The sequence below is a fragment of the Martes martes genome, assembly GCF_963455335.1.
Source record: "Martes martes genome assembly, chromosome: 9".
In the NCBI taxonomy this organism is placed as follows: Eukaryota; Metazoa; Chordata; class Mammalia; order Carnivora; family Mustelidae; genus Martes; species Martes martes.
Window position 1 is genome coordinate 90757137 of NC_137896.1, and position 144179 is coordinate 90901315.

The 144179-nt window shown below is 44.7% G+C and overlaps 1 protein-coding gene across 8 annotated transcripts; it reads right to left on the reverse strand.

Moving 5' to 3' along the window:
• Positions 1-34136: 34136 nt before the first annotated feature.
• Positions 34137-95079, reverse strand: EVA1A (eva-1 homolog A, regulator of programmed cell death). 8 transcript variants are annotated; one of them, XM_080812783.1, is made up of 5 exons: positions 94868-95079; positions 93689-93799; positions 60718-60840; positions 52674-52846; positions 34137-35436 (listed from the first exon to the last, which is right to left on the reverse strand). In XM_080812783.1, the coding sequence occupies exons 4-5, from the start codon at positions 52717-52719 to the stop codon at positions 35063-35065; spliced, it is 420 nt and encodes a 139-aa protein (XP_080668909.1). In that variant the 5' UTR covers positions 52720-52846; positions 60718-60840; positions 93689-93799; positions 94868-95079; the 3' UTR covers positions 34137-35062. The 8 variants fall into 8 exon arrangements, with proteins under 8 accessions (XP_080668909.1, XP_080668907.1, XP_080668911.1 ...); XM_080812781.1 differs by lacking the exons at positions 93689-93799; positions 94868-95079 and adding exons at positions 84255-84495; positions 84651-84790; XM_080812785.1 differs by lacking the exons at positions 60718-60840; positions 93689-93799; positions 94868-95079 and adding an exon at positions 84255-84552.
• Positions 95080-144179: the final 49100 nt, after the last annotated feature.

Genomic DNA, 144179 nt, shown 5'->3' on the forward strand with positions numbered 1-144179 from the left:
CTAGGGACATACTAAGCTTGCTTTCTCCTCCTGGGATTTGAGTAAACTCTTCTTGGAACTCTACCCTGCCCATCCCACCCCAGCCCCCAAAGAAGTATCTTCTCCTGAATTATTTTCACTCATCTACTAATTATTCACACAAGCATCACGTCCACAAAACACCCTCAGGACCCTCATCCCGTGTTCCTAAGAGTTCCTCAAACAGCCTGCACCTTCCCTCCCACGCACTTGTCACTCTATGTTGTGATTATCTGCTTATGAGAGCCGAGTGATGTCTTTTTCATGCTCTACTCCCAGCACCCGTTAAAGAGTACTTTCTCCATAAAGGAAGTTGAATGAGTGATTGAAGAAAAGTGGCCCTGGTCTAACAGTGGAACCTTCATTTTTGGAGGATAATCTCCCTCACTTTCCTTGGAAGCCTTACTTTCTTTAGTGCTGTTAATACTTATAACTCTAGTACTTAGTACTCTAGTACTGAAAATCTATTCCCAACAGCCTACAAAAGCTACATATCCTGAAATTTACCCTCATCATTTACCATTTTTCTCCCATAAAAATAATAGGCTTCAGCACCCTCTTTTGGTATATAACCAAGTCAGCCCTGAGCTGGAAATGACAAGTTTTTATTTTATAACCCTATAATAAAGCTGTCTGCCATCAATTGGCCTATGGAGGGCAGAGGATTTCTTCTAATCCAGGGAACTGTATTTTCTGTGAGAGGAACTGAAACATTCTTGCATTCATTTATTTATTTAGTGTGAACTAAGCACCTACTGTATGCACAGCCACTGATCCATAGTCATCTAATAAATGGGTCTGTCATAAACAGTAAACTTACTTCTATGAGTTAGACAAGGCATATTGTGGAAAGCTGAATAGCTTTTTGCCAGGGTAGGAACTCAACCTGCATCATTCTGAGAATTTGCTGTAAAGAGAACTAGCCAGATAATGATGACTCCAGGGACAAAACCACAGAGATGGGTTTGTTCTCGCTGACCTAATCTTGTCCAGACTATCATCACTTCTCTGTTCCATGATCTTACTAACTGGTTTAACGAGACAGCCTAAATTAAGGGTTTTTAAAAATTAATTGCCAAACGTTTCTATTTTTCATGATCCCGGGATTTTGGGATCATGACCTGAGCTGAAGGCTGTTGCCCAACCAACTGAGCTACCCAGGCGCCAACTGCCAAACTTTTCAAGTACAGATTAACTTGGGCGGGGTGGGGGTGAGGGGGTGGGGATCACTTACACATGGCAACCATTGGCTGGAAAAAATTGTAGTTGTCCTCTCTGAATACGTCAGTTTCTCTCTTGTTCCCACTTAGCTGTTTCAGTGACTTTCAGATCTACCTATCCCCTGAAGGTTTTTAAGATTATGACCCTTTGTCTCAGGATAAAATCTAAAGTCGACATCAACTACCTATTCAACCTCTCCCCAGCTCACCGCTCCAGCAACATTACATCTGCATCCCAGTATTCTAGTTTCTCTGAGTTCATGGAAAATAGCCACAATAGACCCTGCTTACTCCTATCTCTCAACCCATGAACATGCTGCCCCATCTGCTCCCACCTGGGTGGCTCAGTGGGTTAAGCCTCTGCCTTCCGCTCAGGTCATGATCTCAGAGTTCTGGGATCGAGCCCCATGTTGGGCTTGCTGCTCAGTGGGGAGCCTGCTTCTCCCTCTCTCTCTCTGCCTGCCTCTCTGCCTACTTGTGATCTCTATCTGTCAAATAAATAAATAAAATCTTAGAAAAAAAATGAATGAACAAGCGGGGGCCTGGGTGGTTCAGTCAGTTGAGCATCTGACTCTTGATTTTGGCTCAGATCATGATCCCAGGGCTGTGGGATTGAGCCCCCCATCAGGCTCCACAAATGGCAGAGGGTCTGGTTAGGATTCTGTCCCCTCCTCCTGAAATCATTTGCTCTAAATAAGTAATAAATAAATAAAATCTTAAAGAAAGGAAAAAAGAATGAACAAAGGATTTGTGAGAGCAGGGTTGGGGGAAGAAGCTCTGAGAACCAATTGCAGAAAGGCTGCAGAATTTCTCCCCAGACAAAGCATTAGAAACACTACCCTGCATTAGGAAGCCTCGGAACTTAGTGCCTATCTGTGTCAAACCTGTGTATAGCCTAAGTCTACCATAGAATTGGCTTTAAAATAAACTTCTCCAATACAGGACCAAGTTAAAAGTACTTTGGTTTTGCCTGCTGGCTTTACATCAGTTTTTCACAATACTGCAGTGAAAAAGCCGACAAACAGACTGGTAGTGTTTCAGTCATTACCATAACAGGTCACAGCAATACACATTCAGCTGCTTTGGGTAAAGGGCAGAGGAAAGCAGAAGGGGCAGAGACTAAGTGACAATTCATCTTAGGTCAAACTAGGTCAAGATCAACTGCATTATTAGACTTTTTTTTTTAAACCAAAGATAAAAATTATTTTCTTTTTCAGTATATAATGTGAAGATTAGTATTTCTCGTCCTAAGTCTGGGCAGCAGTTATACATCTGCCCAGTAGAGGGAGGTCTCTCACCAGCTTACAAAGACAATATTCACTACATAGTAATGCTCAGATTTACAGGGGGGCGGACATGAGAATAAGAACTTATAAAATGGTTTGATATAAAATCATGCCAACCAGGGTTATGGGTGTTTTGAAGTCTGCCTAAATATAACAGACAGAAAAAGGGAACCAGAACAACAGAGCAACTAATCTCCTGGAGATTCTTACAAAGTTCTCTTCAGTCCAGGCTGTCTGGATTGTAGAAAGATGTTAACACATAGCCCCGTCTGAGAGTTGAATGGTTAGCAAAGGACTCAGGGAATCTACCCTAAGAAGTTCAGGCTAGTTACTGGTAGAGGTTTCTACCTTCAGGGTTGGTGTGGCCAATCGTATTATTTTAATAAAGAATATATCTTGTGAATAAACAGTTTTGAGTAATGATGTCTTGCTAGCACCCAAGATTTCGAACCCATGCAACCTACAGCACACCACATCCAATACAAAGAAGAGGTCCGACAAAGGCAGGTTCTCCTCTACCCTCATCAGCTGACCCCTTTAACACTGTCTCCTGATGAGGTAAGCTAACTTCATGAGGTCCCAAACTGAGGTTTAGAACCAAAACAGGCTTCGTGGTTTTCCTGGTCCTTCCTCCCAAAGGGCTTAACCCTAAGTTTAGCCTTCTAGGCCTTGCTTCTCTAATGGCAAATAAAGGTAGGCCAGACAAAAGGTAAGCCCAAGGAAAAGGCACACCCAGAAATAGCAGGGACGGGCTGTTCCCTAAAGATGGGCGTGGCTTGTCTGAATCATTAGGAGCTATAGGGATAGTGCCTGAGGCCTGATGGATGTCCAAGTGCTTATTCCTCTTAAAAGTGCTTGAGAATGGGGGGGGGGGGGAGACAAGATGGCGGGGAAGTAGGAGGAGGCGCCTTTTCAACCTGCACCCTAAAGTGAGCTGATTACCTACCAAAGAACTCCGATCACTCATGAAATCAGCCTGAGATCAGAATTATACACGTCTGGATCTCTACGGGGGCCAGAAGACGCCAGTGGGCAGGTAAAGTGGAGTGGGAACGTCGGACTGATATCGGAAGATAAACAAAAGGGGGAGGGAGCCACCAGAGGCGACCGACTGGAAAATAATACCCCAATACGAGAGTGCCCGGCATCTGGGGACCAGCATTAACTTGGAGTCTTGTTGAAAGCACTCAAAAGAGCAAAGACTCGCGCGGGGAAATTGTGGGAATCGGGGCGGATAGGGATAGGGGCTTAAGTCCCCAGACCCAGGGCAGCATCCCCTGGCGCTGAGCCAGAGAGTGCGGCGGAGAAACCTGGTCTTTGTCCTGGAGCTGCCAGTGCGCCCGAGAACGGGTGGAGTCCGGCTCCCGTGAGGGGCTGGGAGCCACACCAGACGGCAGAACGCGCACCTTACTGGAGATGCGCGCGTGCCTCAACCTCCCCTGAGAGAGGTGCACGAACGCCCAGCCTGGTGTTCTGGGACCCACGCGGTGACAGACCCACGCGGCGATAGAGCCGATAGAGCTGGAGGCGCCGCGCCCCAAACCATCCCCTGGGAGAGGTGCGCGCAAGCCCTGAGCTCTCAGCCCCAGCCAGCGGGAAAATCTCAGTGTGCGATTGCTGCTTGGAACCTCTCTGGCGGTCTGGAGCTGCCCAGACAGCCACAGCTGCCTTGGTTTTGCGTACAAGCAGGAGATCCTGCGTCCCCAGGGACCGTGACTCAGAACCTGCTCTGCCAGCGGCCCAGCGGCTGCAGCACCTGCAGGGGAGCAGACTGAGGCTTCTCTCTGAGAGGGAGGTTGGGGTGCAGTTTTCTTTCCTCTAAACCTCCAAAAACCATCAAAAGTTGTCAAGGCGAGAGAAAAGAAGTGAACAAACATAAAAACCTCCAGAGAACAAAAACCTGAAAAAAACGTTTTTCCCAGAGCCCACCCCCTTGAGGGGGTCGGGAGGACTTAACTCAGGGAACATCATTGACTGAAAACCCACGTGGCAGCCCCCTCCCCCAGAAAACAAATCAGGAAAAAAAAAAAAAAAAAAAAGACTACAAGAGAACACCCACCACTACTTCATAGATACAACTTTTATTTTTAATTCTTTCCCACTATTCAGGTTCATTTTTTTTCTTTTTTTATATAGATAATTTTTTAACCTATTTACCATCACAGTGAGATGTCCAGTACATCAAATTCCATGATAAACTTCTAACCTGAATTTTTTTGATACATACACATGTGTTTTTCTTTTGCTTTTCTATTTTCTTAATTTTAAAAAAATTTTTAATTTAGTTTAGTCCAGTTTATTCCTTTTTTATTTTTATTTTCTAACATTCATATAGAGTTAAACTTCAAGGTAACCCCCTTTCTCCAAGCAATGCTACCCCTATAGGTGAACCAATTTTTAATCCCCCTTTTTCTTAGGAAAGTTGAGTCCTTTAACAAAGGTATCAAGATACATCCAGGAAGAATCAAAATAACCTTCCTCGCCCACACCGAGAATCTATAACCATGCTCCCATCTTTTTCTTCTGCCAGTGTCTCTGTGTATTTATGTTGGTCTGGATAGTATATAAATCTTATACTTGGGGTTCTTCTTGACGAGGCTCCTCCTTTTTTTTTCTTATATATATATATTTTTTCTCTCGTCATATACTTTTATCAGTCTTTTTGTTTGTCTGTTTTTGTTTGTATACGTCATAAACCTTACCCTGGGGCCCATTTGGGCTGAACCTTCACTTTTATCTTCCCTTTTTTTCCTGTCTCTCTCTCTCCCTCTTTTTTCTTTTTCTTTTCTCTTTTCTCTCATTTGGGTGGGGAATCCTGAGTGCTCAGAAGCGTTCCAGGGTGCACCTTGACTGCACCACGGTCAATACATCCAGCTACATCTGTCCAGTCATCTCTCACCAAAATGACTAGGAGGAGGAATCCCCAACAGAAGAAAAATACAGAGGATGGGCCTTCTGCAACAGAGCTAACGGCTATCAACATAGACAATATGTCAGAAAGAGAATTCAGGCTAACAATTATCCAGGCAATAGCTAGGTTGGAGAAAGCCATGGATGACCAAACAGAATTGATTAGGGCAGAATTGAAAGCGACCAGAGAGGAGGTTCATAATGTTAGGGCAGAGCTGAAGGCCACCAGGGATGAGGTTCACAACGCTCTCAATGAGTTCCAATCTAATCTAAATTCTCTAAAAGCTAGGGTAACTGAGACAGAAGATAGAATTAGTGATCTGGAGGACAAACAAATAGAGAGAAAGGATCAGGAGGAAGCCTGGAACAAACAGCTTAGAAGCCACGAAAACAGAATCAGGGAAATAAATGATGCCATGAAACGTTCCAACGTCAGAATTATTGGAATCCCTGAAGGGGAGGAGAAAGAAAGAAGTCTAGAAGATATAGTGGAACAAATTTTTCATGAAAATTTTCCCAATCTTGCGAATGGAACAAGTGTTCATGTACTAGAAGTAGAAAGGTCCCCCCCCCCAAGATTATAAATTCAAAAAAAACATCCAGGCACCTCATAGTAAAATTGAGGAATCATAATTGTAGATACAATCTCTTGAAAGCCGCTAGGACAAAGAACCTCCTTACATACAGAGGAAAGCCCATCAGAATAACGTCAGACCTGTCCACAGAGACCTGGCAAGCCAGAAAGGGCTGGCAAGATATATTCAGGGCACTAAATGAGAAGAACATGCAGCCAAGAATACTTTATCCAGCAAGACTGACATTCAAAATGGATGGAGAGATAAAGAGTTTCCAAGACCGGCAAGGCTTGAAAGACTATGCAACCACCAAGCCGACACTGCAGGAAATATTAAGGGGGGTTCTATAAAAGAGGAAAAATCCTAAGAATAGCATTGAACAAAAATATAGAGACAATCGACAGAAAGAAAGACTTCAAAGATAACACAATGTCAATAAAAACGTATCTCTCAATAATCACTCTCAATGTGAATGGCCTAAATGCACCCATAAAACGACACAGGGTTGCAGATTGGATAAAACGACAGGACCCATCCATATGTTGTCTACAAGAGACCCATTTTGAACCTAAAGATACACCCAGACTGAAAGTGAAGGGATGGAGAAGCATCTTTCATGCCAATGGGCCTCAAAAGAAGGCCGGGGTAGCGATTCTCATATCAGATAAATTAGATTTTAAACTAAAGACGGTAGTCAGGGATACAGAAGGACACTACATCATTCTTAAAGGGACTATCCACCAAGATGATCTAACAATTGTAAATATCTATGCCCCCAATATGGGAGCAGCCAATTACATAAGAAAACTATTAATCAAGATAAAGAGTCATATTGATATGAATACATTAATAGTAGGAGATCTTAACACGCCTCTCTCAGAAATAGACAGATCATCGAAGCAGAAAATCAATAAAGAAATAAGAGCATTGAATGACACATTGGACCAGATGGACCTCATAGATATATACAGAACATTCCACCCTAAAACAACAGAATACTCATTCTTCTCAAGTGCACATGGAACCTTCTCCAGAATAGACCACATACTGGGTCACAAATCAGGGCTCAACCGATACCAAAAGACTGAGATGATTCCCTGCATATTCTCAGATCACAATGCTTTGAAACTGGAGCTCAATCACAAGGAAAAGTTCAGAAGGAACTCAAATACCTGGAAGCTAAAGACCACCTTGCTTAAGAATGCTTGGATCAACCAGGAGATCAAAGAAGAACTTAAACAATTTATGGAAACCAATGAGAACGAAGACACTTCACTCCAAAACCTATGGGATACAGCAAAGGCGGTCCTAAGGGGGAAATTCATAGCCATCCAAGCCTCCCTCAAAAAAATTGAAAAATCCAGAATACACCAGCTGTCTCTACACCTTAAAGAACTGGAGAATCAACAACAAATCAAACCAACTCCACACGTAAGAAGGGAAATAATCAAGATTAGAGCAGAGATCAACGAGGTAGAAACCAGAGATACAGTAGAACGTATCAACGAAACTAGAAGCTGGTTTTTTGAAAGAATCAATAAGATCGATAAACCATTGGCCACACTAATCCAAAAGAAAAGAGAGAAAGCCCAAATTAATAAAATTATGAATGAAAAGGGAGAGATCACAACTAACACCAAGGAAGTAGAAACAATCATCAGAAGCTATTATCAACAGTTATATGCCAATAAGCTAAGCAACCTAGATGAAATGGATGCATTCCTGGAAAACTATAAACTCCCAAAATTGAACCAGGAAGAAATTGACAACCTGAATAGACCGATATCTAGTAACGAGATTGAAGCAGTGATCAAAAACCTCCCAAAAAACAAGAGCCCAGGACCTGACGGATTCCCTGGGGAATTCTATCAAACTTTCAAAGAAGAAATAATACCTATTCTCCTGAAGCTGTTTCAAAAAATTGAAGCAGAAGGAAAACTTCCAGACTCTTTTTATGAAGCCAGCATCACCCTGATCCCCAAACCAGGCAAAGACCCTACCAAAAAGGAGAATTTCAGACCGATATCACTGATGAATATGGATGCTAAGATTCTCAACAAGATCCTAGCAAACAGGATCCAACAGCACATTAAAAAGATTATCCACCATGACCAGGTAGGATTCATCCCTGGGTTACAAGGATGGTTCAACATTCGCAAATCAATCAATGTGATAGAACAAATCAATAAGAGAAGAGAGAAAAACCACATGATCCTCTCCATTGATGCAGAAAAAGCTTTTGACAAAATCCAGCATCCGTTCCTGATTAAAACGCTTCAAAGTATAGGGATAGAGGGAACATTCCTGAACTTCATCAAATCTATCTATGAAAAACCCACAGCAAATATCATCCTCAATGGGAAAAAGCTTGCAGCCTTCCCATTGAGATCAGGAACATGACAAGGATGCCCACTCTCACCGCTCTTGTTCAACATAGTATTAGAAGTCCTAGCAACAGCAATCAGACAACAAAGAGAAATAAAAGGTATCCAAATTGGCAAGGAAGAAGTCAAACTCTCTCTCTTCGCAGATGACATGATTCTTTATATGGAAAACCCGAAAGACTCCACCTCCAAACTACTAGAACTCATACAGCAATTCAGTAATGTAGCAGGATACAAAGTCAATGTCCAGAAATCAGTGGCTTTCTTATACACTAACAATGAAAATACAGAAAGGCAAATTAGAGAATCGATTCCATTTACTATAGCACCAAAAACCATAAGATACCTCGGAATAAACCTAACCAAAGAGGTTAAAGTTCTGTACTCGAGGAACTACAGAACACTCCTAAAAGAAATTGAAGAAGACACAAAAAGATGGAAGACCATTCCATGCTCTTGGATGGGAAGAATAAACATCGTTAAAATGTCTATACTGCCCAGAGCAATCTATACTTTTAATGCCATTCCAATCAAAATTCCACCAGTATTTTTCAAAGAGCTGGAGCAAATAATACTAAAATTTGTATGGAATCAGAAGAGACCCCGAATTGCTAAGGAAATGTTGAAAAACAAAAATAAAACTGGTGGCATCACGTTACCTGATTTCAAGCTTTACTACAAAGCTGTGATCACCAAGACAGCATGGTACTGGCATAAAAACAGACACATGGACCAGTGGAACAGAGTAGAGAGCCCAGATATGGACCCTCAACTCTATGGTCAAATAATCTTGACAAAACAGGAAAAAATATCCAGTGGAAAAAAGACAGTCTCTTCAATAAATGGTGCTGGGAAAACTGGACAGCTATATGTAGAAGAATGAAACTTGACCATTCTCTTACACCGTACACAAAGATAAACTCGAAATGGATAAAAGACCTCAACGTGAGACAGGAATCCATCAGAATCCTCGAGGAGAACATAGGGAGTAACCTCTTTGATATCAGCCATAGCAACTTCTTTCAAGATATGTCTCCAGGGACGCCTGGGTGGCTCGGTTGGTTGAGCGGCCTTCAGCTCAGGTCATGATCCCAGCGTCCTGGGATCGAGTCCCACATCGGGCTCCTTGCTCAGCGGGGAGCCTGCTTCTCCCTCTGCCTCTGCCTGCCTCTCTGTCTGCCTGTGCTCACTCTCTCTGACAAATAAATAAATAAAATCTTAAAAAAAAAAAAAAAAAGATATGTCTCCAAAGGCGAAGGAAACAAAGGCAAAGATGAACTTCTGGGACTTCATCAAGATAAAAAGCTTCTGCACAGCAAAAGAAACAGTCATCAAAACAAAGAGGCAACCCACGGAATGGGAGAAGATATTTGCAAATGACAGTACAGATAAAAGGTTGATATCCAGGATCTATAAAGAACTCCTCAAACTCAACACACACAAAACAGATAATCATATTAAAAAATGGGCAGAAGATATGAACAGACACTTCTCCAATGAAGACATACAAATGGCTACCAGACACATGAAAAAATGTTCATCATCACTAGCCATCAGGGAGATTCAAATCAAAACCACATTGAGATACCACCTTACACCAGTTAGAATGGCCAAAATTAGCAAGACAGGAAACAACGTGTGTTGGAGAGGATGTGGAGAAAGGGGAACCCTCTTCCACTGTTGGTGGGAATGCAAACTGGTGCAGCCACTTTGGAGAACAGTGTGGAGATTCCTCAGGAAATTAAAAATAGATCTTCCCTATGACCCTGCAATTGCACTGCTGGGTATTTACCCCAAAGATACAGATGTAGTGAAAAGAAGGGCCATCTGTACCCCAATGTTTATAGCAGCAATGGCCACGGTCGCCAAACTGTGGAAAGAACCAAGATGCCCTTCAACGGATGAATGGATAAGGAACATGTGGTCCATATACACTATGGAGTATTATGCCTCCATCAGAAAGGACGAATACCCAACTTTTGTAGCAACATGGACAGGACTGGAAGAGATTATGCTGAGTGAAATAAGTCAAACAGAGAAAGTCAAGTATCATATGGTTTCACTTATTGGTGGAGCATAACAAATAATATAGAGGACAAGGGTAGATGGAGAGGAGAAGGGAGTTGAGGGAAATTGGAAGGGGAGGTGAACCATGAGAGACTATGGACTCTGAAAAACAACCTGAGGGTTTTGAAGGGGCGGGGTGGGAGGGTGGGGGAACCAGGTGGTGGGTATTAGGGAGGGCACAGATTGCATGGAGCACTGGGTGTGGTGAAAAAACAATGAATACTGTTACGCTGAAAATAAATAAAAATTTAAAAAAAAAAAAAGAGAGAGAGAGAAAATAAAGACGTACAGAGAAAAAAAAAAAGTGCTTGAGAATCAACTTAAAATGATATAGCCTATGAAGTATGAAAAGAAAACTACAAAATAAAAGCAGCAATATCAACAAACACCTATCTAGTACTTGCTATGCCCCAGGCTCTGTTCTGAGCACTTCTCTCATGTTAGCTAATGTGTTGCCCAGCACCCCTGTGGTACTATTTCTGTTCCACGCTACAGCTGAGGAGACTGTGCACATAGTGGTCACTCTGCTAGTGAGTAGTAGGGCCAGGATTTGAACCCAAGCATCTGTTCCTGAGCCCTTGATTCTGGGTCTCTAAGCCAGGACACCTCTCTAAAGAATGCATTTTTAATTTTAATATATACAAACTGTATCATCCTGTCAACTAGAAAGTTGCTTTCCAACCCTATAATTGTACATAAAGTACTGTTATTGAGGGATGTACAGGTGACTCTTGAACAACACAGATCTGAATGGCATAGGTCCGCTTATACTTAGGTTTTTTATAGTACAGTACCGTAAATGTATTTTCTTTTCTCTAGGATTTTCTTAACATTTTCTTTCCTCTAGCTTACTTTATTGGAAGAATACAGCATATAATCTATATAACATACAAAATATGTGTTACTTGACTATGTTATCAGTAAGGCTTCTGGTCAGCAGTAAGGTAATCTGCAGTTAAATTTTCACGGAGTCAAAATATGTATGTGATTTTCTACTGTGTGGAGAGTCAGCACCCGTATCCCCTGCATTGTTCAAGAGTCAATTGAAGTATATTTTAGTGAAGTTTGATGTAGTAGAGGAGGAGCTAAAACCTTCACAGGTCTTAAGGGGGCTCTGACCCCAGGTCTTCAAAGCCCCACCTGCCGCAGTGGAGCCCTAGAGAATAAAGTGGCAGTGAGTCATGGGACAGAACTCACTGCCCACACTTGGGGCCTCTGCTCCCTGGCCCAGTAACAGCCTTGCTGTTCACCCTAAACTAAGGATTGACAAAGTATTTCTGCAAAGGGCCAGACAGCAAATATTCGAGTCTCTAACAAGAAAGGCAGAGACAATTCTGAAGAGGAAAAACCTGAAGATATGATTATATCTTCAAAACTGATTATAAAGCTATGTTAATTAAGACTGTGGTAATGGTGTAGGGTTAGACAAATAGATCAATGGGATAAAATAAGAGAAAAAGACATTCCTGAAAAGTAACATAGATGGCTTTGCAGAGCAGGGGAAGAAAAAATGAACTAGTTAATAAGTGATACCAGGACAACTGGTTGTCCCTGGGGGAAAAAAATGAAGTTAGATCTCTAACTCATCTCAACATTAAAAATCAATTCTAACATGAGGAAAGCATGAAGAACAAAATTTTTCAACTTTTAGAAGAAAATGTAGGAGAATATCTTTTTGTTCTCAAAGTAGGAAAGGAATCTTAAATAAGACACGAATAAAGCACAAATTGTAAGGGGAAAGACTGATAAAACGGACTCCAGTAAAATAAAAGTTTACATGCAACGGGAGACACCAACAAAATTCAAATTCAAGCCACAGACAAGGAGATTTACAAAGCATATAACCAACAAAGGATTATATCCAGAATTTATAAAGAACTACCACAACTCAGCAAAAGTAAAATAACCCAGTGGGGGAAAAGGGCAAGGAATATGAGTGAGTGTTTCACAGAAGAGAAACCCTAAATGGCTAATAGATATGTGAAAAGAATTCAGCATCACTAACTATCAGGGACATGCAATTTAAAGTAACCAAGTACTATTTCAAATGCCAAAGTGATAAAATTAATACAGTTGATAATATCATGTGATATTGGCAAGGTTGGGGAAAAAGGGGAGCTTTTCTGGGCAGATTCAGAGAGTCTAAGCTGGTACAATCACTTTAGAAAAAAAATTAGCAATATCTGCTAAAGTTGAAGAGGCACGAAACTATGACCCCAAATTCAACCTCTAGGAATATACCTTAGAAAAACTCTCATACATGTTCCAAAAGAAAATATATAGGATAATTTTTATAACAGTATTGTTTGTAAAAAATTCATGCAAAAACTTTGCATGTACATAAATGTACATGAATAGAAGAATGGATACCTAAATCGTGGTCTGATAGAATGGACTTTTACACAGTGTTTAAAGTGAATGAAGTAGAGCGAGATGTCTCTAAAGCGTAATGTTAGCGAGAACAGGCAACTTGTGGAATAACACAGTTTTAAAATAGAACAGGGATGTCTGGCTGGCTCAGTCAGCCCAAACTCTTGATTTGGGCTCAGATAATGATCTCAGGGTCCCGAGAATGAGCCCCACGTCAGGCTCTGTACTGCGCATGCGGTCTGCCCGAGATTCTCTGTTCCTCTCCATCTGCTTCTCCCCATCCCCTGCTTGCACGAGTGCACTCCCTCCCTCTCTCTCAAAAAATAAATAAAATAGGGAGGACAATGCCAGACATTATTTGTGGCGTCATCCTATGTGGTAAAGTGAAAAAACATACAGATGAATAATAAATTCAGGGATGCTAATTCAAGATGGTTGTTTTCCTGGTGAAGGAAGGAGGGATGGCAAGGGGAAGGGAATACGAGGAGTCCTACCTCTTTCTGTTGGACGTCTGATAAGGTTGGGTGCTATTTACCATGTAATTCTATGTACTTTTGTGTATAAGAGAAATATGTTGTAATGAAAAGGATTTAAAAGAAGACTAGGGTTTGAGGTAAGGCTGCAAACCTTCAATCAAACACCAGAAGACCCAAAGTTTTTGTAGCGGGTGGAGGAAAAAGAAGTTTCAGATGGTTTTTGTCATGAATCAATAGATTCAAGGATCAATGGTAGGAGCTTAGTGAAAAATTAGTCTTGACCCATGTCAGGGTTTGTCTCAGACAGTCCCACTTTATGCCCATTGTCTAGAGTGATTATTAATATTTCCCCCTTTCACTTTCAAAAGATCACTGATATGGTCACCTAATAATAAAGCACCTTCAGCTGCTGTGCCTGGCAGATGGGTACCAGATATGGGACTTGCCTGGTAAGGCCAGAAGGGCTCATTAGATGAACGAAGAGCTGGACAGAAGAGAAATTCAAAAGAACAATAGTAGTAGCCAGTCTTTAATGAATCTTTTATCTGAAAACTGAAGACCCCAAGGTTTTCTCCTTTTCTTTAGAATCATGTCAGATTAGGGGCGCCTGGGTGGCTCAGTGGGTTAAAGCCTCTGCCTTCAGCTCAGGTCATGATCTCGGGGTCCTGGGATCGGGCCCGCATCGGGCTCTCTGCTTGGCAGGGAGCCTGCTTCCCTCTCTCTCTCTGCCTGCCTCTCTGCCTACTTGTGATCTCTGTCTGTCAAATAAATAAATAAAATCTTTAAAAAAAAAATTTAGAATCATGTCAGATTAGAACATCAGTCTGCAGTCTTCTAATCTTCTCAGACACATGGCTGATAGAGTCAAAAGGCCTGTAGAGTTAGCTCACAGAGCAGGCAAGAGCAAAATTACCTGAATAGTTTTGAAAAACAAAGATTCCTTGGTTCCAACACCACATTACTGATTTGAGATCTATAGAGTTATGGCCACAGAATCCATATTTTCTCCACTCTTCGGGTAATTCTGGTACACAGATCCATAGAATTTTGTCATGAATACCAGAGCTCTAACAGTTGTGCTACTTTAAATAGCAACTTCCTACTGATAACTAGTCTTTTATCAGTTTAAATCTGCAGGGATCTGTCATAACCCATCCTCATCTCTTGCCTTAATGTAATGATTTTCCCACCTCGTTACATACAGCTTGCAATCGGTGCCTTCCTGTGGATGGGTCTCTACCATTCAGAATTAAAAAGGGCTGAGACCCAGGGTCAGGAACATGTTGGCCGTGATCTCTTCTAGCCTTGATGAGGAGACATGCAGGAGTGCATTGAGGACAATGCCAGGTCAAGGAACCCCTCCTCATTACTGGAGTCCAAACCCTCATGTCAAATTCCAGCTTTGGTCATTGGGTGGAGATATCCTGCTGTCTGTATGAGCCAGACCAAAATGGACTCCTTTCCCAAGGCCTCATGCCAGTTCTTAACTGGGTTTCTAAGAGGGTAAGCCAAAAAATTACAGAGAGAAAATTCACCCACACTGCAACAAAACTTATTGAGAAGTACTAAATAATTTTTAATTTTTTGCTCTTGATTTTTTTGTTTGGTTTGGTTTCTTTTTTTTTTTTAAATTTAGTTTGATTTTTCTCTTTGAAAAGCATCCTCGGAATTTGCCAAGGGTTTCCAGATTCCCTTTTGCATATATTGAAGGCTATCTGAAAATAAGAAGAATGTGGTCATTAGTTGGATGTGCTACAGTCAGCAATGGAAGGTGCACACCGCTGGGGCATCAGCTGAGCCTGAGTGGTGGCCTTTTCAGTTTGAATTTTTAATTCATTGACATTGGATTCTTGAGGAACTAGATGATGTGGTGTAAGATACCTGGACTCTTAGAAATTGTTCTCATCTGTCTGGGGAATTGAAGAGCTATGTCAGGTGTATTCCTATGATGATTTTAGATATTTGACTTTGTTGGATAGTCTCATTTCCCTTGGTACCTTTTTATTGTTTAAGGATCGGGAGGATGCTAAACCATGAGTGCCTTATTTCTCAAAGGCCTCTGAGAAATTGGGTCAGGCTAGAAGCCTATTAGAGGACACATCATGTCCTAAGAGAAGCCTTTTTTCACTGGCCTGATCCAAACTGACTGATAATCTCTTAGAGGTGTGGTTTTCAACCTTTACTGAGCATCAAAACCACCTTGTGGAACATTTGAACAACAGTGATGCCCAGCCCCACCCCAGCCCAAGTAAAAGATATTGTCTGCAGAGGGGCCTTCAACATCAGTGTTCTTTTTTTTTTTTTTTTAATAAAGTTCCCAAGTATAGTGGGGTGACTAACTGTCCTGGTATGCCTGAGATTGAGAGGTTTCAGTATTAAGTCCAAGGTAGTCCTGGGCCAACCCTGATGAAAGTCACCTCAATGAAACTAAAACCGCCACGTGACCATAGGTTCTCAGTATCTGTCCTGCTGTACCCGAGACAGACCTTTCAGATCTTTCTCACTAATGGGATTCAGAACTCCAGGGGATGGAGATTAGGACCTGGAACCTTCTGATGCTGTTAGCTGTAATCTAGATGTGAACAAGATGTTGGAAGAGGGAGTAAAGCTGGCCTAAGGAGATGGAGAAAAGAAAGTGGGTCTACACTGCCTGAGCCAGGAGGCAGAGGAGTGGCAAATTATCTGAGATTATGTGAAAAGAAAGATGGTAAGGAGGGACTTTTCAAATAATGTTTTTTCCTCCTTCTTCTTTTTTTTTCTAATTGCTTTTTATGAAGAGATTAGGGACCCCCTTTGCAGATCTGATATTTTGGGCTATTTCCCATCTTGGGAGAGCCAGGTGTGTTTTGTTTCAGGTGTTCTGTGTGAGTCCACCAGTGGGAACATCAGCTGGTGTGTGTGGTAGAGCCCGCGCCATCGTCACATCCACAATCTGTGCCTAACTGTGGTTCACTGTGGTCTTCCCTGAAGCCCAGTCGGAGTGTTTGGAATTCATTGCACTTTGATGTAAAGGGCATCTGGACATGTAGAAGAGGAAGCCTAACTCTTTTATTACAAAAACAAACTGTGAATGTTAGGTAGATTTATAGAAAATGCAAATGCACATGGGGTGAAGGTGAGCTAGATTAGGTATGTGCATCGAGGCCCGAAGCTTCTGCCCCTGACAGCTAACGCCGGCCTAGGACTGCATCCCTCTGCTGCTTATAACAGAGCCTTCGTGATGGCTGGTTTGCCATCCTCTAGATAGATTTTTCTAATACTGCTATTAGCTAGGCACTGGAAAAGGAATCTCCTTGGTACCGAGACATTAGAATCTCCTGGATCCACCACATGGATTTCCCAGGGCTGGTGAGCAGGTTTTCTATGCAGCAGAATACCAGAATTACATCCCTGAGGGCAAGCAATTCTGAATCAGGACAAAGACTGCATTTATAGACACAACTCCAGCTTTTCCTGAAAATGCCTCTTCCCCTTACTAAGGGGAATGAGTTGTTAATCATACTGGAATTAAAATTACAAACAATAAAAATAGACATTTAAAAAAATAAAGGGATACAAGTTATTAGTGATAGGCAAAGATTAAACTGGGAAGGGATTGGACGATGGGGAGGGAGGTGATAAGTTACACAAACTTCTGTGCAAATGTCCTTTGATCTGGGCTTGAGACATCACATGGCTTGCTCTTATGATAAGAGCAGGCATCCATAAAGCTTCCTCTTGTTCTGCGAACATGGCCCATCTCTGCCCTCCACCTTGAAGGTTCTGTGTCTGGAAGCCTACACTCCTATACTCTTAGTGAAAGGAGGAGTCCTGGAAATACTAAAGGAGATGATCAACAATATTTCTTGAGTTTATATCATATTCTAGGCTCTTTTTATTTTCCTATGCACTAACTTACTTGACTCTCATAATAACCCTACAAAGTAAATGATATCACCCTCATTTTATGAAGGAAGCTGAAGCACAGAGAAGAATTTTTTTTTTTTAAGATTTTATTTATTTATTTGACAGACAGAGATTACAAGTAGGCAGAGGCAGGGAGAGAGGGAGGAAGGGAAGCAGGCTCCCTGCGGAGCAGAGAGCCCGATGCGGGCCTCGATCCCAGGACCCTGGGATCATGACCTGAGCCGAAGGCAGAGGCTTTAGCCCACTGAGCCACCCAGGCGCCCGCAGAGAAGAATTTTTGTTTGTTTGTTTGGTTTGGTTTGGTTTGGTGCTAAATAGCCAAGAAGCAGAAGGGCCCAGGATCAGAGCCAGGCAGCTCCTACTTCTGATCTCTGCTGGTTCCTGCTAGATTCCAGGGCCCTACCTCACATGCAGCACAAACTCAACTGCTGGGAGTGAAGGGAGGCAGGTTGCCCAGTCTGGTAAATGTCTGAAATGTTGAACTTGGAGAATTGAGAGAGAGAGAGAGAGAGAGACAGCTAGTGGCAATCTCAGGGCAGCACTAGGGAGCAACGCTTAGCACAAGCACCATTCTGCACACTTGGTTGATTTTTGTTTTCATCAGGTCCTATATGTTAGAACAGTGAGATAGACAGTTGGGTTTCTTCAGACTGGTACACAGCAGACAGCATATACCTGGAAGGTGATATGACTTCTTCTTTCCTGTCCAGCACTTCATGGAACTTGGGGGAACAAACAGTCTCCATCCCAGAGGCCCGCAGTCTCGACACATAGATAGAAGTCAGGTTTCCATTAAAACAAGATGTGAAGAAAACCCTCAGGAAAGAAATGGACAATATAGGATAATTTTTTTTTTTAACCTTATAATGAGGCATCTACAAGGCACTGTAGAAAGGTTTGGAAGTGAGAGTAAAGAAAGCAAGGAGTGTGCAGGATCCAGAGGCCAGGAGAGGGCAGCCCACCCGACGGCTTGCCTCACAAGCTTGAGAGCATCTGGTGCCCTACAGATGCCCTGGGACTCCGGAGCACGGTTTTGTCCTGACCAGCTTAGACTGCGGTTCCAGGTGCTGGCATCGGGCCTGCAAAAGCTGAGGTGGGGACTGGTCAGGGCCCCAGGGGACACTTCTGTCCCTCATTGCCAACGTGCCTTCTTCCCAAGAACTGCAGGAAGGATGAGGGTGAGACGGGGAAATTGTGGGAGGCAGAGAAAGCCCAGGGGAGAGTGGTGCCTTTGGGCTGCCTACCCACATGCCTCAATCCCAAAGAATGTGAACAGCAAGAAAACAGATTTGCCCTCTACTCACTGCCACGTATATGAGTAAAAAAGCTGACAATCTGAGCCAGAAGCTTGTAGGGACACCCTGGCCTCTCGGTAAAATATGGCACAGGCCTCTTTCCATGTCCTCCCAGAGCCTTCTCTGATAGTGGGTTTTTCAGGCCTGCAAAAGGGGCGGTGCAGGCCGGGCTTTAATTAGTGCCTCAGAGCAGGACGGACGTGCTGTGCTCATCTAGGGCAGGAGTCAGCCAGTCTTTCACCTGTGATAAAAGACAGCCTCACCTGCTTTTGTTATTTTTTTTTAAACGGTTCCACAACTTGGTGCTCTGTTGAGAATGTCACTTTTGACCGGACCACCGTGGAACCTGACCCCATTCATCAATATTCTGCTCTCAAGTTTCCGCCACCAGAAGGCCGGGTAAGATGGCTCCAAGTGTGGTCTGAGGACCACCCACAGGAGAGAGCCCCTGCTCCACGCCAGCCTCGAACTCCCTAGAGCTGGGCTGGGAATCTCCATGTTTATCAGTGCACTCTCAGGCACATTCCAGTTTTCGAACCACTATCGGAATGTCCTGACCCCTTTCCTGGCTCTTTAATTGACGGCTCCTTATTTCCTTCATAACATAAATCATTCATTTACCAAAACCCGTGAGAATGTAAGATCTACAAGGAAAGGGGATTTGTCTCTCTGTTTAAGGGCATATCCCAGATTCTTAGAAGAGTGCCACTTGCGTAGTAGTTGCTTAATAAATATTTGTTGAATAAATGAAATGTTTTTTGCACATTCACTTTGTGTCAAGCAACAAACAGATTGGGGACTAAACAAGTGATTACAATAAAGTGTAAGGAGTATTATGATCAGGGGTGGTGAGAATAATACCAGGCTTTGTGGGTGTGACTCAGGAAGCCACAGAAAGGAGAGCAAGGTCAACACCCCTTCTTTATCCTTCAGGCGCAGATGGCTCCCTCCCCCTCCCCAGCACAGATGCGTGAGACCTCACGCAGCCCAGAAGACCTGAAGGGACTCAGAGGACAGGGATGGTGGGAGGCAGGCGGGCGGGGTGCCCCCTGTGGGAATAAAAGAAGGATGCGGTAGGGTATGGAAGGGCTCTGCCTGGTCTAGGGAATGCATTGGTGAGGGCAGAAGTCTGTTTCAATGGCAGCAGGAGGTGGGAGACTGTCCCAGTCTCTGTGACATCTGAAGCCTCACCTTTGGGTGAGTAATAGTATTTGGGTCATAGTAAATGCCAGAAAGTGAAAGGGGGTGGGCTTGTTCAGAGCATGGCAAAAACGGGGCGAGAGGCTTACATTCATTCCCTGGTGCCACAAGCAGCTAGGCAGGTGTAAAACAGACAGACGGTGGGTGAGAAACTTAAGGCCAGAAGTCAGTGGGGGTATGGAGCCAGCATGAGAGGGAAAAGGGACTCAAGCCACAAGCGGCAGACGTGGTGTGGTCCTGTCCACCTCATCCTCAGTTTCTCCCTCTGCCATTTATTTGGTACAGGCCATCTCTTCCTACAGGCGGGTTCTGTTGTCTTCATTGTGAATAAAAAAGAAAACTGGAATTTAATCCTGCTTTCTTGTCTTTGACTGCCAGTTATAAAAATTTTTCTCTTCTTTTCCTGGGTGAGTAGGAAATTCAGAGCTAAAGTCAAAGTCCAATGAAAACAACCAGATTTGTCCTCAGCATTTAGTAAATTTGTTTCCTGTTGCTTCTCCTTTCCAAAAAATATTTCTCTATTCTATTTTAACAGCTGTACTGCAATTGTTTCTATTCTTGAAGGCTGTCTTAAAATTTTTGGAAGTTTTATGCAGGCATAAATTATGAATAAATCAAGCACATGTGTCCATTTTCTCCCACACAGCAATCCCTTAACATTCACTCTGACTACATTCATTGCCTCTTCTCTGACCTTTCCCCAGTCCTCATAATAATCCTTAGTTACTAGTCACTGCAGGCCCCCACATGCCCCTGGAACCTCTCATTCCCTTCATATTCGCCTTGATTTCCACTTGCTGGTCTTGCTTCTGGCTTCCACCTCTGCCCTGACCCCGTAAGGTTAGTGTTCATTGCTCTTCCCTGGCTCCAAGGCCTCACTCTGCCTCCCAGATCCTGACCACACCAACACCCCTTCCCCTGGAGAGGGATCAGAGCCACTTTCCTTTCCACAAAGGATTCCCCCAGGGAAAGCCAAGCATTCACTTGGGGGACCTAAGTGGGACTTGGTTCAGGGATTTTAAAGCTCTGGCCCCAAATCCCAAGCAATGAAATAACTTAAGCAAGGTCTCCCTTTGTGTATTTCCATCCTGCTGTTTGGTAAATGCCTGCTCACTCATTCGCAACCAAGGCTTTCAAGCCCAGCACGCTCATCCCGCTGTTTGACAGTTGTGTTTCCCAAACCCTTTGAATCTTAAATTAGTGTCACTACAATGTTATGATTCATTGCTCTAACTCTCGCTCAAGGTTGTGACTGTTTCTTTCAAGCAGCTCTTCCATTAAAGTGGAAGAGCCCTCCTAGAACACACACATATGTCGATGCAAATCCCCAGCTCTGTGGGTGGTCCCAGCCTTGTGTTCCAGATACAGCTCTGAGAAGGGGAGGAAAGGAAGGTTATGCTTGTTTATCTTTTCTGAAAACTTAACTTTCGCTGGATGTCTGTGCTTGTACACATGGGTTATAAGGATTCTACTCTCCTTTCCTTTCACCAGGAGACTGTAAAAAATTTGAAAGGGTTACACCTGTCTGTATGTGATAGTCTCTCTGAGTTCTCCAGTCCCCAAAGTGAACTTTATCTTAGTCCAGTTTGACTAACACAGAGCATGAAAACCATTCATTCACTCAATAAATACTTGTTGAGGAGACTGTTTTAGGAGCTGGGAATAGGAGCTTAGGAGCAGTGAGATCCTTGTGGATCTTGTAATTCATTGAAGAGAAAATAGACAATACAATAGGTAAAAATGATATAATATTGGATTGTGCTAAGTGTTATAAAGAAAAATAAGATAATTTTAGATAGAATAATCGAGGAAGGTCCCTCTGAGGTATCATTTGAGCAGAGATCTGAATAAAATAGAGATTCCACCCCACCCCACCCCCGCCGCCCCTCTTCCCTTGCCCACGCAGACATCAATAATCAAACAGAGCCATCAACTCTTTTCCCTGGAGCCATACAATCCTCTTAGCAATCCAAACTATCAGTGCCATTTGGTTGGTGTAAACATACATGATTAGGCCTGTTTTCCATCCTGTTCCAAAATCTCTTCCTTTTCTAGAGCAAGGAGGAAAAATATAAAATAGAGAATGAATCTGGGGACAGGTTTTGCCCATCATTATGAGCCGAATGATGTAAGATCGATTACCTTCCTCCATTTTCTTGTCATAAATACAAGATGTTTCCATCCTTTTGCAATGCTTATTTTGTGTGTTTGAGTTTATAACTCAAGACTGTGGTATTTTGTGACCCATTTACAGTCACAGGGCTCTGCAGCTACTTAGGCTGGTTGATCCTATGTACCAGCCTTAAATTGTGGATGGGGTTGTGCTAGAGGCACATTCTCAGACTTCAACTTGAAGTACATTGTAAATAACGTGTTTTCCCTGACAGAAATCCATTTCCTAAATAAAAACACTCTATACATACATTGGCCAATTTTCTTTTTATTCATTCACTTATTGAGCACCTACTGGGTGTCAGGGACAGAGTGTTAAAGGTGGTAAGACATATAACGTCTTACTGAAATCTTCTACAGACACCAATGGAGGATAAAGTCAAGGCCTCTATAGGGGGAAATCCAAATCTTATCCTCTCATAACCTATAAATCCTCTCATCTCCTCTCATAATTTTGAGACCCATGACCTTACAGATCACTACCTAATGAGAGCCAGCCCAGTGACAACCTTCATTCTATTTAATCTCTTCTTAACCCCGAGGATGATTTCTTTTTTTTTCTCTCCAATTGTGTCTCTCAGTTCCCATGACTAAGCATTGTTCTGCCCTCTGTCCCCTCCCATCTTTCTCCAATTGTGTCTCTCAGTTCCCATGACTAAGCATTGTTCTGCCCTCTGTTCCCTCCCATCTTTCTCTACATTCTTTCTCTTGGGGACCTCAGTCCCTCCCAGAGATTTAACATTGCTTTCACGCAGGTAAGTTTCAAATATGTATCCCTGGTTACAGCTTCTCTTCGGAGTTACAGTCCACTAAGACACCATTCTGGAAACTGAGATTCTATATGTTTGAAGTCAAACACATCATTGCTGCATTCACTGGGGTCTTGTGTGTTGCAATGACAGAAATCCGACTTAAAGTAGCTGAAATGTGGGAAAGAGGAATGTATTTCCCTACGTAACCATAACAGTCCTGAGCTAGATCCAGGAACTCAGTGTTGTCAAGAATTGAATTTCATCCTCTTGTCTTTTCTTCTCTTTCCCTTCCCTTCCCTTCCCTCTCTCTGTCTCTGTCTCTCTCTTGTTTATGTCTGTGTATGTGTTCACTCCCTTCTTTCTAAGTCAGGGTCTCTCTATTAGAATATGTTCATTTTAGTTACCATAAGCACCAGACTTACTTTCACTGCTTTAGTAAACCTAGAGAAAGAAAGAACTTCTCTTTCCCAATAATTCCATCAAAAGTCCTACAATTGAATTTCACTGGTCTAACTTGGGACACTCACCATCCTGTAAGCACTCACATGACTGAAATATACAGTTACGTTCACTCTTGATCTAAGTCCTTGGAAACAATGGATTGGCTTCAATCACATGAACTGTAGTCTTTTATAGAAAAAGTGAGAAAAAGAAGAAAGTATGCTGGATAGGCAAAAGCAACAGATGTCAACTATAATCTACTCCCCTCAAAAACAAGTTTTTCCACTGACTCACTTTTTCTTTTAAAACATATAATTATGTAAAAACATTATTTAAACTAAACTGTATTCCTTAAGTGCTATTAATCTTACTATTTTATTGGTGTCGCAAGTTTATAACATTCAGATTTCAGCTTCAGACCCCCTTGGACTTCATCTTTTTCTCCCTTGTCCCCCATCAACAATCAATCAGTTGTCAGATCTTCTTGATTCTGTAACCAAATTATTAGCCTTCCATCTAAACCCCTTTCCACAAGACTCTGCCTTCTCCAATACAAATTCAATTTTTTGAAGCATGTGCTGATCATATAACCTCTGGTTCATAAATCTTCCCTTGCCTTCCATTGCCCAAAGACAAATGGCCAGTCTTATTAGCCAGCTCTCAAAGTCCAACCCTCCAGAAACTAGATCTAACCTACCTTTTAGGACTGAATCCCCACCACTTCCCCAAGTATGTGTCATCCCTCTAGCTAACTGCAGCCTCTCACTATCCCTCATTCTGCCTCAAGCTCTCTCTGGCTGTTTCCTATAACCAAGATGCTGTCTCTCCTCTCTTTTGTCAGTGTCCTCACCATTTTTCAGGCCCAACTCCAGGACCTCTTTGGATGTTCAGAAAGGAATTGTTATGTAGTCATTTTAAATGATTTTGAATAGACAGAAGCGTGGATTAGATGAGCAGTTTCTGCTAATCTTGGATGATTGATTTCTAACCTATAAGATTCTCTCATATATGAGAACACCTCATGTATCCACAAAAGCCTTTGTTGAATAAGAAATAACGCAGTAGTCTGGTGTATGAGGCACCAACAAGATGTGGGGGTAAGCATTACTGCTAACTGGGATGTAAGAATAAGGCTGCCCTTCCTACGGAAGAAGACCAACACTGTGTGTATATGTTGTTTTGCAAAAGCTAGAAGGTGTTCTGCTTTAAGGAAAAATGGCTAATGAATATGTCCAACAAAGTATCTACTTTAAATGTGTATTCAGTTCTCCTTGTGTCATTGAGTCTTCATTCTCCCTCAGACTGAATGCTTCAGAGAAATAGGGGCAGCTCCAGGGCTATTTTCCCCAGCTGCTAGAAAGTTCTAGCACTTTGTCTTTCAGTCTTATTTCTATCATATTGTACTTTGCAAGGCAGCCGTGATATACTTTCTCACCTCCTCTGCAGACTAGGTAGAGGACGCAATTCTCTTCGTACCTTGAACATAGTAAGTACCAGTAAACACTTGGCTGAAATGATACCAGTGGAAAGTCCAGAATCTATGCCAAGGAATCTCAGTGGTAATAAATAAATAAATAAATAAATAAATAAATAAAATTGCTTTATAAACATTCTCCTCTTTCATAGGTTTTCCTCATATTAATAAAATCTTCAGATATAATCAGAGGTTATTTTATTTATTTGTTCATTCTTGCCAAAGAACAAATTTTCCCCTATTGGCAGTTCAAAGAGCTTGGCAGAAAATAACAATCAACACAATTAGTATTGCCTCCTGGTACAGCAACAGCAGTAACACCAAAATTGCCTCTGAATTACAAAAGAGCTTTTGGATGCTAAAAACTTAACATTGAGTCATTCATTCAATGCGTACTTACTGACCACAGACTAAGGCATAGCATTGTGCTAGGAATACTGAAAAGACAGATTTAACTGACCTCATAAAACCCAGAAATCTAGGAGGAGAGAGATAATTAAACAAGAAATTACTTGCCAGATACCGTTTAAGCACTGAGTATGTTAGAGCTGTTAAACTCAATGAACAAACTGCCTGCCTCTTTATTTGCTATATGTCAAGGTTGATCCTTGGGACTCTGTTTCAAATCCAGCCAGGGAACATCAACATTCTTAAAACTTTCCACACTTTTAGGTTAGGCAAAAGGGCAAAGCTGGGCATCCTGCATGTCAAGGGCACCTTTAGCAACACGAGCTGCCTTCCTGGTCCCTAGAGAAATCTTGCCAATGGTCCTCCTCACTTAGGAGGAACTGGTGGTTGTGGGCTCCAGGCATCTTGGGAAAGAAGACATTGTGGGTCACTGCACTCACATGCAAGTTGGTGCAGAAAAGTTTAAAAACTACTTAGATATTTGGGGAGACCCTCCAGAAGTAGCTTTGAATTTTCATGCTTTTATATTCATATGGTTCACAAAAAATTTTGAATACTAGGGTCGATTTCAGTGTGGACCCAAATTTCTGAGAAAGCTTCAGGAATTCTATGTACTAGTGGCTCTTAGAAGGCCTGGAATACAAGCAGGAGATCACTCCACATTTCAGTTTTAATCTGTGCTTTGCATCCAGTTTTATTGATTTAAAGGAGGTGCTTCCCAAAGTGAGTTATATGGACCCCTAGGCCCAAGGACTGATAATTAGTGAACTGCAGAACATAATTGGAGAACAGTTATCTTAGCAGATATTGGTGTGTTTAGTGAATAGTATTTTGTTTAGTGAATAGTTTTTGAAATAAGGACCTAATTTTGAACTCTAAGGGCTGTATCTGTGGCAAATGACTGGTTGCCAAGGATACCACTGTGTGCAAATTACAGAAAACATAATGAACAGATGGATTCTTGGAGGGAGGAGAATTGATCTGAACGTAAGAGACAGGTGGAGATAAATACTCTGATTGGAAAAGAAGTCACAGAGTTTATGTGGCTGACATAAAAACACATCCTCATAATTTTAAGAGCCTCCATCCTTTATCTTCTTCTGCCAATGGAGACGTCATTAGCCTTCAGATAGTTACCCGGGTGCAGGCTATTTGAAACCTGAGGCTAGCTAATGCAGCTACGTCTCATCTCTCAGGTCTGCCAATCATTTACCTCCCCCTGACTTTAGTCACATTCCCTTAGGCAGTTCTTCCTTCCCTAACTGATTATAATTGAGCTCTTCCTTCAGCGCCTTTGCCAAATGTTCTCCAAAACCATCAGTCTGCAATCAGCTACGCATTCTACACCCTAAACTTCCTCAACTTCACCTCTCCCTCTTACCCAGCTTGTCTATGGAATTTCCTATCATTTTCTGAGATCTACAGTGAAGCCTATGATTCTTCTACAGCCCAAGGAGCACAGGGTTGATAAACATATTGTTTCCTATTGTTCCTATTGGTGCTGTAACAAACCACCACAAATGTAGTAGCTTAAAACAACACACATTTAATATCATATGTTCTGAAGTTCAGAAGTCCCAAATGGGTCTTAGGGCTAAAATCAAGGTGTTGGCAGGGCTGGTTCCATCTGGAGATTCCCATGGAGAATCTGTTCTTTTCCCAGCATCTAAAGGCTGCTGGTGCTTATTGGTTCATTTGTCACATCACTGAAAACTCTGCTTTTGTCATCATACCTCTCTGACTCAAACCCTGCTTGTCCCCCTCTTACAAGGACACTGTGACATCAGGCTTACACAGATAATACAGAATAATCTCCTATCTCAGTTATCTCCTTAATTTAATCGCATTTATAAAGTCCCTTTCATCATGTAAGGTAACATACTCATGGATTCCAAGGATTTGGACATGGATATCTTTCAGGAGTCATTATTCAGCCTGCCACAGTCCAGATGGGGATAGAATTCTGCATTTATCCTATTCCTTATCAATATTTCCAGACCATTCTTCTACAACAGTGTCCGCAAACTTTTTCCATAAAAAGCCAAATGGTAAATATTTTAGACTTTGTGGGTCAAGGCAACATTGAGGCTATTATGTAGTACTTATGTAATTAACCATTTAAAATGTAACTATTATAACATGTAAAAACCATTCTTAACTTGTAAGTGGTACAAAAACAGGTGGTATGCTGGATTTTGCCCATGAGCTGAAATTTGCAAAATTCTGCTTTATAAGCTCTCAGGAAGTACTTCCTTAGAGGCCTATGCCATTCAGTTAAATCACTTCTACTTTATCTTGCCTCTGTCACTTACAGATATCCTGGCCACTCTTCAATACCACTGATGAATTGCCCACCTGGAGAAGTATTCGAAAAGGTAGGAAGAGCCACTTGAGTCCTGGATAAGTCTAATTCTGCAAAATAACAGTAATATCCTAAAGAGAAAACATCTTTCTGTTTATATATCTCTCCTTCCTATCAAAAGTTCCTGGTGCAGAAATACATTCTTCCCATTCAAGATATGTATTTATCCACATATCATCCTGAGTAATAACAGTTTTTCCATTCTGAGGACATATATGAGCCTTGGTGTTATAACACAGTCTAAGGAATCAAATATTCTCCGTGAAAAGACGAGAGACTATGGATGAAAACACAAATTTGGGGAGTACAAAGGACAGATTTTGGTTCATCACCTGGTCTTTTTTTTTTTTTTAAGATTTTATTTATTTATTTGACAGACAGATCACAAGTAGGCAGAGAGGCAGGCAGAGAGAGAGGAGGAAGCAGGCTCCCTGCTGAGCAGAGAGCCTGATGCGGGGCTCGATCCCAGGACACTGGGATCATGACCTGAGCTGAAGGCAGAAGCTTTAACCCACCGAGCCACCCAGGCGCCCCCAACACCTGGTCTTTTTGACTATGTGGAGCTGGTTGCACGATTCTGAATCTGAACAGATTCCCAAATACGGGGCCTGGTCTTGAGCCCAGAGAAATATTTCTTCTTAGAGTCTCAGAAGTTCCTTGTGTTCTTCAGATGGGAGCCAGAAGGGAAGGTCATTTTTAATTTCATTGATGCCACTCTTAGGCCCTGATCTCTGCCTACTGCTAAAAGGAAGAAAACAAAAAGGAAGAGAGAGCTAGAGAAAGAGACTTTCATATGACAGTTCCCTCTCTCAGGGACTGAACAGTGGTTTTTCCTATGGAAAGGAGATTTTATTTTTTTTTTTTAAGATTTTATTTATTTATTTGACAGACAGAGATCACGAGTAAGCAGAGAGGAGGGCAGAGAGAGAGGAGGAAGCAGGCTCCCCGGTGAGCAGAGAGCCTGATGTGGGGCTCGATCCCAGGACCCTGGGATCATGACCTGAGCCGAAGGCAGAGGCCCTAACCCGCTGAGCCACCCAGGCGCCCTGGAAAGGAGATTTTAAAATGCATCTGAGGGTTAAGTGCTTCAGATCAAGCGAGGCCAAGATGATCTTGAAAGTAGGAATAATTAAAGGATAGATGATCAAATGACTTTGGAGGCACAAGAAGCACACTCCCAGTGCTTAGACCTAATATAAAAGCTTCCTTTTATTTGGCTCAAGCCTGAGGGACTTGAAAATTGGCCATCAGTGAGGTTAAGAATAGCTATTGCAATTTCAAGAAGGAATACCCCTTTCTTATGAACCTGTAAAAATTGTGTATGACTCTCAGTGCTGGATTAAATGTGGAAAGTGCCCTGAGAGCCCTCCCACCTGGTCACATCTAAGTTAATGTAGAAGAAGAAAGGAGAGATTCTAAATTGGAAAGAGACATGAAAATGTTTACCTGTAGAGGAAGGAATAAAGAAGGCAGATAAAGCAAACCTTCATAAACTTAAGAGAAATCATCTTTGTTGCAACCAGTTAAGGCTTTGAAGCTCGGTAGAACAGGATGCTGCAATCAGCCCTATTTCCCATGCTCTGAGGCTTTGTGTTATTTTATTATTCAAAACTATCTAATGAGAAGCTACTGTGATCCAAGGCCTGCATGCACACTGAGAGTACAGAGGTGAGTAAGGTTATCATACAGCGGCCAGAGACTTAAAGACTAGGGCACATTGGCAGGTGCAGAAAAATCACATAGAGTGTGACTGTGCAAGCAACACAGGGGACACAAGGGAAGGTTTGATTCCAGCTGGAAAATGTAAAGAAGATATTCTTATCTCATGATGAAAGACCAATTCATATATTTAAAACTTAAAGAAAAATTCATGAATTTTCAAATCTACAATGAGGCTAAAGTGAGGTCATGATGCAGATTCCCAAGCAAGACCTAGGGAGACTCTTACACTGAAGCCTAATACTTACCAGTACTAAATTTGTTAAATATTAAATCCAATATCTAGGGCAAAGAAAGAATATACCCTGATCTATAAAAACTGATTTGGGATGGCAGACAATTAGAAGACTGACACCCCTTTCTGACTACAATTTTTTTTCAACCACAATTTTTAAGAGGAGTCCATTTGTCAATATGTGCTATCACAGTATAGGTTGAGAAGATGAGAAAAGACATAATAAATGAGCCTCATTTTGCTCTGCCCAAAGCTGATTAGAAGAGTAAGTATAGGGGTGCCTGGGTGGCTCAGTGGGTTAAAGCCTCTGCCTTCAGCTCAGGTCATGATCCCAGGGTCCTAGGATCGAGCCCCACATCGAGCCCCACATCGGGCTCTCTGCTCAGCAGGGAGCCTGCTTCCTCCTTTCTCTCTGCCTGCTTCTCTGTAATCTCCATCTGTCAAATAAGTAAATAAAATCTTTAAAAAAAAAAAAAAAAAGAAGAGTAAGTATAGCTGTTTTTATCAGAAGAGCCACTCTGATAAGAATGATGTTGGAACCGTGAAAGCCATGGCAACAGGCAGGAAGTGCTGCCATTTTATTTCAACACAGTGAATACTAGAATGTATACATGTAAATAAAATATTAGGACAAAAGGGAAAAAGTACCATAAGAAATATAAATAAAGGTGAAAATATTTAGCATCAAGAAAGGAAAGGCAGGAACAAGTTAACTTTGACTCTAACATGAATTATTACAAAGGGAGATAGATGAAAATACTCAATGAATATAAAGTAGGTCTAATTAAAACATAAGACCTTAAAAGGATCCTTTTATGGTAACAATTCTCAATAAATACTTAATAAAGGCCACATATGACAAGCCCACAGCTAATAATATACTCAACAGTGAAAGGTCAAAAACTCTTCCTCTGAGATCAGGAACAAGACAAGGGTGCCAATTCTCACCACTCCTATTCAACATAGTACTAGAAGTCCTAGCCAGAAAAACTAGGAAAGAAAAAGAAATAAAAGGCATCCAAATAAGAAAGGAAGAAGTATAATTGTTTTTGTTGGTAGGTTGCATGATCTTATATATTGAACACCTAGAAGACTCCACCAAAAAGCTCTTAAAACTAAAAAACAGATTCAGCAAAGTAGCAGGATTCAAAATACAAAAATCTGTTGTGTTTCTCTACATCAATAATGAACCATCTGAAAAAGAAATAAAGGAAACAATCCCATTTACAATAGCATTGAATACATTTAAAACTTAGGAATAAACTTAACCAGGTTGGTGAAAGATCTATTCCTAGAAAACTAGAAGACTTCAATGAAAGATATTGAAAAAGATGCAAGTAAATGGAAAGATATCCCATGTTTGTGGATTGGAAAAATAAATATTATTAAAATGTCCGTACTACCCAAAGCCATCTGTAGATTTAGTGCAATCCCTATCAAAATTCCAAAGGCATTTTTTATAGAAATAGGAAAAAAATAGTCTCAAAATTCATATAGAGCCACAAAAGACCCCAAATAGTCAAATTAGGCTTGAGCAAGAAGTAGAAAGCTGAAAGCATCACACTTCCTGGTTTCAAATTATATTACAAATCTCATAATCTAAAGACAATTATCATATGCTCTCTCTGATATGAGGAAGTTGGGAGGCAACATGGGGGGTTTGGGGAGTAGGAAAGGAATAAATGAAACAAGATGGGTTGGGGAGGGAGACAAACCACAAGAGACTCTCAGTCTCAACAAACTGAGGGTGGCCGGGTGGAGGGGCCTAGGGAGAGGGTGGTGGGGTTATGGACATTGGGGAAGATATGTGCTACGGTGAGTGCTGTGAAGTGTGTAAACCTGGTGATTCACAGACCTGTACCCCTGGGGCGAATAATATATTATACATTAATAAAAAATAAAAAATTATATAACAAATCTAGTAATCTAGTAGTAATAAAGACAGTCTGGTATTGGCACAAAAAACAGACACAAAGACCAATGGAACAGAACAGAGAGTCTAGAAATAAGCCCACACATATATCGGGAAGTGATATTTGACAAGGGAGCCAAGAATACTCAATAGGAAAAGGATTGTTTCTTCAATAAATAGTGCTGGGAAATTGGGAATTTACATGCAAAAAAATGAAATTGAACCCCATCATACACCACACACAAAAATTAACTCAAAATGGGTTAATGACTTAAATGTAGAGGTGCCTGAGTGGCATGGTTGGTTGAGCATCCAACTCTTGCTTTCAGATCTGCTAGTGATCGCAGGGTCACGGGATTGGCCCTGCATTGGTTCTGCGCTTATCACAGAGTCTGCTTGGGATTCTTTCTCCCTCTCCCTTCACTCCTCTCTCTCTTCCTCTCTAAAGTAGGTAAACAAATCCTTTTTAAAAGGACTTAAATGTAGTATCTGAACTGGTGAAACTCCTAGAAGGGCACACTATACAAGCCAGGCCCCGTAGTCCTTCCCTGTGATCTGACTTGATTTGATATGATTTGATTTTTTAGATTTTATTTATTTATTTGAGAGAGAGAGCATGAGAGGGGAGAAGGTCAGAGGAAGAAGCAGACTCTCCGCAGAGCTGGGAGCCTGATGTGGGACTCGATTCCAGGTCTCCGGGATCATGACCCGAGCTGAAGGCAGTGGCTTACCCCACTGAGCCACCCAGGTGCCCCATTTTTTTGTTCTTGTTGTTAGATTTCCTTCCCTGTGATTTTAATTTCCAACCTTGAAGCAAGGTGTTTCTTTCCTTTCGTGTCCTTATATTGGAATGATGTTAAGTCCCAAAGTGCCTAGGGTGCACCCCTGCCAGTAGTGAAGGTTCAGCTGAGGGGGTTCAGATATGCCATGAGTGGATGGTGACCACCTGTGCCTCACAGTGCAGGAAGAGACCCTCAAAGGAAGTCAGTGGTAGCTTCCTAGGGTAACTGTACTTCTAACAACTTCTCAGATGTTTAACTGTCAGCCAGTGCTTCTCTGAGGAACCATGGAAGACCAGGGAAGCTGGACAGAAGCATCCTTTGCAGGCTGTCCTCTGAGCTAAGTAAACAGTGAAACTGCCCCCCCCCGCCCCAACACACACACACACACAACCTGTGAGCTGTATGGAAGCTCGGTGAGTAGCAATGAATCCAATACACTGTAGTGGTACACACAGGACATAGTATCATCTGAAACAGAAAAAAATGAGACCAGCAACAGAGAGAAGCAGAGATGAGAACTGAGAAAGAAAGAACTTTTGGTAGCATTTCAGCATCTAGACCCTGTCATCCATGATGCCTGATTCAACCCTACTTTATCCAGTTATATGAACCAATAAATGCTCTTAAGTTGGATATTATTCTGTTGCAAATGAAAATGACCCAATGCAGAAACTGGAACCAGGAGGGACAGACCTAAATGTAGAACTGCTTGGGTCAAGGTAAGGAAGGTAACAGTGGAAGTCCCCCTATCTTTGGCTGAAAAGCTGAAATCCTTGCTATATGGAAGTGAAGCAGTAGGCCAAACTGTTATCTAGTATTTTGTGACTTAGGGAAATCCCCCACTACCCTAAAAATAAGAACCTCATAGACTTGGTAAAGGCATCAGAATATTGGGGTGAGAAAGCCGGATGACCCAAAACCTTCCCAAACACCTCCATCCTAAGAAGGGTCATATCCTTCCCTGTCACCAGCTTTGATGAATCCTGGGGATGACGGCAACACCTCATTCTTTCACTTTTCTAAGAGACAGAGACCAAGATGATGTTAATCTGAAGCCCAGGCAATTATTGCCTAGGACGGAAATCACAAGCGTGGGAACCCAAATTCAAAGATACTGATTTAACAAGATTTTTGGCCGTTGTTACTAGCCAATGAGGCAACCCAAAATGATATAATCAGACCAGCCACCAAGGTTTCAAGCCAAGTGTATTGCCCCCTGGGCACACAGATTTGTGATTGTTCATTTCTTAAGACAGCCTTCCAAGCCCTTAGGACAGACAGAGGGTTGCTAAAGCAATAGAGACCCCATCAGATGAAGTCTCCTGACCAACATTTCAGGTACTGTGATGACACCGATGGACACCAATGGAAATACTCCCAGTAAGAAGGCTCAGGAGCATCCAGACAGGCTGAATAAGGAACCCACTGCATGTCAAGAGAAGGGAGCTGGAGGATGCCGCTTCCTTCTCTGTAACCCATTTCTAAGTGGTTCAGCCGCGCTCTCTTTTTTCCGTACTGACCTCCCTTCTCCATAAGAGGTGATCATCATTTATTTAAGTTTGTCACATTTATTGTTTATTTTTAATTGTGTTATGTTAGTCACCATACGATGTAGTGTTTCATGACTCATTGTTTGCATATAATACCCAGTGCTCCATGCAATCCATACTCTCCTTAATACCCATCACCAGGCTTAATACCCCCTCCCCTCCCTTCTAAAACCCTCTATTAGTCTCCCGGAGTCCATAGTCTCTTACAGTTTTTCTCCCACTCCTACTTCTCCCCCTTCATTTTTCCGTTCTCCTAATGTCCTCCATGCTATTCCTTCTGTTCCACAAATAAGGGAAACCATATGCTAATTGACTTCCACTGAAGGAGATTATGCTTAGTGAAGTAAGTCAAAAAGAGGCCACCATCTTATTTCTAGCCTTGGGCACCTCTATCCCATGCTTAACAACCACTCAGCCACACTGTAACTATAACACACAACACACAGCAAATGAAAGTCCCCTCGTTAGTCACACAGGGGCATTTCTTTATTCTCCAGTTTTTCCATTTCTCCCAGTTCTCCAGTTGTTGAAAGGGCCTGGCAAAAGACCATAGCCACCTATGAAAAAGGGCTGCCACTTAAAGTAAGTATAACACAGAAATGGACATGAAACAAAAAAAAGATTTTATGTAACATTTATTTATTTTTTTAATCTCATCCTAATTTTGGCTTTATTCCTCATCTCCCATTCCCATTCTTTTCTTGGAAATCCAAACTTGCTTGTTTTTTTTTTTTTTTTTTCTTAACAAAATGTTTAAAATCATCATCATCTAGAGTCATAACAAAATTTCTTCTCTCCAAATGGGGGAAAACACAGCTCCTATTCTTATGCAGCATCTTCAAATATGCACGTTAATATATATTTTATAAACTATTTAAAATAAAACCCTTCATCCTTTGAGGTTATTGATATTTTCTAGCACACTGACACATCTCCCATAATACATTAATTCTACCCATTTTCACGAATGAGGTGGGAACTATACTAAAAAATAGGATTTTAATCCCTGAGGTGCCAGTTAAAATGGACAAGGTTGCCATTGCAACACCAGATTTAAAAATCAGCCTTAAATAATAATCATAAATCATGCTATCTGGATGAGTACCACCTCCATAGCATGGGGTCATTTTAAAAATTGCATTTACTGGGTTAAGTTCACCCTGCTTTTCCTAGCCTTCATGCCATGATAATCTTCCTTTTGTAAAGGAATAACACATAGCAATGAAGTCTGCAGAAACTTCTGAGATCCTCAGAAATCAAGAGAAACCACAGTCCCGTTTCTCTAATCTCCATCCACATTTCTGGAGAGGGTTTTTCAGCACCATTCCACGACCTGGAAAGGTTGATAAACTGACTTGGTTTTTCTACTTCTCCATTAATTTAGTCGAAAAGGAAAGCTCAGGTCTCCTGGCTAGAAAACGGGCATGTCCTGCTTATCTCTGCCCCCAGGACTTCAGCAGAACTGCGTTCAGCTCTGTGCCCACCCTCCCTGCGGACCCTGGCCCTTGCTGGCGGCTTCCTGCAGCGCGCGGGCTTCGGCTCCCACCACTAATAGTAGCGGTTCAAGCTCCTGGTCCCCGGAACCTCGGGCTGGCCGTTCATCCAGATCTCCCTGATGATGCGCTCCCGCTCCTCCAGGCGCTGCGCGCGCTCCAGCTCCTCCGCCGAGGTGAACACGTTCTTGTTCAAAGTCCTTTCAAAGCGGCGGTGCCTCCTGACCGAGATGTCAGACGCCGTGTCCGAGCTGCCATCCTCGCTGTCGCTGCTGTCGCTGCTGCTCTCTCGGTCCTGCAGGAACTTCTTCCGGGGACGCTGCCGGCAGTCCGTGTGGCAAGAGATCCTCATCACCAAAGCAGCCAGGGTGAGCACCAGCCCGATGCACACGCCCGAGACAAAGTACAGAGCTGCTCGCTCGGGATTTTCTGCAGGAGGAGAAGAAGAGGCATTTGAGAGATGACGACTCTAGATGCGGAGAGCAACCAGGGCTCCCGGCGGCCTTGCACACCTCTCATCACCCCTCAAAGCTCGGATGGTTACAAATATTTTCTTCCCATGTGACAAACTATATAATGGATTCAAAACACAATTATCAACAAATGGTATAGGGCGTATGGAATTATTTTCCTATATTCTTGCAACTTTAAATTTGAAATAATTTCAGAATGAAAAGATAAAAGAAAGAAAAGTATTATTTAGGATGTAGTATAAGCAAGTCAGTAGTACAATGTAGTACAAGCAATTCAGAAGCCAAGGATCTTTCCCTATAGGCAAAAATAGGTTTTAAACACATACACACCTCCTAAGCAAATGACAGCTAAACTGTCCTTAGATGTCATTTGCTTAGGAGGTGTGTATGTGTTTAAAACCTATTTTTGCCTATAGGGAAAGATCCTTGGCTTCTGAACTTGCTCCTGCAACCCCTAAAGAACCTTTTAATCACAGATGTACGCAGCTTTTCTTTGGGGGGGGGGGCAAAAAATTTATAGGTAAAATCAAGGATCAATGCCTCCTTTATTGTAACTATACCATCACAGGCCCGAGTCAACACATGTAGTTAGGGCCTGAGATGTCCCCCACCTCTTAGTATTCTGACTCTTACCCAAGCCCTTCCTTTGAGGGCTGGACCTAGTGGGCTGGACCCCATGATCTATTTCTAAAAAACAGAATATGACAAAATTGATGGATGAGTCTAAGATTAGTTTACATAAGACCGACTTTCAACTTGCTTATGCGTTCTCTCTGGCTTTTCTCACTCCCTTGCTCTGATGAGGCCAGCTGCCATGTTCTGAGCTGTTCTACAGAGGGGCCCACATGGCAAGGGACAAAGAGTAGCCTCTGGCTAACTGCCTGCAAAGAACTGGACCATGCCAACAGCCATGTGCATGAGTTTGGAAGGGAAGCATGCCCTCCTGGTGCAGGCCTGGCCTGAGCCACACAAACAAGATAAGAAATGTGTGTTGTTTTGAGTCACTAAGTTTTGAGGTAATCTGCTGTGCAGCAATTGATAACTTAAACGATCACAGATGGAAAACCAGTGTCGGTATTTTGTGATGGCCTCATCTGGCGACTTTGTGGGGGAGAAATCTGCGGTTTTCTTTGGTAAGAAAAGAAAATAATCATTCTGTTAATGTGCAGTATGCTTCATGGGCCCAGTGATGATTCCTGTCTGATGTGCTCAAGAGGACGAGAGCCTTTGGGTGAACAGCCTTCCCTTTGTGGATAAGTATAAGAACATAGGGGCATGCCTGGCCGTGGGTCCCAGGGCATGGTCAATCTGACAGGACTCAAATTAGTTTTTCAGCAAATTAGTTTTCCATGATCTCTATTCACTGGTTAGTATGACTCAAAACATATATTGTTTTGTGGGTTTTTAAAGAATATAAGTGGGATCATATATAATAACCTTTTTTAAAATGTAAGAATATTTCTTAGAAAGATTTCCAGATATGCCAACAGCACTCTTTTTGACTGTTGCATAGTCTTCTGTAGTATAGACATATCAAAGTTTATTTAACTATTTCCTTATTACTATCACATAAATAGTTTATAATTTTTCAATATGATGAGCAATGCTAACATCAAGATGACTGTATCCTTGTACACATCTCTTTTATATACATGTAGAATTATTTCCTCAGATTAGTTATCTAGAAATAGGGCAACTGCATCAAAGGGCATAGGCATTTTGAAGTTTTATGCCTTCTAAATTGTACCCCAAAAAGGTTCTATCTGTCTAAACACAGCATATTGAATGCATGTGTTTATGATACCTCCTTCCTTCTGAAACTCCTACCAAAATGACAGTGATATGAATACAATAGACATAAATTATAGGTACAAAGAGGAGAGGTGAGAAGAAAATAGAAGACACTAATAGCAGATATTGGTAGTCAACAAACAATGTAAATGTGGTGAAAGTGGGGTGACACCAATATCATGGTGGTGTAAGATATCCCAACTTTTGGTGTCCCTTTTTTTTAACAGCTAATTAAGCATCCATCTACCAAAAAAAAAGTGTCTCTGTGGGAGTCTTCTGATCCAAAAGCATAAGCCAAGAAGCCCAGGAGGAGTCTCGCCCAACCGCCTACCAGGTCATCCAGTAATAGACAGACCGCAGACAGACTTCAGTTAGGACTGTGAAACTAGCAACCACAACCCTGATCCTTCCCAGCTGTGTTTGGGGAAAATCTTGATACGTGTTGACCTGGGCAAATACCCATGGATGGAACAGAATTCCAGCACATCACTGAAGGAAACAAACAAACAAAACAAGTTTGAAGGAACTTTTCCAGCAGTGTCCCTCCCCGCCAAATTGACATAGCACAGAACTAAACTACCCCATGGCACCACTCTGTGGGGGGAAAGGAGAGCAGTATGTGAGTGCCTGGCTACCCTAGCTCTGCTGGATGCTGCATGGGAAACCCATTTCCCTCCAGCAACACACAGAGTACTAAAGCGGGACCTCCATGACTGAGGGGAGGGAAGAAATTGGGAAAGTGATAAATAAAAATATCAAAGGATTATAAAGGGACATGGTTGGTGCTGACTGAGCTCAGGATGTCTGGAGAAAGTCCCACAAGCCTCTGGGAGAACCTCAGCCAAGGATCTTCCTACCAGGCAGACATCCTTAATACCCCAAGTGCTAAACCCATACCTTCCCTCACTTCCCTTACTCCAAGTCCAAGATTGGCCTCCAAAGTCCGGTAAACTGGAATGCTATCAGAAAAATAGACCTGGCTCTGTGGGTAAGAGAGAAACCACAAACTTGAACTGTAGCACCACCTTCTGGAAAAACAAAAGAGAGGTTTCCAGGAGCCAGCCAGGTGAGCAGCAAGATCCAGAGAAGACATAAAAGCTTAAGAATTCTGCCACAAGAGGGAGCAAGAAATGTGGAGCAGGTGTATAAAAAGGTCTGAGAGAACCCCATATACAATAGGACCAACAAACAATATACCCCATCCGAAAGCAACTAGTGAAGAGTTAGGGAGGTATCTTTTACTTCAAAAGCAAAGCAGCAACACAAAATTACAAGGAACATGAAGAATTAAGAAAATGTGTCATCCATGAGCAGACATTTCTGCAAAGAAGACATCCAGATGGCCAACAGACACATGAAAGTGCTCAACATCACTCAGCATCAGGGAAATGCAAATCAAAACCACAATGAGATACCACCTCATGCCAGTCAGAATGGCTAAAATTAACAAGTCAGGAAACGACAGATGCTGGTGAGGATGCGGAGAAAGGGGAACCCTCCTACACTCTTGGTGGGAATGCAAGCTGGTGCAGCCACTCTGGAAAACAGCATGGAGGTTCCTCAAAAAGTTGAAAATAGAGCTGCCCTACAACCCAGCAATCACACCAAAGGATATTTACCCTAAAGATACAAATGTAGTGATCCGAAGGGGTACATGCACCCAACTGTTCATAGCAACAATGCCCACAATAGCCAAACTATGGAAAGAACCTAGATGTCCATCAACAGATGAATGGATAAAGAAGATGTGGTATATGTATACAATGGAATACTATGCAGCCATCAAAATAAATGAAATCTTGCCATTTGCAATGATGTGGATGGAACTAGAGGGTATTATGCTGAGTGAAATAAGTCAATCAGAGAAAGACAACTATCATATGATCTCCCTGATATGAGGAAGTGGAGAGGCAAAATGGGGCCTTGAGGGGTAGAGAAGGAAAAAATGAAGCAAGATGGGATTGGGAGGGAGACAAACCATAAGAGACTCTTAATCTCACAAAACAAACTGAGGGTTGCCTGGGGGAGGTGGGTATGGAGAGGGTGTCTGGGTTATGGACATTGGGGAGGGTATGTGCTATGGTGAGTGCTGTGAAGTGTGTAACCCTGACGATTCACAGACCTGTACCCCTGAGGCAAATAATACATTATATGTTAATTTTAAAAATTCTGATATAAAAAAAAGAAAAAGTGTCATCATCAAAAGAAAATCCTTGAATAAAAATTTCAAAGACATGAAATCTTATGATCTAGCAGATAAAGAATTCAAAGTAACTGTTTTGAAGAAACAATGAGCTACAAAGAAACACAGGAGACAATTCAATGAAATCAGGAAAAAAAATACACGGACAAAATGAGAAATTTAGCAATGAGATAGAAACCATAAAAAAGAACCAGACAGAATTCTAGAGCTGAAGAATTCAATGACTGAAATGAAAAATGCAACAGAGAGAATCTGCAGCAGAGTAGGACAAATGGAAGACAAAATAAGTGACCTAGAAGAGAGTGCTTTTCAAATAACCCAGTGCAGTGGGATTCAGTCAAATGTACAAATACTAGCATAATCAGGGTTCCAGAAGGAGAAGAGAGGAGGAAGGGTCCAGAAAGTTTGTTTAACATATAATAGCAGAGAACATCCCCAAACCGAGGAGAGACTTTGACATCAAAGTTGACAAAGCTAATAGATCACCCTGCTACCACAATGCAAAAAGACCTCAAAGCCACATTATAATGAAACCATCAACAATCAAAGAAAAAGAATCCTAAATGCATCTAGAGAAAAAAAAAAAATGTAACTTATAAAGGAGCCCCCACTAGGCTATCAGTGGATTTCTCAGCAGAAACCCTACAGGCCAAGAGAGAGTAGAATGACATAGTGAAAATGTGAAAAGAAAAGTGAAAAGAAAAAATTACCAGCCAGGAACACTCTATATGGCAGTTATTCTTCAGATACGAAGGAGAAATAAAGACTTTCTCCATGAAACAAAAGCTGAAAGTATCCTCCCTTACAAGAAATGCTGAAAAGAGTTCATCAACCTGAAGTGTAAAGATGCTAATTAGTGGCATGAAAACATCTGAAAGTGTACAACTCTAAAGTGTACACTGTAGTTAAGTATGCAGTCAGATTTAGAAAACTCTAAATGTGTAATAGAACGGTATGTTAACCACTAAACTATAGTATAAAGGTTAAAGGAAAATAGTAATAAAAGTAACAGTAACTGTTACAATCTGTTAGTGAACACAATGTATAAAAAGAGGTAAATGGTGACATCAGAACTAAAGAGGGGAATAAAAGTGTGGAGCTTTTGTATGAAGTTGAGAAGCTTTCAATGTTCTACTAATGAGCATGATGTTAGCTGTGGTTTGTCATATATGGCCTTTATTATATTGAGGTATATGCTCCTTTTATACCCAATTTGATGAGGAATTTAATCATGAAAGGTTGTTGTATTTTGTCAAATGCTTTTCTTTCATCTATTAAGATCATCAAGGAAACATAGGTAGATGAAATCACTGTCTTTAAGAGATAGCTGCACTCCCGTATTCACAGCAGCATTATTCACAATAACCAAGACATGGAAACAACCTAAGTGTCCATTAACAGATGAATGGATAAAGAAAATGTGTTATGACCTTAAGCACATTATGCTAATTGAGATTAAGTCAAAGTAAGACAAATACTGTATGATATCACTAACACATGGGATCTAAAAAAGACCTTCTCCTAAAAACAGGGTATAGTGATGGTTAATAAAGGCTGGAGAGAGAGAGAATTGGATATGTGTTGTTTAAGGCTACAAATTTGCAACCAGTAGATAAATAAGTCCTGGAGGTTTAATGCACAGCCTACTAAATATAGAAAACAATATTGTATTATAGACTTTCAAGTTGCTAAGACATTAGATCTTAATTGTTCTCACCATGAAAAGAAAATTAGGTGATGTGAAAGTAATTAATGTTACGATGGTAATCATACTGCAATATATAAATGTTTCAAGTCAACACCTTGTCACCTTAAATCTACACAATGTTATATGCCAATTATATCTCAATAAAAATTAATTGATTGCTTGATATAAATAAATAAATAAATAAATAAGCAAGCAAGCAAGCAGCGGAGGAGAGTAAAACTGAATTCTGTCTAGTTGATATCCAGCAAAGGAAGAGGATTGAGGGAGCTCTTGCCTTGAGGAACTTAACAGCCCGGCAGGGAAGAAGACCCACCCATTCCCATACTAAAAGGAAGAGTTTCTAAAGAAGCCTGAAGAGGGATCTCCAGAAACACAAAGGTGAGTGGAAAAGCTAAAGTTCAGATATGTGAATCTGAGAAGGCTTTCCCCAAAGGATAACCCAATCCATGCTTTCACCAGGATGGAAAACCACTGGGCAGACCAGCATTAATTTGAAGCCTCATCTCAGTCATCTTTTAAACACTACTTATCTACCCTGCTGAACTGTGGCAAAGGTTAAAGGTATTACAGACGACCAGCACAAAGAGATTATCCAAGATCTTGGCAAAGATAGGCATTCAATAAAAGATAACTTTATTTTTTTTCTTCCTTCCTCCCTTTCTCCCTTTCTTCCTTCCTTCCACGTTCTCTGCCTCCCTTGCATCCACCCCTCCATCCACCTAATCTGTTTTCCTCATCTTCACTTCGTTCTCTTCTCATCCCACCCTTTCTTCCCTGTGAGTGTGTCTCCATGTTTTCTGCACCCTGCCCTCACCACCCCCCTATTATATAGGTTAACTTTGAAGATGGTTACTGAACTTTATAACAGGAATCACTATTCTCCCTCTAGCTTAACTAGCGCATCCCATCCTGCTACTCCAACCAGAAAACATACTCGTTTGCCTACAGCTTTCAGACAAGGATCCCCAGAAAAGCCCAGTAAAAGCAATGAGAGAGGGCAAGGGAGTTGACTGGGCCTCACTGGTTCCTGAGGAGATGACTCAGGGCTGATTTTCACAGCTGATATAATTTATTTTGTTTTTCTTCATCATGCTTCTGTAAAAATCGAAACTGTAGCTCTATCATGGTTGTTTTTTCTAGTCTCTGCTCCAGGTCACTTCCTTTTGGCCAATGATCCACCCTGGTCTTGGCCAGATCCAGACAGCTGTTAATTGCCCAGGAAGTAGAGTGGGGAGGGCTATTGTCAGTTGTTTTCCCTCAGTAAATAAAAATAAATGTATTGCTGTATCTAGCTTCCTGCAGGGTCATTGTTTTCATGGGCAGGAAGAGGCTCTATGTGGAGGTCCTGAGCTAATTTCATTTGCACCCTGGGAGGTCAGACCATGCCCAGCAGACTCTATAGAAGATCAGCATCAGTCTAGGCCAGATCAGCTGGTCTCCGTGCATGTGTAACTGGTTCCCCTGCCTAGACTCTTCGCCTCAAAGCTTACAATCCCCACCTTTTTATAAAGATTGTATTTATTTATTTGATTTATTTTATTTTAAGAGAGAGCAAGAGCAGAGGGGCAAGGCAGAGGCAGAAGGAGAGGCAGAAGCAGACTCCCCACTGAGCAGGGAACCTGACTTGGGACTCCATCCCAGGACCCTGGGATCATGACCTGAGCTAAAGGCAGACGCTTAACCCAGTGAGCCACCCAGGAGCCCCAAACTTGCAATCTCTGGATTGGAGAGAAAAATGTTTTGCAAATGGGTTTTAAAGAGAGTACTGGGGCTATTGTAGAATCAGGGAGCATTCAGCATAATCTCATCTCTGAACTCTTAAAGCATTGTTAGGATTCCTCTTTATGGGATTCTGCCCCTCCCCATAAAGAAGCAAAAACCCCCACTAACACTTCTGTCCTCTCTGAAATGCTGGAGAAAGCTGCCCTCCTTCTTCCACCCCTGGCTTGTTCTTCCTTGGGAAGAGGGGGTGTGGGAGCATCGCTCCCCCACTAGGCTGGCTCTGGAGTATACTCTTTTGCTTCCGCCTCTTTCATCTTCCCTTACCACCTGCCCACGCCATAAGCACCCCCAAAAGAGGGCTCCCTTTACCTTACCCATCATCCTAAACCACCCTGCTCACCTTCCTTCATCTACAGCAGGAAAGATCTATGGTCCTATGACCCTAGGACTGAGGGGAGCTATGTAGAAGGCCCTGAACATTCTCTGCTCTGGTGTAACCAGTGCTGCACTTGATACCCCATTCTAACGCTTTTCTGGTTCCTTGAGTCTAGAAGGGAGGAAGAATATGATTAATTAGCCCCTCTGATCTAGGCAGCACTTTATGTAGTTGCATGATAATTAGTTATGTAATGACTATCTTCCCCCTACAACAGTGAGAAATTTGAGGGCAAAATCCACCTGATTCACTTTGGATTTCCAGAACATCCAGCACATTGCCTTGCTCATTGTGTGTATCTCACAAATATTTACTGAATTAAATCATGAATACACAATTTCTAAAAGTCCAGTTAATAAACGTATCATATATGGATAAGTATGTATATAGATGTATATATGTGTATATATGTGTGTATACATATAAATGTGTGTGTGTATGTGTGTAATGATACAAAAGAGTAAGATATAAGATATAAAAGAGTAAGGGATGAAAAAAATTTATAAAATCACCTTAAGCCCACAACCTGAATATAACTATACACTGTGTAGTGTAGTGAAGTGAATTTTCCTCTGTTCTTTCTTCCTATCATATAAATATGTACATATTTATTTATATTTACTTGGTTGCACTTTATGTTTTCATCTGCATACCTTTTTTGTTTGTTTGTAAGACTATGTTTGAAAGCATGGGGCGCCTGGGTTGCCCAGTGTGTTAAGCCTCTGCCTTCAGCTCAGGTCATGGTCTCAGGATCCTGGGATTGAGCCCTGCATTAGGTTCTCTGCTCAGCAGGGAGCCTGCTTCCCCCTCTCCTTCTGCCTGCTGCTCTGCCTACTTGCGATCTCTCTCTCTCTCTGTCAAATAAATAAATAAAATCTTAAAAAAAAAAAAAAAGACTATGTTTAAAAGCAGTCTTAGGTTCACAACAATATTAAGAGGGAAGTACAGAGATTCCCCATAACCCTCACCCCCACATACCCATAGCCTCTCTCCTTATTAACATCCCCTACCAGAGCAACACATTTGTTATAACTCAGGAAACTATACTGACACATCATAATCACACAACATCCATAGTTTACATTAGGGTTCACTCTAGGTGTTGCACATTGTATGGGTTTGGACGAATGCAGAGTCAGTACTTTTGTGTATAATGCTACTTCCTTTTCTGCTCGTTTGTTTCATATGTTGCCTTGTACTGCATTCTCAGAAAAGGAATCTTTGTGTTAGAGGGCATACATATTTTTATACCTCTTGAAACACATTGCCAGTGGCTTTTCAAAAGTCATACATTATACTTTCTTGCCATCAGCTGCATGTGAAAGTACTACTCATATCAAACCCTCTCCAGGAGAGTATAGTTCAACTGCTAAAATTTGTTCTAATATGATAGGTCAATAAATGGTTTCTTTATTCCACAGAAATTTACTGTTAGTCTACAGAGCCTTTGGGGCTAAAAACACAAAAGTTCTCAACTCTCACAGGATTACCAGTATAAAGGGGAATAACATGAAACAGAAACTACAGTACTTTCTCCAAACCCCAAATTTGTGACTATCAATAGAGTTATGCTGGGTTAGGCTCCCTCGCTGCTAAGAGACCACCTCTCTCAAGCCAATCTCATAGGAAAAGTGATTCAAATTCTAGCTGACTACTACATAGTTCACACCGCTGTACTTACTGTTATACATTCAAAGAATATTGGGTGATGGGCATTAAGGAGAGCACATGACGTGATTAGCACTGGGTGTTATATGCAACTTATGAATTATTGAACACTGCATCTGAAATTAATGATGTACTCTATGTTGGCTAATTGAATTTAAATTTTTAAAAAAAGGAATATTGGTTAAATGGAAAAAAAAAAAAGATCCCCCAGCATATCTGCACTGGAAAAATTACTGTAAACAAAGTTACAGTTCTTGGCATTTGCCAAAATTATGAAAAATATTTGAAATATGCCACAGAGATAAAGGGTTAGTATATAAAGAACACCTAGAAAGAGCATTAAGAAAAAAGACCAACAACCAATAAGGAAAATGGACAAAAGATATGGACAGTTCACAGAAAAAGAAATACAAATGGCCCTTCAATGTATGAAAAGCTGCTCACCCAAAGCAGGACTTGGCACACTATGGCTCAGGGGCCAAACCTGACCACTATGTGTTTTGTTGTTGGCACACAGCTGCGCCCATTCATATACGCTCTGTCTGTGTCTTCTTTCATGCTAACAGCACAGGAGTTCAATAGAACAGAGACTGTATGGCTCACAAAGCCAAAAACATTTATTATCTGACCCTTTACAGAAAACATTTGCTGACCTATGACTTAGAGGAACAGAAATTAAATGGCATTTAGATGTTATTTTTCATTTACCAGATTGTCAAAAATCCAACAGTTTGAAAATAGTGTTGCAGGACCTTCTGATGCATCTTAAAAAGAGTAAATGGGTAAAACTCCTTAAGTGGCACTTTGGTGATATTGACCTTAACTCACAATATATACACTCTTTGATCCAATAGTTTCACTTTTGGGAACTTACTCTGCAAATGCACATGAACATGTATGTATGCCCACAGGATTTATTGCAACTCTGTTGCCCTGTTGGAAAAGATCTGAACCACTACCTCCGGCCAACAGAGGACTGGTTAAATTATGGTTCATCTGTACAAAGGAATAGTATATAGTCATCTAAAAGGAGGAAGCCCTCTATACACTGAATACCATCTATAACACATCTTTATGATTATGTTTTCAGTGAAGAAAGCAAAGTACAAAAGAGTACAAAGTACAAAATGCTAGCTGTGATTAAAAGGGGGTGAGGGTGAGATTAGATGTTCATCTTTCTTACCTGTGCACAAAGAACTCTGGAAGGATGCAGAAAGGCCTGATGATGGCTCAAACGTGGGGACTGGATGGAGGGGGCAGCTCTATGACTTCTTACTATATATCCTTTTATATTGTTTGATCACTGAGCCATGTTAATTCACTGATTAGTTGAGCACCTAATAGGTGCCAGACACTATTCTAGAGGCTGAGGAAAGAAAGAAAAAACTCAGTGTTCCTGGAAGCTTATATTCTACTAGAAGAGACAGTAAATAAACAAGATAAACAAATAAAACAAGGTGTATGTTAGATGGCAATAAGGTGATAAGGAGAAGAAAACAGTAAAAATAGGAAGGAGAATACGAAGTGTCAGATATGTGCTGGAGGGAAGCAGGCAGGTGGAGTGACCAAAGGGAATCTAACCGAGAAGGTGACTTTTAAGGAAGAAATGAAAGGAAATGGAAGAGTGACCAGGAGAATGTATTATCAATTCAAAATATTAAATAAAAGAGCAATCATTCCATTTAATCTTTCTAACAACCCTATTAGAAGTTATTTATGAGGTTATTACTATAAATGATATTATTATCCTCATCATAAATTATTATATTATGATCCCAAGGGGTTCCCTGCGCAGAGTTGGAACAAGAAATGTTAACCCCTCCAATCCCAGTACTGAGATACAGGGAAACAAAATGTGTGTGAGGAGTACATGGGTGGCACCTAAGCCAGGGTGGGGGAGTGAGGAGAGAGGATGGCAGACCCCGAAGACTGTGAGGGCAATAGCCAGTCCAGGACCGAAGGGAAGAATACTTGGAAAAGGAAATGGCAGAGATGAGGGTGCCTGGGTGGCTCAGTGGGTTAAAGCCTCTGCCTTCGGCTCAGGTCATGGTCCCAGGGTCCTGGGATCGAGCCCCGCATCGGGCTCCCTGCTCAGTGGGGAGCCTGCTTCCTCCTCTCTCTCTGCCTGCCTCTCTGCCTACTTGTGATCTCTGTCTGTCAAATAAATAAATAAAATCTTGAAAAAAAAAAAAGTAGACATGAGAAAAGACGCAGCAAGTGGTTTAAAATAATTGGAGTGAGGTCTTGATCAGGGAGCTCTACAACTAAATAAGAGCACCAAGAAGTCAAGTTCAGACACTAAAAGCCCTGAGAAGCCCCATAAGAAACTGCAGATTGGAGAACCCACATAATCCCCACATCTCTTCTCCCTTACTTGCCTCTACAGTGTGTTTTCCAACCTCAGCACTACTGACCTCTTGGACCAGTTAATTCTTTGTTGTAGGGAGTTCTCTTGTGCATTGGAGGATGTATCTCCACCACTAGATGCCAATAGCAGCACCCCACCCTCCACCCCAGTTGTGACAACCAAAGGTTTTTCCAGATACTTCCTGCAATCCCCCATAGGGCAAAATCATCCCTGGTTACAAAGCACTGGTCTAAAGGTTGAACAAGCTTTGTCATTTTTTTTTTTTTCTTTTTCAGCTAGATGGTCATGTAAAACAGTTTTGGTCAATGAAGTATGAGATCTACTGGATTGTCCTTCCTTTTTTCAACCATCTTGAATGAGAGCAAGAGCAACAGCAGCCACTTTGCAGCCATGAGATGATAAGCATAACAGAAAGGACATGAGAATCACAGAAATGGTGGTCCCTACATCTTTGAGCCAACATACCACGTACCTCCAGACTTCTTGTTATGAAGGTAAGATAACTCCTATGTGTTTAGGTCACCAAGTTGAGGTTTTCTATTATTTGCAGCTGAAAGCAATCCTAACTATTAAACCATACAAAAGTATCTGGATTTCCTCCCAGAGATAATGAGGATCCACTAAAGTATTCTAAAAAAAAAACAAAAAGAATCATGGGGCGCCTGGGTGGCTCAGTGGGTTAAAGCCTCTGCCTCCGGCTCAGGTCATGATCTCAGGGTCCTGGGTTCGAGCCCCACATTGGGCTCTCTGCTCAGCAGGGAGCCTGCTTCCTCCTCGCTCGCTCTGCCTGCCTCTCTGCCTACTTGTGATCTCTGTCTGTCAAATGAATAAATAAAATCTTAAAAAATAAAAAAATAATAAAAAAAGAAAAAAGAATCAAATCATCAGACCTACAGTTTGGAAAGATCTGTTTTTGCCACAAATGAAAGATCATTTTGCCACAAAACACAATCTTTGCTATGAAGCAAGATGGGAGGCAGATACATCTGAGAGACACTGAGAGGCAAAATGGACTTACCCTAAGCAACTAGATATACACAGTGAGTACGATACCTCATACTTCTGGCATGGGTGATGCCCTACATGGTACGTAAGAGAAAGAGCAACTGACAGAGAAGGACATATTCCATTGCAGGCCAGGTTGAATCTGAAATGCTTATGGCACACACAAGTGGTAACGTTCAGGGCATTTAGATATACAGGTCTAGAAGTCAGGAAAGAATAAGGGAGTGGTAATTTGTAAAATATATGTAGGATATAATTCTAAATTTTATTTTTTTAAAGATCTTATTTCTTTGAGAGAACAAGTGGTGGTGGGGGGGGGAGTAAAAGAGAGGGAGAAGCAGACTTCCCGCTGAGCAGAGATCCCAATGCAGGGCTTGATCCAGGACCTCAGGATCATGGTCTGAGCAGAAGGCAGACACTTAACCGACTGAACCATCCAGGCGCCCTAATTCTAAATTTTAAATTTCAGTAAAATAACATTATTTATTATAAAAGTGGTATCAATGAAGTATAGAATATTTAAACATACAACTAAGCAAAAGAAATTTAAAAATACACAGACACATTCATAAAATCCCAGCATCCAGATATAATTTGCAGTAAAATGTACTTACATATACATGTGAATATACAAACATAAATAGCCCTATACTGCCTAGGCTATATGGTTTTATTCACTTAGAAAAACGTCATAAACATCTTTCTACTTCAATTAATATTCACCTATTTTTCTGATTTTTTATTATATAAACAGTTCTGAGATCAATTGTCCTCACAGTAAAATTTCTGTCCATATCCCCAGTTATTTCCTCAGGATAAAATCCTAAATGTGGAACTTCTGGCTAAATGGTATACATGTTTTTAAGGTTTTTGATAGATGTTCCCAAATCACTCTCTAGAGAGGTTGTAGCAATTTGCAATCCCATAATACTGTGTGCAAGTACTCATTTCCTCACACTTTCTGTAAAACTGAAATTATATACATAAGCACTCAAGTCTTAAAAAAATTTATAAAATAAAAATGTTAACCTCACTATTGCTTTTATTTGGCATTTGTTTAATTGCTAGAACTCGGGCAGTGTATGTTTTATCAGCAATTTGTAATTTCTCCTTGGCAAACTGCTGATTCTTGTGCCTCTTCTACTATTCTTTGGGACACCGATCTTTTATTGATTGGTAAAAGCTTTTTATAGGTTATAAACGTTAACCCTTCTTCATTAATGCTGCATTTTTCTCTTAGTTTGCACTTGCCATTTAATTTTAGGGTACATTTGGATAAACAGGTATGTAAAATTATTAGAATTGTCAAGGTTTGAAATGGCTATTGTGAAGAGTGGGAACGAGATGTTTCCAAAGGCAATCAGAGACTGAAATACTACTTGAAAGGCTCAGCTGAGGTTTGATGCCATGGATTTCTAATGGCTTCAATCTGCAAAGCTGTAGCAGCATTTGGTTACTTCAGCTCAGAGGGCAAAAGGGGAGAAAGTGGGATGTACTTAGAGTTGTGTTTTGCCTGTTGTTTTAATCAGGAACTGGACAAAGAGGGGAGTTGTGTGCACTAGCAAACACGCGGCTGACTCCAGAAGACTGCTTGAGATTCTCTCTCTCCCTCCCTCGGCCCCTCCGCACTAAAATAAATAAGTAAGTCTTAAAAAAAAAAAAACACAAACAAAAAAGACGATATAATTTCTGATATTTGCTTTAAAATAAAACGAGTAGGGAAGAGAAAGGCTATTGATGGGTCGATGAGTACATGGGGTTCATTACGCTTTCTACCTACTTTTGTTTATGTTTTAAATTTTCTATAATAAAGCATTAATCTGCATTTATTAAAAATATGCTGCTGAAATGATGGACCACGTGGACAAAATAAGAGGCAACTGATGCTCTGGAAGAAATGAGGAGGAATCAGGGGCCCCTGTGTAGTTGAAGACCAGATTCAGCCGAGTGAGAACATGAGCGAGCCACAAGATCAGGACATTTTTTACAATTTTCTTTGAACATATTTTTTTATTATTGCCTTCAATCCATTTGTTATATTTTCTTCTTTTAAAACAATTATTTTTCTATCTGTTATATTCACCTTCATATTTTAAATTCTCTTAACTCATTTTCTTTATAGCTAGGGATTGTTGCCCATTACACTCAGAATTCATTTTCAGCCAGCAAGTCTATTTACTGGATCTAACCCGTTTTATTTTCCATTTCCATTTCCTTGAATTCTCTTTTTATTTCATCCCATATTTATTTAAAAGGAGCATTATCTCCCTGTGTCCCAACCACTATTTAATTCTAGAATATGAGGTGGGAAGGAGAAAGGTTGGAGGAGGAGGGGGGAGAAGAACAGGGCCATGCACTCTTCCAGCCCTAGCAAGATCACAAGGCACACAGTAAACACCAGGCCATTCAATGAATTACCACATTCAATGGTCACAACTCAGGGTCATGCTGGCTGCAATGGAAAACTGCCAGGTACTTCCTGTGCCAAGCAGAACTCCAAAGTCCAGGAGCCTGTATGCTCTCACCCAGATATGTTCTTGCAACAGCTGATTTGCAAGTGTCCTTGGAGGCTTTGGAACTTCCAGGCCCTCCCTGCCACCACTTCATTTCGGGGATGTGTTCATTAAAGAGTTGAGAGATCATCATTCAATTGTTTGTGAAACATGATACCAGTACAGCCTTGAAAAAGGAGCAAAGCTGAGATTCCTCTGATGTGTGGTGCCCAGGGAAGGAGGCCCCAGAGACCAGACTTCCTAGGGAGGTGAGGAGTTGACTGATGGCCAGGCCTTTGATGACCCAGGAAGGGTGAACCCTGGGCCTTGAGATCTATGCAGACGACATGCTGCATCTTGCCACCCCTGAGAAGACCTTTCTAAAATCAGGTTGCATGTCATCTAAGATCCTCTCTCAAAAAGAAGCCATTAGTTTCCTTTATCCTCAACCCTGGCTCAGATTTGCCACTGTAAATAGAAATGTCAGGTTTTATATCTGAACTCTGAGGTCACTATGTATCAACCCTGGCTAGAGAACCAGAAAGGAAAGTCAGTCCTCTGATTAGAGGAATTCTAATCAGAACCTCAGCCTCTTCCTTTTTATACAACATCCTGAGACAATAGGCAAAACAAAACACAGTGAAAGCAAACTATAAAAAAAAATTGTAAAAGTCATTCAAGCAAGTGTGTAAACCTGGCGATTCACAGACCTGTACCCCTGGGACTAATAATACATTATATATTAATAAAAAAAATAAAAAATTATTTTAAAAAAAAGTAGTAGGCTCCAAAAGACATCATAGAATTATATGTGGGTTTTCCACATATGCACCACATTTCCACCCAGTTTTGTCCTAAACCGGCCCCTGACATCAAGGTTGCAGGAGATGGATTTATACTGTGGGGACCCAAAAACTAAACCCATTTTTTAAAAATATATGTCAATCTGTCATCTGAATGTATATTTGCATTATACTCTGATTTTCTATGTATCCAGAAACTCAATCTTTGTTTGAGGAATATCATTTAAATAAATGATAAAACTTGAAGAATGTTGAAAAAAAAATCATTCAAGCAGCAGAAAATCAGTTTGGTCATTGAAACCATTGAGCATTTTCATGTATTTTCTTAATTTCAGCTTGATTGAGGGGTATTTTTATGTATTTTTAAATGGCTCCTCTTATATAAACAGCATCTGTTCTCAAAAAAGGATCTTGAGGAGACAATAAGCCATCTTCCTAAGAGCATATATAACTTTGCATTAAGGAAGGGACAAATAGCAGGTTCTCTCAGACTCACATGTTTTTGTGTCTTCATGTCTCCCAGGAGGTTATCACACATCTCATACAGCCCCACAGACACAGACCACACACACGCACACGCACATGCACGGGAGTGCGCACCCGCGTGCGCACCTGGGTGGGACTGAGAACCACTTCATGGGAATGAGCAGGGGGAGGATACTCCAAGAGCCTCTCTCACAGGGAGTCAAATGCAGGACAAACACACAATAGCCAGCCCCAGGCTACCTCATTCACTCACTTGAGCCCAAAGGAAACCAAACATCTTTAGCAAGATAAAGTTTTTAGAGTCCCCCCCCACACCTCACACCGCCACCCACTGCCAAATTAGAGAATGCCAAGTTTAACTCTCAGAAGATCTTTCATCTCAAAACTGGGCACAGCAGAATCCCTCTGCTACAACCACACAGCATTTCTCTCCTGAGAACAAGGCCACTGATGGCCACCCAGGAGATAGCCTCGGCCCTGAGCCCTGGCCCAGCCAAGACTGGACAACTACCTGAGACAAAGGAGTAGGCCGCTAGGATGTTGCTGAGCAAAGCCATGTCCACGCACTCGGTAATCAGCAGCTCCGGGCTACGGCGGCAGAAGGGCGGCCTCGACGTGGCATCCAGAGGAAGCCTCCTGGAAATGCTTGAGCCGGATCGAGGCGGCACCTCCCTCTCTTCTCTTCTGTTTGGGAACACAAAGTGAGTGATGAGAACACATTCTGCTTTCCTGAGGCCGTGTTCCAGGTACGCTGGACTCGAGAACAAAGAACCAGTCTCCTAAATGCCAGCCAGCCAGCCTTTCCAGCCAGGGATCCGGGTGCTTGCCCCTTTTGTTCTAGCCCCATTCTTGACTTTCAAGGAAGGAGCAATTCCTTCCATTTGTGTTCTTCCCGGACTTTCCCTTCTCTCTTCCCCATCTCCTCCCCAGTTCCCCTTTAACACTTTCCCCTCACCTTCCCCTCACCTTCCCTTCTTACTGCATTCTGTCTGGCTCGCCTCTTAGGCACAGCCCATCATTCACTTCAATCACTCACTGTCACCCCAAGCGGCAGCGCACTCCTTTCCTGGCTCTGATTTCTCCAGCACTGACAGCACTGGTGTACTTTGATCACTTTGCCTCATCCCACAGGTTACCAAATGTGTGTCTTTGGCAATGGGTCAGAGCTGGCTGTCCCAGAACTACCAAAGTGGTTCCGGTTCTTAAATGCCCACAGGAACTTGGGAGCTTGAGCCCACTCTCTGCCCCCAGTTCCATGACTCCACCTGTAACCGTGATGGGCCAATCACACACACACACACACACACACACACACACACACACACACACACACACACACAGCCTGCCGCTCAGCAGCCGTCCCACCAGGGTTCAGAATAGGGACTTGGGAGCTCCGTGTTAAGCGGCTCAGCCTATGCTTGATGGAGCACATCCTCTCCCCAGCTGCTGCTGCGGCGGCTCAGACCCAGCATTGTTATTACCCAGTTCACCCAGTGAGGCTCTCGCTGAGATGGAGGCGAGAAGAAGCAGCAAAGACTCCTAGAACTCCTATTCAATGCTGCTCTAAGCTGAGGACGGGGAACTGAGTAACAGTGAGTGGATGGATGTCAGGATGCGGAAAGCTAAAGAAGCAGAAGGCTCCAGTCCTTGGAGAAGAAACAGGTTCTCAGGTGGGACAGTCTCAATAACATGGACGGCACAAGACGGCCTGGGGAGCTGCAATTATGCAAGTGAAGGGACTGGGTCACAACAGAGAAGACAACTCACATTCTGGTGGATTCCAATGGGCTCAGGGAAAACCACAGCAAGGAAAGAAAGCCCAACCCACAGGTAAGAGAGGAATGATGGCAAGGTCCTTGGAGCAGCTAGAGGCCCAAGAGTAGCAGGATGGGGGTGCCTGGGTGGCTCAGTGGGTTGAAGCCTCTGCCTTCGGCTCAGGTCGTGATCTCAGGGTCCTGGGATTGAGCCCCGCATCGGGCTCTCTGCTCGCGAGGAGCCTGCTTCCCCCTCTCTCTCCCTGACTGCCTCTATGTCCACTTCTGGTCTCTGTCTGTCAAATAAATAAATAAAATCTTTAAAAAAAAAAAAAAAAGAGTAGCAGGATGAGGAGCGGGAGCTTCAGGGGCTCTGAAAAGGGGCCCGCTACTGTTGAGGGACTCTGCTTCTCTGGGACAGAGCCCTGGGCCTTCTTCAACAAACATATGAGTTCTTAAAAGGTCATGACTCTGTGATGCAGGTGAAGAGCTGGAACCACCGCTCTGAGTTCAGACACTATTCTGCAGATGTGAGGACTTCAGGACCCAGGAAGAGAGTGAAGTCACTGGAAAATGTCTGAGGATGTGGTGGCGCAAAGCTACTTCGGATCCATTCCCTTTTATTATTCCCCACTACTTCTATAGCATAAGCCTCACCATTCCATTTCTGGGAGGTTTGCAACAATGCACACCGAATCCTTCTGTTAACGCCTTCTTCCTACTCAATCTAGCACCCTCTCACCAACAGGGTCATCTCCATAAAGTACAAACCTAATTACTTCACTCCACAGCCCAACCATTCCACTAATCCCCATTATACTTTTTAGCACAAAACACAGCCACCTCCATAGTATCTGACCCCTACCTTAGCTCCTAATTCATCTCCTAATCGAGTCTACACCCATACACATATACACAGAAATGTAGGCACACGTAGTGCTCCAACATTACCAGCTTACTTTTAGTTCCCCAAACACACCAAGTTCTTTTATCTTTTCATGCATTTGATCATGTTTTTCCTTTTACCTAAAATGCCCCCTCCTCCCCTTATCGGTTTGGCAACATTTCCTTTAAAAAAAATTCAAAAGTCCTGGGCACCTGGGTGGCTCAGTGGATTAAGCCTCTGCCTTCAGCTCGGGTCATGATCTCAAGGTCCTGGGATTGAGCCCCACATCAGGCTCTCTGCTCAGCAGGGGGCCTGCTTCCCTCTCTCTCTCTGCCTGCCTCTCTGCCTACTTGTGATCTATCTCTCTCTGTCAAAAAAATAAGTAAATTTAAAAAAAAAATTCAAAAGTCCTATAGCAATCTCAAATCCCAATGACTTTTTTTTTTTTCAGAAATAGAAAAATCCATACTAATGTTCATATGGAATCTCAAGGAATCTCAAATACCCAGGAGAATCTTGAAAAAGAACTAAGTTGGAAGTCTCACACTTGGATTTCAAAATTTATTACAAAGCTCCAATAAGCAAAACGGTGTGGTACTGGCATAAAGACAGGCATATGGACCAATGGAATGGACCAGAGAGCTCAGAAATAAGCCCTTACCCCTTGTCAAATGATTTTCAACAAGGGAGCCAAGACTATTCAGTGAGGAAAGACCAGTCCCTTCAACAAATGGTGTTGAGAAAACTGAGCTTCCACATGCAAAAGAATGAAGTTGAACCCTTACCTTATATCATATTAAAATTTAACTAGAGGGGCGCCTGGATGGCTCAGTGGGTTAAGCCTCTGCCTTCAGCTCAGGTCATGGTCTCAGGGTCCTGGGATTGAGCCCCACATCAGGCTCTCTGCTCAGTGGGGAGCCTGCTTCCCCTTTTCTCTCTGCCTGCCTCTCTCCCTACTTGTGATCTCTCTCTCTCTGTCAAATAAGTAAAATCTTTAAAAAAAATCTTAACTAGAAATGGATCAAAGTTCTAAATGCAAGAGCTAAAATTATAAAACTCTTAGAAGAAAACATATGGGAAAAGCTTTATGACATTGGATTTGACAATGATTCCTTAGATATGACACCAAAAGCACAGCCAACAAATGTTAAAATAAACTGGACTACATCAAAACTTAAAACTTCTATGCATCAAAGGACACAATTAACAAAGTGAAAAGGCAACCCACAAAATGCAAGAAAATATTTGCAAATCATATATCTGATTGGGGGTTAATATCCAGATTGTATAAAGAGCTCCTAGAATCTCAACAACAAAAAACAACCTGATTAAAAAAATAGGCAACGGACCTGAAAAGACATTTCTCCAAAGAAGATACACAAATGATCAATAAGCTTATGTCCAACATTACTAATCACTAAGGAACTTCAAATAAAAACCACAACGAGATACCACCTCACACTCATTAGGAGAGCTAGTACAAAAAAAAAAAAAAAAAAAAGGAAAGGAAGGAAGGAAGGAGAGAAAGAAAGGGAAAGAAAATAACAAGTGTTGGGGAAGATTGAGAGAAATTGGAACCCTCATATTTTTGATGGGAGAGTAAAATGGTTGAGGCACGATGGAAAACAGGGTGACAGTTCCTCAAAAAAATGAAACCTAAAATTACCATGAGATCAAGCAATTCTATATCTTGGTACATATTCAAAAGAATGGAAAGCAGGGACTCAAACAGATATTTGTACACCAATTATTATGAAGTATTATTCACAGTAGCCTAATGGTAGAAGAAATTGACATTCCATCCACAGATGAATGGATAAACAAAATGTGGTATATATATGTATATGTATACACACACACACATACACACACACACACACAATGGAGTATTATTCTCAGCCTTAAAAGAAAGGAATTTGTGACACATGCTACAACATAGATGAACCTTAAGGACATTAAGCTAAGTGAAATAAGCCAGTCACAAAAGAACTGTAATGAACGGAAACATTGTATGATTCCACGTATATGAAATACCTACAGTAGTCATATTCAGAGACAAAGAGCAGAATGGTGGTTGTCAGCGGCTGGGGAAAGGAGGCATTAGAAGTTATTGTTTAGTGGGTACAGGGTACAAAGTTCCAGTTTTGCAAGATGAAAAGTATTCTGGAAATGGATGGTTGCACAACAGTGTAAATTCACTTAATGCCACTGAACTGTAAGTTTAAAATGGTTAAGCTAGTAAATTTGTGTTATGTGTATTTCAGCACAATTTCAAAATAATAATAAAAATAAGGTGTTAATGTGGTACAACAGTGAATTTTGAAAGTGTTGTTCCATTTAGGGAATCCTGCAAACAAATTTTGGTTTTAAGTTAACAGAAATGGCGGTAGAATTATTTTATACTGATATTAAAATTGAAGCAAATAAAATTCCAATGTATATCTACATATAAATGTAGTTTAATTGTAAGTTAAAAAAGTTATTTCACTTTTAAAATTGGAGGGTAAATAATTGTAATCTACCACATTTAGAGATTAATTTGCATTAGATGCAAAAATGTGTTTGTGTAAAATTCGATAAAAATTCATGATTGAGAGGGAAAAAAAGAAAGGTCCACTGCAGCGAAGCTCTACACCACTCAGACCCTTTTCTTTGGCGATCAAAGTATCCAAATATTCTTCTAATATAGCACCCACGATATTGTAATTGAATGATCAGTTTACAGGTTTTCTCCTAGACTGAAGAGGCATCTGATGTATCCTTGTCACATGAAAATCTAGCATGGTGCCTGATGAAACGCTGGTTGGCTGAGAAACAAATAGAGCATTCAGGCATGAGTTTTATATGCATAAGTCTCTGAGGGTGTTTCTAAACAGGTCTGAGTGTGATTCACCTAGATGACCAAAGAATACCAGGGCTGACTGGCTCTGAGTGGGGTGCCAGGTGGAGCACTTTGTCAGGACAATGAGAAGACCACATATGAGATGGAAACTTCACTGTGGCACAGAAATTCTTCTGAGTCATGCCCCAGGCACTAACGGAGAGGGCTGTAGGAGCTAGAGGTAAGAAGAAGAGGGATGAAGAAGACAGGCCAAGGGTAAGGAAAGATAACCTCTGGATGGTCCATCCAAAGGAGCGACCGGGAAGATCCTCCATGGTCGGTCCACATGGCACAAGTCATCCTCGAGCAGGGGTCAGAGCATCTCTACTGTAAGGGCCAGGGAGTAACTATTTCAGGCTTCATGGGCGATGAAGTCTCTGTCTCAACTACTCAGCTTGGCCATTGCGGTACGAAAGCCACCACAGACAACACGTAAATGAACAAGTGTGGCTATGTTCCAACAGCACTTTATTTGCAAAAATAGGTAGTGGATCCAGTTTGGTCCATGGGCCATAGTTTTCAGACCTCTGGTCTAAAGTCTTACTACTTAAAGTATGGTTCAAGGACCAGCATCATTGACATCACTCGGGAGCGTGTTGGACCTACATAATCTTGGACACCGCCTGAGACTTTTAGAATCAAATTCCCATTTTACAAAATGCCCAGTAGAGTTTGCAAAGTGCTCTACCTGACCTCTGTGATCCCCTTCGGCCTGAGCACTAAGATACTGTAACAGCACAAGTCCAGGAGGCACTCAGTGCCTCCTTTATAAAGCTGACCTCGAGTACGAGGGCGAGTCCTCACTGGCCCTGTCACACAGGCAGTTCTCTGGGTGGTTACAGGACACCTTAGTGAGGAGACCAAGACAGAGGGCAGGGCTCGGCAGAAGAGATTCTGCTCACGACAGCATCCAATGAGACCTGGTCTACAGAAGTTAGAAAAGTGATGAATGGCAGAGCCAAACTCTAAACCCAAACCCTTCTCCCTGACTCTCCCTTAATAGAAATGAACAGTCCAAGTAGATCTGGTGATCTGCCCTATCGTTAAAACCTTTCTGCATCTCTTACTGTGGTGATGAATTTCATGAGTCAGTCTGACAGGCCATGGGGTGCCCAGATTAAACATTATTTCCGGGTGTGTCTGTGAGGGTGTTTCCAGATGAAGTTAGCATTTGAAACTGTGGACTCCCAAAAGTAGACCACCCTCCCCAACATAGGTGGGCATTACCCAGGCCCCTCAGGGCCTAATGGAAAGAAAGCTGGAGGGAGGAGGATTTTGCCCCCTTTTTCCTATCTTACTGCTTAAGTTGAGACAGCTCATCTCTTCTTCTCCAGCCTCAGTTTGGACTGTCACCATCGGCTCTCCTCATTCCCAGGCCTTCAGACTCGAACTGAATGATACCACAGGCTCTTCTGGGTCTCCAGCTTGCAGACGGCAGACCCTGGGACTTCTTATGTACCTCCTAGTGGTAGGATATATATTCCCTACTGCTTCTGTTTCTCTACAGAACAATAATCAATTCACTTACCAATATGAAGGTAAGGGGCATGAAGCACTCATCCACCCCCAAGTACCATTTTGTGGTCTGTTCCTCAGGGAAGTCCTTACCACTGTCTAGCTCCTAGAATCAGTGATTCTCAACCTCGGGCAGTTAGCCCCCCACAGGGGACATTTGGCTATGTGCAGTAACATTTTTGGTTGTCACAACTGCAGTGGGTGTTAATACTGGCATCTAGTGGGTAGGAGGGAATGATAGGCTAAACATCCTACAGCATACAGTCTAGTCCCTCACAACAAAGAACTATCTGGTCCAAAATGTGAATGTATCAAGGTTGAGAAACCCTCCTCTAAAACAAACATCATGGGGCGCCAAAGTGGCTCAGTGGGTTAAAGCCTCTGCCTTCGGCTCAGGTCATGATCTCAAGGTCCTGGGATCGAGCCCCACATTGGGCTTTCTGCTTGGCGGGGAGCCCGCTTCCCTCTCTCTTTTTTTGCCTGCCTCTCTGCCTACTTGTGATCTCTATCAAATAAATAAATAAAATCTTAAAAAATTTTAAAAAATTTAAAAATTGAAAAAATAAAACAAACATCATTACTTCATTTACCGGTCTAAGTGATTCTCAGTGTTTGTGAAGAGCATATGCATCACCAGTACTGCTGGGACGGTGTCAGAGGGTTGGCAGGCCTTGATCGGGACACGAGTCCAAGCTCTGGGCCAGTAACTCAATATTCCCAGTGACCAGAAGAACAGCTCACAGTAACGAAGCCCTCAAGAGAATGCATTTACCAGTAGCAGTTTGTTAAGTCATAACTGGGGAGTCAGCTAGCACCAGAGCTAAAGTAGGTCCTCTTGTAGACAACTGGATCCTGGGGATTATCTTGGCAAAGACAAAATCATAACTATGGAGCTGCATATTTTCAAAGCTAGGGCTTTCTCCTGCTGATAACCCATTGGATTAACCCCATACTACTTAGGGGAAGTCGTGGTTAGAGGACACTCCAGGGCCAGTCAACCAACATCACAGCACACTCTCTTTGGACAGAACCCACCAATTCTTACAAATCTTACTCTCTGATGGCCTTCTCTCATTCTGGACTCAAAGCTCCTTCAACTAATTACTGACAAACTGCAACACAATTGAAAAAACACAGCTTCTGTCCATCACTTACATCCCATAATTTTGTGTCCCTAAACACACGCTGGTCTCTTGATGAAGATGACAGCTTATGAGCACCATCTCTTAGACAGAATGGCTAATTATATGCATTGGACATTATTTTCACTGGCTTCCATTTTAGAGGTAACCTCATTCCCAGTGCTGCAAAATCATATTCTCTGGAACTCTGAGTCCACTCATTTATCTTGCGTGTAATCACTGAATGTATAAAATGAAACGTGCCCAAGGTTGACAGATTTCATCTTATACTTCAGTAGCAGCAGTGAGTAGGCCCTGGTGCATAAGCCACTGTGCAAGTGACTATCTCATTACGCAGCGTGCAGAGGGGGATAAAAGCTCATTATCCCCTTAGCTACCTGGGGAGGGATGTGCTGTCAGGAACAGAGGATCATCTGGCAAAGACAGTTCATCCCTGGTGATTCTGGTGCCAAGCAGTAGAGGTTCTGAAACTTGGTTGGCCCCAATTGGCTTCTCAGGCTCTGAAAGAAAAGAGAAATGGCACCAAAAAGAAAAAAAACAAAAAAAACAAAAACAAAAAACAAAAAAAAATAATCAGAAAGCCATCATGTGCTCAGAAGATCACGTCATGCCTTAGACCCAGCGTCATCATGAACCCAGCAGAGAAGCCCAGGCAAGGTTTACCCGGACCTCTGAAAAGATGCCGTAGCATCTCCTGAGAAGGTAAAGCCCACTGCCAGAGTTTCATACGGAGTTTGAACCAGACAGCCAGAGCAACCAGGCTCCCAAGTTCACAGCAGAAGGGGAAGCAAGGGGTAAAAGGTCAGCGATGCATGCTTCCTCTTCGCTCCTGCAGCCAAAGCCCACAACCACAGCTAGAGAGGGGTGTGTCCACGTGGCCCCTCATCCGTGAAGTTTTCAGGCCAGTCTCTTTGGAACAGGAAGGGAGGGAATTTGGCTCCCAGATGGCAGTGCCTGGATGGCCATGAAATGATGTCTCAGGCAGCTCCGTGTAGGCACAAAAAACCCAGAAGTGCTGATGCGTGGATTCCCACAGCCAGAGTCGCAAGGCCTCAAGCTATGTTCAACCCAGCTAGGGAGGCCACCACGGGCCTCTGAACGACTAGATCTGCACGACTTCTTGATGTTGCCAGCTTCACCAAAAACTGTATAGAAGGAATGAAATCCACCCCGGAGCTCCCAGGGCGCTGAGCAGTCCCCCCGCTCCCGGTATACACATGCGGTCATTTGTCCGCACACACTTCCTGCTGACTCCCGCAGCATCTGACTTCTGCTTGTTTCTCCGTGTCTTACAGAGATACGTATCCCAGCTGCCTCAGCCTCACAAAGGAATTGGGGCACCTTGCTATCTCCATTTTCCTGGTGACGAAATTAAGGGCAAGAACGAAAAGGAAACTTAAAGGACAGGATCGATAGTTCTTTAGAGACTCGAGCACCAAAGCGTGGAAACAGGTCTTTGAGACCCACTCACCCTCCCCTCTACACTAGCGAAAACCACTCAAGAACTGTCCTCAGTGTGGCCACATGGCGTCTGACAGGCAAAGGCTTGAATGGAAAAAGAGCTTCCAGACCACAGGATGGGAAGAGGATACACATGGTAGAAAGAAACCTGCTTTTCTCCACAGTACTGATAAACACCGGTGAGTGACACATCCAACACGCTAGCCTGCCAGCCACTTGGCTTCCTTTGCTGCCCCAAACTTCCCCTCCAATGTAGCAAACCATTTCCAGGGACACATCCTGGACCTCTGACATCGAATCGGGGGTGTGAGCTCCTTAAGGGCAGGGACCATGTCTTCCTTCTGCTTTTGTTCCCAGGGCCTCCCACAGTTAAAATCACAGAGCCAGTGTTGAGAGACTGTGGGTGACTGACTCACACTCAGAAATCCCACTCTCCAACCAGAACCTTCTATCTTCTACTCTCTCACCCCTGGAATCAAAGGAAACTCTCTGAGACCTCAGACTCCTTATTTAGAAAATCTTTGGGATCTAGGACTAGGCAAAGAATTCTTAGCCTTGACACCAAAATCACATTCCAAAACAAGGAAAATTGATAATTTGGATATAATCAAGATAAAAAAAAATTTCTTCTGCGTTAAGGGGATGAAAAAAACAAACTATAGAAGTGGGGGTAGGGGGGACCTGGGTGGCTCAATTGGTTAAGCAACGGCCTTCAGCTCAGGTCATGATCCTGGAGTCCCAGGATCGAGTCCCGCATCAGGCTCCCTGCTTGGCAGGGAGTCTGTTTTTCCCTCGGACACTCCCCCTTCTCATGCTCTCTCTCCCTCCCAAATAAATAAATAAAATTTAAAAAAAAAAGAAGTGGGGGTGGGGGAAATATTTGCAAATCATTTATCTACCAAAAGGAATAGTATTTAGAATATGTAAAGAAACTTCAAAAATAGTGACAACACCAAATGTTGACAAGGGTGTGGAAAAATGGACCACTCATACATTGCTCATGGGAATGTAAAATGGAACAGCCACTATGGAAAAAACAATTTGGCAATTTCTTCAAAATCTAGACATGCAATTATCATACAACCCAGCAACTGCATTGCTCCTGGGCACTTATCTCAGAGACATGAAGACTTAGGTTCACACAAAACCCATATAGATATTTATAGCAGCTTTATTTGCAATAGCTCCAAACTGGAAACAACCCAAATTTCCTTCGATGGGTGAATGTTTAAACAAACTGTGGTACATCCATGACATGGAATACTAATCAGAACAAGAAAAAAACAAACCAACTTTTAACTCATGCAACAACCTGGAAGAAACTTCAAAAAATTATGCCAAGTGAAAAAAAAACTCAATCTTTGATTGAGGTTGTGTATTGTATGACTTTATTTTTATAACATTCTTGAAATGTCAAATTATGGAAGTGGGGAACAAATTGGTTTCGGGGGTTAAGGAGGGGATGGGGCTGGAAGAGAAGTGAGTACAGCTATGCAAGGACAACAGAGGGATCTTGGTGGTGAGGGGAATGTTCTGCTTCTTGACTCTATCACTGTGAACATCCCAGCTGTGATATGGTACTACAGTCCTACAAAAGTTATCAGGAAAAGTTAAATGGAACACAGGCTCTCCCTGTGATTTCTAACAATAGCATATAAATCTGAAATTGTCTCCAGAGTCATCCTGAACCATAATCTTCACATTAAAGTTTAGGAAGAACTAATCTAAAAGACTCAACCAGGACATCAGGGGCAATTCAAAATTCTTTCTTATGAGCAACAGTTGAAGAGAAAGAGAAGAAGATGGTGAGAGTTTTCTTCTAGAATATATGAAGGGATTATGTAGGAGAAATTAGATTTGGTTCATGTGGCACCAATAAACAGAACACAGGCTAATGTCAGAGAAGGCACACAAGCTTCAGGACTGGTCAGACCTCAATTTAAAACCAAGCTCCATCAGCCCCTATCTTTAAGACCGGGCAAGTTAGCTCACCTCCTTGACCCTCTGTTTCCTCATCATTAAAATGAGGCTGATTCCTTCCTCAATCAGTCAATCAATCAGCATCTAAGCAGAGAAACAGAAACTGTTTCAAGTATTTGCAACAGAAAGAATCGAGTGCAGGGAATGGATTGCAATGATGAAGATAGAAGTACAGGTGGAAGGTGATGGAGAAGCTGAGGGATGAAGCCTGACATGATAGATGACAAAGTCAAGAGTTAAAGAACTTCTCAGATTGACATCATTTTAAAAAGATGAAATTAGTTGGCACAAGGATGGGACCATGAAGCAATCAAGAGATCAGCAACAATGGGCAGCAAACGGTTGAAGGGACAAAGGGAGGTGGCATGTTACCCAGGAGCCAGGGTCACCAGGAAGAATCTGGAACCATAGAAATGTGGGCACTATTAGAAGAGATGCTTGAGGAAGAGAGAGAGGGAGGAAATACTCTGGCCTCCTCCATCCTTCTACCCTCTAACCTCCCACTGGTGCCTCCATAGGCCAAACCCAGCAGGAAGCCAGAGCACCCTGGACTCTGAGAAAGGCAGCCTCCAGGTCAGGCCCCACTATTCAGGGCAGAAGAAGGATTGGAAGGCAAATAGGCCCAGGTGGGGTCCACTCCTGAGGTGTGTGTGAGAATACAGAGCATGTCAATGCCCTGGCACACAGTAGGTGCTCAATAAATGGTATTTCAAACTTTTATGCACCAATGTTGTATGATAAACATTTAAAGTCACATTGTCTCATCACTTTATATCCAAATACAGAGCAACACAAGCTGGGTTATCTGGCTCATGCCACATGCTCTCTACCAAGAATGCTTTTTTTTTCCTCCAAATGAGCTACATATCTGAGAAATGTGAAAAGCAGCCCTGTCCTAAAGTTTCATTGTATAAAGCAAATGTTGAATTTCCACAGCTGCTGGCTTCAGCCTACCCAGAGGAATAGTTTCAGTGAAATATTAATCTCTGAGAAAGCCACACTGGGGTAAGACTGCACAGTAATTCAAGCAGCATGTGCAAAATTTATTTAGTGTTGGCCGGGAATGGTTTTAATTATGTGAAGTCTTCAGAATGAGAAGAAAGTGACTGAAGATGTTTGACTAAATCAGTCACAGAGGCCCTGGATGCTCCCAGCTCCCTCCCCAGTTTCAGTTTATTTCTGCAGGCCCCACACCATACACACGGAGGAGGCTCCCAAGAAACCGGATAATGGCTCTGCCAGAACCCGGATGCAGCCAGCAGCAAAAACCACCAAGACAGGAAGCATCAGCACCCACAGGACGGAGACCTCCCCGTAGCATGAAGGCCAGGTATCTGGCTGTGGGAGGATAACCAGGGTAGAACAGAGGGAGGAGTGAGAATACAGAAGGAATTTTCAAATCCCAGGACGCAGTATGAAAGATGCTTTCATCAAAGGTCGCAGGTGGGTGCCAGGTGCCGAGTGTGCTGTGTGCCTCCTGGACACCTCCGTTTCCTGGAAGTCACTTGGTGAGGTGTGCTGTTGGACTTGAGGTAGTGCCTAGGAGTGGAGAGAGGGCCAGGACCCAGCTCTAAGGACCATACATGCCCTGAGGACTGGGCCTTGAAGACAGCAGAGGAGAGCCAGTCATCTGGGCCTTAAAAATGGTCACCAAACATTCCAAAAAAGTGGAAGCCACAAGGTGTCCCCTAGGCTGGTGGGACAAAGAGAAAACCCAGGAAGTTATCTTTAGAGACGGCCTTTCAGCCTCTGGATTCTGTCCACAGACACCAGAGCTCTGGCACCAGCCTGGGGGCGGGCAGGGGTTTCTGTTCCAGGAGGGCCAATGTGAGTAAGACCATAAGATAGGGGATAGGAATTTGAGAAGGAAATGAGCAAAGGCTGATCCTTTAAGGGGCTAGGGATGGACACCAAGGTTCTCATCATCAGCCTGAGGTCAGCCCATCAGGGGGTCAGTATTTGGTGCCAAAGTGGGGCTGGTCATCCTCACCAGAAGGAGAGGGGACAGGAGCCTGACCTCCAAGGGGAGTCCAGAGCTGAGGCTGGACGAGGGGAAATGGGAGTCTCCACTTGGATTTGCCAATATCTCTCCAGCCCAGCACGTCCTAAATCCATCTCCCCGCCCACCCGTTTCCTCTTTTCTCTACAGTATGCATAATCCCCTGAGCCTCCCAGTCACTCTGGATCAGACTTGGGGTTATCGTGGGCCCTTCCTCTCCCTTGTCCTGGAAATTCTACCTCCTATCCCTTCTGACTCTCCATGCCATCTGCTACGTGCCTGACTCAGAAAAACCTCCCTTTCCTCCACCCTCCCCACCCCAACATCATACACTGGTGCCAGGCTGAGCACTAGGAAGCAGTGTTCTAGTAATGCCACTCCTCTGTGCTAAAATCACCACCTACACAGTCACATTCCTTCCAACACAGCCCAACGTCCAAGCAAATGGGAGTAACTCCCTTCCTCATATACTTCCCATGGGCTCTACCTCTGGGTTTCACGGTGCTGAATGTACTTCTCCACTTACTGCATTTCTGAGTCCTACCCATCCTTGAAGATCGACGTCACATCGCCTCCTGTGAGAACTTTCTCTGACCCACCCCTGCATATGTAATTGCTCCCTCTCTGGGACTCCTGTAATCCTGCATGCCAATCTTCTGCATAGAGCAAAAGTGTGAGCTTTTAATATTTTGCACTAGGCTACAAGCTCTTTGAAAAGAGGGGCCTTACATCACATTCTCCTTCATGGAGGAGGCACAGGAAGACCCAGGAACACTGAGTTTGGCCAGAAGGTATGAAATGCAAAGGTGTCTGGGGGAATCCCATTGGAAAGGAAGGCTGGAGGCGTGCAGTGATCCTGGCGCGCTACCTGCTGGTGTGTGGGAGTCCTCAGCTGATGGGTGCCCTGACTGAGTAGACCAAATGGAGAGGAGAAGGGCTATGACAACTCTGGAGGAAAGGAGCCTGCCAGTGTCTGCTGGAAAGAGAATAAACAGTCACGGGGTCTGTCAGGAAGTCTTAAGAATCACACTGCGTACCACACTGGGCAGGAAAAGAATTCCAGCCCTGTGGGTCAGCCACACCAGCATGTGCTTGGGTAATTCTGACCATATCCTGCGTGGCTTTCTCTTCAGAATGGCGAGTAGGACCGGATAGGCTGGCAGACTTGTGGCTCCTTAATGAAGGCCATTTAAAAAGGCAATCCACTTGCCATCGTATTCCTAAGCAGTATTCCTCAAGCAGAGACTTTGGTCCACCACTGGTAGGGTCCCCCAAGTCTAGTCTCTCTGAGGCATCCGGAAATGTGGGGACTCACAGAAATCATGCCCCACCAAGGAGCACGCAAGTGGGAACAAGAAGCATTCCTAGTCATCTGACTCTGGTCTCCGTGGGCCTCCTGGCCCCAAGCTGAGTTCTCGGTCCACTATAATTATTAAAACCAGAGCATCAGTCAGAAGGGTGGAGCAAACACCCTGACGGCAGGGAGTCTGGAAGTCCAGTGCCGTCCCTCAGGGAGCTGCGGGGAAGAGAAATCCGAGGTGGGGCAACGCCAGCCTTCCTTGGCAGGAACCGCGTCGATCCTTGGGGACGTGGGCATCTTCCACCTGAGACCCTCCTGATGGCTCTTTGCCAGGGGGAGCTGGTCCCACAGCCACACGCGACCTGCTCTGTGCCAATTCAAGTCCACACAGACAAACACCGAGCATCTGGAAGGTGAAAATTCCTGAGCTGGGCAGACATCTATCTGACTGCAACAAGGAGGCCTGCCCCAGCTCTGCAGTCTCCCTGACACCCCAGCGGTCTCACACCTCACTCCAAGATGCTGGAGCTCAACCGAGGAGTTCCAAAGGTTCTACAAATGTTTGAGTCCAACTACATTTTTTAAAATGTTTTTTTAAAACCATAAGCAGATACAGTCAAGTGTGTGATAGGTCAAATGGGAGAGATCACAGACCCCAGGAGCCGCAGGTTGATATGCCCACTTCAGAAATAAGGTTCTTCGGCCAAAACCGTGCCTATGTTTGAACACATGTAGTTAATCAGGAAAGCCGCAGTTCCAAAAATGTCTTTTAACAATCAGGCCCAAGCAAGTCTTCTCATGCTTTAAAATCATGTGTGCAAGGACGCTCCCACCACCCTGGCTCATGTGGGCTGTGCTCAATTAAATGTCAGGCAAGCCTCAGGGGTATCCAGAGAGTGCACGCTCCAATAAAGATATAATAGTACACCGTGCAGTAACGAGTGATTGCACAACACACTGCACCGGGGACCGTTGGTAGCTTTGGTGCTTGTTTTATTCTTAGAGTGCTTGGCAGGCTTTTAAAGCTCCAACTCAGGGGTGCCTGGGTGGCTCAGTCGGTTAAGCGTCTGCCTTCGGCTCAGGTCATGATTCCAGGGTCCTGGGATAGAGCCCTGCATCAGGCTCCCTGCTCAGTGGGGAGCCTGCTTCTCCCTCTGCCTGCCATTCCCCCTGCTTGTGCTCTCTTTCTTTCTTGCTCTATCTCAAATAAATAAAATCTTAAAAATAAAAATAAAGTGAAATAAAATTCCAACTCAGTAATGCAGGGACACGCTGTTACCATTCATTCCTCCTATAGGTGACAAAGTGAAAGTGATAATTGAAGTTTAGGCTCAACATGGCAAATGCATCTTTTTCTTTCTTTCTTTCTTTTTTTTTTTTTTTTTGCTGTGTTAAAGGCTTTAAATGATACTAGAGAGAAACAGGCACTGAAGCTGTTGAAAATAATTTTAATAACATAATATTTCATAATGATACAGTATGTTTTGGGGAAGTATTTTCTGTCAAACAAAGATATAAATTGGTTGAAGAACCTGTTTATTCTTTTCAATTAGATCCTTTATAATTAAGGAATGCAAACAGTTGTCACATTGTGTTTGAGTCAATGTTAAAACCAATTTTTCCTCTATTCCTCCTTCAAGGTTCTGGGTCACCTTAATCAGAATAACCTGAATCTGCAAAGTATCCTATTCAAAAGTGTTATTACTTCCAATGCTGGCAGTCACAATTTTCTCAAGGCCTTACAGCTAATACAAAACACAATGATGTATTAATAGCGAGGACGCTTTGAGGCTGCAACTGTCATCCCAAACCTTCCATTTCAAATTTTCATGTTCATCCATCATAACAGTCTCATTGCTTTCATTAATTAACTGTACATTATAAGCTAGAATTATCACATAAAATAACATATACAATAAAATATTGGTTTTTTTTTTTCTGTTTCACTCATGGATAAGCCATTTAAACTCATTTAAAGAGTTTTAATGCTAAAAATTTTTTTAAGTTTTTTTTTAAAGATTTTATTTATTTATTTGACAGAGTGAGAGAGCACAAGCAGGTGGAGTAGCAGGCAGAGGGAGAGGGAGAAGCAGGCTCCCCGCTGAGCAAGGAGCCTGATGCAGGGCTCAACCCCAGGACCCTGGGATCATGACCTGAGCCAAAGGCAGTCGTTTAACCAACTGAACCACACAGGCGCCCCTAAAAAAATTTTTTAAGTCATTATGTCAGTCCATACATAGGAGAAACCCAATATATTCAGCAGGCAGGGGTTAAAGAAACAGATCTTCACTAGAAGGCAGAACCTAGAGAGTTGGTGTGCTTCTGCAGAGAACCCAGGTACAAACTTGGGGCTCAAAAAGATGATTGTTGAGTTAATCAGTGTGGCAGAAATGGTGTGTCCCTCACTCCTAATACTGGGAAAAGGAAGCGTTTTGGAAATGGAGACCCAGAAAAGGTCATGGAGGCAGTTTTGCTTGTTCTCGAAGAACCATCTTTCCAAGGAAACAGGCCTTTCTTTGTGGGAAGCAGGGCAAACCAGAAATGAGATAGTGAATGGGTATCCACCTGTGGCCACTGACCATCGGGGCCAGCAGAGCTGAAGTGTCGGCATAAGGGAAAGAGCGTCAGGAGCTCTGGACTTGTGGTGGACGAGGTGGTCAGACATATGACTTGGCGGGAAAGGAGTCCAGAGAAAAAGGGCGGCTGGAAGTGAGCAGAAGCAAAACACAGACTAGGAATCATTCACTGGTTCATTCGCTCACTCATTCATTCATTGAGCATCTAGTAACACAAGCGTGCTACTAGAGGCTGGGGTTACACAGATTAACAAGCTTCCTCAGTGTCTCTCTGGGGGGGGGGGTAGTATTGTTCCCAAAGGGGAGCAGAGGGAGCAAAGAGAGGATGGAGGTCACAGTGAAGAGGCAGCCCCCGACATGAGCCTCAAAGAAGAAACAGGAGTTAATCAAGCAGATAATAGTGAGGATGGGGAAGGGGGAGCACATTCCAACAGAGACGGCATTCATGTAGAAAGACGGGATTGAGACGGATTTGAGACGGAAATCTATACAGCTGGGGAACAAAGGCAGATCAAGAAGAATGAAGCACAAAGTGAAAGGAAAGGAACAGCAAGAGAGGACGTTATGGAAGGGGCCTGGCGTGCTCTGCGAGGGAGCTTGGACTCTTTCCTGTAGGCACTAGGGAGCCAAAGGAGATGCTATGCTGGGGACCGCACAGTATTCAGAATCTGCACGCACACTGCCCTTCACAACTGTTTCACCCCATTTGCTTGTGTGGCCTGCCACAAGAACTCCCTGAGAGCAGAACCTGGTCTTTGTCACCTTTTTATCTTTACATCCTCAGAACCTAGTGTCGTGCTGGAACGACAACAGTTGGGTGGAACAGGAACTCAACATGTACATCATATGAACCAATAAACGAATGAGCAAAGGGCAAAGTAGGGAAAGCAGAACCCAAGAGGACAAATGCAGTTGACTATGGTCTCAAGAACACTGCCAAGGGCAAAGGCTGAGACGTCAGAACGGGAAACCATATGAAATATGATAAATGAGGAGTAACTAGAGACAAAATCCATATGTCCCCAGTAGCACACAGAGGAAGCAGACAGAAAGATGACCACAGGTGAAGATACCTTGGAGTAGGATCAGTCACCTTGGCCTCGGGAAGCAGTTCTGAACTCCTGAGCTGTGTTAGGGGTTGAATTGTGCCCATCAAAAAATAAATAAACAAATGACATGGTGAAGTCTTAACCTCAGTACTCCAGAATAGGACCTTATTTGGAAATAGGGTCTTTGCAGGTTTAACCAAGTTTAGATGAGGCCATTAGGGTGGGCCCTCATCCAGTATGACTGGTGTCCTCATAAAAAGGGGACACGCACAAAGGAAGACGATGTGAAGACACAGGTAGAAGACAAAAATGCTACAGGAAGTTACCTGGCTACAAGAAGCCAGGGAGACACCTGGAACAAACGCTTCCCTTGTGGTGTCAGAAGGAGCATGGCACTGCTGATACCCTTCTGGCCTCTAAGAACTGTGAGACAATACATTTCTGTTGTTCTAAGCCATTCACTTTGTAGTGCTTGGTCATGGCAGCCCTAGTAAAGTAATACAGGCTGGTGGTCAAAACAGATGAACACCTGGGGCAGACACCTGTGTTAATCCCCAGAAGGCATCTGCCTCTCCTCCGTGCTACAGGAGCCCCACTTTTGTTTGTGTCCATCCACCGGGGCCCAAGGCCTGGGTCATGTGATTGACCCACGTCAACCATGGTGGTCTCTTGCCATTCCACTTACCATGTGACCAAATTCTGGTCACTAGGTCTCAGTAAAAGGACTGCGGTATCCACGACATAATTCAGTTGTTCTTGGATCTCTGTCTCCAAGGTCCTGTTTAAAATAGTCAAGGCAATGGGACGCCTGGGTGGCTCAGTCGGTTAGGCCGCTGCCTTCGGCTCAGGTCATGATCGCAGGGTCCTGGGATACGAGTTCCGCATCGGGCTCCTTGCTCGGCAGGGAGCTTGCCTCTCTCTCTACCTCTGCCTGCCACTCTGCCTGCTTGTGCGTTCTCACTCTCTCTGACAAATAAATAAAGAAATAAAATATTTTAAAAAATAAAATAGTCAAGGCAGAAATGGTCTCTAGCCGAATCTTGACAGATACTAAATTAATGATCAGTGGGGTTTCTAGACAACCTGACGGAGCTGGTAACTGAATTGATCTCCTTGACCACACCTTGTCAGGTTTGTCCTTTCAGAGGCTAACCTTGACCTCTTGGGTTTAAACCTGTAAGTTTTCCCTTATCTGATACTATTGCCACAATGTGACAAACGTCTCCTGGTATCTACATCAGCCAGTGAACCAGACGATATTTTAATCTAGGCACTTACTTTCAGGGATTTCCTCATCCATAACCTAAGGCCACACCGACTTCTCCACACCGTAACACACACAAATCATCCGGCTAGACCTGTACATCTGGGTTTGAGTTTTGCTGCACGGCCTTTGTCGAACACAGAAGCTCACCCCTGAGTTTCTGCAGCTTAAACATACATCCAGTCCTTGCTGCGCCAGAGGCTAATAGAAAACCATAAAGGGCAGAATGGGTCTTCACAGGGACAGAAAGAAGGGAGAGGAGGGAGCTGGGAGACTCAGGGAGTAGGGCTTTGTGCCACACCCTGCAAGGAGGGGAGAAGACTACATTTTGGAAGGGCGCAGGCTCTGACACTAGCCCTGGATTCAATCTCAGCTCCACCACGTACCAGCTCTGTGACTCTGGGCAAACGACTTCAGATTTCTAAGTTCCAGTTTGGAAAACAGGAAATACAACTTAATATCCTAAAGAATTATGCTTAACAATGAGGTCATCTATGTCATGCCCCCAGCATGGTGTCTTGTGACCAGCAGGTGACCTCCCAGGACATATGCCTGGTTCTGAGTCACACACATAGAATGTCTGAGATTTTTTTTTTCTTCACTGTAAGAATTAGTCCACTGAGCATTAAAGAAACAATGAGACATGTTCCCATCAAATGGGCCATGCAGTCCTGTCACTTTTACCTCGAAGCAAGTCACAAACCATTTCTCCCCAGGATCCCTCCTCTAGTTACCCTGAATTAAAGCAATGGCTCCTAACTGGCCTCCCTACCTCCATTCTCTCCCCCTCCTCCAGTCCAACCTCCAGCAGGCCACCAGAATGTCATTCCAGAGCAGGGACTGGTAAACTACAGCTTGCAGGCAAATCCAGCCCACTGCCTGTTTATGTGTTTAAAGTTTTACCGAAACAGAGTGACGCTCGCTCGTTTATGTCTGTCTATGGCTGTTTTGGCCACTCTGCTGGCAGAGCTGAGTAGCTGTAGCACAGACTGTATGACCTGCAAAGTTTAAAATATTTATTCTCTGGTCTTCTACAGAAAATTTTTGCTAGACCGTTGGTAACTTGTTCTAGAACACTCCCCTCGGTAACTCACCACTCTCTCCAGTAAATTGCCTCCAAATCAAAGTCTATGTCGTGTGAGTTCACCCTTCCCTATCCTCCCAGCTCACCTCTCACTATTCCCCCCTGCAACCTAATCTCCATCCTCACTGAAAGAGCACCCTCCGAACACACCAGGTCCCTTCCCCCAGCACACCTCTATTCCCTTTCCATTTAGAAAACTTCTAACTACTCTTCAATATTCCCTCCTTTATGAAGCCTTCTAGCGTTGCCCCCTCAGCCCTATCCAAAGGCACTCCTTCCTTGGAAATGATATCCCACCGATAAATGGCACGTTGTATACACTTTGGGTCTTCATATCTGCCTTCCTCACTAGTCACCCCCATGCTAAACTGTCTTCTCTCTCTCCCTCCTTCCTGGAGCACTCTGTTCTCTCCCAGCACCGCATTTACCAAAGTTTGTAATCATGCATTTCTTTGTGTCTTTATCCCTTTAATGTCTGTCCCCTAACAACTGTGAGCCCTAAGAAGGCAGCAACTAGGACTTGGTGGATTCAACACCACACTACTGTTGTGCGGCCTGGAGCCAGCCACACAGTGGTTGTTAGTTTGTTGAATAAGCAAATGACTGGACGAATGAAAAAAAAAAAAAAGATTTTGCCCATAAATCAAATACAAATGAAAGAACCGAAGACATCAAAGTTGTTACTTTCTGAACATGCATGATCCTGCCTCTCAGACCCTCAGACTCTCAGGTCTCCCATGGCCCAGAAGGGTGGGTGGGCGACAGAAGCACTGGTAGCTATGTGGATGTTTGGATCATATACACACCCTCATTCTTGGAATCAGCATGCGATGTGTACATGGCCCCTTCCCATATCAGTAAATTCAGATTCTGCACAACTGGAAGAAAGCCATATATAGGATATAGACTGAGTCCACGTTTGCACTGAACTATTCGGTATCCTGGCCATTCCCTCCTGAAGAACATCCTCTACTCCTTGTCTATTGAGGAAAGATCAGCAAGATTCCAGAAGCTTTTTCCCTCTGTCTCTCGGGAGAGTGACCTATGTGTCCCTCACACTCATACCCAGCCAAAGTGTGAAAGACCCAGGTTGGACAGGATGGGGAGGGTGTTAGGCTAGAATGATCCTTCCCTGGATCACTCATACCTTGTCCTCTAGAACCAAGGAAACCGTCAAAGTTGAAATGTGACTCTTGAAAGACATACTATGCACTTTTTTTGACATTCAAAGCTCAAGTTCAAGCAAGTTATTCAGCTGAGTTGCTGCTGCGTGTGGGGAAAAAAAAACATCCCAAGGCCATTTCCTGTGTGGCCTTTCTGATTCTGGACAGCGTCTCTCTGAAAGCCCCATCCATAAAGGCCTTCTGTGAAGGTTAGTGTATTTCTCTGAGATGTATCCAAGAAGAGCAAAGATGCCATTTCAACCAAGGCAAATTTATGAAGTTGGCAGCTGAACCCTAATTCTAGCCTTGAGCCTCCGGGATGTCAGCACTGTGAACGAAGGCAGAGCTGAATTTCTTGTTTAAGTCAAGCTTTTAACCCTCTGTGGCACCTACCTCTGGTCTGAACAACAAAAGAGTCCTATGTATTAAAACAACAGAGATTGTCTTTGGCTCTAGATAAAAGTATCTTCTCAGGGCCTGTTGGACCTGTGTCCTCTAAGCCTGGTAACAAAGCATTTATAAGGAAATGTCAGTCTTGTTTATTACTAAGAACTTCAGCGGCAGTAGCCAAATCATCTACAGTCATTCTCAGTGTAGGGTTGTTACTCCAGCAAATCACCTGATAGTGTGTCTTTCAATTTCTGTAAGATCCAAGCAACTCTATCTCCTTCTGCAGATTCACCCTCAGCCCCGATCTCCTTTCCCAGCACAGTGTGGGAATGGGGAAGGGCACAGGCTTTGAAATGGACAAGAGACACGTGACGCGGGGCCCCAGCACGCTGTGCTCTCTCACAGACTATTTCAAAGACAAATTCAGTAGATGATGTATTACACATGCATCTGATATGATCTGGATCTGACCACACGTGGTGACTCATGCTGGGCCCTGTGAAAAACATTTTCTCTACTGCCCCTAACAAAAGCTAAAGATCTGAAACACCTATCAGGAGCTTCATGAGTGATTTCCAAGCATTCACAAGGAAGCTTTCCAGAACATGGGGAGAAATCTTAAAAATCTGTGTGAAAAAGAACAATGACATAGAGATACTTCTCCCAGTGTGTACAGTGCATTCACAGCCACTCTGTGGGGCCCACTCTGGCTCCATCCCTCCTCCTGTATATAGTAACAGGTCTTTCCATCTCTGAAACACTCCCTCTCTCCTGTTACTTCCAAAGCCAAGCTTCTGGAAAGAATTGCCTATACTTGGTATCACTACCTCCTCACCTCACATTTGTTCCTTAAGCCTCCTCATCTTTCAAACTCCCCTCACCATCACCAAAAGCCCCCTAATTCCCAGATCCATGGATATCCCATTTCTTTTTTTAGTGGATTTCCACATCACTTGATGTTATAGGTTCCTCCCTCCTGGACACTCTCCTCTTCCACATGGCAGTCTCCCATCTTCTCCTGCCTCTGCCCAGCCCCTCCCTGTCGCCTGCACTAGGTCCTCCCTTTCCCCTCCCTCAGGCCACCCACTCTCGGAGGCAGTCTGGTACAGACAGATAGCACAGGCCCGGATCTGACTGCCTGGGCTAATATCCCAGGTCTATTACTTACAGCTGTATGACCTCGGGCAAGTGACGTACTGTCCCTGCGCCTCCACTTATTCATTTATAAAGCAGGTACAATAATGGCCTTCCCTGGCAATGGCTGTTGAGAGGATTAAGGCACATGAAGTACTTAGAACACACAGTATAGACTCAATAAGCATTTGCCATCATAATTCCTCTTCCCATGCTCTATCTCTCCTTGAGCAACTGAGCCATACCATGACTTCATCACCTCTTGTTAAAAGTTTGCCCTTGAACCTTCTTTAAGACTTCTCTCCTGGGGTCGCCTGGGTGGCTCAGTGGGTTAAAGCGTCTGCTTCGGCTCGGGTCGTGATCCCAGGGTCCTGGGATCAAGCCCCGCGTGGGGCTCTCAGCTCAGCAGGGAGCCTGCTTCCTCCTCTCTCTCTGCCTTCCTCTCTGCCTACTTGTGATCTCTGTCTGTCAAATAAATAAATAAAATCTTAAAAAAAAAAAGACTTCTCTCCTGAATGTCAAACCTACAAACCATGTGCCTACTAGACATGTCTCCCTGGCCATCCGTAAAATGCTTCAAGTTCAGTTTGTCTGAAACTGAGCTCATCATCTTTCCTACAAATGCTGCTCTCCCTGTCCACCGCCCATCTCTCCTGCTCCACCCCCTCCTCTCCTCCCCCCCTCTCCTCACCATGGAGTCTCCTAATGAATAGCCCCACTATCTTTCCTCTTGGTTGTCCAGGCCAAAATCCCGGAGTCATCCTAGACTCCCGCCCCTCCCTTACTCCCCCGCACAATCAGTCACCAAACTCTGTCAACTTCATTGCCAAAGTATTTCTTGAACCTGTGCCCAATTCCCCACCCTTATGGCCAATGTCTCTAGAGACTCATTATTTCTCACCTGGATGACAATAAATAACAATAGTATCAAAAATAACTTTCACCACTATTATCACACACTGATTATAGCTCAGTCACGGAGATAGACACTTCACCTACTTCACCTACATAATCCTGAACACCACCCATCCATGATGGAGAATTTGGGAGTCCCTGTCTTCAGATGAGAAGACGGAGGCACAGAGAGGTTTAATAGATAGCCTGTTACACAAAGATACAAAGACGTTGTGGGGCGGGGATGCAGACGGAGGTCTGTCTGACTCCATACCCCGGGCTTTTCCCCAATCTTGAAAACTGAATGGTGTCCTAACTGGTCTTCCTGCCCTCTATCTTATTCCTCTCCAATGTCTACTCTATGCCAGAGGAGTCTATTTTTACACTGAAACTCTGACTTCTCTCCTCTGTGTGAAATCCCATAGTAGCTCCCCAGTGCATACGGAATAAAATCTCAATTCTTCAGCAAGACTCTTCCTGTCGTGGTCCCTTTACCCGTTTATAGATCTGCCTCCCTTCTCTCCATCCACACTCACTCCCTTGCTTTCTTGAAGCACACCCTGCCTACTCACCTGGCAGGGCGGTACTTCTTCCTGGCCTCTCTGACTGTGATGTCCTTCTTTTCTCATCAGCCTGGATCCCTCTGTTTCAGGCTCCTGGACGCATGTCCTCTTGGACTCAGCTGCTATCCAAGCCCCGTGTAGGTGCCCCACTTCTTGACGGCTACCTCACTCAGTGAGTGAGTCTAGCACAGAATTTTAGTGGCACAACAGTCATTGATCGAGCACCTACTATATGTCGGAGCTCATGGCAGCCTCCAGGGATTTGGGAATCAACAAGACATAAGTCTTGCATTCAGAGAACTTGCTTTAATGAGAGAGATGGATAGCAAAATACTGTATTCCTATCTCTGAGTGTCCTGTGTCCATGCTGGACTGCTGAGGCTCTTGAGCAAAAAGAGTATCTTGTTCTTCTCCGTGTCCCCAGGACCTCACACTGGTGCAAAGGGTGTCAGCAAACACTGACAGCTTCAGATGAGCAGACGCAGCAAAGCCACAAAGCTGTCTCTGTGAGCATGCAAGCCTACACCCCCAGGGACACCCTTCACTTTCACGGGGGTATCTTTTCCAGAATCTAAATGTCCAAGTCAGTTTTCGGTACCTCTGCAACACCCTCACAGTGCCCCCTGCTTTGACATGCAGCCGGGTCTAATGATGGAGAACTTCCAGGCTGACCATCCCTGCCCCACGTAACCGACCCACGGAGAGAGGAAGGGACCAGGTCCACGTAGCAGAAAAGTGTCAGTACTGACTCCCCTTCCAGTGCTCATTCTGTCCATCCACAGGTTCACCAGCATCTCACTAGAGCAAGGAAGGGAGCTGCCGTCAGAGCGCGCTCACCCAAGCGCACAAAGGATAGGAGCTTCCGGAAAATGATGCATGTGTCTTCCAGTAAGACACATGTGTCTTACCCCTTCCCATGGGCTGCCGTGGCCTGTCTTGACAAGGTGAGCGAGTAAAAAGGACCCGTCAGCTGTGTTTGTGGAGGCGCCAGAGGAAGACAGCTTTAGGCAGGCCCTTTTGATCAGGGGTCCCTGCGCAGAAACAAGATCCCCCGACATCTGTTCCCTGCGGCTACTGACGGTCAGAATGACACAGGCAGAAGGGCACAGGGCAAAGGGGAAGAGGCTTACGTTACAGCAGGTGTTTTGTAAAAAGCCTTCTTTCCCATACAAGTTTACGGTTACTTTTCTGCTGAGCAGCATTTCCGCCTCCTCTCACCTTAGAGGACAAAGTGCAAGCTGCCTGGATGATCAAAGAGGAGGTGAGAGGAGGAGGACAGTGGTGTTGATCCCCAGAGCAGAGAGCTTACAACTGCTTCAGTCTCCCAACAAGGTAAGGCCTCAGACACCAGGCAGGGGAGAGGAAAGGGGATAAATGAGGACATGGTCATTCCCACCCCCAACCCACCCTACCACAACCCACACACCTGGTCTTGCCTTCTTCCAAACTAGATTTCCTAACAGCATCTTCAAGGATCACATGACCGTCCCGAAACTGTCTGGGGCAGTGGCGAAGGGCTTGGAGTCTGGGGGCCTGATGGGATCCCAGGTTTGCCTGTCATCTGTGGGTGGGATCCTGAGTCCTCCTCCAACACCCACCTTGGAAGGTGGTTGTGAGGGGCAATGCCAGGAAAGCAAGTCAAGTCCTTATCAAGGGTACTGACACATCAGAGTCTATTGTCATCACCCACCAGCCACTTGCCCTGGGGGGACACTGCTCCTCAGAAGCTACCACCGCCCCTTGGACTCCATTCCTTGACCCTACGATGGAGCCTGTTTCTGCCCCCGTGTCTTGTCTGTCGTGGCACTAGCACACTGTGCTGTGTTGGCTGGGTTTCTTGTCTGTCTCTCCATTCAGGCAAGGGCGTCTTGCAGGTCAGGATGAGTCTTACATGCTAGGGCATTCATCCACTCGTTTCTCTTTTACTGAGCACCTCCTACATGCCAGAGGGTCACTGAGTGTTGAGTAAATGAGGGAAGTCTTGGGATGACCTACAGAAACACTTATATCCAGGGTCCCATCAGCAAGCACATGTACCTATCACCTGTGGTGAGTCTCTTGCAAAAGGCTCTGGGGTCCTGGAGCACTGCAACTGTGAAGACAGTTCCCACCCAGGGAACTTGGCAGCCCTGGAGTCTGATCTAGGAGGTCACATGCTGGATTTTATGTAAAACAGAGCTGATCGACAACCCCCATCACCTTTCTCTCTCCTTTCCTCCTCCCACCCTCTCTAAGTTCAGCAATTGTTTCAGCCTTTTGGATGCTCTAAAGGTAACATTCAAAACCCAGACTCAGAAGGGGTCATCCACACAGTTCATCAGCCAGAGCTTTGAAAAGAAAACAAAACAACCCACAACCACCAACGCAGCTTTGTTTGTGACTGAGGTTTCTTTGCTTACTGGAGACGGTGTCCCTCCCACGGCCCCCCGGGGCTCTGGTCCCATTGCCCTGAAGGAAACAGGCCAGTAGAGACAGGAGGGAGAACCATCATTCAAAGAGCTCAGTACACCTGAGCTTAAAATTCCCCCTCCATTGTCTCCCAACAAAGAGGAACAGACTCCTGCACGGCCGAAAAGTTAGTCACCCCCCGGACCGAGGTCCCATCACCAGCCCCCATCTTCACATACCTTGGCCTCTGTCAGGACCTTCCTTGGCTTTGTACCACGTACATGCAGTTTCCTGTCTGTCACACCCATGCTCACTAGTCCCCCCAAACCCAACAAGCTCCTACTTCTCCATTAAGACCCAACTCCAATATCCTCTTCTCTCGGAAATCTCTCCTCATTCCATAGTGGCTGCTGCCTTTTGGCCCCCAGTCCCCAGCTCTTATCTCTTCTCCACTTGTCACACGCTGATGATCTGTTCGCGTGTCCCTCACACATCGCAGACTATGACCATGATGATAAAGACCATGTCCTCTTCATGTTTGTGTCTCTGGCACCCAGCACCAGCCTCTCACCCCACATGTAGTCCAAACCCACCCTGACACTTAAGATCCCATCTAATTTAGTCTAAACCAAATGCCCCTTACAGCACCAAACAGACTTTCACCTAGAGGCCAACAGTGGAAGTAGATTTCACCGGGAACACAGCCCAAGACCAAAACAGGGGGAGGTAGCTTTCCCTAGAACCAGACACCCAAGCAGAAACCAGCTTCATGAGTCTGCCTGAATTGGTCATTGGTCAGTGACGAGAAGCTACTCAAGACGGCAGTCAAGGTGTGATGTTCTGGGCCTCAGTGAAAATGCAGGCGAGGCCCCAAAGATGTTGGGTCTGACACCGCAGTCCTTATCACCCAGGGGAATCTGTTTCTCAGATCAGCCAGCTGCTGGCCCAAGAGAGGTGCTAATGCCAGGAGGCAGTAAGAGTGTGGTGTCTGAAAGGGGGGAGGCAGTGCTATGGAGAATCTGAGGGGTCTCTCACGGGTTGATGGACAGGAAGCTTCTCACCCTGCTCTATCCTCAAAAGCAACTTTATCAGAGTATTTCTGTGACCCCTAACAAAATGCAAGGCCTTGCACATACCAGGTAACCTCATCCCACTGAAGTCTGGGGGACAACCTGCCAAAACAAGCAAACTCAGGGGGCCGTAGCTATGTGGGTCAGCTGTGGAAGAAGCCGGAACACACAAACATGTGGGTATCTGTGCAAGGCCGTCTGGCCCACAGAGCAAGTGTCTAAGGGAACAGTGAGGAAGGGGCTCGGCTTTCAAAGGCAGTGCTGCGTTCACAGAAATAAAAGATTCCAAGTCGGTGGAGCGACCACCTGTAAACCTGGTATCCAGTATCACACACCACGCAAATAGGAGGTCAGTGACCAGTTCCAAACCCGGTTCCCCAAAAACCCCCTATGGGGCATTACATTCTCTTAGCAGGTTTTGCCTTTATTATATAAACGGTCCTTATAAAACTTGGAGAGAAAGCGCACTCCGCATCTGATCAGGATAATGTGGGGGACCCAGAGGGCGCCACTGACCCACCCATCACACATTCCTTGATGGGTTTCACCAGTACTTCTGTGCTCGCTGCACACCGTTAGGGGTCCGGTCTTGGGAAGGGCAAAGCTGGAGTCAGTTCCTGACCCCAAGTCTAAATCTCTCTCCCCCTGGCAGGTGAACTGACTCCACACCCTCCTCCCCCAAGACTTCGTGCTCTTCTGACCCTAACCTACGGCTCACTTACGGCTGCATTTAGCATCAAGTTCATTGGTGATGACCCGGCACTGTGACAGAGGACTGACCCCAACGTGCTGTCTCTCTGAGGCTGGGCTCCAGGCAAAGAGGAAAGGAAAAGAACAGGAGCCGTGAAAACCATGGCACCGTCTTCGATCACAGGTATGGTAGGGCTGGGAAATCCGACGGACTTCGGCTCTTATTAACGCACACCACCAACCTCAGCTCATCTTTACTGAGCACTTACTCTATGGGGAGGACCAAGCTAAGTAAGGCCTCTAACTACAGAGCGTGAAGCGTGTTGTGTGCCACAGTCCTCACGTCTGTGTGAGGCCTGGCCCTACCACTCATTAGCTGTGTGACTTTGTGCCAACTGCTGAGCCTCTCTCTGCCTCCGTTTCTTTGTCGGGAAAACAGGGCAATACCAGTTCGAACTTTAAAGGCTCACTGGGAGGACTGAATGAGTAAAAACATAAAATGCTAAACTCGAACCCTGTCCTGGCGTGGAGCAGCAGTCAGTATTGTCTCATTAGTTTGTCACACCAGTCTGCAGGGGTGACAGATGATTTCTTCCTATTTTACCAAGAAGGCTTTGAGAGGCTGAATCAGCTTGCTCGAGGTCACAGAATTAATAAGCGGCAGAGCTGGGATTTGAACGTTGGCAGTCCACAAGCTTAACCACCACCACAAGTCCAGCACTGTGCTAGGTTCAAGGCACCCAGAGACCAGTGTGGGGATGAGCAAGGGATCCCTATACAGTCACCCCTACAGGGAAGAAATACTGAAAGAAAAAGGCAGAGGAGGGCCTGCACTGGGGCAGCAGGGAGCGAGAACGCTGCTCTCGGGAGGAGACTGGAGCTCTAGCCTCAAAGAATGATGAGGAATTTGCCAAGGAGGAGGAAGGACATTCCAGAAAGTCAGGACCCAGAATACCAAAATCCTAAGTTGGGTGGTATGGCAGGCACCTCCACATGTGAACTAAGGCGAGCCTGGGAAGGTAAGGTGAGGCCTTACCATGAACAGCCGTGTGAGCCAATGTCGCAGGTCAGATGTTACCCTGCAAGACAGCGATTCTCAAGCCTGAGTGTTTACAAGAGCTGGCTTTGGTGCTTGCAAAACACGCACAGCTTCCCATCCCTTCTGTTAGCCCTGGGGGGCCAACGACAGTATTAAGACAATGTAGTCGTAGGGCCTGCTGTGGTTTGAGCAACAGAATTCTGACAGTGGACTGAGAGGAGATTTGGGGACGGGGCTGGTATAATCAACCAAACTGGAGCAGAGAAGAGGCTGAGAGCTGGGCACAAGAGCACCCCTCACCAACTGAGACATGATGCCGGGGTTTCTCCACCTCAGCACTACTGACACTTGGGGGCTGGAGAATTCTTGGGGGGGGGGCTGTCCCTTGCATTACAGGCTACTCAGCAGCATCCTTGGCCTCTGCCCACCAGATGAACAGCATTCTCCCCCACTTACATGCCGACAGCCAAAAATGCTTCCAGACATTGCCAGATGTCACTTGGGAGGCAAAAATGGAAACCCTGGTTGAGAAAAACTGCTTTCAATCCTCCCATCCCCACTTTACAGATGAGGAACTCCAGCTGCAGAAAGAAAGGTACAGGAGGGCCTCAGCCAGACTCCCAGGCTGGTGGTCCGGCCCCAGGGCCTGGGCTTTAGCCGCTGAGCTGAACTGCCTGTTCGGAAATAATTCTGGGGCAGAATTGTGTATTTTTTGAGAGACTGGCTGGTGAGAAGAGGATAAAAGAGTGAGGTTCAAAGGTGAAAACTCAGTGCTTGCCACTGAACTGTGAAGACAGTAGGTACTAAATAAATCATCTGGGTGTGAATAGGCTGGAGATGCATTTGCTCAAAAAAGAAAAAGCCTGCTTCTCCATGGTATAAGCCAGCGGGAGATGACCGGTTCCTGCTCACTCTGGATAGAGAAAACCCTCTCTACGGCTGGACATGGGATGTGTGGTATAAACCAGCTGGTACCCAGATCCCGGCTGGGCCCCTTCCCAATTGTGTGGCCCTGGACACATTACTTACCCTCTCTGCGTCTCATTTTGCCCGCCTGTAGAACAGGGGGAGTCCCTACTCAGAGGCTAGATGTGAGAACTCAGGTGGTTTAATAAGAGCAAGATGGCAAGCTGGCACGACGCGGTTGGCCCTCCTCTCCCTCAGAGAGGCATCATCTCCCCGCCTCACTCGCGCCCAGGATCGAGTGCTCCCCCCACTCCTTCCAGTCCTGGGGAACCGGGAGAGAGCGGCAAGGAGCTGATTGCGTCCCTCTCCACCAGCAGAGCGTCCCACTGAGGCTTTAGGGGGCGCCAACAGCCTTTCCACTCCCCAGTGCGCTCTGATTTCGGGGTCCTGGGGGTCGCCAAAAGCGCACGGCGAGCTAGGTGCCTCCAAAAGGAGCGAGATCCGTGAGTTTAAACGCGCGCCACAGAAATTTCGGGCAGGTCCGCACCCCGCAGGTCTGGGTTCAAAGACAGTTACTGCCACGGGCCGACCCGCTTAGCCCAGACTCCCGTGGCGGGGGAGGAGAGAAGCGCCGAGATTTGCGCAGGACCAGCTCTCCGAAGCCAGGCTGCAAAGGCAGAGAGCTGAGAGTTGAGAGTTTGCGGACCGAGAAAAAGAAACGGGAGGGGGGGGGGGGGCGCGGAGAAGCAACAGGAAAACAGGAGGAAGAGGAGGCAAAAAAGAAAGCGCTGGGAAGCAGAGTTCCCTGGGGGACCCAACCTACAACACCTGGGCAGGGGGTTCAGGAACAAAGCAGCGGCTTCAGGTCAGAAGTGCTCTGAGTGTTTCCGAAGAGGGGGCGCCCAAGTCGGCTGGGGATGCCTGGCGTCCCCTGCGCCCTGGGCGCGCTTCGGGCGCCGCTTACCTTCGCCCGGGCCGCCGGCGCGCACTTCCGGGGGCTGCGCTCGGGGCGCGCCGGGCCAAGCCGGGGGACCCGGAGCCGATCGCCGAGGGGAGGAAGCGGCAAAGAGACGCCCCGGACTTGGGCCGGCACTGACGCCTCGGAGAGAAATCCCAGTGGAGGAGCCGCCGGGGCTGGCGCGGGGCGCGGGGCGTGGGGTCCTGGCCTCGGCGCTCACGGGCGGTCGCACCGAGCCCCGCAGACGCTGGAGGAGCCCGAGTCAGTGGGAGGAAAAGGTTGTCTCATTTCCTTCGGTCTCCCCCCTCCTCCACCCCCTCGGCTCCGGACCTGCCCTCCCTCTCCCCCGCCCCCTTCCCCAAGCCCGCCGCGGCCCATGTGGGCGCTGGAAAGACGCGAAACCTGAACGGCGGCGGCGTGCGGCGCCTCCCTCCACGCCAAGTTAGTTTATGCTCCTCAACTCATGCCTGCCTCCGCGCGCTTCAGACCCCGGGGCCGCGGAAGGTTCCGGGGCCGCCGGCCGTCTCCACCCTGTCCCGGAGCTCTAGCCTTTCCCCCTGCTGGGACGAGTCCAGATTTGAAAGCAGATCTCCAAGCTCTTGCCAGCATCCATCCTCCCGTTCCTGCCCCGTCGCCTGCTTTGAGCCCCTATTAAACCACCCATCCCAGACAGGATATAAGTACTTACTTTGTTAAATTTGATCGACTCTTTTTTTTTTGTTTTCCAGTGGGGTATTTAAACCTGATGCATAATCTGAAAGGAATGTTCATTTTGATCAGGAAAGCTGCGGAGGTCTTTGTTTGGCCTTGCTCGTTCAAAGTTGAGGTTTTGTTTGTTAAATTCAGCAAGTATTTACTGAGAGCCTGATCGACATTGAGCTGGGCGCTGGAAACGCAGAACTGAACCAGAAGGGCATGTTGTTCCTAGACAGTCGTCGTTGGTGACGAGTAGAAGCACAGAGGAGGTCCAGGGACGCCGTGGTCTCTCAAGGGAGAGGTCAGGGACAGAAAGAGCGTTCTGTAGAGTAGAAACAACATGGGCAGAGGAAAGAAAGAATGAGAAAGCCCCATGAGGAGGCCGTATGGCAGAGAATGTGGCCAAAGCCGGGAGCGGTGGTGGGGAAACAGGGAAGAGAATGTTGAATCAGTCCATCAAGAATGGGTAAGAGCCGCGGGGAGCGCTGGGGTGGAACTGACAGGACCTGGTGACAAGAGCTGCTCGGGGCAAATGAGGAGAAGGTGAAGGGAAGAGGTAACTTCCAGACCCCAGGCCGGAGTAAACAATGACCAGAATCCGGGATGAACAGAATCCAGGATGCCTTCTGGAGCTACTACCCAAGGGTGTCCCCGAGATTGGCAGTATTAACATCGATTGGGAGCTTATTAGAAATCAGAACTTGCCAGTCCCATTTGACCTACTGAATCAGAATCTGCATTTTCACAAGATCTCCAGAGATTCAAATATGCACTAGAATTTTGGAAGCACCTCTCTCTATACCAGTGGCCATATACTGGAATGACTGTATATTAGACTGCAAAGCTTTAAAAACCAGTATGAGGCCCCTGTCGCACCCCCACAAATGCTTATTTAACTGGTTCGGGGTGCGGCTCCAACATCAGTATTTCTGGAATGCTTTCCAGATGATCTAATACAGCCAGAGTTGAGAACCATGGTCTAGACTTATTTGAGACCTACTTCATTTAACCTTGAAATGCACCTCTTCAGAAAGGAAAAGAGCACCCATGTATAAAAGAAAATATAAGGCTAGTTATCTCACTCTCACACAGAGGCGACTGGTGTGCTGGAAAGGGCCCTTGTTTCCTAAACTTAATCAGGAAAGCAGATTCCAGCCTCAGATGGTCCCTAAATTACTCTCTGCAATTGGGCATGTACTCCCCTCTCAGGCCTCAGTCTCCCTATCTGTAAAATAAACACCTGACTAACTCCAGATTCCACCCCCCTCCCCTGCTTGCGCCATGCCACAATCAGAGCTTCTCCTAACTCTCCAGCTTTATCAGCAAGCAAATGGAAGGCGATGTTAACAAGTGGGTTTTCGTGGTTTTCATCTTATGTACGCTGGCCCCGTGCACAGCCATGCATGAACACAAGGGATCTGAGGACTGTGTGCTGAGCACAGGGCCACACACATAATTGGTAATGTGCACCAAATATACGAATAAATAAATAAGTGCACTGATGCCAAGAGATGGTATAGACTTACCGTATCCGGTCCTAATCCAGGACCTATTCATTTGTCCCCCTAAACTGAAGAAGGACATTTGGAAATACTCAGACCCATGAACCTAGCTTTGGATTTAAAACTACGACTATGAAGAACTGCTAACATTTGCTGACTACTCCGTGCACACCAGGCCTTGGGCTAAATACCCTGCTTGGGGATCACCTCATTTCACGATAATGAGGAAGGTACTGGGGAGCCCCTGCACCCCAGCTGGTCGTAGGCACCACAGACATAGAGGGACGAGAGCTGCTGTCCGAGGCACCCCCCGCCTCTGGTCGTGTAGCTCAACAGAGAAGTTTCCAGAGCCCTCTTGAGGGCCTTCCACGGGCGATTTTCCAGAACCTACGTCCTTACATAGAGGGCGGCTTTGAAGGAATGGCTTTGGGGTGACTGGCCCAGGGTCCTACAGAAGTAGCTGCACCCAGAAGCTACCCCAGGCAGCCCGCGGGGTAGGCCTGAGACTTCTGGAAGCTGCTGGCTTCATGGCCGCACGTGCGCCTTTGCACGTGCGTGCGTTTTCCCCTGACTAGTGTCTCAGCAGCCAGACCCTGCACCCAGCCTCCTCACCTGTATTTCCTTTCATCCTCACAGCGTCTGGACGGATGAAATGCTCCTGTTTTCTTATTTTATAAACGAGAATACCGAGGCATCATGAAGGGAAGCTCTTTTGGTCCCCGCAGCTCCCCGACTGCCGCTGCTACTGCTGTCCCTGTCCCCCACTACCCCTGCCCTCCCCCGACTCTCCCCCTTCCAGGGAAAAGAGAGTCCTTACTTCGAGTCCCATTCATTTGGACGGTGACACATCATCAAAACCCTCCATGCCTCATTTTCCCACCTATAAAATAGTTGTCCGTGATTGCCTTTTTATTAAGGTCCTTTGTGTGGCTTGACACCCCACAGCCGAGGGCAGGTGAGGGGACATAACCTGTAGACTAAGAGAAATTGAAAGTAAGTGGGGCTTCTGTCCCAAGATGAGAAGTTCCAGAACTTCAGTAACAGCACGACTGTCATAAAGGAGGAGATCTATTTTCCATCTCTAGGAGGACTTAATGAAAGAATAGCATTACACCCGGGCACCTGGGGGGGTCAGGGGGTAAAGCATCGGCCTTCAGCCGGGGTCATGATCCCAGGGTCCTGAGATCGAGACCCGCATTTCTCCGCAACCTGCTTCAACTCTCTCTGCCTCTCCCCCCTGCTTTCTCCCTCTCTCCCAAATAAATAAATCTTTAAAAGAGAAAGAGAGAGAGAGAAGAAGAGGAAGAGGAGGCAGAAGAGGAAGAATAGCATTAGGCAGCATTTCAGCCTTGAGGTCAGACATGATGAAGGGGCCTGAAGCCCCCGTGCCAGGCCGGGGCAGACGCTCAGTGGCCGCCTTGCAGAGCTGCTGCCCCGGGTGTCTGAGGGCCTCCTGGACTGGCCTGAAGGGTGGAGGCGGATGAGAGCACAAGACAGGGTTGAGATCCAGAGGACTAGCTGGGCAGAGGCTGAGACAGGAGGGTGTCGTGCACACGTACAGCGTCAGCTCTAGTTCCAGCCGGTAGTGGGGAGTTAGGAAAAGAGAAAGGTTCATCCCGGGAAACCAGAACCCAAAGTAACCGTGGCATGGTCCAGCCCTGGGCTGTGAGCCGGGCTCCAGTGTGAGCAGGCTCACTGGTGTGGCTGCCAGCAGGCCTGGTCCTCCCTGGAGAGTTCACGGGGCCCCCAAGGCACTGGACTCAGAGCGGGGCCCCACCACCCCACACTCTGATGCCATGGGCTACAGCTCAGCCCACTCAGGACCAGGTCCCTTCTGTTAGCCCAGAAGAGATGTGGCCATTTCATCCATCAGTGAGGGGGGCTGTGGCATTCCTTTGACAACATCGTGATGCCAGGATTGGGTAGGAGGATCCCTTTGTCTCGGTCCTCGCTGAGCCCCATTCATGCGTTTCTGTTTGGCCAGGTCCCCAGACACATTCCTGCTGCTGCCCCTTCCCAGACTCCCATCCGTGTTTCTGTAACAGCGATATGACCGTTTTACACAAAGTTCACTGTGACAAATTTTTACCACTGGTGTTGCCTCAAACAAAAATACAACCTCAGACTTTAATTATCCTCATTTTATTGATAAGGAAACTGTGGCCCAACACCTAAAGGCAGACACCGAATGAAGCTGAGCTACCAGCTGACCTGGTGAGACCCTCAGGCTCCTACGGTTCTACCTGAAAACAAGCTGCAATGAGGTATGTCCAGAGATGTCCTCACCCAAACCGGTGTCCCCATGTAGCCCATTTACCTATCCATGAGCTCAGTTAACTCAAGTTCCTGGAGACCACCTGCCCTTCACAGGAAATTGCCCAGACACTGTAGACAACCTACACTTGACACTCAGACCTCACTTGGCGAGTGTTTTAAAATAACAAGCTGGACTTCAGACCAGACCAATTAAATCAGAATCTCTAGAGGTGGTCTTTTTTTTTTTTCTTTAACTTCTACAGGTAATTAAAATATGCAGTCAGTTTTAAGAACCACTTTTGTAGGAAATGCAGAGACAAAATCTAGGTCCTCACAGATGAGAAGTTTACAAAACAGTAAGAAGCTCAGTCGAGTAGTGGATGGTTTCCAAAAGTCATCAGGAAAAGGAAAATATTGAAATCACTCCCTTGTCTGAAGCATGTTAAGACAATGCCAAACTGACAAAAATCCCTAGATTTATCTCAGCCTTGAGTGAGTGAGGTCATCCCCACATGGTCAAGTGTAGCAAATCTGGTTCTGTCCCAAGAAAGTACAAATGATTAAAACCAGAATCCTTGCCCCTTCTCCTGTGGTACTGCTATTTACAAGAAGCCTTCAGAAGCCCAGCACTTACGAATTCCAGAAGTAGTAAATGTTCTCCATGAGCGTCAGAGCAAGGCAGTCATGTAAACCGAACAATGAAAGACAAAGGAAATTGCCTCATGGCCCAATGAGAGGCTAATGGATGTGCAGACAGAGACACAAATGTGTCACCATTAATGATGTCACTCTGGGAAAATCGGGAGGCCGAGATTTTTTTTTTTTTTTTTAATGCTCTGCCCTATGGTCATTTCACATTTACTCGTCTTACAAAAGTGAGCATGAAAAGAAAATGTGTACTTATTTAAAATAATAGTTTGGGGCGCCTGGGTGGCTCAGTTGGTTGAGCGACTGCCTTCGGCTCAGGTCATGATCCCGGACTTCCAGGATTGAGTCCTGCATCGGGCTCCCAGCTCCCTGGGGAGTCTGCTTCTCCCTCTGACCTTCTCTCTCATGCTCTCTTTCACTCGTTCTCTCTCAAATAAATACATAAAATATTAAAAAAATAAAATAAAATAATAGTTTGGAGAAGCAGGATGATTTCTTCTTCTTTCTTTCTTTCTTTTTTTTTTTTTTTTTTTTTTTGAACCTACTGTCTCACTTTTGCCATTACATTCCCTGACAAAGTAATGGGATATCTGTGCAGGCCCATGGATAGTCATTTTACCAGATGGCATTTCAATTCATTCATTGCATTCCATAACAGCCTGTCAAGATGAAACCACTCCTTTGATAGTATTAGCTACTAACACCTCCCAGACACCGAAGGTCGGAGAATGCAACACCGAACACGTCCAGGCCAACCTTTCACCAACTTTGTACAAGGTCTGATGGATGCCTTTAATCACCAAATCAGTCAATGTTGACGGTTATGTTCCCTCTGAAATTCTAGTTTTCAGATGCAGACAACCAAATTATAATATCCACAGTCCTGGATGCCTGGGTGGCTCAGTGGGTTAAAGCCTCTGCCTTCGGCTCAGGTCATGATCTCAGGGCCTTGGGATTGAGCCCCGCATCGGGCTCTCTGCTCAGCGGGGAGCCTGCTTCCCCCCTCTTTCCGCCTGTCTCTCTGCCTACTTGTGCTCTCTGTCAAATAAATAAATAAAATCTTAAAAAAAAAAAAAATCCACATTACTGGTCTTCCTCTTCCTTTTCCCCGAGTGAAGTTTGACCTATACACAGGCATATGAGGGTATGCTGGGCACACCAGTCATGGTTTCAAAGAAATTTTAATAGAACGAAAAAAACAAACAAACGCAGGAATATAAGCCGTACAGATGGGTCCCCCTCAGTCCTGCCCACAGTGTGCTGATCAACTTTCTTCAAGTGCTTTGTGCTCAGATGGGATAAGAGGATGAGAGGCGAGCATCAGTGAAGCATAGTCTCTATTCTGTTTCAAAGTGGAGGCTTATCTCCCATTGAATTATTTCTTCCTGGGCCCCAGTCAGAAGATTTGAAGTCTAAATACTCTTGGCTCAACCACTATATCTTATTCAGATTACTGGAGTAGAAATCAAAATATTTCTCTAGCCAGTGGCTGCTGCCCAATACAATCTTACCTCTGATAAATGATGGGTCTTGAATCAAAACATATCCACCAGTTAAACCATAAACCTAGCTAGTATAAATTTTGCATTTTTTTCCTCCCTCCGTTTTCCATAGGGAGGTTCTCATGCACAGGCTGACCATCCTTTCCATTCTTCATCTCGGCCAACAGGGTCAAATAAACATGAATAGAACTTTAATAAATCATCTGTACCAATTCTCTCTCTCTCTCTAACCAATAGGAAGCCACTGTAGGGGGGGAGGAGTCAAGATGGCGGAGAAGTAGCAGGCTGAGACGACATCGGGTAGCAGGAGATCAGCTAGATAGCTTATCTAACCATTGTGAACACCTATAAATCCAACGGGAAATCGAAGAGAAGAAGAGCAACAATCCCAGAAACAGAAAATCGATCACTTTCTGAAAGGTAGGACCTGCGGAGAAGTGAATCCAAAGCGACGGGAAGATAGACCCCGGGGGGAGGGGCCGGCACCCGGCAAGCGGCGGAGCGACGGAGCACAAAACCGGGACTTTTAAAAGTCGGCTCCACTGGGAGACATCGCTCCAGAGGCTAAACCGGGGGGAAACCCAGGCGGGGTCAGCATAACCCCAGGACCCGCGGGGTCACAGAAGGACTGGGGGTGTCTGAGTGCCGCAGAGCTCACAGGTATTAGAGTGGGGAAGCCGGCTATAGCGACAAAGCTGAGGAGTGAGCTCTAAGCCCGGGGTTACCTTGTGCCGGTCGCAGGCTGGGTGGACTCGGGGCGCGGCCGGAGGCCGCGGAGACAAAAGCGACCCGGCGCTTTTCTCCAGCTCCAACAATTGACTGCTTTCCTCGAGGCGCGACCGCAAGCCAGGGAGGCGGGGCTATTGGGCGCTTTGCTCTGAGAGCGCACTGAGGAGCAGAACCCCAAGCTCTCGGCTCCTCCGGGCCGAGAGATTGGGAGGCCGCCATCTTCATTCCCGTCCTCCGGAACTCTACGGAAAGCGCTCAGGGAACAAAAGCTCCCGAAAGCGAACCCGAGCGGATTACTTAGCCCGGCCCCTGGCAAGGGCGGTGCAATTCCGCCTGCGGCAAAGACACTTGAGAATCACTACAACAGGCCCCTCCCCCAGAAGATCAACAAGAAACCATCCAAAACCAACTTCAGTCACCAAGAACAGCGGAATTCCACAGCAGGAGAAAGCAAATCCTACCTGGACAAAATGACAAGGCGGAAAAACTCACCTCAAAAAAAAGAACAAGAGGCCGTACCGAAGGCTGGAGACCTAATCAATACAGACATAGGTAGCATGACAGATCTAGAGTTCAGAATGACAATTCTCAAGGTTCTAGCCGGGCTCGAAAAAGGCATAGAAGATATTAGAGAAACCCTCTCTGGAGAGATAAAAGCCCTTTCTGGAGAAATAAAAGAACTAAAATCTAACCAAGTTGAAATCAAAAAAGCTATTCATGAGGTGCAATCAAAAATGGAAGCTCTCACTGCCAGGATAAATGAGGCAGAAGAAAGAATTAGTGACATAGAAGACCAAATGACAGAGAATAAAGAAGCTGAGCAAAAGAGAGACAAACAACTACTGGAACACGAGGAGAGGATTCGAGAGATAAGTGACACCATAAGACGACACAACATTAGAATAATTGGGATTCCAGAAGAAGAAGAAAGAGAGAGGGGAGCAGAAGGTATATTGGAGACGATTATTGGAGAGAATTTCCCTAATATGGCAAAGGGAACAAACATCAAAATCCAGGAGATGCTAAGAACGCCCCTCAAAATCAATAAAAATAGGTCCACACCTCGTCACCTGATAGTAAAATTTACAAGTCTTAGCGACAAAGAGAAAATCCTGAAAGCAGCCCGGGAAAAGAAGTCTGTAACATACAAGGGTAAAAACATTAGATTGGCAGCGGACCTATCCACAGAGACCTGGCAGGCCAGAAAGAACTGGCATGATATATTCAGAGCACTAAACGAGAAAAACATGCAGCCAAGAATACTATATCCGGCTAGGCTATCATTGAAAATAGAAGGAGAGATAAAGAGCTTCCAGGACAAACAAAAGCTGAAAGAATTTGCAAACACCAAACCAGCTCTACAGGAAATATTGAAAGGGGTCCTCTAAGCAAAGAGAGACCCTAAAAGTAGTAGATCAGAAAGAAACAGAAACAATATACAGTAACAATCATCTTACAGGCAATACAATGGCACTAAATTCATATCTCTCAATAGTTACCCTGAATGTTAATGGGCTAAATGCCCCAATCAAAAGACACAGGGTATCAGAATGGATAAAAAAACATAACCAATAGGAAGCCACTGTAAAAGTGAGAGGTTTTGATTATAAAAATGTGAAAAGATGGAACTATGAAGCATGCCTAAATGAAATTGCTAATAGTTAATCTTGAAGACAAGGCAAGTTAGATCTTTTGGCCACACTATATTTGACCCTAAAAAGTTATCTAGAAAATAAATATCTTTCTACTTTTCTATTGAAAATACCATGGACACATTACGAGATGGGGACATCTTTGTTTGTGGCAAACAAAAAGTCACATTTTTAGAGGAATAAGAAACACTAGAGTTCCAAACAAAGTATAAAGTTTAGATTAAAGGGGCACCTGGGTGGCTCAGTCAGTTATGTGTTGGACTCTTGGTTTCCTCTCAGGTCATGGTCTCAGGGTCGTGGGATCAAACCCTGCATCACACTCTGCGGCCAGCTTGGAGTCGGCTTGAGTCTCTCTCTCCCTCTCCCTCCCCTGCTCGTTTGTGCACTCGCTCTTGCTCTCTTTCTCTCAAATAAGTAACTGCTTAAAAATTTTAAATTAAAGCAGCTCAACCTACCAGCATCACTGAACTGGACACAGAGTCCTCTTTCAGTACTCCCTTACAAGACTGCCTGCAGCGGTTCCAAAATTCCTCCAAGACTTGCTTCCTGTGATCAAAAGGTGTGAGCTTGGGAAATTCAGAGACAAATTAGAGTGAGTTGGTCTGAAAGATAAATGGGCAAACACAGGACAGACGACAAAACGTACCAGCTCTTCATTTCCCTGAAGAGACTGCACTAGCCAGGTGGATGGTCAAGGGGTCCTGAACTTCTACACACCCCACAGCACATCCATTTAATCCCTTCTCTAGTTCATAAACTTCATGGTAACAAGTTCTGCAACACTGTGTCCTTATGCACAGGTGAGTTAGATACAATCGGACCAAATGGATGGCAGTCTGTTCATTACCCTGGTGCTTAAGTTGGAGTGATTTCTATTATTAAACTGATACTTGCCACCAGTGACCCATCAGTCCTCTGTGTCTGGGCACAGCGGATGGAGTTTAGGATCTACTCTGGCTTAAATGCCCACACCTGGCATTCTTTAAATTAGCGAGTTTGATTAATGTATTTAACATACGATCCATTTGCTTTATTTTAAATGGTTTACTGCACTTCTCAGAAGCATAGGGTTTACTTGTGATAAGATGGGCAGGGCGACAGAGCTTGAATCCCCCGGGCACGTGGGAAGTTTGGTCAGGTCACGGGTCTTCGCCGTGCTTCAAGCCCCTGCTTGCCAGAACTTTCTTCCTCACGCTACTTCCTCTTCCCTTGTCTTTGATCTTCCCACTGCCTCCTTCCCTTCAACCCCGAATGTGCCTGAACCTGCTCCATCACTTAAAGCACATTAGTAAATTACTATTAAATGAAACTTCTACATTATATCCCCATGTATTGATACTTTTCCATATATTTCTTTTCATAACCAAATGTCTCAAACAAACGGGTGTATTTACTATCATTACTTTCTCAACCTCCATTCAATCCTCAACTCACTGTCATCTGGTCTGTCCGCAGCCCTCCACTGAAACTGGCCTCACACACGTCACCAACAGACCCCATATGTCCAGCTCCAGGGGCTTCCCCCAAGCTGGTGTTGCTAACCTCCCTGCAGGGTTGCCCACTCTTGGTCCCTTCCCTCTGCACACTCTTCCCCCCAACTTCCACACTTGTCCCTCTCCTACCCCCACTCCTACCTTCGTGATCCTTCCTCCTTTGTGATCCTCCTTAGCTGGTTCTGCTTCCTCAACGAACACATTTTACCCTCATCACTGAAATCCTTCCGGGTCTCCCACCTCTTCCAGGATGAAGTCTAGATTCCTCAGGCTGGGATGCAAAGCCCTCTGGGGCAGCCGCTGCCTGCTTCTCCCACTCATCCGGTAACAACCTGTCACGCTTTCACCAGATCAGCCTCTTCACAGACTCCCAAACATGTCATTGCTGTTTCACGCTCCTGTACCTTTGTACAAAATGTTCTCGACTCCACCCCCATCTTCCCCTGAGGAATTCCAACTCATCTTTTAAGACTCAGAACAAAGGTGAGCCATTCTGCGAAGGCTTCCCCGCCCCCCAGTAGAGGCAGCTTCCCCCCCGAGAATCTGCAGCCTCGGGGACATGTCTCCCTGTGAGCTGAGCACTGTTGCCTCACATGGATCCCGGTCCCACCAGCACGGTATGTGCTTGTTCCTCTGGCTCCAGAGTTTGGCACCATGCCCAGCACCCAGCAGGGGCTACTACATGATAAGGGTGCAAGAGACAGCCCACGCTTGTTTTATTTCTTCCCATTGAATTTGATTTGCCCTGAGCTTTCTACTCTCTCCATGGAGAAATGCAACCTCAGGCATTACTGAGGCATGCCAGCTTCCCAGCGTCAGGTGAAGGTCCCTGGTGACTCAGACCATTAAAGCAGATGCAAAGAGGGTCCTCCAGACACGGTCCATACTCGTCACTGCATCTAGGTTTATTGTCCAAGCCTGCACGGAACCTGGAGGCAGGTTCTGTCTGCTGAGGCCTGGGCCTCAGAATTTTTTCCCACAGAGGTTCCCAAGGCCACAGCCCTGAACGTCTAGTTATTTCTACAGCCCCCCTCATCCCTCCTGCCCCAAGCAGCACCCATTGTCGGTGCTGTGGGAAAGCAGGGTCCAGGTGTTCAGATGTCATGAACACTCCAGTGATCCTGTCCTTAGTTTCCTGCTCAGGGACTCCCTTAGCTTCCAGTCAGGATAAAAACCCTCAGATAATCACAGCCACCCCTCCCCCCACCACACCTCCTATTCTCCCACCCCCTACTTCTCACCCCCACCCCCAGCACAGAACAACACTGCAATGCCCCTCAATGAACGTAGGCAGCTAAAACAAAAACAGGAGTAAGGATGTCTTCTCCTATCAGAAAGTCTGTTTTCAAAGACAAAGGCCCCCCAAAACAAGGGCGCACCAGGGTCTTCCCACCTTCCTGAGGCAGAGGAGAGAAGAGTACCGCAAAAAGAACAAGACGTAAAAGAACATCTCAATAAATGATTCTGCCACACAACCTTCAATGAATTTGTTTCATCACTTAATTAAAAGTAGAAATGTCCACGAAAAACAACAAGAATGAACTTGCTCTCCCAAAGAAAGACACTTCCACCGGGCAGCCCTCCGCATTCAGACGAGGCCTCCTTTTCCTTCCCCAGAGAAGGGGGCCTAGAACCTCTGGGGTCCTCCCGTCCGCGGCCCAGGACACCGCTCACGTGGCCACGTTTATTGGAGCTGCTGACTTGGACTGCTGACACGGGCATTTACAGCCCCTGCACTAACCCACTTTCTCTCATGGATGATTTTAATCTCTTTAATTTTTGCCCAGCCTGGGAGAAAACTGAAAGCACGGCTGGGAGGGGGCGGGAGAGAGAAGTTGCAGGTCAGGAGCAGAGTGGTGGTTAAATCCTATGGGAGGAAGCAAACGCGTGTGTAATCCTTTCAGGAAAACAAGCATTACTGGCGAGGAGAAAGCTGCCAATGTAACTTTGTTCCAAGAATAAATAGCACATTTTCCCTCAGTGTTTGCTTTTCTCTCTTTGATCCCCTGAAACCCTCTGGAAATGCGTGGCCAGCATTTTTCTCCCCTCCGAGGCTGCAGACAAGGAGCCACACGTACTCTCTGGAGACTTCCTCAAAGGGAGGCACGAGCAGGGGCCCCCAGGTACCTCGGCAGCCGGGAGGCCTGTGGAAGTGGAGGACCTGGGAGTTTTCAACGAGGCCAAATCACCGCAGATATGCCACGGCGTTTCCAAACATGTCATCATGATGCCCGGAAGCTGTTTCAAAGGGAATAATAACTGAGAGGGTCTAGGACCAAAGCCACCGGGAGCCGCGAGGGTTTGGGAGCGGAGAGAAAACGCAGAGCTGGCGTGAGTTAATGTTTAGCTTTGGCCCCGGGCGGGGGTAAATGCCTGCACGCAGAGAGGCTGATGAGAACATGCCCTCGCCATGGGGAGTTTATGGTTCAAACGCTCTAAAAACCACAGTCCGCAGTTTCAGAGTTTTCCCCTCTTTTCCCAGATAGCCTCACTCCAAGGGAGTTGTAGGCAGGCCAACACCCGTGAAAGGTGAAGACAGGCCCTGGTGTCAAACAGACCTGCGTTCAGTTCTGGTTCGCCTGCCTACTCCGTGTGGAGTGAGGCTGGTACTCGGTTTCCTCATCTGTCGGAAGGGATTGATAATGCCCACCTTAAAGGGTAGGCAGGGAGCACCGATAAAGTGATAGCATGTACACGTCACATGCTCGACCCCAAGGGGTCAATAAATGTCATTTCCCTTCCACCACCGTCTCCACACAGTATCTCATTCACATAAGACACTATTCCCTAAGCACTGATTAACAGTAAGACCTGTACCAAGAGGACACAGAAAGCCAAGAAGTGGAAACACCCACTCACTGGGAAGCCACAAACAACGTTAGTATTCAAGTCTGGAAGTGCCAAGTGACCGGTACATGTGTTGTCAGCAAACTGTGCAGGAGGCCCTAGTCAGTGGCTGATCCTGACAGTCTGTTCCAAGGCTCCCCCAGAGGGTAGAGGTATCTGAGGGAAAGCTTTCTGGGGAGGAATGGGCTTGCTCTGAACAGAGAGGCAAAGAACAACCAGATATGTTTTGGAAATGCGAGTAGACTTAGGCTCCTTAGGATCCCCGTAGAGGAATTTGGGGAGATATTTGGACAGGAAATTGGGGAATACGATGATGGCAAGTTCTTTGTCACTATTCCTATGGAGAGGTAGGCTTGACTTCTCCTATTCTTAAATGTGGGCTGGTTCCATGACCGATTAACAAGTAGAATGTAACAGAAACATGGGGTGCCAGGTTGGGCCTTAGCCTTTAAGAGAATCAGTAGCTTTTGCTTCCTGCTTCTTGGAACTTTTGTCCTTGAGACACTGTCTCTTAGAACCCAGACACCATGCTGTGAGAAGCTCAAACCATCTGTAGAAGCCATGTGTAGGCTCTTTGATCAAAGCCCCAGCTGAGCTCCCAGCCAACAGACAGTATGAAGACTAGCCATGTGAACAAGCCGTCTCACATATTCCAACCCAGTCAAGCCTCCAGATGACTATGGTTGATACCACATGGAGCAGAAGATCCACCCAAGGGAGCCCAGTCAACCCACAGAACAGTAAGAGACAATAAAATGGTCCTTGCTGTTAGATACAAATTTGGAACTGATGTTTTATATAAGAAGAGATCATGGAGGGGCGCCTGGGTGGCTCAGTGGGTTAAAGCCTCTGTCTTCAGCTCAGGTCATGATCTCAGAGTCCTGGGATCGAGTCCCACATTGGGCTCTCTGCTCAGCAGGGATCCTGCTTCCCCGCCCCCCTGCCTGCCTCTCCGCCTGCTTGTGATCTCTGTCTGTCCAATAAATACACAAAATCTTTAAAAAAAAAGAGTGAGAGAGAGAGAGAGAGAGAGGGAGAGAGAGAGATCATGGAAACAGGAAAGTACTTATGGGAGGCCTTGACTGCCAAACACCAAAGTGTATCCTTCATCACCATCATCACCACCATCATCATTATCAAAACTATTAGTAAATGATCACTATGTGCCAGACACTATGTTATAAAGTCTTAATATAGTCTTAAAATGTAACCGGTTTTTAAATTTACATGGTTGGGACTATTATTCTTATTTAAAAGTCAAACAAATGAAAATTTAGAAAGCTTTAGAAATTTGCTCAAGATTATACAGCCATAGAATAGTAACGATGGGATTCAACCAGTCACATCTGACCACCCTCAAACTTGCCATCTTCTTGCTGCAGGAAGAAAAGGCAATGGGCGCGCTGATGATCTGGGGAGATACAAACAACCCTTCCAGCTGGAAACTGGCAACCAGTTTGAAAAACATAAGCTGGGGTACCTGGCTGGCTCAGTCCGTAGAGCATGTAGCTCTTGATCTCAGTGTCATGCGTTCAAGCCCCACACTGGGCAGGGAGCCTACTTAAAAAACACACACACAAACATACAAGCTGCCTGGGCTTGTCAAGATCCAGGCAAAAAAATGGCCATGAATCCAACTCCATTACTCAGTGACTGCATAGGCACTTACGATGATTTAGGAAGCATAAGAATGAAAAGTTTTTAAATAAGGGGTTGGTCTGGGAAATAGAAGCCACTTGTATTAGTTATCTCCATCTGCATAACCACACTCCTCACAAAAAAATCTTGGAGGCTTATAATAACAATAACTGTTTATTATTTGTCACAGTTTCTAAGGGCCAGGAATTTGGAAGTGGCTCAACTGGGAAATACAACCTCTCAGGAGGTTGACTGGGGTTTCAGTCATCTGAAGACTCACCGGGAACTGGGGGATCCCCGGTAAGGCAACTTCCTCACATGACTGACATATTGCTGCTGGTTGTTGATGGGGCATCTCAGTTCCTCATCAGACAGGCCTTTCCAGAGGGCTGTTTGAGTGTCCTCTGGACTTGGAAACTGGCTTTCCCCAGAGCAAGTCTTCCAGTAGGCCAAGGCAGAAGCCACAATGCCTTTTGTGACCTAGTCTCAGAAGTCACACACCATCCCTCCCGCCTACTCTAAGGCTTACACAGGCCCATCCCTGACTCAGGCTGGCAAGGGCTGCACCAAGTCATGAAGAGTGGGAGAAAGCAATCACTGGGGCTGTCTCTGGGGCTGGCTACCACATTCCTTGACCTAATCTAAGTATGAAAGACTTTAAACAAGGACATTTGAGGCTTCCACATCTGTTTGCAGGACAAGGGAGCAAGGGTCAAGGAGGCTATTTGTGATGATTTCAGCCTGCATCACCATCATGAGAGGGTCTGAAGAGCTTGCTTGATAGCTGCTTCAAATACGAGAAACCTTTGAGAAATTCCTACCATCCATCTTGGCCAGCAACTCTGAAGCAAGAGATTGTCTAGAGGCTACTGTTGGCCATTCTAGCAAACTACTGTCTCCAAGAGGTTCATTCATGGGTGAATAGCCCTGAGCTGCTGAGAACCTCAGGTGGGTTTCCAGTGGGTGTGGGTTCTCCCATTGCTCTGCTTTCCAATCTCATGCAAATGCCTTTCATTGACTGACATCACCCTGGGAACACAGAGAGAAGGAAACTCTAAGAAATGTAATTTCTGGCCTCTCCTTCCTGATGCCGGCAATCCATGGGGGAAAGCTGGTGACAGTGATGCTGAGCTGCCCACAGATGGTCCTGCCAAAACTTTGGGGGCTTTTCAGTCAATGAAATTTGCATAATAATTGTATGCATTTTGGCTTGAGATTCTCCCTCCTGCTCCAAAAACAGTAAAAACAGTTTAAAATTGGGGGGGGGGGAGCACCTGGGTGGCTCAGTTGGTTAAGTGACTGCCTTCGGCTCGGGTCATGATCCTAGAGTCCCGAGATCGAGTCCCACGTTGGGCTCCCTGCTTAGCAGGGAGTCTCTTTCTCCCACTGACCTCTCTCCTCTCATGCTCTCTCTCTCTCTCTAATAAATAAATAAAATCTTAAAAAAAATTTTTTTTTAAGTAGGACAAGGTATGCTCACCAACAAGGTAAACACTTCCATGAATGAGAGAGCAATCAACAGGGGTGAAGCCCTAAACCTCTGGATTCAGAAATGGACAGAGAGGGTTAGAATTCTACCCCTTCATGGGTGTTATGGATTGAATGTTTGAATCCTCTCAAAATTCATGTGTTAAAACCCTAATCCCCATGTGATAGGATTAGGCATCGAATCTTTGAGAGGTGATTAGGTTTAGCTGAAGCCAAGAGGATGGAGTACCCATAATGGGATTGTGCCCTTACAAGACGAAGAAGAAAACCACTGCTCAGTCTCTCCAGGAGCACACAAAGAGGTCATGTGAGCAAACAATGACATGGCAGCCATCTGAAGCCGGAAAGCCAGCCTTCACCAGGAACCCAATCTACTGGCACCTTGATATTGGACTCCAGAACTCTGAGAAGTAGGTGTCTATTGTTTAAGCCATCTAGACTATTGACATCACAGTTTGACCTAAGACAAGGAAGAAGGCTACCGGAAGCTGAGACCACACTTAGGATTGTGGCTTGTTAAAGTGAAATATCTATGGCCTTGTTCCCAGTGATTGTCACCCATCCACTTTTTTTTTTTTTTTTAATTTACCCACTCACATTTTGAAGACGAGAAAGGCCTTCCTTGTATTATCTCCTCACTGAAATCCACAGCTTTCTTATATTAGTTCCATCTTCTTAATTCCCACAAATTATTTCATTGGGTTTACCAATAAATTTTACTTTGCCTCATTTTTTACATCCCATGTCTTCAGTATGAATTTGCTTGTCTTTTCGCTGAAGTACATCCTTTAGTAACTTTCTCCAAGGGTCTATGAAAGGTAAGTGATTTCTAGTTTTCTGAAAATATCTTTATTTTCTCTCCTCTTGTACAATAACTTGATTAGGTACAGAATTCTAGGTTGGCAGAAATATTCCTTCATAACTTTAAAGATGTTATTATCTTCTGGCATCTACAACTGCTAATGAAATGTCTTTTGTCAGTCTAACTAGTTTTTTCTTTTCTACTAATTGGTAACAGTTTCTCTTTATATCCTTCATGTTCTAGAGTTTCCATTAATATATCTAGTTGTGAGTTTATTTCATCCTGCTCAGAACCTTGTCTGCTCTTATAGTCTTAATACTCATATTTTTCTATAATTCTAACATTCTGTTGCTTCTAATACTGATTTTCTGCTATATGCCATTTTCTTTATTTTGTACTTCTTTATGTTCTATTTCATTTGTGTTGGAACCTTTTTGCCTGCCTTCCATGTCATCACATTCATATTTTTTTATCTCCTTAGCTCTATAGCTTTCCATGTGATTTCTACCATACTATATCCCAATTCACCAATTATCTCTGAAGAGTTCCCAGTCTAGAGCTTATTCTATGTCTTGATTTGTATTTTAAATTTCAGAGAATTTCCTGACATTTCCAGGATTTCTGATTCTTTTTTTTTTCTATGTCAAGATTTTCTTATGTTCGGGATTCACATCTAAAATGTTTTTGTTTCACAATTCCTTGTTCTTCTTTATGGGTATTATCAAATTCCTTGACTCTTTGGATATTGTATTCATTTGTTTAATAACATATATAGAGCTAGCATGTATTATTTTAAGGTATATATATATAATATATACCTTGGAAGGTAGTTGAGTAAAAATCAGCCTTCCAGCATACAATAGTAAGAGAGAAAGGAATTCAAATTTATTGTAATGTTTTACTTATTTTAAAAGGGTGAGTTTGGGGCACCTGGGTGGCTCAGTGGGTTGAGCCTCTGCTTTCAGCTCAGGTCATGGTCCTGGGGTCCTGGGGTTGAGCCCCGCATCAGGCTCTCTGTGCAGCGGGGAGCCTGCTTCCCCCTCTCTCTCTGCCTGCCTCTCTGCCTACTTGTGATGTCTGTCTGTCAAATAAATAAATAAAATCTTAAAAAAAAAATAAAAGGGTGAGTTTGACGGAAGAAATTGAAGATATCTGGAAAAATATTCTTATCAACTTAACCTATAAATTCTATCCAATTCTAATCAAAACCTCATGAGGCATTTTCGTTGCAATTTGTCCATTTCTAAACTGCATATGGAAAAACAAAAAGCCAAGCTGTAGCCTAAATAATTCTGGAAAAAAGATCTTACTTTATAAGCTATATATGCACGCCATAAAGTAAGACAGCCAGAGTAACAGTCCAGAGATGGACAAACAGATCAATGGAATAGAATAAAGAGCCCAGAAATAGACCCAGTATAAAGTAGATATATAAATTCCTTGCTATAAAGTAAATGAGACATTATAAATCATTGGAGGAAAAGACTATTTAAGAAATCGAACTGCGACAACTTAATTTCCACATGGAAATTTTCATAGCTAAAACAGTACCATTGAATCTCCATTTAACGCCATTCAAAAAATAAATCCCAGGTTGACTGAAAAATCATAGTATCTATATGACCTTGGAAAGGGAAGGACCTCCTAAACAGAATACAAAAAGCAAAAATCATAAAAGCACAATTCATTTGATTAAATCAAAACCAAAGCTTTAGTATAATAAATCCACTTTTTTGAGAGGGACCAGCGTTCCTTCCTTGTATTCACGGAATAAGATGAATGGATGATTAGCATATGAAATACTAGCACAGGGAAAATGAAACAAAATAACACTGAGCTTCCATTTAACACTTCTTAACAGCACAAAAGCTGAAAGTCTGACATATTCCTGTTGGCTAGGATGAAGAAAAACAGGAATTGTCAAAACTGCAAATGCAAGTACAATTTAATTCAACCACTTTGGAGAATTGTTCCAAAAAAACTGGAACCCGGAAGTTGACAACCCAGTCATACTAACTGTAGGTTAATGCCTCAGGTATAGTCCTGCCCCTGTGTTCTAGAAAAGAGCTCTGTTCGCAATCATAAAATATCGAAAACATCCTAAATGCTCATCAGAAGGAAAATAGATAAATACTGACAGGAAGAAAAAAATAAGAAAATTAGTGACTGAATTATTATATTTTATATATCAGCAAAAACAAATTTCAACAACAGAATGTCGGTGGGGAAAGTTGCATAACACTGTGTGTCATATGAGACCATTTCTGCACACTTTATGAAAAATAATTATATATTGTTTGTGGATATATATATATATGTTTGTACATTTACACATGACAGATTCGTGGTAGTCCTTGCTTCTGGGGAGGAAAGGAGGTGAATGGAACTGGAGATGAAAGCAAAAGACAGTTCAACTTTATTGCAACATTTTATTTCTTTCCAAAGAAAAAGAAACTAAAGCAAATAGGACAAAAGCTCTCCATTTATTTGTTTTTGGAGTTCGGCACATTAGTGTTCATCCTCTGTGGTTCTTTTGTATTTTTTTCCCAATTAAGAGATCAAAGACGTATTGCCCTTCTATCAGAACATGTGAATCCATCAAAATGTTTTAACGTTTTCCTGTGTTCCTATGTTGGAGATGCACTGAGAGTCAAACAGAATAGCACTGAAGCTGGGCTAACCTAGAAACCCCAGAGTTTGTAAGAGAAGACCACCATAATGGAGTTGGCAACCCAGAGGTGGTCAAAGCCATGCCAAATGCCACCAACCTGTCAACTTCGGCTGCCTTAAAGGGGTCTTCTTGTCCCCAGAATCTTTCTACCTCCCATGCTGACCACGGCCATGTCAATCCCTGGGCAAAACTTAGGAAAACCAGACCAGAGCTTCAGATAGGAGAGAGCCAAGTGATTCATAAAATTTGCAGCCTTACTAACTCTGAAACTTAGAATATGCATTCTCCCAGCAGAATTCCCTCAGAGACAGGATTGGTAAGGGGTGCTTTTTTTCTTTAGCAAACGCTCAGCCCCATGGGATTTCATTACCTAATCTGGATGGTTCCCAAACTCATTCTATAATAAACTCTAATCCTAATTGTGCTAGCAATGGTAAGCTGGTCCCCATAAAGTAAAGTTAATTCTCTAGGCCCACATCTCTACCGTTCCAGTTGCTCAATAAAAATTAGTGATGATGAAAAAAAAAATTAGTGATGATGATGGTGGTGGTGGTGGTGGTGATGATTTTGAGCCATTGAGAGAGAATGCAAACATCATGCAGGACTGGGAAAGATATGTTAGCAGTTGTTCCAGACTGATTTCTTTTACTGTTTAACTTGGGTTAAATAAACCAGGGAAATACCACTAGCCCCAATCTGTCTTCATTCTATTATAGCAGAGTCTTTCATTATACTATGTTTGTATTCAAAATGATATCATGTCACCTATGAGGAGGAATCTTTGGTCTGATAGTAATAATACTAAGCCACCAATTTTATTCATGACCAAGGTGCTGCCTCATTTAATAGCTTACTGTTTTTTGATGGCTTGGGTCAATTCATAGTAAAGGTATTTATACATTTAGGCCTTCCTACATTTGAAATTAATTTACCAGATTGGGGCAATCTGTATTTTGTTGAAGATAACAACTGTATAGCTTTCATTATCACCTCCCCTAAAGAAAACATTTTAATTTGATTTAATCTCTCCCTAAAAGAAATTAAATACGAAACAATATGATTTTTTGGGTGAGGCTGAGCTTTGGAGAGCCACAAACCACTGTCATGTAGAGATTTTTCCACAAATCACTCCCATTGAGAATGCATGGGTTAAGATTGATCAATAACCCATGCATTTATTTTATTTGAACAGGCAATATCCAAACTCATAGGATATCATAAGCATTTCCTCATGTTATTACCAACTTTTTATTTGGTATTAACACTTTATTTGAACAGACATTCAGTCTGAGGCAACAAAGCGATCTAGCTGCCAAAGGAAGGATCATGGCCATGGGCTGTGTGTCACAAAGCCAAGCGCCGAAGACAGCAACTCTACTGTATTTTGTGTCTGTGAGACTTCTTGAGTTTTGATCCAGTGCTAGACAGCAAGCCACCAGTAAGATTCGGACAAGCTGCAAGCAATCAGAGTCATGACGCCTTGCCAAAGATCACACAAGGAGCAAGATCATGTGAGGAACCAGATCACGGGAGAAAAACTCAAGGGACCCAGAGTGACCAGACTGAAGAAAAAGGAACGTAAATGGAACTCGATAATTACATTCAGATACTTAAAGGAGGAAAACAGGGGCACCTGGGTGGCTCAGTCAGTTGAGGGTCCATCTCTTGTTTTTTTTTTTTTTTTTAATAAAGATTTATTTATTTATTTATTTGACAGAGCGAGATCACAAGTAGGCAGAGAGGCAGGGAGAGAGAGAGAGGAGGAAGCCGGCTCCCCGCCGAGCAGAGAGTCCGATGTGGGGCTCGATCCCAGGACCCTGAGATCATGACCTGAGCCGAAGGCAGAGGCTTAACCCACTGAGCCACCCAGGTGCCCCCATCTCTTGGTTTTGCCTCAGGTCATGATCTCAGGGTCGTGAGATCAAGCCCTGCACTGGGCTCCGTGCTCAACACCAAGTCTGCTTATCCCTCTTCCTCTGCTCCTGCTCTCTGTCTCTCAAATAAATGAGTAAATAAAAACTTTAAAAAATAATAGTAAAGGAGAAAAATGGAAAGGGGGGGGGGATTGTGACTCAAGAATCCTACCCACAAGGCTGCCGTCTATGAGTCAGAGTCAGGGAGACATTATTAGCTATGCAATGACCCAGAAAATACACAACGCAGCTCTTTTTCTGAATAAACTACTATGACCATGTTTTAAAAGTTGAATCTTAAAAGCTATATCCTGGATTGCACCATAGAACAGAAAAAAAGACATCTGGAAAAAGTCTGTACTTTAGTCTGAGTATGGCACCTAGATCAGTTCTTTCGTTCAGTATACCCTGGGTCTGTAAGAGGTTAATTCAGATTTCCCTCTTTTTCTCTTTTAAATATTAGAATTTCATGCTGGGGAGACTTTTTCTGGAGTTTTGAGTCTAGTTCTAGGCAGCAAACTACCAGCCTGGGAACATAACCTTTAATAGCCGTATGCACAAAGATGTCCATTATATCATTATGCATACACGTTAAAATTTGGAAACAAGAATATGGGACTGTTGAATGATGATCCGTCTCTGTGATTCCACGTCTTGAAGCCATTACACATGTTTATGAAGTTAGTATTACCATAAGGAAATGTTTATGATGTAATACAAAATGTAGAAGCTGGACACCAATCTGAGTAATAGCCCTAACGGCTGGGCAATTTAAGTGCAGAGGAAAAAAAGACACTCAGAATGAATACTCGTTTTCTCTGGATACTGGGTTCTTTTTCTTTTGCTCTAGTTCTTGTTTTTCCTCAAATAGGTATTGTATGACTTCCATAATAAAAAAAAAATTCCATAAAAAGATTTGAGCTAGTTACATTACGTAAACGGTTTAGAAGTCAACCTCTCCCCTCTCCCTTAGGCTTTGCCTGACGAGAGAATGTTGAAGGGCTGCGAATTAACGTCTAAAGATCGCAGAGCATAAAACCACTCATAAGGATTTTTTTTAGAACCTGAGCTATGGCTTAATCCATTAGAGCTGGGAGGAAAAAAAAAGTCTGCAGTCACAATGGCTTAGAGGCAAGAGGGCCAGCAAGATAGAAAAGGATGCCAAAGATACCTCAACTGGAGAGGAGCGTCCCTTATGTAAAGATGGAAAACAAAGCCGGGAGCGCGGGGGGTTAGAATCTGTCACACATCTTGGACAAAAAACTAAAATTACATTTTAGGGTAGACAAATGTTTGTAAAATAAGTGTGGCGATAATCCAAGTTGAAAAGCATATATTTAAGGATGGCATTCATCCAGAACGAAGATTTAAGTTTCATTACCAACAATGCATCATGCAACCATCCCAAAAAGACCAACGAAAAATCCCAATCAGGTGGGCTGAAATGCCCCAGGCAAAACACCAAGCACAGAGGGATCGCACTGGATCGTGGACAGCCTGTGCTTGGATGGGCCGGTGGTTCCCCAGCTGAGGGCTCCTTACGGAAGCCAGATGGAAACAGAACCTCAGGCACAGAAATGAAAAAGAGCATCATCCCATTTATATGGGGGAAAAGCCTGGCCAAATGATACCAGCACCTGCACCCATCTTGCACAATCATCCTCCGGCACCGAGAAGTCCTGAAACTGTAGTAGAGAGCCGTCGTGAGTCAGAATCCCTCCAGAGAGACCTCGTCCAGCTAGGTACTTTATTTACCCAATGTTGGGCCACAGACGGTTGTGAGCGGCCGGTAAGTTTTACTGATCTTCCATTTGTTAGCCAGGAATATGGGCTTTTTAGCTCTAATACCAAAACAAATGAGAACATACTTTATTTTGTTTAGTTTTAGTTTTTAAAGATTTATTTATTTGAGAGAGAGAGAGCATACACGAGTTGGGGGGGGAGGGGAAGGGACAAGCAGACTCCCCACTGAGCATGGAGCCCAACGCAGGGCAGAGCCCAGGACCCTGAGGTCAGGACCTGTGCTGAAACCAAGGTCAGTCACACAACTGACTGAGCCACCCAGGTGCCCCTTAAAAGATATTTTAATAAATTCTGTTTCCATAAAACATTTAAAGGCCTGTTACGAGTGTAAGTTCAATTTCATCCCTGTTAATTATAGAACTGGTATCAACAGGCTAGGAGTTATCAAACCTATGGAATATGGAATATATTTATAGTTTAGTATGTATATCCCTGTCTCCAAACTTCAGGATTAGGACTTCTTCCTGGTGGATACAATACACTTGTAACCCAAACAGTCCGACTGCTGGGCGCTAATGTTCAGCCATTCTGAATATCTTTTTTTTTTTTTTTAAAGATTTATTTATTTATTTGACAGAGAGAGAGACAGCAAGAGAGGGAACACAAGCAGGGGGAGTGAGAGAGAGAGAAGCAGGCTTCCCGCTGAGCAGGGAGCCCAATGCGGGGCTTGATCCCAGGACCCTGGAATCAGGACCTGAGCCAAAGGCAGACGCTAAATGACTGAGCCACCCAGGCACCCCCATTCTGAATATCTTGAAGTTTCCATCCCAAGCACAGCTACAGAAACATAAAGGATGATTCAGATGCATTCTAGAAATCTGACACTTTCTTTTAATACTATGAATTCATTTCCAGCAAATATCTGCAATTTCCACAAATCTATATTCCCTCTGAATTCAGCACAGTTTGATAAAGGAAAATATGTACAATTTGAAACTGAATATCTTTCCTTCCTTCAAAAAATTAGATGTCCTCTTGGCTTTTTACCCCTGCAGTTTCAAGGTTAGTGTGTTCATGTCTTGTCATTTCACCAAGGATGTAAAATTCTCTGAGCCACTGAGAGCCTGATAAACGGAGTATCTTAGGGTATATTCGATTTCCTCAAACTGGTGATAGGAGAACAAAGTCAGCTAACCTCTTCTGACTACTTTAAATAAAATAAACTTTTATGCTCCGCTTCAACGTATTCAAATATTTCTCAAACTACGGTCCTGAAGAAAAGTCAGCCTGTTCACTTTCTCTGTCTCATCATGTAAGAACACAAGATACCAACATTCAGCAGGAGAAAACTTCCAGAGAGATTAATGGAAACTATCTTGCAGTCACCTACCTTCTCTGTTAACAGAAATGCAGATGCCAGTTCTACTTTTCCTTGTGGTGGCCCATCTGTGACACGGGAACGAAATTTTTCCAAGGGATTGTGTATCTAGGTAGGGAGGGACAAAACCCAGGGTTACCCCAGGATCAGACAGCACATCGGAACTCACTGAGATAACAGAGTTGGTCATTTCTCATTTTGTCCCTCACTCATAGATGGGAGGAGGGAACACAGGACCCAGGCTCTGGAAAAGGAGGAAGAGGGAAAGAAGAAATGATGGGCTGCTCGCCGAGGCCCACCATCCGTGAGCAGGATTTCCCCTGTTCTCCAGAGGCAAGGCCCAGTCAAGGATAAGTTGCAAGGGCACGTATTTGTCACGGGCATGAGCAACTTACAAAAATATTGCCCCCAGCCACAAGCCACAAAGCCAAGGCTGTTCTGTGAGATTTACGGTCTGTTTGTTTCCACTTCACTCAGCCAGGTTTGTTGGAGGACACTTTTGTTCCCAGGGGACTTATTAGTGAGGGCTGTAGACGTGTTGCAACTTGAAAACTAACTAGGATATGAATATGTAAATTACATCCAAAAACAATGGACACATGCAACTCATAAGTCAGGATAGGGCCTTCGGGTAAATTCCAGTAGACAATACTGTCAGAGAGAAATCCAAAGATAGATTTTTTTTTTCTTTTACACTGTCTGGATTCCTTCCTTCTATCTACCCTGTTTTGTTTATGTAAATAGTCTGGTGTAACTACTGCTAGATGAGAATATTTACATTAACGAGACAAACCCTCCCATCTTACCCTGTTCTCTCTTGCTCAAGAGCAGCATTTACTATTTCAGAAGAATGTGATGGAAGAGCGCCATGTAAATCAGGTAGGATGACTTCTGATCGTCTAATTCAAGACAGCTCACAGATTTCACATGGCAACCTTTCACCCTGAATTCTCCGAAGGTCTTGTCCAAGCTGGAAAGTAAGATGTACCGTTAACAGACCAGAAATCAGGAAAAAGTCACTAAAACGGGGAATACAGATAGGATTGGACTGAAGAAGAAAACCACAACAACCAACATGCACACAGGAGAGGGCACCTACAAAAGGCGAAGCAAAAATAGGGTACAGCCTACCAAGAGGGTAGAGAAGGAGGGTCCCACAATCACTAACAGGGCTTTTTTTTTTTTCCAAGATTTTATTTATTTTTTTGACAGAGAGAGAACACAAGCAGGGGGAGCAGCAAGCAGAGGGAGAGGGAGAAGTAGGCTCCCTGCTGAGCAGGGAGCACAATGTGGGGCTCCATCCCAGAATCCTGGGATCATGACCTGAGCCAAAGGCAGCCGCTTAACTGACTGAGCCACCCAGGTGCCCCAACTAGAAGGGTTCTTATTTAAGCTCTCACAGTAAGAGCCACAAGCATGTGGAACGCTTCCTCCTCTGCTCTTTCTATCTTCCCTTGTTCCTGCCCATGCCTCCCGCTTGGATGGATCCTTGGGATCAGACAGCAAACAACAGAGCTATCTGTGCTTACCCAGGAGCCACGAGCATGTGTGCAGGCAGAGAAGCAGACTCTCGCCTCGGGCAACTCACAACCCCCAGCCAGTATGAGGAGCACTTCTGCCTAAGAGCGGCAATTTGCTCCTACCTAGGCCCGCCTTAGGCACACTCGGGTATAAACACAGCAAGCAGCAGGCAATGCCACTCTCTCCTACTTCTCACCCTGTCCTATGCAGGCCAGTGAGCAGGTAATACATGCATCGGAGTTAACAGACAAGAACATACACACAGAATTGTTCACAGTCACAAAACATCTGTGCCTCCAAAAAAGAGCTACCAGACTCAAGAAATACAAGAACTTGACTAATGGATAACAGAGGCAATGAGGCAGCCAGAAAAAACACCCCCAAACAAAGTTGAAAGAAATAGTCAAAATCATTGCAATGAATATGACAGATAAAGGAAGAGTATGCAGAAAATATAAGGAATGTCAGTAAATCAATATGAAAAATGTAAGCAGTCCAATAGGAAAATGAGAAAAGATTCTAAAGAGGTGATTTACAGGGGTGCCTGGGTGGCTCAGTGGGTTAAAGCCTCTGCCTTTGGCTCAGGTCATGATCCCAGGGTCGTGGGATCAAGCCCTGCATCGGGCTCTCTGCTCAGCAGGGAGCCTGCTTCCCCCTCTCTGTCTCTGCCTGCCTCTCTGCCTACTTGTGATCTCTCTCTGTCAAATAAATAAATAAAAATCTTTAAAAATAAAATAAAGAGGTGATTTATAGAAATAAAAATACAAAACCAGTTTAATTTCACTGTTATTTGTAAATGCAAATAAAATATCATTTTCACCTTTGAGATTAAAGTACCTTAATATAAATGATGGCAAATTAGTGAGATATAGCCATTTTTCTATAATGATCTGGTCACTCGGAGGGAAATTAAAGAGTATCTATTAAAATGAAAGTTCCAAGATGTTGGTGAGGATGCGGAGAAAGGGGAATGCTCTTGCACTGTTGGTGGGAATGCAAGCTGGTGTAGCCACTCTGGAAAATGGTATGGAGGTTCCTCAAAAAGTTGAAAATAGAGCTACCCTATGACCCAGGAATTGTACTTCTAGGTATTTATCCAAAGGATACAAACACAATGATTCAAAGGGGCACCTGTACCCCAATGTTTATAACAGCGATGCCCACAGTAGCCCAACTATGGAAAGACCCCAGATGTCCAGAAGTCCAGAGGTCCATTGACAGATGAGTGGATAAAGAAGATGTGGTAGATATATATATATATATATATATATATATATATATATATATGTATATATATATATATATGAATATTATGCAGCCATCAAAAAGAATGAAATCTTGCCATTTGCAATGATGTAGATGGAACTAGAGGGTATTATGCTAAGCAAAATAAGTCAGTCAGAGAAAGACAATTATCATACGATTTCATCCCAGGAAAGGGAAAAATAAGTTGAAAACAGAGGTAGACAAACCATAGGAGACTCTTTTTTTTTTTTTTAAGATTTTATTTATTTGACAGAGATCACAAGTAGGCAGAGAGGCAGGCAGAGAGAGAGAGAGGAAGGGAAGCAGGCTCCCCGCTGAGCAGAGAGCCCGATGTGGGGCTCGATCCCAGGACCCTGAGATCATGACCTGAGCCGAAGGCAGAGGCTTTAACCCACTGAGCCACCCAGGTGCCCCACCATAGGAGACTCTTAACTATAGGAAACAAACTGAGGGTTGCTGAAGGGGAAGAGGGTGAGGGGATGGGGTAACTGGGTGATGGGCATTAAGGAGGACAATTGATGGAATGAGCCCTGGGTGTTATACACAATGATGAATCACTAAATTCTACCTCTGAAACTAACTAACTAACTAAACAGGCAAAAAAGAAATTGAAAGTTCCAGAATTTTTGACAAAACCATTCCATTTTTCTGTATAAACTCTAAAGAAACATTCACATATGTATACAAATCACATATAAAGATGCCTGTGGCCATGCTATTTGGATACAAAATCTTAGAAATGACATTAATGTCTTTAAATAGAGAAATTATTAAATATACTATGGCACATAGAAAACAATGAGATTTCTCTATTTTTTTTTAAAGATTTTATTTATTTATTTGACAGACAGAAATCACAAGTAGGCAGAGAGGCAGGCAGAGAGAGGCGGAGAGGCAGGCTCCCTGCCGAGCAGAGAGCCTGATACAGGGCTCGATCCCTATCATGACCTGAGTCGAAGGCAGAGGCTTTAACTTACTGAGCCACCCAGGCGCTAGAGATTTCTCTATTTTTACTGACATGGAAAACTTTCTAAGTATGTTATTAAGTGAAGAAAGGAATTTGCAGACAGTAGGTAGATTCCATGTATGTAAAAAATAAAATCCTCAAATACAATATAATGTTACAGAAACATATGTGGATATAAACACGTGTATAAAAACTTGAAGGGATACACATATCACATATCACAATTTTGATAGCAGCAACCCACCCTGGAAAGCAGAATGGGAAACGGGAGTTAGCAAGGAGGGATTTCTGCATTATTTGCAATAATTGAATTACCTATTAACAATATATATGTATATGACTTGAATAAAACAGTAAAGCTTCTAAATTCAGAAACCAAATTCAAACATAGGTCAAATAAGAAGATAGTTCGTTATTTGTTAAACGTTAAAATAAATCCACTACCCAGGATACCAAGAAGCATTGGAGACTCTGCCAATAAGACGAAAGAAAGCCCAGGTTCTCGTTCTCCTCGTGAGGGAAGGAATATGGATCAGTGGTCCGTCGCGGCTGCATGAGGGACTGTGTGCGGGCTCAGGAGACAAGGCAGCACTGCCTGTCTTGGAATACCAGGGTTCTCAGCTTCTCTACTACAAGTAAGAGAAAAAGCATCTCTGAAAATAAAGTTTTATCCTCAAGCACAACATTGCTGAGCGTAGGAAACCCACACTCATCTCACTGACAAAAAAATTATCTCACACCAGTGGCTTTTCAGAAAAGTCAAGAAGCCTGGTAAGACAGCCTTTTATTTATTTTTTTTGAAGGAGGCAGGGGGAGGGGCAGAGGAAGAGGGAGGCAGAATCCCAAGCAGGCTCCACACCCAGCACGGAGCCCCGAAGGGAGCTTGGTCTCACCACCCTGAGACCACGACCAGAGCTAAAATCAAGAGTTGGACCCTGATCTGCTGAGTCACCCAGGTGCCCTGCCCTTTGTTTTCTTAATTTTTAATTTTTGTAAGACAGCCCTTTGAAAAGATACTATTATACAATGTATTTTATACATTTAAGTAGATTTTTCATTAAATTGGTTTACGCCCCAGGATTCATCCTTATCAGAGTCCCATGTGATAGGCAAACAGAATCCATTACCTTTCAACTGATAACATCACATTCTCAACCCGTACTTGCCGTTCTGAATACTGACAGGTCTCTGACAAGTTTACTGGCGGGCAAAGTGTTCATTTACACAAGAATGGGAATAGATCTTTGGGATTAGTAAGTCTTTAACGAAGAAAAACGAGAAAATTCAAATTGGCTATGGGGCGTGATCCTTCCCAGTAGACGCAGAGAGAAGAGGCTTCGGAATGATAAGCCTACCATCTCTGGCTCTATCATTTGACTAGCTAGATTATCTTATACTAGTCTTCCCCCAAAGTTCAGGGGCTTCAAACAATAAAAATTTTTTTCTTGCTGATATCAAGTGTCCATTGTAGGTCAGCAAGGAGGCCCCAAACATTCATTGTCACTCAGGGGATGATGCTGCTATAACAACCACCATCCAGGACGTTGTCATTCACAGTACAGGTTAAGCAAGAGAATTCTTGAGGATTTTGCACTTATAATAAGATGCTCTGGCCCAGAAGTGACACATATCATTTCTGCTCATTAACCAGAGTTATTTACATGGTCCCACTCCATCACAGGGATCCAGGAAATGCAATCTTACTATATTACAAGAGCAGAAAGTCATAAATATTTAGTGAACAACATTAATGATTAATGGATTCCTTCCTTTTATTTGCACACATTAGCCCGGCCCAGCGGCATCAGAGACATCCAGGCCAACACCAAGTTAAATGAAGGGTAAGTATTTTAAGAATTTGGAATCCCCGTGTTGGTTTAACTGGAGAATAGAAATAACTCATCGCACATTTTAACGTAAATGGAAATTTAACATAAATGGAAACATTTCACTAATATCTAGTTTAGGATAATCTGTGCACATAAGTGATGCTGGGACATTTCTCCTAATTGCAAACAATTCATGATCAGTGACCCCCAAAGCTGGCCGATCTTCAGAATCACCTGGGTAACAAACAAACAAAAATGACAATGTCTGGGTCTCACACCCAAAGATTCTAATTCAATAGATCCTGGAATGTGCCCCAAGAATCTATATACATAATCCCCAGGCCCCAGGATTCTCAGGATCATTAGATTTGGTAACTTTTGTTGAAGGCATTCAAGTCCATCAGTCCTCATGCAAGGTAATGCACCAGCCTTCCCAACCTCACAGACCATTCAGGCTAGTGAGTGACCAGGGCGACCCAAAGCGAGCCGTGAGCAGCACAGCAATAGAGTGGAAGGTGGACCAGCGGAGGGTCAGAATAACACCCACTACTTGGTCCTCGTTCCGATTTTCTGTTGCTGCATAGCAAACCATTCCCAAACTTGGTGACTTAAAATTGCAACAAGCATTTCGTCGGCTCAAAATCTACACCTGGGCAGGGCTCTGCAGAGATGGCTCTTCCCGTTCCACATGCTTCCAGGAAGGAGGGCTTGGCTGGACCTGGAGTTGGCCCCAGAATGCTGAGTGTCAGCAGGGGCTGTTGACTGGAGACCCCAGCTCCTCCCCACGTGTGTCTGTAAGGTGCTACTTGGGCTTCCTCCCAGCATGGCATCTGGGTCCCAAGAGTCCATGTTCACACAGCAGGAAGTAGAACCTTCCAGTCTCTTAATGCCAGAGTCCAGAAACTGGTACGGTGTCACCTGAGCAGCTTTCTATAAGCTAAGCGGTCACAGAGCCTGCCCAGATTCGAGGGGAGGGATACAGTCCTCCTCTCAGTCGGAGAAGTGTCAAAGGATTCGAAGCCATCTTTAATCTGACATTGTCCTTGCAGTGACTTTTGGGCTCAGGCTTCTCACCTGTGAAATCAGATAGTCAAACCGGATTATCTTTGAGGGCCTTGCTAATCCCCAAAGGCTATGAGTCATTGGACCTGATGCATAATTTACTGACAGACAAAGAAGCCCAGGCTTCAAGTCCCTGCCCTTTGAAAACTGTTGTGTGGGGACAGCTGAACAGAGCCTGACAGACAGGCAGGGCTCCCCGGGCACCCATGACCCTGGGCACTCAGGCTTCTCTGCATTTCCCACTAAACCCACTGCTGTTTTCCTTCCCAGAGCCAAACTTGTGTCCTAATTCCTGAAACCTGACAGCAGCTGCCCTGAGGACGTCCTGACTATGCACACCGTTCTTGCCCCATCTCTTGGGCAATAATCCCTAAGTTAAACATGGAGTCTCAACGGGAGGTAGGCAAAGCCCACATGCACAACAGTGGGTGGGCTCTAGTCCCAGGCAGTCTGGATTCAAACACCCCCAAAGCCGCGTTCTAGCTGCAAGGACTTGGGGAACGTGACGTCATCATTTTAAATTCCACATTTGTTTTAAAGTGCAATGATACAGATAGCACTTGTCTCACAGAGTTATTTCAAGAGTTACTTGAAATAATGCATAACCCTTAGCACAGAACCCCATCCATAGTGGGCACTTGGTAAGTATTAGCCATTGTTTTTATGAAGTCATAATGCAAATAGTCACTGTGGCCATCATTTGTCATGCATTCTGCAGAACCAGAGGACATGGGTCTTGCTGGAATGAGCAGTGTTAGCCCAGGACCACCGATCTGCAGTAGGCCTGGCCACTGATGGCCCGAGTCCCATAGGGAAAAAGACAAGGGGACACACAAGCGTCTCACTCCTGCTCATTTACTGATGCCAGTGTGGACACACACACCTCACGTCTTAGGCCACCCAAGCCTGGAGATGTTTGTTGGGTGTCTACCATAGGCCTATCCAATGCAGGGACAAGCGACGACCCTGGGCTCAGTCACTCCGGTCTTGCTCTGACTTTCACTCTCACAGTCGAGAATCTGCTGCTTTCTCTGACACCCCAGAGGCAGCTTTGCAGCCTCTCCGACAGCTGAGTGGGTGTGTGTGAGGGGAGGGGCAAGACTGCATAGGCTCTGGACAACACTTTTATGGCCATATGGGAATATTTTGGTGATGCAGTAAAGTGTTATTCCTCAGTGTTATTACAAAACTGCCAGCTCACTTCTGGAGAAACACAAAACACAAACAAGCCGGCCTTGTTTGCTTTATCAATGCCGCACTGTGTGCTGAGCTTAGAGAGGCGGCTGCCCCAGCAGCATCTCGGAACGTCCCCGTGGACTCCTACGGGGGATGGCTGCAGGGCTCCAGTGCTTCCTGAGTAAGGGAAAAAAGCTGTGTCAGATGTGGCACGGAGATTCAGACGTGAAAGAACTGGCACGCCGGTGGGTGATGACCAGCGCCCAGCAAAGGAAGGACCCAGGCCAGCTCGGGGTCGGCCACGCCCACGGAGTCCCTCACACGCACACGCGCACACATGCACACACACAACACACTCCCGCCTGTGGGAGCCTCTGCCCCGCATACCTCCTTGACCTTGAGCTTCCTCGAGGTTTCTCTTCTCAGGCCCCTCACCTGCTCACTGTGATGACCTCATGCTGTTGTCTCTTTGCCAGCAGATCCTAAATAAAGATGCAGCCCAGGAATCTCCCCAGAGCCTCTGCTCCCATGTTTCCAGAGGCCTCCTGGACGTCTCCACCCAACGTCCCATGGCCCTTGCTCTGCACTACCTTGCTCTGCACTGCCCCCTCTGAACCCTCAACTCCCAGGCTTGGCCTGCAGGGACCTTTGGGAATGATCTGTTCCAGGAGAACTGCCGCCATTTATCTTCTTTCATTTACTCCTTTCCCCAACCTTGAACTTTATGCGTGCTGAGGTTTTCAGGCTCTATGTTCTTTGATGCCTCCGTGCCCTTGCAGGGGCTTGTCCTTGTGCCAGAAACCTCACCCCATCCCCTTATTTCCTGGTAAATGTTCGTTCTTCAAATCTTTGATTAAATGTTTTCTCACTTGTGCAACCTTTCAGACTTCCTCTGGGGCAATTTTGGGTAGCTTATGTTCCCTCAGTCCTATGATGATAATTATCTTCTTCTATTATAACTGGGCTGTTTACATGCCTGTCTCGGCACCGTGCAATCCCAAGGGCGCAGACTATGTTTTGTCCTTTGTGTCTCTAATGCCTGGTGTCCGTTCATTTGTTCCATCCTGCTTTCCTCTTGTATTTAGTACCTCCAATGAGCTAGACAAGGCCCTGGGGACACCATGACAGACGCTACTCATGCCCTCTGAGGAATTACTGTCCACTGGGGATAAAACTAAGTTAACAGGTGACTAAGGGGGAAGCCCACAACACCACCAGGGACAGGGGTACAAGAAGCTATAGGAATTGGTAGGTGGGTATTTTGCTGAGCCCATGGAAGGAGGCCCAAGGTGTGTGGTGAGAGCAGAGTGCTGTCAAGAATGTTTCTGGGTCTGCACAGCCGGAAAACAGAGGGGGAAAGGCACAACAGAGGGAAAAGAGTATGGGGCTGCCTGTGGACACCAGATCCCAGCGGCCTCTTAAGTCCACTAAAGAGAGCAGACGCACCCTGAGGGCCCGTGAGTCATAGACGTGTTTTAAATACTTTGCCCTTTCCTCCTCCCCTTTAAAATTGCCTTTATCCAATTGCTTTTAATTAAAAAAGCAAAAACATGATTCTTGTAATTAGCATAAAAGCCAAAGATACAGAAATAAGAAATTAAAAACCACTCCGTCTCATGCCTCTGCCTGGAGGTAACACACGCAGTGAACACGCTTCTCGACACTGGAATAAATACACGCAACACACGGGCATGGGTGCTAGGTTTAATGCGCTTTTAGTCCATTTTTTTACAAAAAGCGATCATACTATACACACTTTTCACAACTTGCTTTTGCTCTCAACGTATTAGCATCTCTCCAGATGAATATGTTGACAGATCTCTTTGTGGCACGACGTCCGGTCCCGCGGCACACAGGCGCCATGTTTATTCTGTGACTTTATTGCTCGTGGATGACTATGCCTCTCCTGATATTTTGCCGCAGCAGACAGCGGTCTGTAAACCTCCATGTCCGTCTGTTCTCGGGTACCAGTGTCTTTATATCTACTGCAATAACTGCCCGAAATGGGGTTGCTGAGTCAATGGTAGCATTTTGAAGTTTGATAAGCATTGCCAGATTCTTTTTCCTGGAGGTTTCAGCTGTTCATACGATCAGCAAGGTGTAAAAGTGTTCATCCTCCTACGTGCTCTCAGGCACAAGATGTCATCGGTATTTTTAATTTTTGCCAATCTGACCAATAAATCATCACCTTTGACTTTCTCTGACCAATCCTTTTTGGATCCACTTAAATCTTTGTTTTCTCTTCTGTGAATTGCCTGTTCATGTTTTTCCTTACGTGCCTATTGTCTTTTGTCATTTTATTACCAGTTTATATGAGCCTTGGGTAAAATAAGTATAACATCTTTTCATATGTTCTACCCACATTTAGCTGAACCTACAGTTTGCCATTTAACCTTTCTTATGGTGTTTTTTTCTTAAAATTTGATAAAAAAAACATATAGACACGCACCCTTCTTTTTCCCCTTTCAGTTTTGTGGATTTCCACAATTATTAAAAATATCCCCTCCACTCCAAAGTTATACCAGTTTGGAAATTTGGAAAGTGAATTTTCCACTAGATTTTCCTCAAATACGTTACGTGTTTCTTTGTTTACTTACCGTTAGATCTTTTTTTTTTTAAAGATTTTATTTATTTATTTGTCAGAGAGAGATCACAAGTAGGCAGAGAGAGAGAGAGGGAAGCAGGCTCCCTGCTGAGCAGAGAGATCCTGATGCGGGACTCTATCCCAGGACCCTGAGATCATGACCTGAGCCGAAAGCAGCAGCTTAACCCACTGAGCCACCCAGGCGCCGCTGCAGTTAGATATTTAAACCAAACCCATCTGAGATTTATTACTGTATATAGGAGCAAGAGATAGGAGGTGGTGTCTACCTTGGTTTTTTCTCCAGATGGAGACCCAATTAGGTCAACACCATTTCTTGAATCCATCATTTTTTTCCCACTGAATTGAAATGTCTCCTTTATCAAATTTTCCATATGTCCACATCCTATGTCCATTCCTGACATCTAGCCCATTCCCTGAGCTATTTATTCATGTGCCAAAATATATCTTTTCAATGACAATTACTTTATCTTAAATTTTATTATTTGGTGAGGTAAATGTTTCCAATTTTTCTTTTTCAAAATTACTTGTCGAAGTCCACAAGTGCTCTATTACAATAACACGCCATAATTACCCTTTTTAATGAAATTCCTCTGTGTTTCAAAGAGGATGTGGTTGACAGAGTCCCAGCAAATCCTGGCTGGTTGCACGAAGGAACACGCAGTCACTCACGCAGCCTCAGTCACAGCAGACACCCTTGAGATCAGCCCCACAGGCCAGTTCTTGCCACCAGACTACCTGAAAGTACCTCAGAACTCCGGACCTTGCTTGCTTTTCTCCCCTTTTCCTCAGGTTCCAGGAATCACTTCACCCAGACCCTAGGGGCAGCCTGTCCCTGCTCCCCTTTGCAACTCTGTCCCAGGCCAAAGGGCTGCCTGCTGGGGGCTTTCCTTCCATTCAGATTCCAGTTCCAGGCACAGAGAACCAAATCCCTGCACCGCTAGCTGCCCGTCCCGCAGCTGCCCAGGAGGTTTCCATAGGCCATGCTGCTTTCAGCACAAACGCTCTCCTTCCAGCAGATGTTTCCCTGCTTCCAGACCTCCCTTTGATTTCTCCCTGGGGCACCACTCCTGACCCTTCCTGAGGTACAGTCACGCTGGGCCCCTCCTCGTAGGCACTGCTGATGGTAGCAGGAGAGCCATAAAGTCAGGAACATGTGTTATGGTTGGAACTATGTTCCCCGAAAATTCCTACCTTAAAGTCTAACCCCTAGGGCCTCGGAATGTAACCTGATTTGGAAATAGGGTGATTGCAGATGTAATTAGTTAAGTCATTAGAGTGGGCCCTCATCCAACAGGACCGGTATCCTTATAAAAGGGGAAATTTGAGGCTCAGAGGCACAGCACGGGGAGAACACCTTATGAGGATGAAAGCAGAGATTGGGGTGGTCTTGCTCAAAGCCAAGGCGTGCCAGAGACTGCCAGCGAGCACCGGAAGCAAGGAGAGAAGCTGGGACCGGAATCTCCCTCACAGCCCTCAGAAGGAATCCCCCTGCTGACACCTCCATCTTGGGTTTCTAGCTTCCAGAACCGTGAGAAAATAAACTCCCATTCCTCAGGCTACCTATTCCGTGGGACTTTGTTACAGCCGCCCTAGCAAACTAATACCGCCAGGAGACACAGCTGACAGCAGCCTGCCCCCCCTCTCGATCTTTGCTGGGGTCGATCCCAACAAGCTTCAAAATGTGTTTTGCGCCACAGTGACACTGGCCCCAGAGCTTCGCTCTCACCTGGGAGGGAAGCACCTCAGACCGCCCATGGCCACCGCAGCCTAGACCCTTCGCAGAGGCAGGCTGAGGGCTGTGACTTCCTGGGGGACAGTGGAACTCAGGAGGGCAGGGTGGTGTCTAAGCTTCGGGAGTTCAGCCGGAAACTAGGAGTTAACAACAGCTCTGCAAACTGCCTAAGCCCAGCATGTGGGGGTTTCCAGGGCTTATCCTCTAGAACCTTCCCACTGTCTGTCTGACTCTCCTGCACAGATTCCTCACTCTGAAATGTGTGGAGATGACCTGTGGGATAGGACTGTGTCCAATTATTTCTCCTGCCACCCCAGGGCCTAACCCAGTGCCTGCCTCTCAGAAAGTCCTTAATCTCTGTTTATTGCATGGATGGATGGATAGGTGGATGGACAGATGGACAGATGGACAAATGAATGGACAAACAGGCAAGGGGATCCCTTGGGCTAAACTTTCTGCGGTACATGATTCACCAAAGCAGCTGTGAAGTCATTACCTCAAGTTGCTTCTGGGAACCGAGTAAGCCATTGAGTCCCTGCGGATCCCTGTTCTTGCCACACGGACCCTGCATTCTTTCTCATTCTCTCTGGGCTGAAAGTCTCCCAAGTGCCAATCACCACAGCAAGGCTTCCAAGTTCCCTTCTATTAGTGCTCCCTCCTGGCAGCTCTTTACAACACTTCACAGAAAGGAGGTTTAAATAGCCTCTGGCAAGTCTCCCTGGAATTCACAGCCACCACCCCCCCACCCCAAAATCTACCAAAAGCTTCAGACAAAACCTAAGAAGGAAACTCTGCATTTAAAAATGGATCTCTTTCCCTGGCGCTTCAACTGCTTCTTCCCTTTAGAAAGCACAGGATCATCTTGAAACAACTGCCCCAGCTAAGGTATGTGAAGAAACAACAAAATAAAACCCTGAGGCTGATGTGTCATTGTATTCCAGAAATTTCCACAGATGGGAACTACACTGTGGAGAGTGACTGCCAGAGCCAGGGAGAGACTGCAAGAGACACTGGGGACTTGAGGACTGGAAATGGCAAGAAAAGTGCCCTGAGCTTGGCCCAACTTGGCTCTTAAAGGGAACCCCACCACTCATTAACCAGCCCTAAAACCTGCTAAGTGAAAAAGAAAAATAAATGAGCTCATTAAATCCAGAAGGAAGGAAGACCTGGAGGCTTAACGGAGGAAATTCCCAACACCCAATTGGAAAAACAAGGGGGTGTGGGGCACAGTTAGATTCATAGCCAGGAGTAGGGGCTGGCCCCCCAGTGAGGGGGTTGAGCCCTCCGTGGAGGACTGGAAACAGGCGCCTGCAGAGGAAAGCAGGGCTCGGAAAGCAGCCGGCTGGGACGGTGTGGTTTACCAAGTCAAGCAGTCCAGGTCTTTGGTCACACCAGTGGAGAAGCCAGTTGGGAAACACCGGGGGAAGTTCCAGGAGCATGACGAGTTTGGCCCAGACTGCCAGACTGCGGTCACTGCCCATGACCAACACGGCCTCAGGTTTGGCTTAGTAACGCTGCTCATCACTTCAGCCTTTGTCAAGCTGATGGAGGACGGGCCATCTGAGTGTGGGCACCGCTCCACGTGCACCTTGGGACCTGACTTGGGCTCGCTCCCACCACCCTCTCTAGGTGCTGGTTCCTGGCCCAGTTTCACCCCCCCTTGACCACGGACTCCTTATTCTTCAATGTTTGGGGCTCATTCCCCCTATCTGCTTTTGTCTTGAGTAAAAGAGAATTCTCCTCCCACCATGGCAGCCCTAGACCTACACAAACAATGAATAATGTCTTGAAAAATGTCCTCGGCACTGGGGCCTGGGCGAGAACACCGGAAACACAGATGAGGGAGTGCCTAACTCCACCTGGATGTTAGGGGAACCACAGGGAAAGAAAGCCTTCTTGAGCAGAGGAGCAGACTTTCCCCCAAGGAAGCAGGGTAGAGGGCACAAATAGCTCCAAGCAAAGGAGCAGTGGGGGCAAAGACAGATGTGTGAAAGGGGATGCACGTTAATGAGAAGCCCATGTGCTAACAAGAAAAAGCAATGGTCACGTTCCTTCTGTGCTCTTTGTTCCCTCCCACTCTTTCTGCCAGGGACTGTAAGTCAGAATGACTTTCATGGCTGACTCATAGGAGAAGCCATTATTTGTCTAAACTTGGAATTTCACAAGGAACCTGAAATATGGCAAGATCCATTCCCAGCTATCTTCTCCTTGCCATCCTCTTCCAAGGTAGACACCATTCTGGAGAGGCAGCATAGTGTGATAGGACAAGAAAATAAACTGTAGAGTCCTAAGATCTGAGTTTGAATCCCAACTCCACTAATCACTAGCTGTGTGACACTGGATTGGTTACTTAACTTCTCTGAGCCATACTTTCCTCATCTGTTAAGGGGGTCAGTAATAAATACTAACCAAATAAACTGGTCATGAGGATAGAAATAACATATGCAGAATACCTCCCCCCTTCCGCCACCACAGGTGCTCTGAGTTATGCCCATGTTCAAAGATGGCAGCCGCTGTTGTCCTGGATTATGGGATGTATCATCCCATCCTGCTCCCCTCAGTGCCGGTTCCTACTCAGAAAAGTTAAGAGGTGGCTTAGTCACTGGTGGGACATCAGCACTCTGGGACTTCGATCTCCGCAACACCGGGTTCCCCACTCTGCATCTCCACAGAGTCTACACTTTGCTCTTGGAAGCTTTAAACATGAATTGCGCTGCATGAGCAAGCCCTTGGAATTTCAAGTCACTTCCTTAAGGGCAAGAGGTTGGACCGCTGCACCAATTTCAAATGAGCTCCCAGAGGTTTGCTCTGAAGGTCAGGGCTGCAGATTGTTCTAGATCTTAAAGCATGTTAGACACAGTTTTACTTTGAGGCAGAGTGACTTACAAGAGGGCTCCCGGCGAAAGATTAAAAGATTACACTTGTAGTCCCTTGCTTTCCTGCGAAAAGTGCCAACTTCTCTTTTTGGCCTGCTAGACTGAGACGGAAAACCCACTCGGCCTTCACGAGCTGTTAAGCACAGGTGGAGGGGAGGGGCGGGGAGAGCGGGGGCATCCTGAACTCCCCTAACGAGTCACTGAAGGCACTTTTCTCCGAAGTCTAGATGGATGCCAGTAGCCCCCTGTCCAGACGGGGAGGTGATAACAGCTCGCTTTGTGCTGGGAGTGGAAAACAAAAGCTCGCTAGGATTCCCGGGAGTCTGTGCGGCCGCGGGGCTCCTGGGACCAGCTGGCACCTGGACGGCGGCTGTGAGAAAACACTGGAGGCAGAGCTCAGCTGAGCTGCAACCTCGTGAGCTCAAGCGGGGGTCACCCCTGGCTGAGGTTACGGCTAAGGGAATGGGGTCATCCTCCCAGGGAGAACCTGAGCGGCGGCACGCGGACGCGGACGCGGACAAAAGCCGCTTTGTGGAGGCTGAGCGTCCCTCGACGGCGCCACCGTGTGGCAGTGCCGGGCAGCGACAGCGGCGGCCGCGGCGGATCCCAGGGCCGACCCGCGCCCACCCACACCGACCTTCTCTGACCATCTGGGACCGGTGAGACCGGGAACCTCAAGGAGATGCTGATTTTCTGCTAAGTTGGTGCAGGTTACTTGCCATTCGGTGGAGATACGAGAGAGATAGGCCCACTTTACACAGCAAGTTTGTGGCGCAATCTTACCCACTTCCATTCCCGGCTGGCTTTAGCCCCAGCCAATAGCCTCACCTAAAAACTGATGACTTAGGTGATCCAAATTGAATGGAATCAAGACTGCTTAGACGTTAGGGTTGTCGGGTGTCCCCATGGCTGCGGGTTTCTGACTCTCAGAACAGACATTTAGTGAGGGAGGAGGGCCGGAGCAAAAGAGCATTGAACCCAGCAAAAGAGCATTGAACCCAGCGTGTCTGAACTTGACCTCCCACCTGCCAGTGCTTTCAGCTGCGATGTAACAGACCAGGCCGATGGGACTTTTTTTGTCCTTGTCTCACTGGGCCCCACTGAGCTGCGTGTGAGCCAGCTCTCTGTATCTAGAATTCACGGAGGAAATCTCCTCCAGCAGGTTCTCCGATCCCTGAGCCCTGTCCCCTAATTCAGAATACAGAAGGGTCTGTGCCGTGTCAGGAGAGGGGGGCGGTGGGTAGCTGTAAAAAGATTTCTTTGCAGGGCACTGTGGCCAAGTGCCCGTTTCCTTTTCAAGGAGTGTTGGAGGGGGCGGCTTCCTCCACTCAAGCCTGACCAGGGACCTTCCATGGCTGCAACAGGCCGTCCCCACTGTGTCCCCACAGACTGGGGGTACAGGAAGTGCTCTGAGAGCTGAGGCAGCCTGGGCAGCAGGACAGGACAGGAGAGGCTGCACAGGACAGGGCTGCTTTCCTAGGACTCGTTTGTGAGGACCTGCAAGTGTTTCCCAGGACCCAAAGAGCCTGGCCATAGGGGTGTTAAACTCTGCGGGAAAGCAGAGCCTCAGAGGCAGAGGGGACCCCAACAGTGAGATTCTGTGCACAGTGGGCCACCAGTGAACCAGGGGCTCAGGGGAATGACATCCAAAGAGAACACACTGCCCACGTCACAGGGGCTGTGGTGATAGGGAGTCCCGGGGTGGTGCGGGGGAGGGTCTCTGCAGAGTCCGTGAAGGCAGGATGAGTGAAAGCCTTAGCTTCGGATATCTGGCCCCTGACAAGGTTCCCTCAGTCACAGTCCCACTACAGGAGACCCTGTCTTGACCCCTAATTATCTCGCCCTCAACCAGTTGCCATCCTTCACTTGCAAGTTGTGGGAACAGGAGCTGAGAAAGTGAGAGGCTGACACAGCAGGTTTTCACCAACTTTCTGCTACAACTAGGAGGGGACAAGACTGAATGCTGAGTTCCAGTCTGATTTTTGTATTATTATTACACAAATTAACCTTTCTAACTGTTTGAGTAAGACTTTTCACAACCCAAGTGACTGCAAGACAGTTACTGCTTAAATGAGAACAAAAAAGCCAAGGGTCCTAGGCACATTTTTTTTTTTTAAGATTTTATTTATTTATTTGACAGAGAGAGAGACAGAGAGCACAAGCAGGCAGAGAGGCAGGTAGAGGCAGAGAGAGAAGCAGGCTCCCCACTGAGCAAGGAGCCCGCTGCGGGGCTCGATCCCAAGACCCTGATATCAGATGCGGGGCTCGATCCCAAGACCCTGATATCACGACCCGAGCTGAAGGCAGCGGCTTAACCCACCAAGCCACCCAGGCGCCCCTCCTAGGCATATTTTAAAAGGATGGTAGAACAAAAATTAAAAAATGTGTTTTGATGATGGTCCACTTGGGTCTGTGCAACATAGAGGTTGCAAGATATGCAACAAATCTTTACTGGGCCCTCTCTCTGCACCATGCCCTGCTGGGGAACTAGAGCCTCTATCCTAGAGAGCACCCCACCCCCGTCCTGTTAGAGGGACTCTGGTGCCTCCCCTGGGACACTGAACAGGAACAGAAAGTCATCCAATGCGTGGGTATCTCCACAGCCTGGGTGCCCTTGAGTTCAGAGGTCCTTGAGGCTCTCTCTCTCTCTCTCTCCTCTCTCCCTCTCTTCACTGAGGACTCCATGGTGATGGCCTGCCCTGTGAAGCTCTGCCCAGCTCCGGGAGGACACCACCCTCCCGGGGGCTGTCCCGAGCCTGGTAACGCTCTTCAGGAGGGGAGGCGAGAAGTGGCAGTTCTGGGCCTGAACTTTCCTGCTTCTCCCTGCGGCAGCTGTTCTCAGCAATCCCTGCCCACTGCCATCCCCGACCATCTGCAAGGTACCAGCGCCTCTCCCCAACCATTCCCACCCCTCGTCTGCCCATGAGTGGCCCCATCCCCCATCCAGGATGCAGTCTTCTCAGGACCCTGACCCGGCTCCACAGTCACCTCCCTGCTCCTCTCCTGCTTCCAGAGACAGATTAATCAGCAGCGACCCTCATCTGCAGTCCCTGTCTCCTCCCTCCTTACATCCTGCCGCTGCTGGAAGTGGGACTGTGTTCTGATCCTCATTTTACAGGTGACAGAGGCCCATCGTGACAGGTCATGATGTGCAGACTGAGTAGCAGTGTCAGAACTAGAAGGGATGTCTTTGGGACATTTGAGCTAAAACGTGTAGGATGATCAGAGTTAGCCAGATAAAAGGAAGATGGGATTGGGAAGGCCATTTCAGACTGGAGGCTGCTTGAAGGCAAGGAACCAAGAAAGATCGTGCTCAGTCACCTACCCTAATTTCTTCACTAAGAGTCCTTTGATGCCCCCTCACCGTGTGTGGCAGAAACCCTGTCCGCCTCCACGCTGTAGAAAGCCCTGATCCCTCTCCAGCCTCTAGCGGGCTCCCAGCACTCCAGGCGCCTTGCACTTCTCTCTGCACAAGGAGGACTAAGGATTTCACCCTTGCCGCCTTTGCACCAGCATTTCCCCCTTGTTTCCTGGCAAGATGCAGCTCAAATGTCGGCTGCTCTGGGGACCTATTTGACCTTCACTGGCACACACATCCATCCTTCCCTGGACCCACACACGTTGCCTTCACATATGCATTTGTGGATTTGTTGACTGCCCCAGGGGCTGTGAATAAGATCCTAACAGGTCAGCTCTGCCCAGTGCCTGTATGTATCCCCAGTGCCTGCGACACACCGGGCACAAAGCTGGTATTCAAAAAACTAGGAGAGGGTGAAGAAAAGGGGAAGAGAGGGAAGAAGTAGCCAAGGTATGTCGATTTCAAGGTCACACCCTTGGGAGTATTTAAAATACTCATGCCTGTTGGAACTCAGAGAATCTTGTAAGGTTTCATTAGGAGAGAAGCACACCTCACTTTTGTGGACATGAATGTCATTTTCAAAACAAGATAAGGTGGGGTGCCTGGGTGGCTCAGTGGGTTAAGGCCTCTGCCTTCGGCTCAGGTCGTGATCTCAGGGTCCTGGGATCGAGCCCCACATCGGGCTCTCTGCTCGGCAGGGAGCCTGCTTCCTCCTCTCTCTCTGCCTGCCTCTCTGCCTACTTGTGATCTCTGTCTGTCAAATAAATAAATAAAATCTTAAAAAAAAAAAAGATAAGGTGACAAGGGAATCTTCTATGCTTTTTTTTTTTTTTTTTACAGGGTTGTATTGCATCTCAGAAGCTACGCCCATAACCAACGCATCCTCAAGAAGATGAAAAGTCTGTGGCTCTCCCACGTCCATCTGCTCCCAGAGGCCACTTCAGCCTGGCTCTGAGATTTCACTGTGCACAACACATGTCGACTTTTAAGGCTCCAAAGGGTACTTCTGCTTATTTGCTTTTCTTGCAAAACACCCAGATTAGCTTTCAAAATTGCAGCTCCGTCTAAGGCAAATAACTTACAAGAAAGGCAAGGGTGGGTCGCTGAGTAATTATTACCTGGTTTGTCCCCAGCTGCTTGTATCTCGGTCCCGTTCTCCAGCTCAGCTCCGCTTAGTTTCAGAGTTGTGCGGTAAATGGCCCTGATGTCCACCAGCAGGGTATTGGCCAAGTACATGGTGGGGCAACCACAGGGCTTAACACTCTGCAAACATTCAAACTGTGTTGAACGCCCGTGTTTTTTGACCAGGAGAGTGTTCCTGACATCTTGTCAGGTTGCTGCATACATGGTTCTTTATGAGAGAAAAAAAAAAAAGAAAAGAAAGAAAGAAAGAAAGGATCTGAAATCTGAAAAACAAAGTATTTATTATTTTTTTGTTTCTGTAATGTTCAGAATTGTAATAATGGAGTCAAACTGCTTGTGGAAAAGTGATAATTTTAAAAATTTAAACTTCACAATTGAAGCAAAAAAGATTAAATATAGATTCGAGTTAGTTTATGCTGGGTCATTTGTATATTACAAGGTATTGTATTACAGGGGAGATTTTACAAGGTTGGGAGGCCGACATTCCCCAACTTTTGTCCCCTGGGAAGGTGCCACTCCTATTTTAAGACTGAGCTCAACTGCCCCACTTCTGGAGACTCTTCCTGCCTAACTCTGTATAAATGCCATTTTCGAGCATTTATGGCCCAGTCCATGGCCCAGTCCCCTGGGCCACCCCCTACACCCCAGCAATTGCTATACCTAACGTTTTCTCATAGCGCACTCGGAGCCCTTGTGAGGGGATTATTCAGCTCCTGATGGATTAAATAACAGATGACCCAGGGCACTGATTGTGATGTTGGGCACGTCATGGCTTTAAAATGAGGATCACTGTGCCCATCCCAAGAGATGCTGTAAGTATTGAACCAATGCTTTGTGCACCAAAAAACAGGGTAGAGATCAGGGGACTGCACAAGGAGAGCGTATTGTATTGGACAACCAGAACCCAGAGTCCACGCCCCAACATAGCTGCTTCCAGCCCACGCTGTAGGCTGTTGGAGAATGAGACAGAGAGTTCCATTAAAAAATCACTTTGTCGGGTGCCTGGGTGGCTCAGTTGGTCGAGCGACTGCCTTCAGCTCAGGTCATGATCCCGGACTTCCAGGATCGAGTCCCGCATCGGGCTCCCAGCTCCTTGGGGAGTCTGCTTCTCCCTCTGACCTTCTCCTCTCTCATGCTGTCTCTCACTCATTCTCCCTCAAATAAATAAATAAATAAAATCTTAAAAAAAGAAAAATCACTTTGTCCAAGCCTTGGAGGGGAATGGTGTGCATGTGTTAAGTGAGAATGTAAGGGTCCTTTAGCTTCCAACCCTCCTGCAAGGTCTCCACCCGAGGGCAGTCTAAACAGAGCCAAATTTGACCTTCCAGAGCCTGAAAGGACATGGTTTGTAGAACTGGGTTCCCATAGCTAGCCTAGGGTTTTAGAGCAACACAACTATTTAATTTTTGTGATTTTGAATGGAAAGTCTTCTAACCTGTGCCGTAAGTCAACATAACACTGTAACAGGCTTTCTTTTCTAAGATTTTTATTTGTCTATTCATTTGAGAGAGACACTAGGGGGAAGAGCAAAGGAAGAGGGACAAGCAGACTCCCACTGATCATGGAGCCCAACTCGGGGCTTGATGATCCCACAACGTTGAGATCATGACCTGAACCAAAATCAAGAGTCATGTGCGCAACCGACTGAGCCACCCAGGCGCCCCTTTAAACAGATATTTATAACCATTTCGTTAGGCTCACTGTTTTTCTTTTTAGATATAACCGTCATATACAAATAGTAATGATAGTTAATATTGACTTTGGCCTTAATGTGTTGCAGGCAACATTCTGAATATTGTACCTACGTTTGCTCATTGAATCTTCATAACAATTATAGGATATGAGTGCTATTGTTATCCCCATTTTCCATAGGAGGAAACTGAGACCCAGAGAGGTTAAGTGAGGTGCCCAAAGTCACACAGCACAACATATAAACCCTAGCACTGTGGCTCTGGAACCCACATGCCTTACGTGACAGCAGGCACACTACACAAAGAGCAAATGATGGGGAGAAGAGCTGGGTGTGGACTGGGCCTTCGTTTCTTCTTTCATTACGAAATGAACATGTACATATTATAGAACACATTGAAAATAAAGGAGAGAGGGGGAGGAATTCTAGATCCACCAACCAGTGTAAATACTCTCATTTATTCATAACACCCAGTAGGATAATAGAACAATTATACATACCAGTAAAGCCATCCGTTGGTGTAACTTGTGGTAGCGAAGGAAATAGGGCAAAAAGGTTATTGTTGAAGAAAATGTCCCCAATGTGTAGTAAAAACCTAGCCAGACTACGCTAAGGGCTGTGTGTCTCCCCCCTCCACCCTGCAGGAGCATCACTGAGAGGTCCCAGCCGCCCCCATAGGCACGCTTATGATCATCCTTTAAAGCCCTAAATTTCCCTCTAATTCCCTCTCTCCCTGGGCATGCTGAGAATTCCCTCGCAATCTCTGCATGAGGCTCTCTTCTAGCTGAGAGGCAGCTGCTGCCCAAGGCTGTCAAGTGTGAACGAAGATTTACAAAGCCACTAGGAACCCTCCGGGCCCATACAGGGAACACGGTGGTCACTCCTAACACTGCGCTCAGAACTTCTCCCTCTTCCTCAAGCTGCCATGGATTCACTTTTGCTCCGTCCTTCATGCATCCGCTCCGTGAATGTTTATGGTGTAGCTGCTGCGTCCCAGGCCCTGCGCCCTCCAGGGCACCCGATGGAGATGAGAAGGATGAGACCTCTGGAATGGGGAATGAGCTGGGAAAGGGGAGTAGGGACCATAGACAAAAGGAAGAGCACAGAAAAGGCGGGACACCTTTGGGATTTGGGCCCCCACCTTCCTGGCTACTGATGAGGGCGCACTTGCCAAGAGAGGTTTCTGGCAGCAAGGGCTGGGGCAGGCGCCCGTCCAATCGATGGGGGATAGGGACACAGGTTTGACCCCCGGGCTGGTCTTGGGATTTTCTCCCAACTGTGCTGAGCAGCCAGCAAAAGGACGTGAGCAAGATAGTAATGGGAAGGAACACAGCGTCCTTGCCCTCAAGGAATTCGCAATGGTGTAATTAGATCGTGAACTTCAAAAACTTTAATTCCGTCTGGGGAGAATGATGAGATGACAGAGATCTCACTAATATTTTACTGGAGGGCTTGTGCAGATACAACCGTGTTGACAACTGCTTTGAGAATTCTGAGTTCCATTCTCTGGCTGTGGCTCTCCTCGGTAAAGATAGAAAGAGCAGGTCAGGGGATATTCCTGTTCTGGGAATGACAGGAGCAGAATGAACAGAGTACGTGGGCCAACGAGGAGAAGGTCTTCCTTCAGTTTGAATGGATGCAGGTGCTTCTTATCATAAATTATCATTTCTTTCTCTATGTTCACCGGCAAGAATCAAGAAGCTTCATGATTTACTACATTTGTTAATTTGTCATGAAGTATTTATTTTTCATAACACCTGCATGTTTGACATTCGACATTATCTTTGGGCTCCTAGCCCATGGGATGGCAATCCACAGCCCATGGGCCAAATCTGGCCTGACCCCTGTTTTTCTACGGCCCATATGTGTTAACCATGTCTTTTATTTGCTGTATTTATATTTCTTGTTTTTATTTGCGGTATTCTGTATTCTGATGTTCTGACCTCTGCGGCCTGGCCTTCCCTGAGTTAGTATTATTAGTATTATAAGTTAGTATTATAAGTATTATATATAATATATATATAAAATATATATGTAATATATATTATATATATTAATATATAAGAATTATATATTAATTCTTAGAGACAGTAAATAAATGAGCATACTTTTCAAATATAAACCAACCAGTCCAGAGCCTACAGCCCCAACCACCCCCTTTACTGGGCTCTCACACTCCCGGCCACAGTCCACCTGACCTCATCACCCCAGCACTGAGTACTAGGTAACCAGGACAGAACCTATACCCCTGAGCCTGCTGAAATTATTCACACTAGTGAGTCCTAAGCCTGCTTACCCTGACTCACTCATTCTTTCCCACAGAAACCACAGTAAATGCTTTTGCCTACAATTTCCCGCATTCCTCCAGAGTGATCGTAATGCTTCCCTGTGTGTCCCTCCCAGCCCGTGGCACGGTGGGCCCTTGCCTCTTGGGAACTGTGAGTAACAAACTATCTTGTTAATGGCAATCATCTGATGTATAGGCCTTATGAGACCTCGAATTTTCTATTCATAAGATATATTTTTAAAACACCATTAGCTAAGAATGGCTTTTACATTCTAAACGGTTGAAGAGATCAGAAGAAGAAGAAGATTTCATGACACCTGAATATATAGGAAATTTAAATTTTATTGGAAACCAGCCATACTCATTTACATATGATCTGCGGCTGTTTTTTTGTCCTACATGGCAGAGTGGAGTAGTTATGACAGACACCTCATAGCCCAAAAAACCTAAAATATTGACTGTCTTCACAGACATAGCTCATTGACCTCCATAACGTGACCCATAGCTGTTTTATTTGCCCATTTAAGCTATGAACTTGTATCAATTGACCCATTGCTTTCTGTATGGTGTAGATCCCCTCATAGTTTGAAAGATTCAGACTCTCTGGCCATAACTTTCTTCCTAGGTCTACCCCCAAATGTCTGAGCCTCCAATGTTTGATTTTTTTTTAAATTATCCACAATAAGAAGAACATTTTACTGCGACTCAGAACATCCAAATAGATCATAGAAACAAATTTCACGAGGCATTATTCATCCTTATAATGGCTGGATCGCTTTGATGGTTTCTGTTTTCTTTTCCATTTTTAAAATATACTGCTTACAATCTACTGTTTTCAAACCCTACTCATGAGTCAACGTGCACAGTTTAATTAACATCATGAATCTAACTGAGTCCAATCTAAACAACACTAAGCATTTCTCTTATACACACTCTGCAGAGGAAGACAAATATAGAAGCAAATCATAGCGATAAAGCCCAAAAAACATAACATAAATTTAAAAGAATGCTCTAGAAGCAAAGAGGAAAAATAACTTTTTTTTTTTTTCCCTAGAGCTGCTGGGCAGGGTTTCATAGGGCAAGTGAGATTTGAATTTAGTCTAGAAGCATGGTCAGGAAATCCTTGTAGAGAGGTAAGGGAAAGGCTTCTGTGGTGCGCTGGGGGATTCTCTGGACGGTACTGAAGCGGAAAGAGTGCGCGGACCTGGGATGCCTTCATTGAAGGCTTCTACATGCTCTACTTGCAGCCAGCCCCCATACCCCGTTGCCCCCTACTGCCTATAGTTTTAAACCGAGTGTGTTGTTTCCTTCCACAACTAGAATTCTTCTTCCAGACCTCATGCAGAAAACAATGGAGCCATGTGGCCATCTCATGAAGGATTAAGCATGAATGTTTCCAGGAGTCTCCCGGGAAGTCAGCATGGCTGTGAAGCACTGGTAAGAAAACAAGAGCTGTGAGTGAGGAGTGCCAGTCTTCGGATTCATGTGAAACAGATATGGCTTCATCCAGCTTTAACTCAGTTTCTCTTTGGAGCCCCCGCACCACCAGTAGCACTGCTGTTCCGTAGGAAGAGCAGAAATTTAATCCCGATATATTCTAGTCCCTCCCCACCCCTTCTCACTGGTGTTTGCCTCCTCGTGGCAGTTGAGGGAATTGATCATCGATTCCCCTCTGGGGGGATCACTGCCTGCTCCCTGGCAGCAAGTCCCTTTAGATCTCTCTGGAGTCCTAAGGAGCTTTACTTCCCCCAACACACCCAAGCACTCCGCCCAGATAACATCGTGCACAGGCACTCTCTTCAGGTCCCGATCTTCTGAGCCCCTGAGTCTTGGGAACAACTAGGAAGCTGTGGCTCTTCCTTTCTGGAAACTTCTTAACTCTTCAGACTCCAACACCAGACTTCCTCCTAGCTCCCCCCGCCACCCAAGGGAACTCTTCATTCCACTTCTAGACTCTGTTGTGATATTTACACTCAGAGGCATCTCACTTAATCTCCTTAGTGAGTCTGGGCTTCATAGAGCCTGGCGTGCTGTTTTCCGCTAATGCTCTCGCCCCTGAAACAATCAACTGAAACTGGTCCAACTTCTTGGACTGAGGTAGTTGGGGGTACAATTTCAGACAATTTAAAAAGGAAATATGCAAGCAGGAAAAAATATCTCAAAATATTATTCTAATACTTATGCTTATTTGTATTTCCTCAGAAGTGGACCTTATCTCTACTTCAGATCATTTCACTGTAGCTGAGACTCCTATCAACCCCCAACTCACCACCTCCCCTTGAATGTCCAAGACACACAACGAGACTGTGGACTTTGTGCTGTTCTGAGCATTAAGAATCTCCACTGACACCGAACTTCTGCCACAAAGGAGGATTAGAAATAACCTCAAATCCACACATAAGCCATAGCTCGTTTTCTCTGGTGGAGGTAACATGGACTTTCTAGTATCTCCTCACCACAGAGAGGAGGAGGCCCCCCAGCAGCTGGGCTGCCGGTTCTGGTGTGGGGAGGAGCTGCAGAGCTAGCGTTCTGGTAGCAGTGGGATGATAATGACTTCTGATTGGTACTTGGGTAGTAGTATGCTAATTAGGTACTTTATGACTTAAAGATTCTTTAAGAAATAATAGAGTCCGAAGTGCTTTGTTAAATTTGCAGAATATGGGATGCCTGGGTGGCTCAGTCAGTTAAGTATCTGCTTTTGGCTCAGGTCCTGATCTCAGGGTCCTGGCATCAAGTCCCATGTCAGCCTCCCTGCTTGGTGGGGAGGCTGATTCTGCCTTTCCTGCTCCCCCTGCTTGTGTACGCTCTCTCTCTCTGTCAAATAAATAAATAAAATCTTTAAAAAATTTTGCAGAATGCAATTGCAATAAACGTATTTTTCGGGGCGCCTGGGTGGCTCAGTGGGTTAAGCCTCTGCCTTCGGCTCAGGTCATGATCTCAGGGTCCTGGGATCGAGCCCCGCATCGGGCTCTCTGCTCGGCAGGGAGCCTGCTTTCCCCCTCTCTCTCTGCCTGCCTTTCTGTCTACTTGTGATCTCTCTCTCTCTCTCTCCCTCCCCGCCCCCCGTGTCAAATAAATAAATAAATAAATCTTTAAAAAAAAAAAAAAAAAAAAAAAAAAAAACGTATTTTTCTAAAGGGCACTGGGGATAGGGAGTGGAAAAAATCTCCCCAGCAACGACATAAGAATAAACTTTCTAGTCCCAACAGAGGCACGTGGCAGATGCTCAGAACTACATGTTCAGGCACCATGTATGTAGTACGTTATCAGAGATGTGTGGCTGAACAGTGTGGGGTATCCGAAACCCCAAGAATGGGCTGCCGTGCTTGCTGTCTTGAGTGTGCAGCTGCCCAGTAGTGCCCCCTGGTGGAGCTAGGGCTTACTGTTGCTGGTTGTTCTTTTCTTGCTTCAGGAAGGATGAGGGCGAGAACCCAAGCTGATGGAATTCCTTTCTGGTTGAACTTTTTGCCTTTTGTTCTTCCTTTCCCTTTTCAATAAAGGAAAAACGTAATATCTGGTAAGTTCTTTTATTCCAATTTTCTTGTGGCAACACTAAGGGTGTTTTTGTAGCAAAATTCTCAAAACTGTAAATTAAAGGCTTAACTCCTTTATAACTACTCATGCTATACCAAAAATTTGCTTTATCAGGCAAAGCACTCCTTTTCTGCTTATTTTTATATAACAAGATATAGATATAGTTTTGGTTTTGAATCTATATGTTCTCACTGAATGTCCACATGAGTACATATGTATGTAATTATTTTTTACTCTATGGATAGTATCCTTAGAATGAACCATAGTCCGTTTAACCATTGATATGCCATATTACATCTGGCCATGAGGTTTCTTTCAGTTCTTTGCTGACAAGAAGCACTGCAATGAACATTCTTGTGTGTTGTGTATATCTGTGACTTTTGGGGGGAATAGATAAGAAGTGAAATTACTGAGTCAAAGAATACATATACTTTAAGTTCTGAGATATTACCAAATTTCCTTTCAATTTCAGACTGAAATTGTATACCGTTAGCAGTGTGTGGGTTAATATCTTGTCTTCACTCATCTTCTCTCTCTTTCAATCTAGAGAGGAAATTATGGGTTTTTTTTTGTTTGTTTGTTTTTCACTTTTAAGTAAGCTCCACACCCAGTGTAGGCTTGAACTCACTTTCCTGAGATCAAGAGTCACCGCTCTATCAATTGAGCCAGCGGGGCAACCCGAGAGAGGAAAAAATCCTGCTACTGCTCTCATTTTAATTCCCCGTTTACCAACTAGATGAAAATTGTTTTCATGTTTCACAGTCATTCATGTTATTTTCTGCCATGAATGCCTATCAATGTGCTTCATATAGTTCAATATTCAATTGTATGTTTTTCTTTTTCATATTTAGAAGTTCTTTATATATTCTGGGTATTAGTCCTACTCAGTCTTCAATTTTGTTTATGGCATCTTGTGTTCTTCGGAAGGCTTTTTTTTTTTTTTTTAAGATTTTATTTATTTATTTGACAGAGAGAGAGAGACAGCAAGCGAAGGAACACAAGCAGGGGGAGTAGGAGGGGAAGAAGCAGGCCTCCTGCCGAGCAGGCAGCCCATTTCAGGGCTCAATCCCAGGACCCTGGGATAATGACCTAAGCGGAAGGCAGATACCCAATGACTGAGCTCCCCAGAGGTTATTAATATTGGTATAATCAGGTATCTCCATCTCTTTCATGTTTTTTTCATTTTTGTTAGAAGATTTTAAATAACTTTTACAAATAATATCTTAATACCTTAAATACCATATATACGTGTGCATGTACACATATATAGCGGGAAATCTGAACCTCCTGACCCCCTTCACCCATTTGTGCGACCCCTACTCGGCTAGAGCAAGTCAGAGGGACGGCGGGAGGATGGCACCCTCCAGCCTCCGGCCCGGGAGAGTGTTCCAGCGGGCTCTCACTGTGTGCTGGATTAAATGCCTGTACTCCAGCTGACACTTTAATGTGAGCAGACGGCCTCTTCGGCTTACAGTCTGGGCACCACCGCTGCTTTGCCCTGGGCGCCCGGGGGGTCAATCTCCGCCTACAGGCCCTTGAAGAGCCCAGTGTCGGATCGCTAATCTGCGCAAGCTCCGCTGGTTTTCAAAGCTAGATGTTCGGGGGCTCATCTTTCAGAAGCAGGCCTTAAAACGTAGGGCGCCGACGTGCGGTCGGAACCCTTCTCTCCTCGAGGAGAAGCTCCAGATTTCGAGTTCCCTGCCGGTGGCTGGTCGCTGGTAAGGTTTATGCCAAGATGGTGCCCCCCTCCCCCCTCCCCCCTTGGAGGTGATTTTCTTCTCATTTGCCCAGTGCGCAGGCATTGTTCAGCTAGCCTTCTGGTTATTTTCAGAGGAGATTCTCTTCCTACGCAGCCGTGGACTCGGTACGTCTGTGGGAGGAAGCGAAGTCCCATCTTCCTATGTCGCCGTCTTGAACCATCGAAAGGTACGTGCCTTTTCTATTTTCTTCAATGACTTTGTAATTTTTCTACTAATTTCTTTAACCTCAGGAGAATACGTCTATGGTTGGTTACGGATCTTTATTTCGACCTTTTCCCATATGTATAGACACAATTCATTGTGGAGTAGTTCATACTTTTTTTTTTAAATTTATTTTAATCCATATATCTGAAGGCTCATGTTAATTTACCATGCAAATATGATCTGATGGATCCTTCATTTTATTTTATTTTAAAGATTTCATTTATTTATTTGACAGAGAAAGAGACAGTGAGAGAGGGAATACAAGCAGGGGAGTAGGAGAGAGAGAAGCAGGTTTTGCGGAGCAGGGAGCTGGATGTGGGGCTGGATCCCAGGGTCCTGGGATCATGACCTGAGCCGAAGCCAGATGCTCAACAACTGAGCCACCCAGGTGCCCCTAGTTCATACCTTTTCAAGTTGATTTGAATAGCCATGTTTTTCATATACTCAATTCCGAGGTCAAAAGAGATAACTTGGCTAGAGACACAAGGGCGGGAGAAATTGACATTTACATGACATCTGGGGCTTGCAAGTAAAATCAGTCTCTGGAGGGTAATATATAGAATCAGAAGAGGTCAAGAAGGGCACTGAAGACACAGTTGAAGGAGGACCGGCGAAGATGTGATGTCTGCTGCATCTAAGGCCCTCCGAGGAGCCATATTCCTACCCTAGGAGAGTATAAAATCCTTATCAGGGCACAGGATCTCACCTCCAGATTTCTCACCCCTGCTGGTTCCTACAATTCCACTTTCCCCCTCACTATCCCTGGGTTTCTGAGCAGCATTAAACTCCTTTCTAGCACCATGTGTGGGAGGAGAGATTGGTTCTTACAGTGAGGGGGCACTGACATGTCACAAACACAAGCTGAAAGTCATAGAGTGCTGGAACCACTTTTCACAAATACACAGTTGTCCTTCCCAAATTGTCAATAGCCTCTTCTGCTTTGAAAACCCTTGGAAGAGCGTTCAGTAAGGAAGCAAATGCACATCTGCTGAAGAAATGATGAAGACCTAAGCCAGAGCAGTGGCAAAGGATCCAGAGGAGGGGGTGGGTATGAGGAATATTTATGAAGTAAGACCCACAAGCCAAGGTCTTGGTTGGCTGACCCAGGGTAGGCAAGAGGGAGGAGGCAATGAGGATTCCAAACACTGTAGTTCGGGCCACTGAGTGGCTGAATATTTCATCCATCAAGATAAGAATAGAGAAGCAGATCTGGGTAGTTAGGAAATGATCAGTTCAGTTTGGAACATGGTGAATTTGAGGTCCCTGTGGGAGATTTTATGGGGACGCCCAGCCAGCCAGGAGTCTCTGGACATGTATGAAACATAGGGAGAAAAATCCCACACGAGAGACTGAGCGGGAACAGCCAGCTTTAGGGACTAGTAGCGCTCAGGGACTAGTAGCATCAGTGGGTAACAACCCACTGGTCATTCTAGGTCAGTCATGCCTCCCCTACTGAAGCTTGCCTGTGGCCTTGAAGATCCACTGGATAGATAGTCTGTGGCTGATAGTCCCGGATGCCCCAGGAACAGCACGGCCTTCCTGATGTGAGCTGGACCAAGCCTTGGCAAGTGCAAGTTTAATAACTCTAGAACCTTCATAGTGCCGTCTCTCCTGGGGAAAACAGCAAGGGGAGGAAAGATAATAAAATCAACTAATCATCAAGTTATATCCCATGTGGTTGGGTAGCTGGGGAGAGGCACTTAAACACAAACTCTTCTCACTTATCTCTACCTGGGAGATACGCACGATGCAGATTACAGTTTTTGTCAATGTCTCATAAAGTCTTCAGCAAACCCAGCTTCAAGCTCCCCCTGCCTACACACGGCTGCATGGAACTCCTCCCGCAACCGAACCCCGGGGCTGCCACTAATCCCATCACAGCTGCTTCGCGACCTCACATTCTCATTCTTCATCCTTCCTGGGATGTGTCAGCAATGCCGAGTCCAAGGAGAAAGGCTTCTCAGAACATTGCTCCCAGCAGAGAAGGACTGGCCGGTAGCCAGCTGTCAGGCCATGATTTGAGATTAGAAACACATCGGACTCTGAGTTCCTAAGAAATCTACTCAGCAGTATTCAGGAGGATAATTACTTTGTTCATTTCCTTTGTTTCTTTCACTTGTTCTTCTGATTGGGGGGGGGGGTCTCCTTTCTGCTAGCTTTGAACACCCTAATGTTTCCCTCTACCTGTCCCTTGTTCATTAGCCTCCCAGTCTCACATGAAGGAGTTGATTCTGGATTCTAAGACCTATCTTCTCTCTCTCGTTGCCATAACTATTCTCTCCCCAACCTCAAATCAGACTGGACATCCAGGATGTAAGACAGGTCTTTGCTGGACCTTCAATTCAAGGAGGTATTTCCCAAGGGAGTGACATGTGCATCAAATGGGGAAGATTGGACAATTTCTTGCATTCACAGCTTATATTTATTTTAAAATATCTTTGCTTAGTTTTTCAAAATGCAGCTCTCTCAGCACCTGCATCAAATTCTCCTGGAGCACCCATTAAAACCACTAATTTCTGTGCTTCTCCCCAAACCATTCAATCAGATCTCTGAGGCTGGGACTTAGAAATCTCCAGGTTGAACAAATACTTATGCTGCTTCTTACATACCCAAGCCTTGAGAACCACGGCTATAGTCTTATTTAACTCAGCCTCAAAATTTTCTGAGTTGTGCAGTGCCTAGTGTTTTTCTTTTCTTTTCTTTCTTTTTAACCAACAGATGCATTTCTTTGAATATAATCTCAGTCAGATACTCGAGACATGCAGTAGACTGGATCACTGGTTGGGGCCATCGCTGGAGTTGGGAAGGGGTAAGGACTGGTGTTCCACACTCAGAAAGCAAACTTCCTCTCCTTGCAGTCCCAAAAAGCACAGATTTGGAGATCTGACAGACCTGGCTTGAATCAAACACTCATTTTGCTGAGCGAAAGGGACTTTCAACAAGTCATTAAACTCAGCATTCGTTGCCTGTACAGGGAGCAGTCACCCCTAACACACAGCTTTTGCAAGTGTGATCATGACCTGAGGGCATTCCCTTGGTTGGCTGATGTTGAGGGCCATCAGAGGAAAGGGCTGGGAGTGGCACTAATTAATTACTATTAATAAGATTTCAGCCCATTTAAAGATAGATAGTATTCACTATGAAATTCTGCCTCCATAATCCACAGCCCTTCACGTCTTTTTTGATAAATTAATCGAAGGAATATTAGTGCTGTAGGCTAAACCTAATGGCTTGTAATTGACTATGAAATGGAAATTTGCTAATGAGGAACTAGGAGATTAAATTTTTCATTAAGAAATACTAATCAACAGAGTCCAAGAAGTTTTTTCCTGAAAACAAAAACACACACAAAAAATCTTGTTTCAAAGTGTTAGTGTTTGCTAGGAGAGTAGGTCACCCAGGTCTGGGACAGTGATGTGACCACCCCATGAGCGATTATTTCTAATGTGTGCTACTGCTATTTCTGGGTCTCCAGCTCCCTGGGTACCAGGACTGAGAAGAGACAGCTGGGCTGGCCTGTGCTGTCCCTGAGTGGCCACTCTCTTCCTTGGGAAAGTGAGAGGGAAACAACACAACCCAAGTCGTGGTCTTCTTCTCAGATCCTGTCTTGGTTTATTTACTTAGTGATTCAATCTGAATATTTTCTTCCTTTGTAAGATTATCCAGAGAGATGTGGATGTTTTCTTGTATACTTTCTGCTCAATTCATTTTCTGTTACATTTTAAAGATTTTATTTATTTATTTACTTGACAGAGAGAGGTCACATTTACTTGACAGAGAGAGGCACCCCATTTTCTGTTACATTTTCTGTTACATTTTAAACACCACACGTGCATCTTTGCTAATAATGTCAAGATATACAAATACAGTAGTTTCCCCTCAAGGATTCTACACAGATCAAGTGATCATTTTTTTCCACAACTTTAATTCTGAAAAGTAATACAGCATCTTATTTAGCAACCCCCCCCCCAAATCACATGACATCATTGACGTTTATCTTAAGGAACACTTGGTTTAAAAATACTTACTTGAGGGGCACCTGGGTGGCTCAGTGGGTTAAAGCCTCTGCGTTTGGCTCAGATCATGATCTCAGGGTCCTGGGATTGAGTCCCACATTGGCCTCTCTGCTCAGCAGGGAGCCTGCTTCCCTTCCTCTCTCTCTGCCTGCTTCTCTGCCTACTTGAGATAAATAAAATCTTAAAATCTTAAAAAATATATATATACTTACTTGAGATTTTCTCGGGTTTGGTTTCCTGAGAGCAGAAGCATGAGCTCTCAGTGCCTAGCAGAAGTCCCAGTATGGTAACATCTCAAGATATATTTAATAAACTGAATGAAAAGGAAATAATGAGTAGATGATGGAGCAACGGAAAGATCTCTGAAATATGACAAAGTGTGAGGAGTGGGGGACTTCTGAGCTCAGAACTGAATGTGGTGTTCTGCTGTAGAGATCAGTCCTTACTCGAAGCCATTTTGGGCAGAGTGGCTGAAATTTGACAGCATGCTGGTGACAGGCAAGAGCTTGGAAGTGGACAACCGTGGGTCTGTGAGGAAGCTCCCACCGCACTCTGAGACAGAGGACATTAGCACCATCTCAGGGGGCATCTGGAATCTCATCCTTGAGACTGGGGACATGGAGACCCCTCAGGGACCCTCCCTGAGTGAGTCATCCCAGTCCCAAGTAGTAGGGCCAATAATGTATGAGGAGTTTGAGCTATCCCTAACAGGAGCGTTTGTGTCACAGTTTCAAAAATATTATCCCCTGAATTTGATGTGTGACTCCAATGGTTGCCCATAAACCTCACGCAGCTGGATCCACTTTGTAGAACTAACTTAACAACGAAGTTGGTGGGAAATGTAAGTAGGAGGTAGATTTTACTCTGTATTTATTTTTTTCACCTTTCCTATAATAAGTGCTATTGGGAGGGATAATCTCCCACCACAGGTGTCTGGAGCCCCTGCATGTCTTACTGGGCTTGCCAAGAATGCGAAGCTCGGACTGCTCTTCATCCAGATCATTGCTCAGAATTGAGTTTGCAGTAAGCCGCCTTGAGGGATAGGGTCATGTCTCGCCAGGACAAAGAATAGGCATGTTTACTGTTTGCCATAAAACCAAAGGATTCCCCCAGTTCGCTGTTCCTGAGCTGCAAAGCAAACCCGTTGCATGTGTCCCCAGTGTCACCCGTGTGGGATGGGGGTGACGATGGGGAAGGAGGCAAAGGGAACTTGGCAAACATGCCGATGCTCATGTTGCTTTCTGTCGTGAGCAGAGTCCTTTGTCTCTGGCCAGCAGCCTTGTGTTTTCTACCAGTAGCCCTGAAACAGCAACAGGCTCACTTGTTTTTGCTGATAAATAGGGTAAAATTAAATCCTACTGCCTTCAAGTATGTTACTTTTGTGACAACAAATCAATGAACATTATTATAAAATTGGAAACGATCCTTCTCTTACAACTTGTTACTTTCCTTCCTTGATTCTCTAGTTTACGTTGATTAAAATGCAATGATGTGTTTCTATAAACAAATACCTAGGATAGAAAATGGGAGCCTAAGTCATTACATTTTATGACTCTTTCCTTTCAGGTTAGAAAACATATCTCTCAAGCTAGTAGTCCTCAAGTCTCAGCAGAATTCAGTCTTCTAGTAAAACGAATTCTTCTGGATAGTCTGGGGCTGATCCCTATAGTCCCCCTATTTTCATGGCTGCCACCTTGCAGTGATGTCCCCATCCAATTCCTATATGCCTAACAGTGGGCAAGGCACTCTGCCCACACACTGTGTGTTCCTCCAGACCCCAGCCCCCCTTCTTCCATAGCAGCTAGATCTGCCATCTCTCTAGATCCAGGGGTTTCAACCTCTCCTCCAAACAGTGATCTCTACCCTTGTCTTCCCAAGGAGAACCATGATCTCCTCCGGGTCCTAAAACCCATAAGCTCTGGATCTCCCTGGGGGGTGGAAAGATGG

What these genes read in the sequence shown, in the direction of transcription:
- EVA1A (XM_080812779.1), bottom strand. An exon ending in GGCCTACTCCTTTGTCTCAG is followed by an intron (nt 35,437 to 52,673) that starts GTAGTTGTCCAG and finishes CTCCTCCTGCAG; the next exon opens with AAAATCCCGAGCGAGCAGCT.